We start from the raw sequence: 126294 nt of genomic DNA, 5'->3' as shown, positions 1-126294 counted from the left end.
CCAGCATGCACCAGGCCTTAGGCTCCTCCATCCTTAGTACTATCCTCCTCCCAGTCAATTGATTTTGGTGTTTGCTTATTTCCTTTGGGTACAGTTTGAATTGTACTACTTTCCTGATGTAGCCTGAGGACTTGAGGACACATGACATGCAATAGATAAATATCTGTGGAAGGGGTGTTCCCTGTGTCCCAGGGTGCACATTCCAAGTGTTCCCACACATCACAATGTCTCAGAAGCCAACTGTGGCTCCATCTTGCAGATGTGGCAACGAAAGCACACCCTGTCCACTGGCTCTCACCCAGATGACTCTGCTACCTCCTTTCCCAGTGCCAGGCTTGGGTCACCCGGTCATGGCTTCCAGTCATACCTGGCATGTACAGCCAGGCTCCTGCTAGTAGCCGGAGTCAAAGGTTTTTTGGTTTTTTGTTTTTGTTTTTGTTTTTCTTTCTTTTTTTAGTTTTTCAAGACAGGGTTTCTCTGTGTAGTTTTGGAGCCTGTCCTGGATCTCACTCTGTAGACCAGGCTGGCCTCGAACTCACAGAGATCCGATCCGCCTCCCGAGTGCTGGGATTACAGGCGTGCGCCACCACTGCCACCTGTCCCTGCCCAGTTCAGTCTCCTGTTGTAAGAACAAGAGGGAGGGGTTGGGGATTTAGCTCAGTGGAGAGCACTTGCCTAGCAAGCGCGCAAAGCCCTGGGTTCGGTCCTCAGCTCTGAAGAAAAAAAAAAAAAAAAAAAAAAAAAAAGAACAACAAGGAGAACGGTCCTGCTTGGCACGGGACACAGAAGATACCGTGTGTAAGAAATCCAAACACTGGCCGGGCGGTGGTGGCGCACGCCTTTAATCCCAGCACTCGGGAGGCAGAGCCAGGCGGATCTCTGTGAGTTCGAGGCCAGCCTGGGCTACCAAGTGAGCTCCAGGAAAGGCGCAAAACTACGCAGAGAAACCCTGTCTCGAAAAACCAAAAAAAAAAAAAAAAAAAAAAAGAAATCCAAACACTGGAGCTGGGGACTCATCTCTCTGTCAGGGCAAGCCTGAGGACCTGAGCTCAGATACCCAGCACCTACGTAAAACTCTGGCACAGCGCATGCATCTGTAATCCCAGCACTGGGGATGCAGAGACCAGAGGATGCCTGGGGCTTGCTGGCCAGCCAGTCCAGCTGAATCCGTGAGCTCCAGCCTCAGTGAGAGATGTGGTCTTACACTAGGGTGGAAGGTACCTGATGTTGACCTCTTACCTCCACATGCATCCAAGCCCCACACATGTGCACATATCTCACACATGCACACACACACACCACCACCACCACCACCACCACCACCACCACCACCACCACTAACAACAAAGGGAGGCACATTAAAAGGGAGGTAGCTGCAGGAAGCACAGCTCAGGGTGGACAGCTCCCTACACACACAGGAAGATGTGGGCAGATAGAATGGACGCACTGCTACTCAAATCCCTCTAACGGTCCCAAGGACAGCAACAGACAGAGCATTGTGAGTCACCATGTCCATCAAAACAGGAACCCATGACTATGATAAATTTTAGTCCCCTTCTCCTTCAGATACCTGTTTGCCAGAGAGCACTTAATAAAGTCAGAAGCTGTTCACAATAAAGATAAAGTGATGTAAGTAAGGGTTGGAAAGATGGTACAGAGGTTAAGAGCCTGAACTGTTCTTGCAAAGGATCTGGGTTCTATTCCCAGCACCCACAACTGCCTGTGACTCCGGATCTAGGGGACCTGATGTCCTCTAACCACTATGGGCACCTGCACACATATGGTGACATAAACTCATGCAAGTATATATGCATACACATAAATTTAAATAAATAAATAAATAAATAAATAAATAAATAAATAAATATTTTTAGACATAAATAAGTGTGCACCAAATAACACAGCATCAAAAAACACAAAGTAGCTGGGCAATTGTGGTGCAGATCCAGGCAGATCTCTGTAAGTTCGAGGCCAGCCTGGTCTACAGAGTGAGATCCAGAATAGCCAAGACTACACAGAGAAACCCTGTCTTGAAAAACCAAACAAAAAAGGTGTGGTGGTGGTGGTGGTGGTGAACTCTGGAACAGTTTGCTGACAATCTTGAACCTGAAGATGCAGGTAGACACAGACACCTCAGCTCACACCCCACTCAGGCTGGCTCATTTTCTGTGCGTTCTGCCATTAGGCAGTTACACACAAACACATCCAGATGTGCTCATAGCTACACAGACACAGAGCCGAGGGTGAGTCTGGAGAGATTCACACCCAGCTGGCCCACTTTCTGGACGTGTTTTCGTCTTTGTTGTTTGGTTTGTTTGTGGAGAATGTCTGTCACGTGCTGCTGACACCGTTTTTAAGGGTAAGGCACAGAATCCTGGTCAGTTGAAAGTTCACATGATGTAGAATCTACTTGAATGGGACCCGTCACCTGGCCCTCTCACACTCAGGTAATTGTAAGGAAGCACACTTGCTGTGGACATGGAAAACTCCAGGCCCACACTGAACATCCAAGGAACAGTAAGTGCTCTCTTATTGCCGCCTTCTTCCCAAGTCCAGCCCGTGCCCAATTCTCAGCTGTCCCCTCCTGCTCTCACCCCACCCTGACCTCATCAGTGTCAGCAAAATTGACACCCCAGTCTCCTAACAGCCTTTTGCCCCCCCCCAAGATCTTCCAGCACCTCCTCCTCCTCACTCCTTCAACTATGAAACTCCCATGATGCTTTAAGAGTAAACTTCAAAAAAGGTTGAGGCTGAGGGGTGAACTCTTGTGTAGCATGTGAGAGGGGCTTAGGGCTCCATCCCTAGCAACACACACACACACACACACACACACACACACACACACACACACACGTACACATGTACACACACACATACACATACACACACGTACACACACACATGTCCATACATACTACACACTCCTATGCATGCATGCATGCATGCACATACACACGATGATCATGTCAATTTCCTATTCCTCTTCTTAAAGCTCTCTACAGTTCCTGGTTGTCCAAAGGATAAAATCCAAGTCTGACACTAACCCTCAGCCAGCCCTTCTGCATACATACTTTCACCTAAATTCTCCGTGTGTTTTCCTTTCTTCCAACCATCACTGGGCCACTTTTCCTTCTATTCAATCCCTTCTCCTCCTTCAAGGTTTGACCCAAATATTACCTCCACTGGGAAGTCTTCCCTGGTTGACCCTGGACACAGCTGTGTTTGCCGAACACCCTCAGTCTGGCACAAAGGAGCCCCTCACTCACCTTGACCTATACAAACATCTCTAAATGTTCCCATCCCTCTATAAATAAATATATATGCATATATATAAAGCAAATAGAATTATTGATGGTTATGTTTATTTTTTATTTATTTATTTATTTTGAGACAAGGCTATTCTGGAACTCACTCTCTAGACTAGGCTGGCCTCAAACTCAGAGATCCACCTGCCTCTGCCTCCCCAGTGCGAGTGCCGGGATTAAAGGCGTGCACTACCACCGCTTGGCTGTTTATTTTTAATTTTAAAAATATTTTCTAAAATTAGCCAGGTGTGGTGGCATATGCCTTTAATGCCAGCACTTGGGAGACAGAAGCATGTGGATCTATAAGAGTTCAGTCTCGGGGGGAAAAAAAAAAAAAGAGCTTTTTCAAAACTACATGAATGTGAAGGTATGAATACAGGAGAGCGGGTGCCCTCAGAGGTTAGGTGTGCCATGTTCTCCTGAAGCTGGAGATCCAGGCAGTTATGAGCTGCCTGACAGACAGGGATGCTGGGAATCAATCTTGAGTTTTCTGCAAGGCAGTATATGTTCTTAACCACTTGGCCATCTCTCCAGCCCTGTTTTTTTGAAAACACTCCCACGGAGCAAACAGAGTAGCTCATTCCTACAACCCCAGCGCTCACAGGCTGGGACCCTTGGGCTCCCCGCCCTCAATCCTGTGCCCCCTGCACCTGTAGTTAACGTCTGTCCCTACACAGGGTTTGTGGACCAGCTCTGAACAGACATCTTTGAGACTGTCTTGAGGGATTCCATTTTATATCAGTGAGCCAGTTCCTTTGTGAGGACCCTCAGAGACCCCACTCCTCCATCTTTGCGAACCATGTCAACTGGACCACTACAAAGCCCTTCTCTCTGAAGCTCTCTGGGCACCACACAGGGCACAGTGGCCAGAACACCAAATGCCCACACACCACCCCTCCTGAGCCCTGAGGAACTTCCATCACCCCTGCCTTATAGAAAAGGAGGCTGTGGCTAAGAGGGAGGGACTGGTGTGCACAAGAAAGAGACTACAACTCGACTTTGAAGATGGCCCGGGACTGTGTGATCCCAGCTTTTCTGATCTTTCTCAGCACCCCATCAGCAACCCTGCCCGAGACAGCCATCAAGCATCCCTCGCTCCTTCCCTGTTCCCACCAAGACCCAGACTTCACTTCCTCCATATACTTCATCTTGCCAGAAGTCGGGTTGGCTCAACAGCGTCATTCAATCCCACGTTCCCTGAGTTCCCCCTACATGCCAGGCGGGGAAAACAGTGTATGCCAAGGCCATCAGCTCCTGAGCCACTCGGGAGTGGTGGGACCTTGGAAGCCTCCCTGAGATTGTTCTGTGGCCTGTGTCTCCTGAGGATCCAACACCCACCACAGCTCCAAACTGAGCGGGGAAACCCTGGACTGCCCACATTCTTCAGCCATGTACCATCTGTACCTCCAGTTAGAGCCTCCACCCTCCACCAGGTTTGTGAAGGAGCTCAGAATAGGCCTGGCCCACCTGCTGTCCACCTTTGAGGCTGCCACTGTGGGTTCCTCTACAGGTCAGTGAGCCAGTTCCTTCATGAAAACCCCCAAAGTGGCCCTTTTCCATCTCTGTGAACCATGACACACAATTTGTGGAAGGAAATTGAGTCTTCACTGACCATCCCCTTCACTGATCCTCTCCCCTCCCTGGCTAGGCATAAGGAATTACTGAGGTCCATTCAGCTCCCGGAAGCTGCTGTGAATCAGGATGCAGTCCAGCCTCCCGGCCTTGGGTGGCTAGTATTTATTGTCAAGTTGGCAGGATCTAGGATTACCGAAGAGGCAAGTCTAAGTGCATGGCAGTGGAGAACAATCTAGATTAGACTGAGGTGGGAAAATCTACCCTGAATGTGAGCGGTACCAGTCCATGGGCTGGACTAAGTCAAAAGGCAGAAATAAGGCCTGGAGAGGTGGCTCAGTTGGCCGCTTTTGCAGAGAGCCAAAACTCAGTTCCCAGCACCCACATTGGTATCTTAAGACTTCCTGTAACTGCTCACAACTGTTCCAGCAGACACCCTCTTCTGACTTCTGTGAGTGTCTATAGGCACACGGGCACACACCTGCACGCACACACAAATACACACATAATGAAAATGGGGGGGGGGCACTGGTATTCATCTCTCTTCTTCCTGACTGTGGATGAAATATGGCTGGCTGCCTCAAGCTTCCTGTGGCCCTGATTTCCTCTCCATGATGGACTGTACCCTCCAAGTATAAACCCAAATAATCCTCCTTAAGTTGCTTCTGTCTGGTGTCTTTTTTTTTTTTTAAGATTTATTTATTTATTATGTATACAGTGTTCTGCCTGCATGTATCCCTGCAGGCCCAAAGAGGGCACCAGATCTCATTACAGATGGTTTTCAGCCACCTTGTGGTTGCTGGGAATTGAACTCAGGACCTTTGGAAGAACAGTCAGTGCTCTTAACCTCTGAGCCATCTCTCCAGCCCCTGTCTGGTGTCTTATCACAGCCCTGAGACAAGTGACCAGTACACAGCCCAGTGTAGAAAGGTTGGTACACTCTGCTGACCTCCTAGTGCCCCAGGGAGTCCCCTCTTCTCCAGACTCCATCTCCCCATGTGCACACTTCAAGGGTGCAGCCTGGCTTCCCGATGCCCCAGTCCCCATGGTGACTAAGGCCGACCGCTTCATAGGGGAGGAACCCGAGACCTGAAGAACCCCAGAGCTGCCATTGAGTCGCACAGTGCCATGTCCCCTGACGCTTCACCACACTCCCAGCCATCGGGGATGCAGGAACAGGAGGGTCACCAGATACAGAATGACATTGGTCCACGGGAGCTCTGGGCACCAGGAACTCACCCCCACCAAAACCGCAGCTGAGGAGGAGCCTCATGGCACTCCAGGTACTGGGGCTGCCAGGTGCAGCTGCAGGCAGCCAAATGGTCTGCACAGCAAGCCGGCTAGCCAAGGGCACCGGGTCCTGCCTCGACCTCCAGGAACTGTAATGGTCCCGAGCCAGGGCCTGGGCTAAAGCTCAGTGGTGGGGTACTTGCTTCAAAGGCACCAAGCCCCAGGTTTGACCCCTAGCACCAAATCAACAACTAAATAAATGAGTTCGAGAACAGCCTGGTCTACATAGTGAGTTCTAGGACAGCCAGGACTACACAGAGAAACCCTGTCTTGGGAGGGAGAGAGAGAGAGAGAGAGAGAGAGAGAGAGAGAGAGAGAGAGGGAGGGAGGGAGGGAGGGAGGGAGAGAGGAAGAGAGAAAGAAAAAAGAAGGGAGGGAGGGGAAGGGGAAGGGGAAGGAAGGAAGGAAGGAGGAAGGAAGGAAGGAAGGAAGGAAGGAAGGAAGGAAGGGGAAAAAGAAAAGAACAAAACAAAAAGCTCACGCAGTGGCTCTATCCAGGGTCGAGGGATACATGCCTGTTACATCACATTTTACCCCAGCTGGCAATGGTTGGTGATGAGTCACAGAGCCAGAGACGAGGAGCCTGACCCAGCCAGCCAGGTGCTCTGTGGCTCCTCGTTCTTTCTGCCCCCAGTCTGAGTACTGTGTTTGGTGAGACTCTACGCAGGGGGTCAGGACACCATCCTGGAGACAGATGGCCTGTGCCAACTCCAGCTCAGCTCCAACCCAGGGCAAGCTAGTGCCCTCCCGGGCCTCTGTCTATGTGCCCACAAAACCAGAAGTGTGGCCTGGAGCTCCTCCAAGGTCTGCACTGGGCCGTGACATTTCAGATGACTCTGGGGGCTGCTGGTCCTCAGGCCTGAGCCTGGCTGACACTGGAAGGCACATTCTCAGCAGCTGATGTCCCCTGTGATGGCTGAGATCCCCAGTGTTCCCCTCCCATGCAGGCAACTAAAGGGGTCACCTGGTGGGGTGTGTCTGAGCTGACCCTGGAGCTGGGTCAGAGAGCTCCTGGGTCCAGGACAAAGGGTACATACAGCTCAGCACAGGCTGGCCTCCCACAACAGTTTGGGGGTCCAAGTGAACCCCAGACACCTAAGCAAAGAGAGGGGCGGGTGGAGGTCCCCAGAAAGCAGGCGCCAGGCTTCAGGGGAGAAAGACACGTGGGGGTGGAGGGTACAGCCATCTGGGAATGATAAAAGATGAGAGAGAGCCTTGGTGACAGATGACAGGATCAGGTCTCCCTGCTGTGTGGGGACAGGGACACATCTGTGGGAGCAGGACCTGTCCTAGGGTGTTACAGCCACGTGCCAGGGGCTGCTGTGACTAGCAGGTCTTCGTGCCCTTCTCTCTCTCTCTCTCTCTCTCTCTCTCTCTCTCTTTCTCTCTCTTGAGACAGGGTTTCTCTGTGTAGCTTTGCACCTTTCCTGGAACTCACTTGGTAGCCCAGGCTGGCCTTGAACTCACAGAGATCTGCCTGCCTCTGCCTCCCGAGTGCTGGGATTAAATGTGCGCCACCACCGCCCGGCCCATGCCCTTCTCTTGACATCTGTGTCTCAAGCCTCCATTCCTGTTCTCTCTCTGTCTCTCTGTCTCTCTGTGTCTCTGTGTCTGTATGTCTCTCTCTGTTTGTCTCTGTATCTCTCTCTCTCTGTGTGTGTGTCTCTCTGTCTCTGTTTGTCTCTCTGTCTCTGCCTCTCTGTCTCTCATCCCTGTCTCTCTGTCTCTGTCTGTCTCTCTCTGTTTCTGTCTCTCTGTCTCTGTCTGTCTCTGTCTCTTTATCTCTCTGTCTCTCTCTGTCTGTCTGTCTCTGTTTCTGTCTGTCTCTGTCTCTGTCTCTCTCCTTCCTCTCTCTCTCTCTCTCTCTCTCTCTCTCTCTCTCTCTCTCTCTCTCGCATTCCTCTGGGAGTCGATCAGGCCTTGAATGACACTGCATCGACTCCTTGCTATTAATTCCCACACAGAGAATAGGGCCCTTGTTCGCTCCAGAGGAATGGTCGGAGCCATCCCAAGAGTCCCTGACTTAACCCTTCTCCCGACTGCTCCCTGCTTGTCCCTCACCGAAGCCACAAGACCAGCACGGACCAGAGTAGGCAGGGGGTCTAGGAACAGGAGATCCCTCCTTCCCAGGGCTCCTGCAATCAAGTCCCAGGTGAGAAAGGAGGACCCAGCCCAGCTTACCTGAGAGCCGGACCCCTGCTCTGTACCCAGAACGCCCAGACAGACCCTGTGCATAGAAGGTCCTTACAGCCACATCTGGCCCCAGGGACCTCAACCTTCCCAGGGCCAGGAGGTACTTGCTCCCCAGTCCCCAGAAGGTCCTTTGAAGGGTAGGTGGGAGGCCTAGATAGCCCTGGGGGATTAAGTAAGAAAGAGGGGGCAGGACGAGGGCGCACAGTCTGGGCAGGGTGCTGAGGAAAAGTTCTGCCCTGACATTTGGGTCCTCTAGGCTTGGGGGTGGGGGAGGGGGGCAGGAAGTCTTATTCACTCTGTGCATAAAAGGTTTCACGCCCATCAGAAAGAGAACGGGGCTTCAAATGCCACCTCAGCCAGCCACTGCTGTCTCTGTGGGGAAACTGAGGCCCAGAGAGGGAGGAACACAGTGCCCTCCCTGGGTAGCTGAGCTGGAAACGCAAAGAGGCCGCTCAGTGCTGGGCTCAGGCCAAGGGAGGGACAGGTGACCCAGGGCATACAGGTGGCCTGGAGAGAAGCAAGGTGGAAACATGGGCTGGAGCCAGGTGGGAAGGGCCCAGAGGTTAAGCCAGGAGGACAGCCCCAACCCCGAGGCCTGCTCCCTCTGGCATCCTTCACAAAAAGCTCGATCCTTCCACCTCTCCCCATGGCTGTCTCATTTTTCCCAAAGCTCCCTGACTCCCAGGCAGCCCCACCCCCAGCCCTAGAGAAATGCAGAGAGAAAGAGACATGGAGAAAAACAGAGACAGAGAGAGATGAGGAGAAGAGAGCCCGAGGGAGGGAAGGGGAATGCAACCTAGAGGGGCAGGGACCTTGAAGACAACGATGGACGGGATGAAGAGAAGGAAGGACAGGGAGACAGCCTCAGACAGACTGACCACTAAGAAAGGGAAACAAAACCAGGTGGTGGCGCACGCCTTTAACCCCAGCACTCGGGAGGCAGAGGCAGGCGGATCTCTGTGAGTTCGAGGCCAGCCTGGGCTACAGAGTGAGTTCCAGGACAGGCACCAAACTACACAGAGAAACCCTGTCTCGGGAAAAAGAAAGGAAGGAAGGAAGAGAAGCAAAGAAAGAAAGAAAGGAAGGGAAATAACAAATTACAGCGTCAAAGAGAGACAGAAAAAGGAGATAGTACAGAGAGAAAGAAATCGAAGCCGAGACAGAAATGGAGACAGAGTCAAGAGGAAGAGATTCTAAGGCGGGGAGGGGGGGGGCAAGGGAGCAGAGATAGCTCCAGGCAGAGCTGGGATCTCCCAGACTCCTTTGTGCCTCTGGTAGGTGACAACACACTGCTCCATCCAGCACACACACACACACACACACACACACACACACACACACACACCCCAGGTAGCCAATCACTACAGCCAGCCCCTCTCCCAGACAGCCCAGGGGAGAGACCTGTCCACTTGGTGGAAGTTTTGAGGCTGGAGAGGGGGGCTTTGGAAGCAGCAGTATGCTCCAAAAAATGTCCCTGCCGGGTCCATCTTCATAACTGAGCTTTGAAAATTAGAGTTCTACCCCAATCCGCAACTCCAGGTGGGACCTGGGAGTCCATATTTACAAGTTAGTTCTCCAAAGAGTTTGCTGTGGCACCCAGTTTGGGGGCTACCTTGGCAGCGAGGGAGAACAGCGGTGGCCAGAGATGAGCTGTACCCCACCTGAGACCACATAACAATTCCCAGCTGGGCCCGGCCTCCCAGGGAAGCTTGTAGGTCCCAGCCTGTTCTTCCTCCTGCAGGATGGGCTCCAGGGGGCAATGCCCACTGTGCTTCCCTGTCCCTCTGTCATCAAGGTCCAGGCACAACTCCAGGGGCTTCTGGGGCAGTAGCCACCCAAAAAACCCAGAGAGGAAAGGAATGGGTAGGAATGGGATTTCTGTCGTGTCTGTGTGTTCCCCCCTTCCCCCCCAATCCCCACCCACGTCTTCAGAGTGCCAAGGCCTGGGGCTGCAAGCTCTCACCAGAATGGGGGTGGAAGGCGGGACAGGAGGGAGGAGGGGAAGACACAGGGGCTTCCTGTCCCCCCCCCTCCAACCCCGCCCTGACTCCCTGGGTTCAGGGCTGGGTCCCCTGGAGGCGCGGGTGGCATCTGAGGCTGACAGATCTGCCCTGTCCTTCCTGGCTGCTGGGGGAAGGGGTGGAGGAATCTCAGCTCTCTGTCCCCTCCTCCCCTTGTTTAGATATCAGGGGCCTGGTTCCCCGGTAAGCTATGTCCCATCCCAGGGCCCCAACTCCAAGAAAAGAAGAACTCAAGACCTGATCAGCTGCCTCCAAAATACAAGGGCCCCGGGAGACGGCTCACCTCTAACCTCTTCCCAGTTCCCCATGCCTCTCTCCCCATGAGGCTTCATTGAGTCACTAGTTTCATGCGCTGGGCACCACCATGCACCAAATACCACCACCACCACCACCCCTCCCCCGAGCAGCCACCGCACTGCGCTCCTCAGGGAAGATGGACCACGTAGAGCTGACAATAAACACACAATCATAAATTGCAATATGCTATAAAGGAAAAGTCCCACGAACCGTTAGAGGGGAGTTCTGGTACTGGAGGATCATGGGTCTGTCTGTAGACTTGACCATTGTGCTGAGCCCGAAGCCTGGAAGGGCACGTGTGGGTCCTGCCCCACAGGGTTGGCAGGAATGGCATGACCCAGACCAGGGGACAGGTCTACAGGGGAGGAGGGAGGATTTTTAGTGCGATATCTCCACAGTCAACAGGCTCAGTAAACACTTATGAATTACTGCAATATGCTTACACCTTTAGCCAGGAAGCAGCCGCCTAGCTGAGAGACAAAACCAGGTGCATGCCTGTCCTGGTAGGACCTGAAGCCCCCTGCTGCTGAATGTGACAGAGACACTCGAGCTGTCGAGCTGTCGGAAGCCAGGGCACTCCATGTGTAGATGAAAGGACGCACTTACGGGGCAGCTGACTTCTCCAAGGTCACACAGCAAGAGCTGGGACCTTAGCAGAGCCGGGAACAGTTCCTCTCGCTGCAGCTGCCAAGATAAAGGCTCCAAGACTTGACTCTGGATCGAAGCCCCAAACACCAGGCAACTCATACGCTGATGTCTCAGCTCACGTGGAGGTGAGACAAGAGACCAGAATACAGGTGGCTGGGCCGGGTGGGCCGGAGCTTCAGACACACTGTGGGAAGCACAGCTCCTTGATGTGTGCACATACACCCCCTAGGCCCGCCCCACCGACCCCGCTCTCCACTTAGGGCCTCTTCGCTAAGGGAGGGACATGACGGTCCGGGCCTATTCATGTGGATCATCAGCTGCCGTGCCTGGCGAATGCTGGACCCTAACTCACGATCCATGTGACCCAGAAAAGGCAACACCCTGTCCGGGTTTGTCCCAGAACTCCACAGAGCCCTTGCCGTTCCTGGTTCCTGTCCACCTTTGCGACAGTCTCACAAGGCAGGTGTCGCCATCCTCATTTTCCGGATGAGGAGATCAAGGCGCAGGGAGATTAGGTGGCTTGACCTGGTAAATGGGACAAAGGCCTCGCTTGAACTCTGGTCTCTCTGGCTCCGGTGCCCCGGCCTCCACACCACTCAGCTCCCTTTCTCATAATGAAGTGACATCATCCAAGTCACATAAATGCCCAAATCCCTCCGATCACCCCACTTTCACTTCTAAGGGACAGAAGTAAACCACGTGAGAACAGAAGAATGGGCCCAGTTCACACCCAGCCTAGTCCTGGGTGGGACCCTGGGTGACTGGAAAAAGAGACAAGGAATCCCAAGTGGGGAGTCGTCTGTCGGCTGTTCACCTCAACAAGCCCCTTGCCCAGCTGCTGACAACTACCAGTGGACAGAACGAAACCTCCAGTGACCACATGCAGCCTCCCCTGTACGAACAGCCCCGTGTCCACAGCCATGTCCCTCTGCTCCAGGCCTCCCTCCCTGGTTCCCTGATCCTGTACAATGTTGCCTAGAAAGCACCTGTGGATCTGAGAATGAATGAATGAATGAATGAATGAATGAATGAATGAATGAATGAATGGGAAAGCAATTCCCCATAAATCTGTAAGTTCTTCCCTTACCCTCCAGATGACAGAGCCCCTCCTTGGGTATGTCCTCAGAAGACCTGGAGGCAAAAGCCACAGTGATGCCCAGTCCCAAAGCCAGACAATCACATGACCTCTGTCACCTGCTTCTTTTTCTGTGCGGTTCAGCGGGCTAGGACCCTGCTCCTGCTCGGCCTGGGTGAGCGGGAGCAGAGTCAGGGACTCCTGGAGAAGCAATTTGACAGGGCAAGGACAGGGACCACTGGGAAGCTCCAGAGAATGGACAGTACCTGTGGCAGAAGCTAGCATCAGTCAATGGCATCAGTGACCGCCATGGACGGGCCTGACCATGATCCAAGGGCTGTCCTAAACGTCTGCCAACGTGATCTGCTTTAATCCCAACCTCAGCCTGAAAAGACACTAAGAGCCAGAGGCCTTAAGTCATTTGCAGAGGAAGTATAGCTGATAAGCGGGGGTGTGGGATTCAAACCCACAGCTGTGCACCCTGAGTGCTAGCCCAGGCCTTCCCAGGCCCGCAAACGACCTCCACACCTACATGCAGGTGATCCCTGCTTTTACTGTGGATCTTCATCATGCAGCCCCACCGAGGAGGGGGAGCAGAACCCAGCTCTGGGGTCACAACCAAAAGAGATAAGGCCCCATGAGTGGGTGAGCAAGGCAGGTGACGGAAGACAGGCTGGCCTGTGGGGTGGGAGGGTGGACTTGGCCAAGGGCAGGGGTAAATTGGGGTCCATGGGTTGGGAGCTCAGTGTGGGGATGAGAGAGCTGAAATCACAGCCCTGCTCTCTTTCCTCTTGAGAGAGGGGAGGGGGAGGGAGAGGACAGGAAGCAGGAAAGGAGCTGGAGTCGCTCAGCAAATGTCAAAACAGGCAGAGCTGGGGAGGGCCACATTGGGCTCAGGCACTGAGGCGCCTCCAAGGCCACCCCTGGCACCTCTGTCCTCTCTGGAGTGATGGGACAGTCTTCCATCAAAACGGTGGCTGATAAGCAGAAAGACACTGTGGTACTTGCCTGTAATCACAGCACCCGAGAGCCTGAAGCAGGAGACAGTGAGCTCGAAACCAGCCTAGGCTACAAAGCAAGCAAAGCCTGGGCCACCCAGGGCCACGTAGCGAGACCCTATTCTAAAGCATCAAGGACGCTAACAACAACAACAACAAAAATCCAGGGTTCCTCTGTGAGCTCGAGGCCAGCCTGGTCTACAGAGTGAGTTCCAGGACAGCCAGGGCTGCCCAGTGAGTCCGTCTTGAAAACAAACAAACAAAAAATAAAAATTGAGGGTTCGTGTTTTAAGTAAAAGGCAATCTCTCACTTCTGGAACCTTGAACTTTCAACACATCATTAGAAACACATTACTACAACTGTAGGGGAATGTGATGTCTGCCCATGATCCTCACCCTCAGGAGAGACCCAGGGACGTGCTGAGGTGTACAAAGATAGGCACCGGGCTGGGCACTGGCCTCCTTTATAAAGTAGGACACAGGCTCTCAAGGCTCTCAAGATATCTTGCCTGCCCCTCATTTTACAAATGGGGAAACTGAGACCCAGAGAGGGAGGAAGGTAGCCAGGGCAACCCAGGCCTCTGCAGCAGTTGGAACTTGTGGACTCCAGGGGGGATGTTTCCAGTCTAATATCATCCGTGGAGGACTCAGCCATGCCAGGCTCTAGGGTTCAGGCTAGGTTTTAGGTTCTGGTTAAACAAACCCCGGGCTCCAAAGAGCCAGGCCTGACGCCATCAGCTCCTGGCCCCCTGCCCTGCCCTGTACAGAAGGCAGTCACAAAAGGCCAAGGCGACTGAGCTGCTCCAAGCAGAAAGTAGGAAGAGCTTTGGGGCGGCTGAGTCTGATGACAGGAACGGGCAGTCCCTGTCTCTGAGGGCTTCTAAGAAGGGGGCAGAGGCCAGGCTGCCTCAGGCGGCACTGGGCACCAGCCCCAACTTCCTTGTTCCCGGAGAGGGTGGGGTTAGAAGAAGGAAGATTTTGGGCCCCTGGAATGGCCTCCAGCTCAGAGCAGACACAGGGCAGGGCCAGAGCCCCTGTTGGGTCAGGTCTTGGAACATATATACTCCTCCTGCCTCAGAACTACAAGCCCTCCACCTCCAGGAAGCCCTGCCTGCCTGCTCCAGCCTCCTTCTCCTTTCTTCCCCAGGTAGGAACTCAACTCAAGGCCTCCCGCCGAAAGGCATGCTGGGCCGCAGAGCCACCAAGACCGATGAAGTCGGCCCTCAGAGGGCTGCAACAAAATTGGATGGCAGTCCTGACCACCAAGCTGGGCCAGGAAGAGAGGACACAGGAAACGCACACACACATCGACACACTTCTCCACAGGAGGAAGGAGGGAAAAAATTCTAGCAAAAGTGCCCCAAAGAGCGCCTCTTAGCTGGGCTGCAAGCAAGGACTAGACCTTGAGCAGGCCGATGTCAGAAGAGACCCGGTGAGGGGGCTGGGTGGCTTGAGGTCACTAGCCCAGCCCAGCAGGAGAGAAGAAAGGAGAGGCCCCTGTGGCTCTCCCTGGGGTCTAGGGACAGCAGACAGCCATCAGGGACAGGACTAGAGAAACAAGCCCCAGGTCTCAATCCGTAACCTCCCCTAACCGGCGGATTGAGCACGGGCCCATCCCTCAGCCTTTCTGTGCCTCAGTTTCCCTGGAGGATAAGGATACCAGACTCAGGCAGAGGGTTGTTGAGAGAGTCGAGTAAACATAGGAAGCCCTCGGAGCTGGGCAGAGTCTCCCTCTCCACTTTAGTTGGGAGGCTCGGGAAGCAGCTGTTACAGAGGTGCAGAGCGGGCCCACTCATAGGCAGGAGCTCATCACATACCACCCTGGCCTGAGCCTGGATTGGAGAGGCCTATGAGAAGTTCCTGAGGGTAAGGGCTGGATATGGGGGCTTGCCCGGTATGTGCGAGTCTCTCAGCCCTGGGTTCCATTCCCCATTCCCTGGCATTACAAAAGCAAGCAGAGCCCGAATTCCTGGAGGTGGGGTCTACAGGCAGGTGCCTGTGCCATGGGAATGAAGAGCGAGCACCCCACCATGCCCCTCGGCATTAGCCCAAAACCCCATTATTTTCGCTAGTGAGTGCTTACTGCTATTACTAAGTAGATGTGTGTGTGTGTGTGTGTGTGTGTGTGTGTGTTATTCTTTCTCTCCTTTACATACACATACTTTAAAGATACAGCCAGTAAAAGTATGAAATTGTCAACATTATACAGGTAAAACCAAGTCCCAACATCCCCAGACTAATCTGCCCAGGGCCAAATGGGTACGAATGGTGGACCCTTCCTAACTCCACATCATTTTCCACAATATCCAAACAGAGGAAGACATAACCTTGCCAAGATGGAGTGGCCTAGAAGGTATTCAAGGGTACATACTCACCCCCAGGCACACCCCCCTCCCCAGTACAAGCTGAGGCTGGTTGGATGTCAGGGTCACTCTTGACTTCTAACCCTAACCTTGACCCTCTGCCTTCCCAATGCACAGCTTTCTCTTGTCACACCCTCAAACTCTGTGGACATCTTAGTGTAACCTACAAGTTTGGCTCTCTGGCTCAGAGTCCAAGTGCCATCCATTCTTAGAGATTTTGGATCTGGCAGGGGGTCCTTCCCAGTCTTGGAGCTCCAGGGACCCCTTGAAGAAAACCCGAGTCTGCCAAGGGAATTACAAAAATAAAGTATGCCTGCCTCTCCTTCCCAGAAATTCATTCAAAATGAACCAGTCTGGTGTAGAATCTGACATTTTGAATCTGAGTCAACATTAGTTTTAATTCCACACAGCTGATGTGGTGGTGCACACCTATAATCCTAGCTCCTTGGGAGGCTGAGGCCAGGGAATAGAGAATTCAGAGCCAACTGGGGCTGCATAGTGAGACTTCTGTACATGATTCCAGGCGTGAGACCAGCCCCGAGCAAGTGCCAGGAAACAAACCTGTCAGGAATGCAGAACCTCAGACCCCTCACGACTGAGAAGCATCAAGCTAGCCCCCCCAGGACCCAGGGCAGCAGAAACACAGACCTGGATGCCAATGAGAGGGATCAGGGATTCCAGGTGTGGCCTATACCTCTGTGATCAGAAGTGGTAAATGCCTTCCCTCTGATCCCTCATCTTATCCCTTCTCTGGTCACCATACAGGAAAACTGAACCAGAGGCAAAGGCTCAAACTTTCTGGAGCCATCCTAATGACTCGAGGCTCCTGGTTCTGCCAAACAACAGGCCTCCACCCTCTGTATATCCTCCAAGGCAGGGACGGATGGCATTCCTCTGCCATGTGACAGATGAGGGGCCTGGGTTCGGGGTTGGGGATCATGGGTGAAGCCTGCTGCTGGGCAGGACAGCGCCCCAAAGAAGAAGTGTTAAAGATTACTGTTGACCTGAAGTGATTCGGCCGGGCAGCGGGCTTCCAGTCTGACTGAAAGATTTCAGGTCCCTCCCAAGGGCTGTCTTTTGGGGGAATTTGGGACCATTGCAAAGGAACATACATGAACTGGACCCAGGAAGCTCCTGATTGGCAGGAAGCCTGGATTCCACCACACTCAGGCCTTGGCCCTCTGCTGGGGAGCATACACCAGCACCACCCCTTACCCATGGTGGGGAGGAGCCCTCCTCTCAGGGCAGCTTTGATAGGGTGTCGGGCATGGGGTCACAAGCATCCCTGGGATAGGGTCGGGAAGGGAGAGAAAACAGCCCCTCCCCTCTAGCTACCAGCTGGGAAAGAAGCAGATGGTACCTCCTGGCCACCCTGACATCTCCAAGGCCTGATGTCTTCAGCAGGGACCCTTCCTCCCCCACTTTCCTAATTCCCCGCTCTGTAGAGAAAATGGGGCCTTTACCTGCTGGAGAAAACTGGGTCCCTAAGGCCTAAACTGAGGCAGAAGGCACTCTGATTGCCAGCCTGTTGCTCACAGATGTTCACAGGGGGAATCCCTCCTCCCTCCCCGCCCCCCCAGAGGCCTGGCTACCTCAGCAGCATCTCTCAGCAGGTCGGGAGGCAGGGTCCAACCAAACCAAGCACTCAGGGGAACCTGTGTGCAGGGACGAGGAAGAGACAGAGAGGGAGCACAAACCAGGTGTAGCCAGCTGTACAGCCCCCCCCACACACACACACACACCCCTTCCTGGCGGCTGAGCCCAAGAGGGTGGTGGCAGGAACTACAGAGGGCAGCGGCTGTGAGACCACCCCCCTACACACCCGGCTTCCTATGATCCTGGGCTCACGCCCCCCACAGCACTCCTCCATGCCCCAGGGGTCTCAGGCTCAGCCACAGACAGAGAGACCTTCCCTCCAAGAGGAGGGACCAAAGGGTGGAGGGATGAACAGGGACCCACCGGGAGAGAGATGCCAGGCAGGCGGGCGGGCGGACGGTGGAGACCGCTGCAGGGGAGCCGGGACACGACTGGCTGGATGCTCTGTAGCTCAGTCCCTCTGTCCATCCAAGGCGGCTTCTCTCCGGGCGGTTCTGAGGCCGGGCGGGCGCTGTTAAAAAGCTTTTTATGTGTGTGTGTGTTAATCACATGATTGCCGTTCACCTGTATTTCGAACAAAGACAGCTCACTGTTTCAAGGCCCCGAACAAGAGTCTGGGCACAGGGAAGAGAAGGGAGGCGGGGGGAGGAGGGTTGGCAGCGCCGGGGGTGGCGTCGAGGAAAACTGGGGGGAGATTGTCCAAGGCCAGCGAGCGAGAGAAAGAGAAAACCCTTATCAAACTCCTAATTCACTGGGCTCTGCAGCCCCAGACACACTGGCCCAATTGTCTGGCTGGTGGTGTGTGCGCAAGCATGTGTGAGTGTGTGTTACCAATGTCTGCCACCCCCTCGACATGCCTTTACCCTGTGTGACTATCCCATTGTGTCCCACTAGCCACCCTGGGGCCTTCCCCATCCTGAGGCCTTGGTTCTCCAGACCCCAGTTCCAGCCCGACTCCAGACAGTACCTGTTCGGTGTGGGCCTAGGGCCTTGCCCAGTGAAGAGGGACAGAGGAGCCACACATGGTCAGTGGTGTGGCCCAGGCTCCTCTGCCCCTCTGTGGGCACCCCAGTTCTGCCTAGCCACTTAACCAGGAAAGGCTGCCTTCACTGGGAAGAGAAAAGAGACACTCGATGCCTGGGGAGGTGTGACCGAGGACAGGAGCAAGGGGACGGGGCCCTGGGGCGATGGACAGGAAGAACAAAGGGTAGGTGTGAGGGGCAGGGAAAAGGGGGTCAGAGCCAGGGCAGTCGGTTCCTTTCTCAGTGTGGGACACGGAGGGACTTCATGACAGCCAGGGCTGGGACTCTTTCGTCCTTTCCCTTTCCCAGGAGAGGAAGAGCCCAGCCTGGGAGTGAGACCCCGAATTCCTCCTTGTCCTTCTTGAAGATGACCCTCACCCACCCCACCTCAGCCTCCTGTGTCTCTACCCTGGACCAGTCCAGCCTTCTGGATGCTGGTATCTGGAGAGAAGGGATCGTGGATTGAAGCGGGTATGTGTCCTGGGCAAAGGTAGTTCAGCTGCTGCCCTCCCCGTCAGAGAGGGCAGGAGAGGCTGACAGAGTGCGGCCATGTGGCCGCGGTACCAAGCACACAGTGGGACTCAGGAGGATTTCTTCCATTAAGCAACACAGGCAGCCGCCCTTTCAGGTTAGCGGCTTTCCTCGCTTTCCCCTCTAGTCCCTTTGTCAACAGCCCCTGCCGCTACCTGAGGCAGAGGTCTAGGGTCCCAGGCAACAGGTTCTGACTGCGCCACCTGCGTCTGTCCCTTCCCAGACATAAAACGCCCCAACTCTCACACCAGCCGCCCAAACCCAAGCTTAGTCCAGGGAGACGGGCCTAGGCAGCAGTGCGGGCAGGGCTGGGGGGGGGGGGGGCTGGGCAGAGTGGAGGCGTCCTGGGTGTTGGGGATGAAGACAGCGCCGGAGGCTCCACCTTCTGCCCTTCCCTCCCTCCTTTCCCCCCTCCCCTCCCCCTCCTTCCTTCCCCAGCCGTCTGCAGCGGCTCAGTCGCTCAGTCAGTCTCGGGCTGTCCAGCCAGGGTGTTTGGTAGTGAGGATTCAGGCTCCGTCCAGACGAGGCCGTGGCCTGAGGCTTAGGGCCCCCAGCCCCTCCCTCCCAGTCCATCAGCGTCACCCCCCCCAGCCCCGAGCTGGACCGCACACCTTGGGACACGGTTTTCCACTTCCTCAGGACGAGCCCCAGACTGGAGGAGAGGTCGGAGGAGGTGAGTGCGTACTGCTCCCCTGTGTCCGGACTGCCAACAGGGGCCTGAGTTCCCCCCCCAATTTGGGGTGGGAGAGGCTGACACCCCACAGGCAGGCAGGCACCCCCCCACCCATCTTCCCTAGACTGTCAGGGCAGACGAGGGGAAGGAGAGTTGTGAGAAAAGGTGGGAAATTCCAGGGGCCCGGATTAGAGTCGAATAAAGGGTCCGTTTTTCTTCCTTTCCATCAACAAACCTCCACCCAAGAGGAGGTTTAAGGAAAAAACCCACCCACACCTAGAGACGGTTGGGATCAGGGGGTGGGAAGACGTGGAGGCGGGACGCACCCACTGAGGGTCTGGCATGTGCTCAGGGGCCCAGGCCCAAGTGGGTTTAGTGCGCGCAAGGAGGGCCGCCACCTCGGGGGCTACGTCCGCGTCCAGCCTGGGGTGGCGCACAGCGCCCCTCCATCGCGCCCTCCTTCTTGTCCAGGTGGGCGTTGGGCTCTTCGCGAGGACCCCGGCGGCGGGCCTGGGGGAGGCGGCCGAAGCGGCGGCGGCCGGGAGCGACATGGCCGAGGAACAGGACCTATCCGAGGTGGAGCTGAGCCCCGTGGGCTCGGAGGAGCCCCGCTGCCTGTCCCCTGGCAGCGCGCCGTCGCTGGGACCCGACGGCGGCGGCGGCGGCTCCGGCCTGCGAGCCAGCCCGGGGCCCGGCGAACTGGGCAAGGTCAAGAAGGAACAGCAGGACGGCGGCGAAACAGACGATGACAAGTTCCCCGTGTGCATCCGCGAGGCGGTCAGCCAGGTGCTCAGCGGCTACGACTGGACGCTGGTGCCCATGCCCGTGCGTGTCAACGGCGCCAGCAAGAGCAAGCCGCACGTCAAGCGGCCCATGAACGCCTTCATGGTGTGGGCACAGGCGGCGCGCAGGAAGCTGGCCGACCAATACCCGCACCTCCACAACGCGGAGCTCAGCAAGACGCTGGGCAAGCTTTGGAGGTGAGCCCCGCCCCGCCCCAGCCCCGCAGGCCCTAGCCTCGCGGGCATTAGGGCTAGCCTGGGGCCCCAGGGTAGGATCGCCCGGGCCCCTCTCCTAGGGGTGGCCAGCCATCTCTTTAGAAGACCAACATTTGAGACCTTGCCCACCCATCTACCCAGAGTGCTCTCGTGGGGGGCTCCTCTGGCGGCTCACCCTGGAACTCAGAACCCCAGCGGCCGAGGCTGGGCCTCCCCATCCTGGGAGGGAGGGCGGGGAGGCGCCCCCTCGTGGTTGGAATTCTGCGGGTGGTGGGCAGGGGAGACAGCATGGTGGGGCGCTCTGATGACCTCCACTCGGTCCCATAGTCACGCACTTAGGGTGCCGCTGCCACCCGTGTCAGGGGTCGGGAGAATGTGGGAGACTGGGCGAGAACGGGTCTAGCTGTAGATGCTGCGGAACTGAAGCAGCCAGCTGGAGAGCTTGAGGGGAGGAGGGATGGCGGGGGAAAACAAGGACCGGAGAGAAAGCGGGGTATGGAGAACTTTGTTCCCTGCTACCACAGGGTCTCCTGTTCCAGCTGCCCTGGGAGACCTTCCCGACCCCAGGCTCTAGACCGAGGGCTTCTTTATTTCCCAGGAGAGGGCACACAAAAAGAGGCCGGGGCCACCGAGCGGCTCGCTCCTTTTCACTCTCTCTCCAGCTTTGGCGCCATCTTACCTCCCTGGGCTCCACCCAATGGTTGAGCAACCTCTTCTTCCCCAAGCTCAAGAAGTGGAGCGGAGCACCCTAGCCAGGAGGAAGCCTGCTTCCTGCCAGGGTCCCTCAGAGCCCTAGGCTGCCTAGGCTGGCCTCAGACTCTGCGGCCACGTTTCCCCAGGGTGCAGATTTGACCCCTGTGCTCACCTGGCCAGTTGCAGATGTGTGGCGCACCCCGACACACTGCGGGCACCCTAGGCCAGGCCCAACAGGGAACAAGGGCTCCAGCAGATGCTACCCTGCTGAGGTCACCTGATCCCCACTAGCCAGTCCAAGAGACAGGCCCAAGAGGGACACACTACTTAGGTCTGTCGGCGGCGGCGACAGAGTCCAGTCCCCAATCCTTGTCAGAGGTTAGCCCCACATTCTCCCTAGTAACAGTGTCCAGTCACGCTTCACTCTCTGGAGTGGGGGGTGGGTGGGCGGAGAACAGGAGAACGGAGGCCTCGGCGCGCTGGAGGAGACTTGGGGTCTGTTAAGAGGAGTCGGCTCCTTCCACTTTGCTGGTCTGGTATGAAGACCCAAGGCTTGAAGTAGTTAGGAGAAGGCGCCATCAGTTCCCTAAGAACAGAGTGCTCAGCAAGCAGCTTCCTGGCCTGCACTTGCCATGTGCTTGCTGAAGGCCTGGCACCCCACCCCCACCCCCACCTCCCCCCCACCCCCCCACCCCCACCTCCTGGGCTCTCAGCTCAGACCAGGCAATAGCTGGATGGCCAGCTGCTATGAGCCCAGAGCCCAGCTCTGCTCAGGAAAAGCGGTGGCAGCTAGCTCCTTTGTCCAAGGTCGGTCCGGGTCTGTAACAGCAGTGAGAGGCGACGGCGGACCCCCGCTCTCCCACCACCAAGAGTTTCTGGAGTCCCTCCGCGGCCCCTGTCCCAGTTCCCGCTCTAGAACCCTTGATTTAGTCCCCTTTGGGCAGACTCGTCTCTGGCTGCCACTCAGACTGTACCCACAGCGGTCCACCTGGCACAGGGAAGGCAGGAGAGCCCAGAGGGCCGAGGACCCAGCCCCAGGGATGGTAAAACAATACCAAGGAGCCAAGACTGTGTCAACAGGTGGTAGCTACCAGGGCCCTGGATGGGGGTCCTCAGGGACACTGGAATGTGGGCTGGGCTGGCCAGTTGCTCCAAGGGTCCGAACACGCTTTTCCCAAGCTCGTGACTCCAAGAACATCAGGAGTGTGGACGGTTGGGCAGACAGAACTGGAAAACAGCCTAAAACACAGACCGAGGAGAGCTGTGCCTAAGTCTAGGATCAATGCGTTTGAACACGGGTCCTGGGTGGCCCTGTGAGCACCTGGCACACTAACCTCAGCTGCCATCTGGGGAGGAACCATTACATGCAGACGCATGGGATGCTGGGTGCTGTTTAACCTGTGTGGAAAGTACAGTCTGAGCCGGGAAACTGGGACTGGGTTGCGGCTAAGCTCCTCCTATAGAGGCTCATTGGCCTCTCCTGCCCCGAGACGCCCAGGCTCTTGCTCGGTTGTTGGCCTGACGGAGGACACATATCACAGCAGCCAGTGTCCTACCAGGAGCTGCCCACTGGGCTGGGAACCAGCCTCCCTTCTCCATCCACCGTTCCAAAGCAAGAGGCCGGTGGAAAGAAAAGGAGCGAGTGAGGACTGAGCTGGTGTGTGTGTGTGTGTGTGTGTGTGTGTGTGTGTGTGTGTATGTGTGTGTGTGTGTGTGTGTGTGTGTGGCGGGGGACAGTGGAGGAGGACAGCCCTGAGCCTGAGGACTTGTGTAGAGAGTGAAGGCTGGCTGTGGGGGTGGGGTGGGGTGGGGTGGATGAAGAGACCTGCACAGCCTTGGCGGAGCGGGGTTAAGATTGGAGCTGGCACTGCACGGCACCCCCCCCCCCAGGTTTCTGTTAGGGCTCATCGGGTCCAGTGCGGCTTGGTGGGGAGGTGATGGTAGGATCCAGTGTTGACCTTCCTGCACTTCTGATATGTGGGGCCCTCTCCCACATTCCTTGCCGTTTTCTTGGTGATTTCTGGTTGCCAGCCGGGCAGGGGACCCTGAGAAGGGTAGGGGAGAGTATCCAGTGTCACCGGCCACCCCAGGAGCATCTGTATGGGGGGGGTATGCTAGCAGAACCCCACCACCCTGCTTTGTGGTTCTTTTTAAGGCCTAGCCTCGGGGTCTCTATCTATGCGGAAAGTGCATTGACCTAATGGAGTCTGGCTCAGCTAGAGGGTCCTTTGGGGAATTCTGGGAGGGTGCAGGGCAGAGCAGGCGGCTAAGCTGCCAAGGAATGTTGCTGCGGCCTAGAAGGTGCCTGGCATAACCAGCCCGGAGAGTGGGTTTGGTCTTCCGTTGCCTAGGAGAAGAGGGCACCAATTAGGTGTACAGGAGGGGACCTTACAGTGGACTAGTGGTCCCTGTGTCTGGAGTCGCTGGGTCTGTTCTTTCCCCTACCCTGACTCCCTCACCCAGGGGCAGGCAAGTCCTGGTACCCTCCATCCTCCGACCTTGACCTTGAACCTGGCGTCGGATGGGTGGGGCACTGACAGGGGGGCTTCTCCATGTCGTGGGCTGGCCTCAGTCTGTCCCGGCGTCTGGGAAGAGACCCAAGATTCCTCTACCCTCTGTCACTCCCGGATCCCAGATAGGGAGTGACATCTAGAACTCTCGGTGCCACCACACGGAAATGTCACCAATCATTTTTCTCGAGTTGAGGATCCACCCCCCCCCTTTTTTTTTCTCTCTCTTTTTTGGTTTTTCGAGACAGGGTTTCTCTGTAGCTTTGGAGCCTATCCTGGACTAGCTCTGTAGAGCAGGCTGGCCTTGAACTCACAGAGATCCACCTGCCTCTGCCTCCCGAGGGCTGGGATGAGGATCCACCCTTGGGCTTGCCTGTGCACCTCTTCCTCAAGCACCATTAGAGTAGCGCCTATTTTCTCTAGGTCCCTCCCTCCCGAGGCCCAGGCACTTCATATATATATGAATATATATATATATATTTCTGGTGACCACACACACAGGTGAAGTAGATGTTATCATCCTCGTTTTGTAGGTGAAGACTCGGACTCAGAGAAGTAACATTGTGCAGAGTCTGGCACCCAGCTAGTAAGTAGCAGAGACTGGGTTCCTCCGCAGCCATCTGCTCCTGCCCACACGCCTCCAGGGCGTGAGCCAGAGGGCTCACCCTTCGATGAGGCGGCCAGCTCTTCTTGCATACAGCTGTAGGGCCAGGAACGTTCCCCTCTCCTTGAACTGACGCCTGCCCCTCGTAACTCCTTTTTGGCCACATGCTCAGAGGCTGGCCCCTGGTGCCCTCTAGCCACTGAGAGGTAGGGGATAGAGATCACAACCACCTCAGGCTGGGGCTCCTTGGTCTGGCATTTTCTGGCCGCTAACCTTAGGGCACAGCCCTGCCTTGGCCCTGCCCTCTGGGCTCCCCGCCCCAGGAACGAAACTCAGAGGGAAGCGCACCTGGGTTCTTCAACCACTCATGCTGGCTCTGGTGTCCCCTCCACCCCCAGGCTCCTGAACGAGAGTGACAAGCGCCCCTTCATCGAGGAGGCTGAGCGGCTCCGGATGCAACATAAGAAGGACCATCCAGACTACAAGTACCAACCTCGGCGGCGGAAGAATGGGAAGGCGGCCCAGGGGGATGCAGAATGCCCAGGCGGGGAGGCTGAGCAAGGAGGGGCTGCCGCCATCCAGGCTCACTACAAGAGTGCCCACCTGGACCACCGGCACCCGGAAGAAGGTTCTCCCATGTCAGACGGGAACCCAGAGCACCCCTCCGGTGAGTGCTGGGTTGGGAGCTACCAGTGTGCTGTTAGCAGAGCTGCTGTGGGGCTGGGAGAAGCCAGGCTGTGGAGAGTTGGGATCTGGGAAGGGTTGGCCGGGGTGCAGTTCCCCTAGCTGGAGGACAGAAACCACTCCTGGGGAATCTGGTAGCTTATAGTTAGGCAAGGTGTCTAGGGCTGCCAGAGGGTACGTGATGCTGGGCATGGAGGCCATGCCGTGAGTAAACACCACGGCAGCTGCTGGGAAAGGGCAGAGGGGTGCTTTTGAGAAAAGAGTGACCAAAAAAAACAAACAAAAAGACAGGTGGTGGTGGCGCACGCCTTTAATCCCAGCAGAGGCAGAGACAGAGGCAGGTGGGTCTCTGAGTTCGAAGCCAACCTAGTCTACAGAGTGAGTTCCAGGACAGCCAGGGCTCTGCAGAGAAGCCCTGTCTGGAAAAACCAGAGGATGGGGGTGAGTGATCAAACATGGCTGGAGAGGAAATCACTGCCTCTTACATCTCCCACCCTAGGGTGATGCTGAGCACATACTAGGGAGGGACCAACCACGGCCCATTCATATTTAATTCTCATTAAGGATATGAGTTGACGCCGAGCACTCACAGTGTGCCAGGCACAGGGTGGTTGCCTTGTGTGTCCTGATTCCTCCCACCAACCAATCAGCCCGAAATGGGATGGTGGGGGGTGTCAGCAACTCAGATCACTGTCGTCCCATAGATGAGGAGACAGAAAAAGTAGCTTGCTCCACAGATGAGGTCTGAGCCCAGGTGGTGGGACTCCAGGACGTGGGGTTGGCTCTGTGAAGGATGCCTCCTTTGTGTTCCTCATGAGCAAAGTGCCAATGTGACAGGCAGAGAGAGAGAGCAGAGAGCCCTGCCATCAGAAGACAAGGCAAGTCCTACTTTGTGCCGGGCACTGGAGAGGACACCGGGAGCCTACCAAGAGAAGCCCGTGATCCCTGCTCAGGAGCCTACAGTCTAGAGGGATGGGATGGAGTGAATGAGGTACAGGAAGAAACTAGCATAAGAGAAGTCCTCTTCAGGACTCTGTCCGGGAAACATCCAGCTCCAGACGTAATCAAGGAGGGCTCCCCAGCACACGGTATCTAGGCTCTCTGGCTCATCTCTGCTTTACTGACACACTGCTTAAAAGAAGGTTTGCCCCGGGGTCACACAGTGAATGGCAGAGCCCGAATTCAAGCCTTGGTAGGTCTCCGGAAGTTCGGAGCCCCTGGCTAATGAAGGACTCGACTCTACCTCCAGTGTGAGGGTGAAGGCGCAATCTGACCCTGGCGGCTTCTAGCCTTATTATACTGCAATGCCATGGATTGGTTTCTCTGTGATGGGACACTCAGTCTAGTCACCTTCCTTACATGTAATCTCATCATCAGATGCCTCTGGGACATTCAGATGCACTTAATGAGGTTTTCCCCCAAATCCCTGGGACAGCAGATGGCTTCCTTCTCTGGTCTCCTCAGTCCTTTGCATGTCCCGTCACACAGCACCTACTGACAGCCTTGTGGGGGCCCTTATCTCTCCATGGCTGCAAGCTTTTGGAGACAGGGCCCGATTTTATTTCCCTTTCTCCCTAGCATCCGGCACACTGCCTGGCACTTAGCAGTGCCCCGAGCATTGGCTGAGATGTGTGGATGAGAGAATGTTAACAGGCAGAGAAGAGGGGACCAGTTATCTAAGTGCCCCCCTTGAGCGAGGGCCAGCAGGGCAGGGAGTAGCTAGGCTTGAGGTCGCACTGAAGAGGGCACAGTGCTGTTTGGAGGTGGTAAGAGGTAACAGCCCAAAGTGGGCAGGGCAGGCGGGGCTAGGCAGGGAGAGTGACCAAGAGACGTCAACAGTGCTCTGAAGAGCAGGCAGGGTCCGGGACAATGGCCCAGCATGACCCAGTCGGGTCAGCCACTAGGCAGCATGTCAGGGAAGCTGGTCTCAGAGGTCAGCAGCCTGCTGCCTGGAGGTGGGCCATGAGGCCTTCTAGGGCCCGTTTGCCTCTCACCTGCTCATTCTTGCTCCCCCACCTCTCCTATCCAGGCCAGAGCCATGGCCCTCCCACCCCTCCAACCACCCCAAAGACAGAGCTGCAGTCCGGCAAGGCAGACCCCAAAAGGGATGGGCGCTCCCTGGGGGAGGGCGGGAAGCCCCACATCGACTTCGGCAACGTGGACATCGGGGAGATCAGCCACGAGGTAATGTCCAACATGGAGACCTTTGATGTGACTGAGCTGGACCAATACCTGCCACCCAACGGGCACCCAGGCCACGTGGGTAGCTACTCAGCAGCTGGCTACGGGCTGGGCAGTGCCCTGGCTGTGGCCAGTGGACACTCTGCCTGGATCTCCAAGCCACCAGGTGTGGCTCTGCCCACGGTCTCGCCCCCTGGTGTGGATGCCAAAACCCAGGTGAAGACAGAGACCACAGGCCCCCAGGGACCCCCACACTACACTGACCAGCCGTCCACTTCCCAGATCGCCTACACCTCCCTCAGTCTGCCCCACTACGGCTCCGCCTTCCCCTCCATCTCCCGCCCCCAGTTCGACTATTCTGACCATCAGCCCTCAGGACCCTACTATGGCCACGCAGGCCAGGCTTCTGGCCTCTACTCAGCCTTTTCCTACATGGGGCCCTCCCAGCGGCCCCTCTATACAGCCATCTCTGACCCCAGCCCCTCAGGGCCCCAGTCCCACAGTCCCACACACTGGGAGCAGCCAGTATATACGACTCTGTCCCGACCTTAGAGGGGGACGTCCCCACCGGTCCCCATCTGGCCCCAGGGCCCCTCCCCCCAGCCTGTGTGCCCTGCTCCCCATCAGCCTCAGGCCTGGCCGTGGAGGAGGCTGCAGAGGCTGGCGGCGGCAGGGAGGTCTCTGCCAGCTCCTGCCCTGATGACCTCCACCCACCCTGGCTCTGGAGGCCCAGTCCTGACTGAGCTGGCAGAGGAGGAGTTTGGTGGCTGGCCCAGACTGAGGGTGAGGGGCCACTCACCCCTAGAAATGACCCTCTATCCCAGGACCTGAGAAGTCCTGCTCACTCCTTCAGGGAGGTCGGAGGCCTTAGGGTGGGAGGCCTCACTCCTGTTTCCTCCTTAGAGAGGAAGGGGTTCAAAGGCCCGTGTGTCACTGTGTCACAGAGTCTAAGAGCTAGGCTTCCCAGGGACCTGCCTCAAAGCCTGGAGCTGGCTCTGTCCTGTCCCTAAGGACTCGCTGAGGGCAGCTTTGAACAGCTTTGTGGGGAGCAGGCTGGGATACTCGATGGATGCTCTGATCCCTTCAATGCCCCCTCCTCACCTGAACGCAGGAAGGAACTGGCAGAGGCCCTCAGATCCGATCCTGTGTCAATAACCTCATCCCTTGTCTAACTGAGGAGATCGCCCTGTGCTTCCCCCACCACCTCCCACACCTCAAGGCCCACCCCAAGTGAGGAGGAGCCAGGGGCAATTCACCCAGCCTTCCTCGGCCTCCTGACGGTCAGCCCCGTGTCCCCAGGCCCAGAGTTAGCACTGCCCCGGGCCCTAAGTCCCAGAGCCCAGCACCCAGGCTGCTGGCAGCAGGCTGGACACTAAAACCCCGGCCATGTACATGCCCCCCTTGCCCTGCGCCCTTCGCTCCAGCGATGCCTTAATAAAGTACGTAGCTCCGTCTCCCCAGCTCGTTCTGCAGCCCAGTCCACATGTAACACATCGCTGCCCTTATTTATCTGGATAGTCGTCATGCTCCTGCCCCTCCTCTAGCTACTCCAGCCCCCATTAACTTGCATTAAGCACTCCAAGTAATAAAATCAAAACTTCCGGTCGCCTGCTTGGTGGCCTGACCTGGCCTGTCTCTTGGTCTCTTACCCACAAACCTGTACTTCTTCAAAGGCTTTCTGGAAGCAGCCAGGAGAGTGCAAAGGTGAACCGTTTCTAGGATCTTTGTCCCCTGACCTGGGGATGGTGGTGGGACCCAGGACAGCCAGCCTCCCGATGGGCGGGCTCGTACCCAGGGACGAAGGCCTCAGAAGGGAGCCACACACAGGGGCCACCCATTCTTCTCGGGTCCAGCTCTGACTCACTCTCTTCTGCTCCGCTCACTATTGCCGCTCTGCTCCTGGGACAGGGGAGTCGTCTGCCAGGAACTCAAGGGACAGCTATTCAAAGGGGGCAGTGGGCTGGGCTCGCTCCTGAGGTGAGCCGTCAGGCCTGGTTCCATAGCATGCATGGATGGCCTTCTGTGGCTACAACTTCTCCACCCACCACCTCCCCAGTGCACAGAAACGTCACACACACACACACAAACACACACACACACACAAACACACACACAAAATCAGGCCTAGTTCCATAGGATGCATGGATGGACCTTCTGGCTACACTTCACCCATCACCTCCCCCAGTGCACAGAAACGTCACACACACACACGCACGCACGCACGCACGCACGCACGCACGCACACGCACACACACAGGAGCGAGTGAGCGAGCCCATGCCAGCAGCAGCCCGTTTGTGTCTAAGCCAAGCAGCTCCATTCATCTGTGCTCCCCGAGTTTGTCTTCAGTGGGGGCCATGACCTATGCCACTGCCAAGCTCACACCTCCAAGGTCAGGGGAAATCTCTACCACGTTGCTGACAGGGAGCGCCACAGTAGCAAAGTTCCTGGTGTGCCGCTGGTGGCTGGGTTTGCCAGGGGTGTGCATCCTTTAGGCCTCCGAGGGAGTGGCATCGTGGCCCGATGCTTTGGGAAGCCGGTGCCCTGAACCACTTTGCAAGCTCTTCTGCTCCACATCATCCCTCCATCTCCATCAATCCTTGAAGCCTGATACAGGAAACCCTTGCTCTTAACAATGGCTGATGCAGGGTCAGACCACCCAAACTACACAGCAGCTGTTTTTGTTTCTTATTGGCCTTTAATACATCTTTACCTGTTGGATGTGACTCCGCCTCTATTAAATCTTGGGGCCTAGCTTTCCCTGAGTTAAGTCCAGGTATATGCATCTACATATCTGAGCATCTGATAAAGGCCGAGAGGAAAGGGGGAGGGCCTTGCATACTCCACTGAGCGCCCTCCTTCTCAGCTCAGCTCTCCTCCTCACACATGCACTGTGTCCTTCACCCATCACAGGGGTCAGGAGACTGCCGATTCCCGGGGGAAACCAAGGGTCAGTGACCTGAGGCATTCCCTAGACCTACCAGACCAGGAACCATAGGAAAGCTTTATTTGATTTGCCAATACTGACTTTTAAGACCCTCTCCTGGTTGCAGGTTTTCATCTTAGGATGCCAGCACTGTCAGATATGAGACCACCTCATGCCAACCTTTCATGCTGACACTCACTTGCCCCTCTACTGAAAAAAAACGGGACATCTGTCCACTTCCAGTCTATGTACTGCTCCTGCTTGACGGGGAACTGTAGACAGCTGGCAGGACAGAGGGGCCCCATCAGGAGGGGGGCCCTGCTACCTCATGAGATGACCACGTAATCACTATTGGTATCCGCAGCGGGAAATGGAGGCCAGCGGGCTGTCCACACCCCTTGGACAGGTTTGGATGTGCTCTGGGACAGCCGCGGCTCCAGAGCCAGGTGTTTTTAAATGACCTTAAACCTAAGGAGTCGGGAGGTTTCACAATGCTGGCAAGTGACGGTATATTCCACAGGAGACAAACCCGGACCTGGCCAGCTGAATTGGGGGGGGGGGACGCTCTCTTCTCCATCTCCTTACACCCTATCCCCTAAGGGTTAACACCCCCTCCTACCCAAGCTCCATCTCCCTTTAATCACATCTGATACTGAGCGGCCCAGCAGGGAACAAAGGCCCCATTGAGAGAAATGGGGCCGAGAAAGTGACCCCCGCACTCTGGGGTGGCTGCCTGGATGCCAGCACAAAGGCGGCATTTCAGAGCTGAAATTTCAGCACCCAACTTGATTAAAGGATTCCAAAGGCTTGGAGGAGGGTGGCCGGGGTGCGAAGTCTATGACTCCCAGAATTAACCCTCATCCAGAGCAGCAGGCACCCCTCCCACTCTTGGGGCCACTCATCCTTCCCACCCTGACCAGGGTGCCCACACATGTGGGGTGCCATGCCTGCTTGGAGCTGCAGTGGACCAGAGGTCAGGCCAGACTACTCAGAAGCCCGCCTCCTCCCTTCTAAACTATGCCAGTGTGCATGGCTGTCTTTTCTAAAACAAAATCGTTAGACAAGGTCTCACATAGCCCAGGCTGACTTTGAACTCACTGTGAGGCTCCTGCCTCCACCTCCACAGTACTGTGAGATTATACGTGTGCCCCACCATCCCCAGCTGCACACACATCTCCGCCACAGGATGTGAAAGGAAGCGGGATGCACCAAAGTGAGCCCGTGGCCAAGTGAGGCGGGAGAGGAACTCCAACTCAGGCTGAACCCAAGGGCACAGCATCCCAGCTCAGGTCTGAGCAGAGGGCACAAGGAGGCAGGCCAGAGAGAGGGCCGTGGAGGGCACTGTGCGTCACTGGCCAGGGCCGGACAGGTGCTTGGTCCTTGCTCCAGGTGCTGACTTGTCCGACAGGGCTCTGCCTGGGGACAGTGGGGATCACTGCACCCCCACACTTCCTGCTAGGGCACCACTCGTGAAAGGGGATCTGAGTCCTTGATAAGAGCTCGAGGCAGGTCCCTGGGAACAATGGCTGGCTTGATGAGACCTGCTCTGTGATACTCCTGAGAAGGGAGAAGCCCCTGCAGCCAGTCCCCACTGGAAAGGAAATTGGGGGTTTCCATGGCAACCAGCTCCCTGGGCACAAAGACTCATCTGTCTGCTGAGAAGGCAGCTGAGGTGTCTCCCTTGCAGCAGCTTTTGCTCTGGTGCGTGGGGAAGACAGAGGGAGGGATGGGGGACTCACGGGCCAAGGGCCTTGGTGCTTCCGAAGAGCTAACAGTCACAGGGCCCCCTGGATGTGAGGGTCCCCTGGATGTGACCCCCTGGATGTGAGGGTCCCTGGATGTGAGGCCCCCTGGATGTGAGGGTCCCCTGGATGTGACCCCCTGGATGGGAGGACCCCTGGATGTGAGGGCCCCCTGGATGTGAGGCCCCTGGATGTGAGGCCCCCTGGATGTGAGGCCCCCTGGATGTGAGGGCCCCCTGGATGTGAGGCCCCCTGGATGTGAGGCCCCCTGGATGGGAGGCCCCCTGGATGTGGCCCACTCCCTGCAGCAGGTCAGGAACAGGGAAGCAGCAGGTGGCAGCACTGTGGACAGCAGGCACAGAGGGACGGGAGGGTGAAGTTTATTATTTACATGTCTAAAGTGGGCATAGAAACGGCGCCCAGGCACAGTCCAAGAGCTCTGCTCAGTCGGTGATGATGAGCTCGTCCACGCCCCAATCCTCATAGCTTCCATCGGGCAGGTAACGGCGAATGATGATTGGGATCTTCCGGGCCCTGTTGTGGGGAGAAGTCAGGGCATGAGGGCTGGTGCCCGGGCTCTGCGCAGAGAACAGGTGGTAGGAGCGGGGGCCACATCAACGCCCCCCCCCCACTCCTGGGAGCCTGACTATGAATAAGATCAGACCACCTTCCCAGACAGGGAGGCCTGAGAGCTGCATGCTGGGCTCTGGAGGAAGCGAACACTGTCTGAGGGACTTACTTGAGTTCCTTCATGGCGATGAGCAAAGGGTCTGTCTCCCCCTCCAGCTCCACCATCACGGGGGCACACATCCTGCAGGGGCAGGAGACAAGGCTCAGAGGTCACGACGGTATCCTGATCCTCACCTAGCACGGTCCCTAGGCAGGCAGCTGTGGTGGCAGTGCTGTGCAGGGAGCCTCCAAAGACAAGCCCTAGATTTCTCTCCATATCCCAACAGCCTCATTTAAGATGAAGACGGTCGGCATTCCCTGCCTCACGAGAAAAATGATCCCAAAAAACTAAAGACTCCATGCCACTCACTGTTGTCGCCTTGATAGTCTTTATTCCTTTGACGGCTCTGACTTCTGACTTGTGAGGAAACTCAGGTACGGAAAGGTGATTGACCTGCTCGGGGTCACACAGGCAGAGTGTCAGAGCCACGATTTGTCCCTAACCACTGTGCTATGCTGTGGCCATGGAACACACTAAAGTCATCGAAATGGAATGCTCCACCAGAAAAGGCCCTTCATTCTCCACACCAGTCCAACCCCACAAGCCCTTCACAGCAACACTCCAGAAGGGCCACACTCTCCAGCCCTCATTCAAGCTGCCATAACCAACTTCTATGTATGCCTCGCCTGTGTTACAGTCCTTAGGTGTCCCCCTTCTGCTCTTGGGTTAGCATGATGACGGTACTGGAGGGGGCTTTGGAAGGTCGTGAGGATGGGACCACTGAGGGTGTAAGTGGCTTTAGAAGAAGGGGAAGAGAAACCCAAGCCGGCAGGTTACTCAGTCTCACCAGGTGACACTGCCACGTTAGGATGCAGCCCGAGGCTCATCAGGGGCAGGGGCCATGCTCTTGGTCCCTCCGACCTCCACAACAGTGAGCCAGACGTACTGAGCCAGGAACGTCCTGCCTCAAGCACTTGTCACAGCCACAGAGAACAAGCTCAGGCGCCTGCACATCACTTCTCCTCTGGGTCCCCCCCTCCACAAGCCTGATGTCCCCACTCTGGAAATGACTGTCGTCAATGCCCCCTTAGTTTACATATGCCTTTCGTGGCACCAAAGACACTAGACTACTGTCCACGGCAGACCATGAGCTTCTAGTGGCCTAGGACCACACATGGCCACTGTAAGGGCCCAGACCCCAGACAATTCTTGGTCCAAGCAAAGGCTCCAACACCAAACAAGGAGATGTCAACTCCAGGCCCATCTCCTAAGAAAGATACCTCCAATCACCCTGCTTACACCAATAAATTCAGGGTTACTAAGAAGCACACCAAATCTAGGGCTCACACCTTCCCCAGACCATGAGGACAGATTTTTTTTTTTCCTGAGACAAGGTTTCTCTGTGTAACAGCCCTGGCTGTCCTGGAACTCACTCTGTAGACCAGGCTGGCCTTGAACTCAGAGATCTGCCTACCTCTGTCTCTTAAGTGCTGGGATTAAAGGCGTGTGCCACGATGCTCTGCTTTTTTAAATGGGTATTTTGCCTGCATGTAGGCCCATGCCTTCAGAGAGCATCCTGGAACTGGAGGGACAGATGGTTGAGAGCCACCATGTGGGTGGTGGGAATCAAACTTGTGTCCTCCACAAGAGCAGCAAGTGCTCTTAATTATTGTCTCTCCAGCCCTGGGACAGAATTTCTCAGGAAGGTTTCTGAGGACTATGCCTTCAGAGCTGCTGGGGGGCTTCGGGGACCAAGCAGTGTGAGTAGCACTGACTAGTTTATTACTAAGTATTCTGATCTCTGCTATTCTCAAAAGCCTGAAATCTTCCCAGGGGCAGAAACCAAATGTCTTCCCTGAATAACAAAATGTCCCCAAAACTTGGGGTGTAGCTCAGCAGAAGAACACGTAAGGCCCTGGGTTTAGTCTCTAACACCAGACATAAGAGGAGTGACTGGCTTTCATTCATCAGTGCCCCCATGGACATGCAAAGTGCAAATGTGGCCTTCTAAGGCTTGGGCTGCAGCCACCACCAATAAACATGCCACTCACCCAGTTAGCAAGGGGAGCAACATCGGCCACCAGGTGGTGCTAGTGGGCCACACTAAACCCAACCGGAAGCAACCCAAGAAGCGGCTTCCTTTAGCACCTGAGCAGAGGCTTGGCCCAGTGCTGTGCGCAGGACAGGCAGAGCGCCGGCAGAGCGCCACCAGAGCGCGTGAGTCCCTGGGGGGAAGGAGCACTAAGGCCTGGACTACGCCGGAGCCCTCTTACTCCCACAGAAACCGCTGACAGTGGGTTGTCCTGGATGGGGGCTTGTCTAGACACCTCCCATCCTAGGAAGGCTCCACATTGGCTCATCAGACACATGCCAGTTTGAACCTGTCCCGGCAGGGTCTTCTGGCATCTCTTACTAATTTTATTTAACTACTTAATTTCTTTCTTAAAGTTTTTTTAATTTGTATTTGTGAGTCTATGCTGGGGTATGTACAGGAAGTGCCCATGGAGGACAGAGTGTCAGATCCCCCGGAGCTGAAGTTATAGGTGGCTATGACTCAGTTTCCCTGCAAAAGCAGGGTGTGCTCTTAACTTCTCTCCAGCCCTTTCAATCAAACATTCACTTTATTTATTTTGTGTGTGGGGAGCTAAAATTTTATTTTTACAGACATGCTTTTGTGTTTACGTAGCTAAGCCACGCGTGTGGATGTCCGTGGAGGCCAAAGGAGGGCATCAAGCGCTCTTAACCTATGAACCACTTCTGTGTCTTGTGTGTTCACGCAAGTCCGGGCTTTAGTGCTCCTTCTCCTGACACACTGCCCTCTGCTGACACACTGCCCTCTGCTGACCCCTGCCCTCTGCTGACCCCTGCCCTCTGCTGACACACTGCCCTCTGCTGACACACTGCCCTCTGCTGACCCCTGCCCTCTGCTGACCCCTGCCCTCTGCTGACCCCTGCCCTCTGCTGACACACTGCCCGTGTCGTTGACGGACAGCAAGGCTGGATCCTGCGGACTCAGCATGGGGTCAGAACCACTCAGACTGTACTTCGTGTGTTCGGATCTGTGCACGTGTGGTCACGTGCCAGAGCATGACGGAATCAAGTCAGTTCTCTAATCCACCCTGCAGGTCCCGAGATCAGGGAGTCAGGGTTGGTGGCAGGCATCTGTACCGGCCAAGCCTTCTTGCTGCCCCCTCTAGTGGCATCTCTGCCACCACGGTGCTGCAGCTTGCCACCTCAAGCTGCACCCACCCACACTATTTTTAGCACCAGGGTATTAAGATCAATCCATGTGAGTCTATTAAGATATAAATTGATGCCGGGCGGCGGTAGTGGCGCACGCCTTTAGTCCCAGCACTTGGGAGGCAGAGCAAGGTGGATTTCTGTGAGTTCGAGGCCAGCCTGGGCTACAGATCCAGGAAAGGAGCAAAGCTACACAGAGAAACCCTGTCTCAAAAAACAAAACAGAAAATATATATATATATATATATATATATTGAGGAAATATACTCCAGAATACAGAATGGAGTAGACAGCTGAAGCCATCCTCTGATCTGATTGGGAGCATGTCCACCTCGCAGGTAGGAACAGGGAGAAGGGGCATGTGACCCTCTCCCTCTCCTTTTAAGAGGTCATGTACAAAGGCAGGAAATACCACCTCCTTCAGGCCCTATAGCCCCAGGTCATGGGCAGAGCAAATACCAGGGATATGTGCAAAACCACCATCCTTCATCCGCCACCCTGGGGATTCTCCCCCTCCACGAGGCTGCCCTGCCTTTCTGAACCCTTTGGGAAGCATTATCCAGCCCTGCCTTGACTTCAGGCTCTCTGTGCTCTGGTCCAGCTCTCTCATCAGATCTCTGGCAAGCTGGGGACGACCACTTTAGTCCCTCTGCATCCTCAACAGTGGTGAGCACTGCTGGGTCTGCACAGACTATGAAGGCTTTCTGCTAACGGCCTTGTTTTTTTTTAAAGATTTATTTATAATGTATACAGTGTTCTGCCTGAATGGATGCCTGCAGGCCAGAAGAGGGCGCCAGATCTCATTATAGGTGATTGCTGGAAATTGAACTCAGGATCTCTGGAAGAGCAGCCAATGCTCTTAACCACTGAGCCATCTCTCCAGCCCCTAATGGACAAGCCTCCCAGGACACTCAGCAAACTGGCAATGTCCTGTACCTGCGCTATCCCTGTGCTGTGGGATGTGTCTAGTATTTCTTGGGGGGGGGAAAGGGGGAGGCTTGCTTTTGTTTTCATAGGTTTTTTTGTTGTGGTTTGGGCTTTTTGTTATTGTTTTTAAGATTGTGTCTCACTATGTAACCCTGGATGTCCTGGAACTCACTCTGTAGACGAGACTGGCCTCGGAACTCACAGAGATCCACACGCCTCTGCCTCCTGAGTACTGGGATTAAAGACATGTGCTACCTCACAGGGCCAATTTTTTTTTCCATGACAGGGTTTCTCTGTGTAACAGTCCTAGCTGTCCTGGACCTCTATTTGTAGACCAGGCTGGCCTCAATCTCACAGAGATCCCTGCTGGGATTAAAGGCATGCGCCACCATCACCAGGCTCAATTTTTTTTTTTTTTTTTTTAAGTTTAAGCCCCCTTTTATTTTTCCAAGGTTTTTTTTTCTTCTGTCTTTAATAGGCTTTGGTGGAGGTCATGGTGCACCAGCAGGTCTAAATGGTGGTGGGGGTGTTCCGTCCTTCCAGGCTTCACGAGATCAGAGTCCTGACTACCTTGTTATGACTGGCACAGCCCACGCAGTAATGCTGCTTGGCACAGAGTTTGGGAAGCACAGGAGTGTCGAAGACACTCGCTTCAAATATGTCCCTGACAGCAGCAGACTCGACGGTGTTCTGAATGACCAACTTCTTTTCTTGTTTGTTTTGAGACAGGGTTTCTCTGCGCAGTTTTGGTGCCTGTCCTGGATCTCACTCTGTAGACCAGGCTGGCCTCGAACTACAGAGATCCTCCTGCCTCTGCTCCCGAGTGCCGGGATCAAAGGTGTGCACCACCACCACCACCACCACCACCACCACCACCACCACCACCACCACCACCACCACCGTCGCTGCCGCCCGGCTTTCATGGCCTGTTTTTTACTTTACACCATAGGTTCCCTGAGCCCAGCACGATGCCGGGCACACGGGGGCTGGGCAGATCAGCAGGCTGGGGCTCACTGTGGCCCAGCTGACAGAGAAGACAGCGGAGAGACAACACTTACGCGATCTGGAGAGCGCGGGTGCCCAGCACACGGGCTCGCTCGTACTTGGTCATGTAAGGAGTGGTGATTCGCTTCTGGTTGGCCTGCGGTCGCTCACCAGAGGGGAGGATCTCAACGTTCTCCTGACCTTCCTGGACCAAGAAGACAGAGGGAGAGCTCAGGCAAGCCCTGGGCCAGGGAGGGTGACGACGACATTGGCACTCGCCACCACCACCCACGCTTCCTGGATGTCGAGAACACACAACCTCTCACTAACACCCACTCCTCACAACCCTGGGAGGCAGGGGCCATGGTCCCTATCCCGGGGATTCCAGGATCAGCCAACCCGACCAACGTCTCCAAGCTGGCAGTAGAGAGGACTGTGCTCAGGACTCTAGGGCCAGCTGCCCTGCCCGAAAGAAGGCTGGCCCTGTACATGACGAGCACAACCTAGACAGGAAGTTGCACAAACACCAGATCTTTCACAGACTACAACTGAGTCAGTGGGTCCAGTGACTGCACAGGGTGAGGAGAAAGAGTCACACCCACACTGAGCAACAATCTACTACACATCTACACATCTGTTCAGTAGAGATGGAGGACACATGGGTCCTGGGTTCCAGCCTCTGCAATGCACGCACGCACAAATAATAATCTGGCCAGAGCCGGGTGGATCTCTGTGAGTTCAAGGCCAGTCTGGTCTACAGAGTGAGTTCCAGGACAGGCACCAAAACTACACAGAGAAACCCTGTCTCAAAAAAACCAAAAACATCACCACCACTCCACCACACCACCAATAAAAAAAGGAAAAAAGAAAAAACAAAACAACAACAACAAATCTGGCCAGACACCGCCACAGATGCTGAGACACAAAGCAAAGGGTTTCTGACAGCAGAGTCACGACCTAGAGAAGAAAACAGAGGCACAGAGCAGCACACGCTGCCAGGGGCCTGCACCGCCTATGAGGATTGTCCACAGGATTCCCAAACCAAGACTTAGGGTTAGGGCACGGCTCAGAGTGAGGTGCTTGCGCCCAAACAGGAGGACCGCAATTTGGATCCTTAGTCTCCTTGTAAGAATCTGGGTGGGTAACAGCGTGTGCCCAGAACCACAGAACTAGGAGAGGCTTGTTCTGGACTGGCGGCCTCGCTGAAGCAGTGAGCCCCAAGTTCAGAGAGACCCTGTCTTGAAAAATGAGAAGGAGAATGACAGAGGATACCTGACAGCGACCTCTGCCCCTCCATATGCACCGCACACACAGACACACATGTGCATGCACAAAAAAAAACCAAACATTTTTTTAAAAAACAAAAATTGTGGGGGGGTTGCGGGCTGGAGAGATAAGAGTGGTAAGAGCACTGGCTGCTCCTCCAGAGGACCCGGGTTCAAGTCCCAGCACCCACATGGCAGCTCACAAACTGCCTGTAACTCCAGTTCCAGGGGATCTGACACCAATGCACAGAAAATAAAGTGCAGCAGTGGCCCATGCCTTTAATCCCAGCACTCGGGGAGGCAGAGCCAGGCAGATCTCTGTGAGTTCAAGGCCAGCCTGGTCTACAGAATGAGATCCAGGACAGGCACCAAAACTACACAGAGAAAACCTGTCTCGGGAAAAAAAAAAAACCAAAACAACAACAACAATAATAATAATAACTGTTTGCTGAGTGCTTACACTCAGCAATGGTATTTTAAGTGTTTGGGATAGAGTAGTGAATAAGAGACCAAAACTATTTCTACCGGGGCCCATGCTTTTAATCACAGCACTCAGGTGGCAGAGGAAGTCTGATTTCTGTGAGCTAGAGGTCAGCCTGGTTTAAATAGTGAGAGTTCCAGGGCTATAAACCAAGAACATGTCTAAAAAACCCATACATGACAAGATACAACAATCCCAAGACCTGGCTGAGTGCATCTGTGGGAGACACGGTCCTGGAAAAGGAACGGCAACACCTTTCGGCAACCCTCACCCATCCCACTGTCTAGCATTCGGGCTGCGGTGTAGGGAGCTGAGGGTGGCTACTGACCTCCTCGGCATTTTCCAAGTCATCTAGTCCTTCGTCCTCCTCCACATCGTCAAAGTCATCGCCATCGAAACTAAGCCAGAAGAAACTAGTGGTTAGAACATCACCCACCAGAACGAGGGACGCATCGTGGCCCCTCGGCTGTGATGCAGGAGGGACCAGCAAATCTCAATGAAGGAATCAAACTCTACCTCACTTCATGCCTTCCATCTTGTCCCATCTGCCCCAAAACGATGCTAGGACACCTTCACCGAAGTTTCCCTCATGAGAAGCACTTCAGTCAGCATGTAAACAAGTACTTTTCTGGTCTAGGGGTTTTTTTGTAAAGGTTTACCTATGTGTTTATACGTGTGCCTGTGGAAGCCAGAGCGAGGTCGTCAAATCCCCTGAAGCTGGAGCTGTTGAGCTTTCAGTCCCTGGGAGAGCGAGTGTTGGAATTCACTAAGCCATCCCTCCAGTTTTAGCTCTATCGGCAGGGGAAAACTATAGATCTGTGAGTGCGATGGGACACTCCTGTACTCCTGGCATGTGGACCATGGGAGTAGGAGACTCGGGATTTTAAGCACAGCCTGTGCTACATAGTGAGATTCTGTCTTGAGAACAAAAACAAACAAAATTTACTTCAGGGTTGGAGGTGTAGCTCAAAAGTAGTGTATACATAACATGCATGAAACCCCTGGGCATTTGATTCTCAGCACCAAAACATTACCTCCATTACCCCACCTCACCCCTGGGAAAAAACAAAAAACACATTATTCTCTTCTCCCTCCTGCTACAGCCTAATTCCATGTTCCCTTATGGTGGTGGAGTGGGGGATTAAGGGCCAGGTGATATTGTCATCCTCATGGCTTCCAGTTACCAGGCTTCTAAAAATATTTTTATTTGCCAGGTGGTGGTGGTGGTGGTGGTGGTGGTGCATACCTTTAATCCCAGCACTCGGGAGGCAGATCTCTGTGAGTTTGAGGCCAGCCTGGTCTACAGATCGAGATCCAGGACAGGTACCAAAACTACACAGAGAAACCCTGTCTCGGTTAAAAAAAAAACAATTATTGTTAATGTGTGCATGAGGTGTGTTTCTGTGCAGGCCCACAAATACCACCAGGACCACCTTTCCCACCCTCTCCTTCTACCACAGGTTCCAGGGATCACACCTGGGTTGTCAGGCTTGTACGGCAAGCTCCTTCAACCACGGATCAATCTCATCAGCCTCCTATGGTGCAAATGTGTGAAGGAGCGGCCCAAACTCACTACCTGTGAGTCTTCTCTTCCCACGGTCATAATCTCCCCTCAATAAGACTCCTGTCACCCCAGCTCTGCTCACGGATTGCCTTTATTTTTGTTTTGTTTTGGTTTTTTTGAGACAGGGTTTCTCTGGCCTTGAACTCACGGAGATCCACCTCCTGAGTGCTGGGATTAAAGGTGTGCCAGCACCAACTTAACTGACCATCTTTCCATTGCTAAATCCTTCCCACTCATCTAACAGCTAGCAGACTCGGCTCCCCACTTCTGCTTCCCACTCTGGGGGGCTCCTCCTCAGCCTTTCCTGGGCTCCCCTCTTTTCCCCAGTCACCCACCAGCGATCTCTTCTCCACTACCCTGGTCAACACTCCCATCTCTGCGTCCATTGCATTTTCGCCTGTGGTTGGTTTGTTTGCTTGTTTTTGAGACAGAGTCTCACCCTGTACACTATGTAACTCAGGCTGACTTCTAGCTCACGACAATCCTCCTGCCTTAGCCTCCTCAGTAATAAGAGTACAGGCCTTAGATGCAGGCTATCCCCGGGTGGGGTCAGCTTATGGCTTTTTCTGGATCCGAGTGTTGCCTGCCAGTGAGCCTGTCACAGAAGCCTTGTCTGGACCTCTAATCCGGTCATGGCAGCTGTGTGGTCAAGCTGTGTTGCCCGCCCCCCACATATGTATGTATGTATGTATGTATGTATGTATGTGTATACCAGAGGCCAGGCATGGCAGTTCATGCTTTAATCCCATCATTTGGAAGACAGAGGTGGATGGATCTCTAAATTCGAACCACCTGGTACACAGTGAGACGTGGTCTCCAAATAAATAAAAGAAAAACCTGTCCAGAATTCGGTCGAGCCTGGCGGCTCATGCCAACACTCGGGAGGCTGAAGCAGTTGGACTGTGGCGAAGTCAAAGCCAGCCTGAGCTACAGAGTGAGCTCCCGGCCAGTGCGGGGTTCAGAGTGAGACCCTGCCTCAAACAACACTAAACTTCGTGTTCCCCAGAGTTCAGCCTCACTTCTGGCCACCTCTGCTACAAGCCCGCGCCTGCCCCCCGCCTTCCAGGCCATTCTCTGGACTGCTTCTTCCTCCCTGTTTCCACGACGGCACCAACTACCACCGGCATTCCCTTCCGGAAAGGGGGTGCCCGGAGGGCAAGCAAGGGCTTCACCCTGCACACCGTCCCCCATGGCACCGCGAGGGAGGAAGTGCTGAAGACTTCGCCCCACAGCCCCAGGAGCTGGGCTAGCCTGTGCACCAAGCGCCCGGCTCGCACCACGACCCCCTCCCTCCCCTCCGAGCCCGCGCTCACTTGTCCTCGTTGTCTGACATGACGCCTTCGCCGCCCTGGCCGGTCCGGACGGAGCTCAGACGAGCAAACCGCGCGCCTCACGTCCCTCCGGCACTACGCGTGCTCTGCGCGCCTGCGCCGTGACCCAGAAGCAATCGCTTCCGGGAGGCCGCCAAGGGCCAGGCGCAAAAGCGCCTGCGTGGCGGGGGGGCGTGTGCGCTAGTTACCATAGTAACCCGATGCGCTTGGTGCGGGCACTGACACACCGGCATCCCCGAGGGTCTCTTTGAGGAGGGCGCTGCCACGCTTAGGGTGAGCGCTGCGTCCGGGACCGTCTCGATGGGGACAGTGGTCACTGCGCTGTCCGGAGCCAAGGGTTCGGGCGCCAGCTCCTCAGACTCCCAGGGTGCTGGCGATGAGAGGTCGGGACCGCGACGCCAGACGAGGGCTGGTCATTGCTTCTCTCCCTCCTAGGGCCTTCCCATGGCTTCACAGGAGAGGGTGGACGCCGTGACCAAAGGAAACGGGTTCCGGCGCTGCCGTAAGCAGGTCGCTTACACGCCGGGGACCTGCGAGCTGCTCAGAGGTCAGTGCTTTTGGAGGAACGACGACAGAACGGGGCTGATTTCCTTTCCCAGTCTGGGTTTCAGAAAGGTTCGGGAGAGGATCGAAGGCCAAAGGACGGAGAATTTGGGGGTGGTTAGCTCATGTTTTACATTGCACTTTCAGTGAAGCCTAACTCCTCCCCACCACAGTAGGACTCACATCCCAGTACCAAATCCAGTTCCCTTCACTGGGCTTAGCACAATATTATAGTCGGTCTTATAGGCGTTTAGTTCCCCAGCTATCACCTTCTTTTAAGATTTATTTATTTTTATTTCATGTGCATTGGTGTTCTGCCTGCATGTATGTCTGTGTGAGGGTGCTGGATCCCCTGGAACTGGAGTTACAGACAGATGTGAGCTGCCATGTGGTTGCTGGGAATTGAACCCAGGTCCTCTGGAAGAGCAGTCAGTGCTCTTAACCTCTGAGGCATCTCTTTAGCACCCCAGCTATCACCTTCTAAATGGTGAATGCCACCAGGCAGAGAAAGTGCCTGTTTCTGCTCACAATTGTGGCTCCAGCCTCTGATGCATGAATGAACATAGATACATTCATTTATTCAACAACTTAAAAACCTAATATGTGATTTGGATATTGTCCTAGGTACTGGAAAGAGTGTTAAGGGGATTGCAAAAAAAAACAAACAAAAAAAAACCAAACCACCAAAAAACAATTCTTGCTCTCCTAAGCTAATAGTACAGGAAGTTAACAAGAAAAAATTATAGAGCTGGAGTGTAGCTCAGTAATATAATATATGCTAGGCATACATGAAGCCTGAATTTCAATCCCAACACACACACACACACACACACACACACACACACACACACACACACAATTGGAGAGATGTCTCAGTGGTTAAGAATGTGTACTGCTCTTCAAGAAGACCCAAGTTCAGACCCCAGCACCCATGTTAGCCACTCGCCAAAATAGTGTGTCTGTGTCTGTGTGTCTGTCTATTTTAGGCAGATATAATGATATGCAAGCTTGCTGCTTGAGAGGATTGCCTGAGCCCAAAAAAAGCTAGCCTGGATAATTAGTAATACCCTGTCTTTAAAATAAAATAAAATAAAAAAGGGTGTAGAGATAGCTCAGAGATTCAAAGCACTTGCTGTTATTCTGGAGGACCCCAGTTCAATCCCAACAACCATGTCAGGTGTCTCAAAACAACCTATAACTCTAGCTTCAGGGGATTCAGTGCCTTTTGCTGGCCTATGCAGGCACCCATACACACACAGGCATACTCATACACACAAACACTTAAAGCCAAGTGGTGGTGGTGGTGGTGGTGGTGGTGGTGGTGGTGGTGGTGGTGCACGCCTTTAATCCCAGGACTCAGGAAGCCGAGGCAGGTAGGTCTCTGAGTGTGAGGCCAGCCTGGCCTAGAGATGGAGTTCCAAGATAGCCAAGGCTACACAGAGAGACTCTGTCTTGAAAATAAACAAACAAATAAATAAATAAATAAATAAAATTAATAAAACCTTTTAAAAAAACTTTTTAAAAGCCATATATAGTGGCTCGTGACTTTAATCCCAGTACTCTGGAGTCAGAGGTGGGTGGATCTCTGTGAGTTTGAGGCCAGCCCAATGAACATACCGTTAGGCTACATGGTAAGAGCCTCTCTATAAATAAATAGAAAGATAGATTAGTGAACAAATAAATAGAAGAAAAGGAAAAACCCTAGAGTGTCATGTGCTCTAGAGAAAGTGGAGTGGACAGAAGAGCCTGAGAGCTCAGTTCAGAGTCGGGAGGCAATGCTGCAGTGGGCTGCAGAGACCGGGGAGATGAGGGGGTCCACTGCAGCTGGGGAGTGCTCACAGAGGGAATCCACTGCAGCTCAGGGGGGCTCACAGAGGGGGTCCACTGCAGCTCAGGGGGGCTCACAGAGGGGGTCCACTGCAGCTCAGGGGGGCTCACAGAGGGGGTCCGCTGCAGCTCAGGGGGGCTCACAGAGGGAGTCCACTGCAGCTCAGGGGGGCTCACAGAGGGGGTCCACTGCAGCTCAGGGGGGCTCACAGAGGGAGTCCGCTGCAGCTGGAGGGGGGCTCACAGAGGGGGTCCACTGCAGCTGGGGGGGCTCACAGAGGGGGTCCACTGCAGCTCAGGGGGCTCACAGAGGGGGTCCACTGCAGCTGGAGGGGGGCTCACAGAGGGAGTCCGCTGCAGCTGGAGGGGGGCTCACAGAGGGAGTCCGCTGCTGCTGGGGGGGGCGCTCACAGAGGGGGACCGCTGCTGCTGGGGGGGCGCTCACAGAGGGAGTCCGCTGCAGCTGGGGGGGGCTCACAGAGGGGGTCCGCTGCAGCTGGGGGGGGCTCACAGAGGGAGTCCGCTGCAGCTGGAGGGGGGCTCACAGAGGAGGTCCACTGTAGCTGGAGGGGGGCTCATAGAGGGGGTCCACTGCAGCTCAGGGGGGCTCACAGGAGTCCGCTGCAGCTCAGGGAGGCTCACAGAGGGGGTCCGCTGCAGCTCAGGGGGGCTCACAGAGGGGGTCCACTGCAGCTCAGGGGGGCTCACAGAGGGAGTCCGCTGCAGCTGGAGGGGGGCTCACAGAGGGGGTCCACTGCAGCTGGAGGGGGGCTCACAGAGGGGGTCCACTGCAGCTGGAGGGGGGCTCACAAAGGGGGTCCGCTGCAGCTGGGGGGCGCTCAGGGGTCCACTGCAGCTGGGGGGGCTCACAGAGGGAGTCCGCTGCAGCTGGGGGGGCTCACAGAGGGGGTCCGCTGCTGCTGGGGGGGCGCTCACAGAGGGAGTCCGCTGCAGCTGGGGGGGCTCACAGAGGGAGTCCGATGCAGCTGGGGGGGCTCACAGAGGGAGTCCGATGCAGCTGGGGGGGCTCACAGAGGGAGTCCGCTGCAGCTGGGGGGGCTCACAGAGGGGGTCCGCTGCTGCTGGGGGGGCGCTCACAGAGGGAGTCCGCTGCAGCTGGGGGGGGCTCACAGAGGGGGTCCACTGCAGCTGGGGGGGCTCACAGAGCGCTTTGTTTTGCAGTGATGATGAAGGAATCCAAACTGACCAACTTCCAGCAACGACACATCATGGATACCATGAAAAGTAAGGACAGTCACTCTAGAGACTTCCTGGGCAGAGGGACCAGGGATACATTTTTTTCTATTATTTATTTTTATCTTGTGTGCAGGGGTATCGGGACCCCTAGAACTGAAACACACAGCCGTGAGAATTGAACCCAGGTCCCCTGAAAGAGCAATCAGTGTTCTCAACCACTGAGTCATCTCTCCAGCCCTCCCAGGGAGACATTTTTAATGCTCCTCTATATGAAGGGGAAGGGGAGTTCATTTCAAAGGGCAGAGATGAAGCCAGACATGATGATGTACACCTCTAGTCCCAGCACTCAGGAGGCAGAGGCAGGCGGATCTCTGTTAGTTTGAGGCCAGCCTGGTCTACAGAGTGAGTTCCAGGACAGCCATGGTCATTACACAGAGAAAGCCTGTCTTGAAAAACAAAAACAAACAAAAAGTCCCAGGCCAGCCAGGGCTACATAGTGAGACCCTGTTTCATAAAAATGCTTTGGGGAGAGTGAGGCAGGCTGGAGAGAGGGCTAAGTGGTTAAGAGAAGGTACTGCTCTTGTAGAGGACCTGAGTTTGGTTCCCAGCTCCCATGTTGGGTGACTCAGAACCACCTGCAACTCCAGCTCCAGGGCCATCCCATATCTCTGGCCTCAGTGCACACTGCACTCATTCAGAGACACACAGGCACATATGTATCTATATATGACTAAAAATAAAATATATTATTATTATTTTATTTTATTTTTTTATTTTTTGGTTTTTCGAGACAGGGTTTCTCTGTGTAGCTTTGCGCCTTTTCCTGGAACTCACTTGGTAGTCCAGGCTGGCCTCGAACTCACAGAGATCCGCCTGGTTCTGCCTCCCGAGTGCTGGGATTAAAGGCGTGCGCCACCACCGCCTGGCCTTTTTTTTTGTTTTGTTTTGTTTTTTGAAAGTGTTTCTCTGTGTAGCCTTGGCTGTCCTAGAACTTGCTTTGTAGACTAAGCTGGCCTGGAACTCAAGAGATCCACTTGCCTCTGCCTCCCAAGTGCTGGGATCAAAGGTGTGTGCCGCCGCCGCCGCTGCCGCCGCCACCACCACCACCACCACCACCCAGCCAGGTGGAAGGAACACTTAGTGCTGTGGCAGAGACCCTCGGTTCAGTTCCTAACACCTTCATGGTACCTCACAACCATCTAAGCTCTAGTTCCTAGTGATCCTTTTCTGGCCCGTGGGCACCAGGAGAGGTTCATACATAGTGTACATCCATAGATGCAGGCAAGCATTCACACACATAAATAAAAATAAACCTTGAGAGGCAAACCTCCCTGAGAATTCACTGTCTACCTCTCCTTAACCAAAACCCTACCCCTGTTTTGTAGCTTGGTTCAAGCCACAAATTCCTCTCCTTCACCTGAATGCCCAGAATCACTGAGGCCACTATTTGCTTGATGAGCACGGGCTCAGGGAAGAGGTGGCCCTGGGACATGGGCTCATCCTGAGAACGGCATCTACGTGGTTCCCTGGAGGGAAGGCAGGCGGGGGTGATGGCAGACTCCTCCTTGCAAGCCCACAGGACAGGAACCTGCTGTGCTTCATGCCCCTTGCTCACCCTCCCACCTGGTCAGCAGCCCCGCAGGCTACAACCTGAGCCTGACCCGATCGCTCGTCTCCTCTGCTCCCCACCAACGCTGCATGCTGTTCGAAAAGCTGCTTCCCTTGGCCCTAGATGAGACTTTCAACAGCAAAAAGGGTAACTCTCTCCCAAACCCTCCAACGGCTTCCTACGTTGCAGAATAAAATCATCTTTCCAGAAGCTTCCATAAGTCCTGATTGCTGTCCCCCACCCCATTAGCCCCTTGGATGCTCCCTAGATATCTGGGCATGCACTGCCTCCACACCTGCACCCCAGCTGTCCTCTCTACCTCAGAGTAACTGCAGGGTTGGCTCTCCACTCTGGCTGTCTTCTCCGGTGTTACCCTCTTACAGAAGCCGCCCCTGTTCAAAACTACAGTCTGGGCTATGGTTTTGGCTCAGTCGGCAGAGCCCTTGCCTCAGATGCACCAAGCCCTGGGCTGCATCCCAGCACCACATAAACCAGGTGTGGTGGCACATGCCTGTAATCCGTGCACTTGGAAGGTAGAGACAGGAAGAACATCTTTAGCTTTATAGGGAGTTGGGAGGCCAGTCTAGATAGACCTTGCCTTTAAAAAAGCCAAAACCAAAACACAGGGCTGGTGAGATGGTTAAGCCGGGAAAGGTGCTTGCTGCCAAGTGTAACAATCTGAGCTTCATCCCTGGGACACACATGGTCAGAGAGAACTGATTCCTACAAGCTGTCCCGACCTCCACACTCATATACACACACACGCATGCACACATGCACACATGCACACACACACACACACACACACACACACACACACACACACACACACGCACGCACGCACGTGCGATAAAAAACAAAACAAAACAAAACACAGCAGGCCAAAGACTCAGTGTATGAGAATGTTTACTGCAGCATTGTCAGAAGTAGTAAAAATCCAATCAACAAACACAAAACAAAACAAAACCAACCCAGAGAGAACCTGAATGACTAGCCCAATAAATAGTGTGATCATTCTAACAACTAGTACATTGCTATAAAAAAATAAGTTACATATCAATGCATCTTTATAGAAAGTTGGTCATGATAAACTGGTAAGTGAAAAAAGGGTCTGTTACTGACCACATGGTATGATCCAGTGTTTAAGAACCGTACGTGTACACACGGAACAAGACATCCTTGAATGTGTTTTAGAAGCATCCAGAACAAGGAGCAACCACCTAACTGCTGCTACAGCCCGCAGAGGGCAGGCTCCGAGGGGCCTGGAGACTGGCCCATGCTGTTTGACTTCTGGCTGGCAGCTGCCGTTTTTCTTTGAAAAGACAGACAGACCGACAGGGCTGTCCCCCCGACTCTTCTGTTCCCAGGAGGAGGCCCTCTGCCTCTGCAGTGCAATCCCACATCCAGCCAGAGGAGCTCGCCCTCCAAAAAGCCGGCTACAGCCACCTACCTGCCTCCCATCCTGGCCACCCACTCCCACCTGCGGCCTGCAAGCATGTGTCGAGCCAACGGGGCATACAGCCGTGAGCAATTCAAGCCTCAGGCCACCAGTAAGTGACCGACCGGCTTGGGCTAGGGGCGGTCTCCATCTTCTGGGGTTATAGCAGCCTGAGACAGACAGCACCATTCCCATAGTGGGTAACAAACCCAGGCTGGTCACAGAGCAAAGCAGGCAGGTGGCCCTCTTCATCTTCCTACAGCTTTCTTCAAATTAATCCGATCCCAATCCCAGAGGGATGTACATGCCAGCTGCTTATCCTCCTGGTCCCTCAAGGCTGTCTCCTCTGTATTTGAGCCCACATCTGGGAGCCCTCCTCCTGGCCTCTAACATCGCTCTTGGCCCAGACCCCCAGCATCCCCACCTCAGAGGCCAGCGTTTCTGGGTTCTCTATCAGCTCTGTACTGCAGCCTTTTCTTGGTGGTTTCAACTGCTCTCCTGACCCGTCCTGCTGGGGGAAAGGGGTAACGCTGGGTCTGCACGAGCCCACTCCTCACATCCCAGACACCCTGCAGTGTGCAGAGAGGCAAACATCTGTGCTGCACCTTACCAAGACCATCCCTGGGGCCTGCAGGAGATCTGGAGAAGGAGAAACGAAGACTCCAAAGTATCTTTGCCACTGGGAAGGACACAGAGGAACGGAAGAAGGCTCCCCATGTGCGGCAAGAGGACCCACCTCCTGAGCTGGACCGGTTTGAAGAACGTGAGTGTGTGTGTGTGTGTGTGTGTGTGTGTGTGTGTGTGTGTGTGTGTAACTGATGAGGCTAATGAGAACAACATGACTTGATACAGACCTTCCCCCCACTCTCCCTCAGAGACCATGCGCTGCTGCCTGGGCCCCTGTGCACTCCCACTGCCCTGTGCACTGATGGCCCTTCCCCTCTGTGCAGTGGTGAAGGAAATCCAGGACAGGAAGGAATTCTTGGCTGCCATGGAGGCTCTGGGACAGGGCAAGCAATACCGAGGAATCATCATGGCTGAAATCTCCCAGGTAGGAGAGCCCAAGGAAGTGGGGAGCAGTGGAGCCAAAGGGGAGGAGCCCCAGCCAGCAAGGCTAGCCTCTCAGGTGGCAAGCTCCGGCCACGCTGTCCGGCCGTGACAGCAGCTCCTCCTGGTGGCCCTTTGCAGAAACTACGGGAAATGGAGGACATTGACCGCCGTAGGAGCGAGAAGCTTAGGAAGGCTCTTGCCACCACTTAATCCAAGACCAGGGTGGGCCAGCCCAATGCAACCACCAGAGCAGCACGACCACCAGAGCCCTCCTTCACTTCGCCAAGCGGTGCCATCCCCAGGTCTGCCCATCGACGGGAGCCACACCAGACCATGACATGGCACTGTCTTGGAGCACAAGACCAGACACTGCCCGGGGATGCAGAGGCCTCAGTGGTGCCCCTGAGCTATGTCACAGCCACGGTGTTGAGGCCTTCTGTAGGGGAAAGAGCCCCAGACACACCAGGTTGACACCCAGGCTCACCACTTTGGACATTTGCCCAAGGGCACCCTCTCTGGCTCTCCCCCTGCCACAGCAGGCCTCCGGGTGCTCTGTGAACACGATTCTGTCCTAGATATCTTAGGATCTACTTCTTTGGCTTCTTGTAGCCTTGGGCAAATGTTTAACCACAATGATTAATTGGCCAATAAAGCACATTTAACTTGGTCATGACAAGTGCCACCTTGTTTCCACAGGGATAAAGCCTATTTATTCAGAATCAGAACCTGTCCAGCACAGATGGCTTCTAACTGCTGTTTGCATATTTCCACAGGAACAGAGAAACAAAGTTCCTGAGCAGCCTGCAGTCAGTGCTAACCCTCAGGACTGAGGAGTGAGCCGGGTGGTGGTGGCGCACTCGGGAGGCAGAGGCAGGAGGATCTCTGTGAGTTTGAGGCCAGCCTGGTCTACAGAGTGAGTTCCAGGACAGGCTCCAAAACTACACAGAGCAAACCCTCTCAAAACCACCCACACACACACACACCAAAAAAAAAAAAAAAAAGACTGAGGTGTGAAAACTCAGGTTCCCCAAGACACTCTATCCAGGTAGTTAGCTGCAGAGGAGCCCACTTGGGGTTAAAGGTTAACTTTGTGGCTTCCACCAAACGAAGACCACAGGAAGAAACATAAATGGAGGGAGCCATAATGAAAGGGCCCTAGCCTAGCAGGTGCCACAGCCTTGGTTCCAGTTCCATTCAAGTGCCTCTGAGGCCCCGTCCTGAACATCAAGGAACCCGACAAGGAAAGCAGCCCTGTTCCCCACCTGGTACGCCAGCCCCTCTGCCCCAAACTGATTCACTGCGTGCACATCAGTGTCCTCCCTTCTGCTGGCCACTGCTGACAGTGACCAGCCCGACCTTCACTAGTATTCTATCATTTCCCTGTCTCCATAAATGGAAACATTTCCTGCACCTGCCAGAAGTCCCATAATTCCAATAGAACATACAATCTGTCTTCTTGTCAAGAATAAACATGGCTACTATGCAGCAACCAGCAGATAAGGGTCAGGTCAGCAGGGACACACCCTCCAGCTCCCAGGCCTGGCCCGAGCGTAGCCCACTGTGGCCAACTTAAATGTGAAGTCAGCAGGTACAAATTGTGCCTGTACAAAAACTGGATTCTGGGTTTCTTTTGAAAAAAGTGGGCAAGATTTGGCAAGCCTGTGGCCACGTTCACAGGATACAGGTGACTTCTGTGAGAAAGGCTGTTCTCTTGAGACATGGAAACTGTCCTTGACACTGAGAGCCTAGGGGAGTCCTCTCTTGGGCTACAGCAGCTGGGTCACAGGGCTCCTCTGAAAGACCTCTGAGCTGCTGGCCCTGTCTCCAGGTCAACAAGTGCGCTTGGAAAGACTGCCAGGGGCTATGTGGGAGTGAGCAAGCATCTCTTCCCAAACAGGAAGGGAATCCTGCCCAATGGTAGGCAGTGGTGGTCAAGTTCCCAACTGAGTGGACAGCCCAGACCCTCCCGGGGTTACCTAGCCATGAGGTGGAGCACAGACAGGCAGAGGGGGACAGATGTGGATGTGTCCTAGACGACTGGGCACTGGCAACTGAGGTACAGTGCATTCCTTCCCAGGATGCACAGAGTGGGGCACTAAAGACCCGGACAGCAAGAACAGTGCTTGGACCATAAGCTGCCTGGCATATTCCCCAGGGAAAAGAGGTACCACACCACTCTTCTCCCAGGGCCACTCAGTGGCGAGTGGCCATCGGTCCTTGGAGGGGACCAGCAACAGAGAGACAGACTGCACCGAGCACGGGAAGGAGTGTCCGTCCCCTGGGCATGGGGCGGGGCAGAAAGCCTGCATCACAAGTCAGACTACGACGACACCTTAGAGGACAAGGGTTAGCACCTGCCCAAAGCACGCCTTCCTAGGCGAGTCTGAGTCACCGCCTCAGCAGATACCAGGGCCCTGCGTGGTGGGCGAGACTTCCCATGGAGCAAGGCCGACGAGGGAAGAGCTCCCTACAACTTGGAAGGCAGAGGAAGCGGTACATTCCCAACCGACACAACACAGCGCTCACTGAGGGGCCGGAATCTGAGACTTCACAGAGCTCCCGAGTGAGGGGACGTGACTTTCAAGGGCATCTGTGTTAGACGCGGAGGCAGGGACTAAGGGTCCGGGTGAGAAGGAAGAAGCTGGGCAGCCAGCCTCGCCGCCGGCTTCTGCAAGGTGCACACGTCCCAGGCCAGGGCCCGCCTTGGGCAGGAGGAGCAGCAAAGACTCCCATCTGGCCTGGCTCAGAGGAACAGGGAGAGCGGCTGCCTCCTGCCTAGACCTGCACCCCTCCTTGCCCCTGGGTCTGTCACAGCAGCTGGAGTCAAAATCCAAGGGGGCAGGACTGAGTCACAGCTGTCTGGGCCACAGGGAAGAGGGAAGAGACCTTTAGCCCGGACCAGCTGGCGACCCCAAGGAGGGCAAAGCTCACCCAGGGACTCCCTCCCGAGGTCATCGTGTCCCCCTTGGCAAGTCTTAGGGCAAGCAGAGCGCTGCTCTGGCCTCAAGGCTCCCGGAGAGGAGAGGAAGTCGGCGTCCCCTCTGTCAGCTCTTGTCCCCAGGGGCCTTGCTTTTGGTGGCCCGCTTGTTTCCCAGGAGCTTCAGCATCTTTATGGTCTTGAACTTGCCTTTCTTCTTACCCTCAGACTCAGCCTCTTTCTGGAACTCTGCAGCAAAGAACAAAGGTACTCAGCCAGGGAAGGGGGGAAGCAGCTGGGGGAGGGGGGAGCAGGATGGAGCAGTGGCCAGGGTCACTGAGCAGGGGTGTGACCATCAAGGCTCCGGTCCATCCATGCACCAGGCCACATCACTATACCCAGTCTCCCTTTCCTCCCTGAGATCCACACCTGGGAGAACAATCTGGAACCTCTGAGGCAGCGGTGCTCAACCTGTGTGTGGGTCGTCGCATATCCTGCCTACCAGTTATTTACATTACGACTCGTAACAGTAGTAAATTACAGTTATGAAGTAGCAATGAAGTAACGTTAGGGTTGGGGGTCAGCACAACGTGCGGAAGGTATTCCAGGAAGGCTGAGAACCACTGCGAGGTCTAGCTCACTTTTTGTTCAATAGCTCAGGTCACCTGTACTGAGGAAAACAGAGCTGTAGGCCACAACAGAAATACCAGCTGGTGACTGTGGGGCACCTCGGGAGCTGTCTGCCCAAACCTCAACCTCTCACAAGGAAAACGTGAGCCTTTGAAAAGAAGCAACACCACGCCTGCATTTGCAGGTCCCTAATCCCAGGCTGGTGTTTTACAGAGTCAGCTCTGTAAGCCTCAGTCCACACCGGGGAGAGCGCCACCACAACACAAGCGAGGCGAGGTGAGGGCTGAAGGAACCAGCTCGGCCACTCAGAGCTTGTGTCTGAGCAGGGACCAGAAGCCAGTGAGCCACAGGTGGAACCAGGGTCAAACCCCAAGCCCCAGCTCCCAGGATAGCAACCTTTGGCCACTCTGATCCTGAGCAAGCTCTAGGTTCCCACGCCCCTAAGCCAACCTGCAGAGCTCTGGAAAGATATTCTGCTCTAGGCCAAGGGCCCCTGGTGGGCCAGAGTCCTCCTGTGGACACAGGGAATCAATCTCCTGGCTCCCCTCCCAGTCTGAGCCACAGCCACGTGGCTGTGACTGGCTTCCCTCAATTCACTTGGCTCCTAGCAACTCAGGGCCTGGGAATCTGCATCACAACCACCACCCCTACAGGGCTTGCTCAACCTTCCACTTCCAGGCTGCGAACACAGGCTGGAGCTCACAGGTAGGTGCTGGCCCCTCCTCAGGTTGGGCCTTACCTTTGTTCCTGATCATAGCTTCCACCATCTTGTCTTCCTCCTCATCCCTGGGGTGGAAAAAACGCGCTGAGTGCCCCCAGCAGGAAGGAACCAGGCCACCTGTGAGTCCCCTCCAGCCTCCGGGCCCCACAGGGCTGGAGAAGTGTGAGGGGAAGCTGGCAGTGAGGGCGGGGCTAACTTCCTCCCGGGCTCTGCCAGGAATCGGCTCCACCCCCGGGGTCCCAGGCATGGCACCTCTGGCGGTCCTCATCCAGGCAGGTGACAATGGCGTTGCGCTGCTCGATGAGGGTCATGAACTCCTTCATCAGCGCATCCTCTCGGTCCCGATCCTCCTTAGTCCAGTCCTTTTCTGCCAAAGGAGAAAGCCAGGGTGAGTGGTCGGGACCCTCTTCTTCATGGCAACAGGACACACCACCTGAGCTCCTGGGAAGACTGCAGGCCATCCATACTGTGGGATGAGAGGAGGACCCAGAGTGCCACTCAAGCTCTTAGAGAGATGGAGGTAGTTCTAGAAAAAAAACCAAGGACACTTGGCTGCCCACCAACACCCTTCAAGAGACTCCTGTAGGGCCAGAAATCCTCAAGGGCTTCCTGCCGGCCAAACACACTGTTCAAGGATGCTGTGCAGGACCAGCACCCCCAAAGGCTTCCTGCGAAAGACATTTGTTGGTGGCTCCTTAGGGGAAGCCAGATGGACTTCCTTGAGTGGACAGGGATGGGGATGACAAGGGACCTCCAGAGACCCACCTGCAGGAGCAGTGTGGTCCCAGTCACACAGTGGACCGTGTCCCCAAGGCCACAGGAGGGGAAGCGAGGCCAGGAGGATCCCTGATGTCACGAACACTCGCCACCATCCAGTTCTTCCCTCCTCCCGGCCTAGTGCTGTCTCACAGGCCACCCTCAGGGGCCCACCTACGCCTGGTCTCTCACCATCTGCAGGCTCCAGGCCTGGGCACCCACACCCGGTGCCCTCACGCACCACACATCTGGAAATAAACACCTGCAAGCGACCAGGAACTGCCCCGTTCCCCTATGATCTCTCCTCGCCCAAACGGAGGGTCAGGAAGCCCAGCCCCGTTCTGGGGACAGAGTATGGCTTCACAGTCCCGCTCTGCCTTCCTTCCATCTAGAGCCTGGTAAGGGATGCGCTAATCTACACGTAGGGAAACGGAAGCTTTGGAAGACGAAGCCTCTGGCCAGCAATGTCCAGAGAAGGTGAGGCCATACTGAACCCAGGCAGCCTGACCTCCTACATGGTGGACTTTCTATGGGCCCAACTCCCTCAGGGTCACACGAGCCACCTTCGTCTTCAAAAGCAGCCGTCAGGGGAACGCTAAAGAGGACAGGGTGTACAGCCAGAGCCTCTGACGGTTTCATACCCACTGGAGTCACACTGGGCTCCTGAGTGGTGGCCACACCCCCCAACTCCTGCTGGTTGGAAGTGACTCACAGTTGGCAAAACATGCCTAGGACATTCTGTGACTTGGGGGCACTCCAGTCTTCTCAGTTCCCCAGTCAATGGAGAGGCAAGACTCCAGTCAGAAATGATAGGCTGGCGTGGGGACAGGCACAGAGCAAAGACAGAGCCAGCAGCCCTACACAATGAAGACATCCCAGCCTCTGAGTCCCAGCTGAGAAATGGAATGATGGCCCATGACCCGAGCCTGGCATGATGTCACGACACAGGAAAGAGGTCAGAGCCCTGGATCCTTCCATGGCTCTGCGGTCTCTACTAGAAGCTATAGATCAGGGCATGCCACAGTCACACACACACACACACACACACACACACACACACACACACGGCAGGTCAGTGCATGCCACTGCCAAGGAAGGTCAGTTGCTCTTTTATCCATTCCCCAATTCAGCCCTTGGCCCAACTGAAGTTTCCACCATGCCCAGATTCCACAAATATGTGTGGGTTCTAAGAGTCAAACATGGGTCCTCACACTTGCACAAGCACTTAGTGAGCAAGCCACCTCCCCAGACCTTCATGATTTAGTTTTGTTTTTCAAGACAGGATTCCTCTGTGTAGCCCTGGCTGTCCTGGAACTCACTCTGTAGACCAGGCTGGCCTTGAACTCAGAGATCTGCCTGCCTCTGCCTCCCTAGTGCTGCGAATAAGGGCGTGTGCCACCACTGCCCAGATTATTTTTCAGTTTTTTGTTGTTGTTTTTGTCTTTGAGACAAGATTTCTGTGTAGCCCTCGCTGTACTTGGAATTCGCTCTGTAGACCAGGCTGGCCTCGAACTCACAGAGCTCCACCTGCCTCTGCCTCCCGAGCGCTGGGATTAAAGGCGTGTGCCACCACTGCCCAGCTTATTTTTCAGTTTTTAAGACGGGCTCCTGTGGCTGAGCTGGCTCACCTGGCTTGTTGAGAAGGCACCGCACTTCATACTCCACATCGGCCTGGCGCTGCTCCAAGTCCTGCTGCCTGACACTAACGGGTGGGAAGAGGAGGAAGTAAACACTTCTTCGAGGAGCCCCCCCACCCACACCGTGCCATCATGGCGGAGGGTGCAATTCCCAGGTCTCCGCAGACCCCGGCAGGGGAGCGGGCGGGGCAGGCAGGACTCACACGTAGTTCAGCTCTGACTCTTGCCGCAACAGTAGGTGCTTCTCGTGGATGAGCTTGAACCAGTCCACCAGTATGTCGTCCTCGCTGCCCTCTGGAAGCCAGATCCCCACTGAGGCCAGAGCCGGCACCCCTCCCAGCTCAGCACCCCCGGGCGGAGGGGCTCCCTCCAACCCCCAGCCCCCAGCCAGCTCCTCTCCGCAGCCTCCACACCATTTGCTCCTCCACGCAGCTTGTCCTCCAGCAGAATGCCACGGTACTCCAGGGCATCCAGCTGGCGCTCGATATTGTCCATCATGGTGTTGATGTCCTCCAAAGGGATATACTGGTCAGCCTGGACCTGCCCAACAATACTCTGGTCACCTAAAGAGCAGTGGCCCTCCCCTGCACCTGCTCCCCTCCAAATCACAGAGTCCCCTGGCCGCTCCAGCCTCTAGGAACCCAGGTCCTGTCCCCCAAGGTGGCAAGACAGGAAAGCAGCATCCGTGTAGGGAAAGGGCCAGGCGGGCCGGTCACGAACCCTCCCGACCGAGGGCCTGACAGACTCCCAGTGAGAGGTCCAAGTTCCTGTCCAGAGGGAAGCCTCTTCCTCCTCTGTCACTCAATTCTTTGGGACAGTGAGCTGGGTAACAGTTACAGAGCACCCTGGAGGCACCCTTCTGAGAAGCACAGCTTTCTCCCAGCACTCACTCTCTGCCCTTGAACAACTGTTAGAAATAAACATCCCACTCACTGCTCCGGGCCACTCAGGAACTCTAGGTTAAGCTCAACCTTCCAATAGCGCCCCCCCATAGGTCCCAGATGCTTAAGGCTGCTGAGAGGAGGGTGTTGGGCCCAGGCCAGCTGCGCCTTAGGGTCTCTCTGCCGGCACCTTGCGTTTGATGAGTGGAAAGCCATGTCCGGGGGCAGGTGGCCTCATGGGCTTGGCTCCTTTGGTGGCCTTCCTTACGGCGGGAGATGCGGAGGGAGATGGCTTCCGGTTGAAAGGATTCTCCTTGCAGGAAGACTGAAGGCAGAGACGTGACAGATGGTGTTAAGTCTGAGAAGTCTGATCATACAGGAATCAGGCCAGGGAAGCAGGCCAGGACCCAAGCGGCAGGAGGAGGAGGGCCCAGGCAAGAACAGAATCCCCTGAAGTTCCATCTTTCCACACTCATTCAGCAAATGGTTCCATTTCCAGAGGGCTTTCCCCAGTCTCAGTTCCCACACCTTGCACATTTTCTGCTCAAGGGCATGGCTGGGTGAGAAGTTTCTGTCTGAGCCCAGTGTGGTAGCGCACCTTTAATCCCAGCACTCAGGAGGCAAGGGCAGAGAGATCACTGTGAGTTTGAGGACAGCCTGGTTTACACAGTGATTTGCAAGCAGCCAGGGTGATATAGAGAGAGACCTTGCCTCAAAAAAACAAAAACACAAAAAAAGCCGGGCAGTGGCGGCGCACACCTTTAATCCCAGCACTCATGAGGCAGAGCCAGGCAGATCTCTGTGAGTTCGAGGCCGGCCTGGTCTCCAAAGCAAGTTCCAGGAAAGGCTACACAGAGAAACTCTGTCTGGAAAAACCAAAAAAAAAAAAAAAAAAAAAAAAAAAAAAAGTAGGAAAGGGGGTCAATTAAAGGGTCAAAGGGCTGAGCAGGTGAGCAGGAGACTAGAGGATGGGGAATTAAAATAGTCAGAATGCATTTTATATGTGTTTGATCGTGTTCACAACACAAAACTAAACAAAGTTTAAAAAACAAAAACCGAGTGCTTGCCCAACACGCGCAAAGCCTTGGGCTCTAGCCCTGGCACCACCTGCACACAGAAGCCTCACCTACTGCATGCCCACGCACAGCTGAGCTCCTGCAGAGAGGTCAACCTCCCAGCTCCAGGCCACCCACTCCCAGGGGCCCAGGAGTATCCACCCCGCGGGGCAGTGGTCAGGCTGTGAGGTCAAGGACCCCCAGGCCTGACTACACAGTTCCAGTCTTCACAGGCACACTTTCTCCAGGGAAGACTCAAAGGCTCCGAGAGGCACAGCTCCCCACCTAGGGTCACCCAGCCGGGCAACGCAACATCAGGATTCCCACTTTCCCTCTAGCTAACAGATGAGAGGCCATTCTCCCCTCCCTCGCCTCTTCTGCCCACCACGGACACACTCCCATCCTGGCTCTGCATCTTTCTGTTTCTCTAGAGACCCCTGCCCCCGGAGACTGCCCCCCACCCCCCTCAGCCCCGCCCGACAGTGCCCCTCAGTTTATGGAAAGCAGGCATCACACCTGAGGCCTCAGCTTTCCTGTCCTGGCGGGGCAGGCCTTGCTCTCATCCAGTCAAGCTCCAAGCTGCACAGAGATTCTCTGAAGCAGCCGAAAAAGTGCCCATGCCAGGGCTGGACACGGCCAGACTAGCATTTGGCTTCATGAGACAGCAGACACAGAGGGCCTGAGAAAGTGTGGCCACCCACAACCTGTCTCCTTCTCCAGCTGCCTCTGGCATTCTCTCCTAGTCCCAGAGGAGAGCGGGACTGGATCCACTACAAAGACCCTGGGATTCCGCGCTCTCTCTCTCTCTGTTCAATCCCTAGAGGACTCCAGGAAAGCCCAAGGCCTCTGAGCCCTTCCAGGCTTTTTAAGGCACAGAACATTCTCCAATCAGTCTCCACACAGCCCATGCTTTCACTGCAAATGGAGATGGGCAGGCTGCAGCGACGGCTTAGTGGTTAAGAGCACAGACTGCTCTTCCAGAAGTCCATAGTCAGGGTCCCAGCACCCACATCAGGTGACCACCAGACCCCTGTAACTCCAACTCTAGGGGCTCTCACACACCCTCTGCTGGCTACCATAGGCACTGCACTCACGTGCACAAACCCATACACAGACACACATAATTTAAAATAAAGAAAAACTAGAATGTATAAATAAGAGGCCAGGGAGGGTGCTTTAAGCTCCCCAAGCCCGTCACCTGCCCCCACCCCACCAAGATGCCCAGAGGCTCTTCAGAACCGTCTGGAAACTTGGCGTTACTGGGTAGCTTGCTGTCAAAGCATGCACTCTCAACGTCACACAGCAGCCAGCAGAGCTGGAAGTACCACACTTACATGAGTAGCTGTGGCCAGATGCCCGGAGAGAGGCCCAGCTAGACCCTCCTCCTCATGCCCACTTTACCTCTGAGAGAAGACAGAGCCTAGCAAGCAAGGGTCTAGGGTTGGGCCTGGTCTGTCCTCCATAAGCATTCCCCATAACCCATAAAAGAGGAACCCAGAAGGGTGTGCGTCCTGGGTCCTTAAGCCTGATGGGTGCCAACCTTGGCTCCTACAAACCGGTGTGGCTTCCTATGGGAGTCATTTCAGAACCTGCTGACCAGACAACGGGCCATCCAAGAACGGAAACCACTAAGCCTGTGTGACCTCGGGACTCCAGGAGTCCCACGTACACAGGTGGTCAGCAGGGGCCCGCTGCCTCACAACTTCTTGGCCAGAGCTGCAGTCTCTAGGGAAGGAGTCAGTCATCTTTCCTCTCCGGGCTTCATTCCAGATTGCATTCTAGAACAATCCTATGCCTGTCTCCCCACATAGACTGGACCCCGCCCCCTCGAGGGCAAACACAGGATCTTAATGAATATGCCCAAGGCCTGGCATCAGTGAAGCCAGTGGGTGGAGGGGTGGACGAGGTGTGGGTGAAGGGCAGAGGGGTGGACAGATGCCACTGTGTCCGCAAACAGGCTGGTGAGCAGACAGACCCAGGAGGGCTGGAGAAACACGCAGATCAGTGAGTGCCTCACACAGGTTGTGGCGGGCGCGTCCACTCAAGCAGCCAGAAGACAGGCACTCTTGCCCCAAGAGGAGCCGCACAGGCACCCAGGGAGCACTCACCTTGACCTGCAGCTGTGGGGATGAGCTCCCCGGGGAAGGGGCGGGGCTCCGGTCTCCAGCCAACCGGAAGGGAGTCGGGGTGGCGCCACTGCAGGGCTTGGTGGCCTGGGTACCTGGGCTGCCCCTGGTCCTGGCCTGTGGCACTTGTTCACCACCGGGCTGTCCCAGCTCCCCAGAGGACGATAGGGAAGAGTTGGCTGAGGGGGCGACGGAGTTCCCGGATGTGCCAGGGGCACCAGGCACGTGCACCGCAGGATCCGAGGAGCTCTTGGGTACGGCAGGCGGCTCCGAGGGCCCTGCTTTGGCAGCCGGGCTGGAGCTCTCGGACGACAGGCTCTCCACGCTGAGGGCCGGTGACGGCGTGGCTGAAGGAGGTTCCGAGTGGGACAGGCGGGCGGCGTGGAGAACTGGGGAAGCAGAGGACAGTCACGTTCCAGTGGGGGACAGGACTTCTGTCCTCCCCCAACACATCCTGCTCCCAGAGCCGGGGGGGGGGGGGGGGCGGGGGTAGCCCTGGACACCAAGCTTTCTTCATCTGGATGGGCAAGAGGCCAGAGAACACTAAACCCGAGCCAGGACCCACATCACAAAGGACCTCGGCCACCAGACCCCCGTCTTGTACCCGTGATGCTCTAGTGTGCCACCTTGTGGCACACTCTATGGCCCTAACTTCTTACCCAGAAGACAGCTGCCTTCCACTTCCCCATATCCCCCATGATCCTCCCACACGCAAGGCCTCTCCAAAGGCAAGCTGCTGGGGCAGGTGGGGTCTCCGGGACAGGGAAGGCAGGGGACAGCAGGCTGGCCTCGGCCTCCCGCACACAGACGGGAACGAGAGCCACAGCAGAGGGTGGGGGCAGCCGTCAGGGCTGGGCCAGGCACTGCCAGGCACAGCTGCGCCCTTCGGCAGATGCCATGGACCGTGCCTCCGCAGCCTCCACAGCCATCATCCTGCTTCCCGGATGAAGCCGCAGACTCAGGAAAGGAGCCTCCCCAGCTAGGGTCACCCTCAAACACAGCTTTGTCCAGCTGCAGCGCTCATGTCCCTGTCACCCCAAACCCACTCAGCAAGGGGACCCAGGGCACAGGCCACCACCAGAGCATTTGCCTGTCACTGCTCCTAGCAGGTGCCTGGTCCCACAGAGCTCTCCGTCACACCCCGAGGAGTGGGAAGGGGACCCAGAGTTGAAGACCAATCTGAGGTAAAACCAAAACACACAGCGTGCTGGGGTGAAGGGACTGCAGGGGGAGGAGAGGCGCGGCCTCTGGAGCTGACCCCCCACCCCATCTCACACATGAGGAGACATGAAGGCCAGCTCAGGGAAGGACCAAGCTCTCCAGAGCCAGGTGGGAGCCAAGCTGCTCAGTGGCTGGGGAGACAGACAGGGAGGCAGGGTTCAAGTGACCTCCTGCCTCACGCCTGTCAGAAGCCCCAGAAGCCCCAGAAGCCCCGTGTGGAGCTGTGCCATGCACCTCCCCGACTTCCCTCGCTGAATGAGCATGAACAGAGAGTGTTAAAAGCTGGGGCTCCAATTCTGGCTCCACGGCTCCAGCACTGTGGAGAGCCTCCCCCTGGGAAGTGGCAATAAGCCACCCCCTCCCAGGAAATGGGAGATCATGCACCCCCAGACCCAGCACTCACCAAGCGGGGAGGCACTGGGGGCTCTCGGGGCGGGGCGCTTCTTGGTCTTGGGGCTGCTGGTGGAGGTGATGCCGTACCAGGGGTGCAGGGACTTGGGTGTGGACTCTGGCGGGGCGGGGGCAGGGCTTGGCCCTGCTGGGGCTGGCTCTTCTCCCTCCTCGTCCTCCTCAAAGGGGTTGTAGGGCTTGGGCTCTGGCCCAGCGACTGGACTCTTCTGGGTCCTTCCCTCCAGGCCTCCATTCTCCACCTGTCTGCCGGGCGGCCCAGGACTGCTGCTGCTGCTGCTGCCGCTGGGGGGGAGCGGGGCTGGCTTCTTCTTGGGCTCTGTCTGCACCAGTGTGATCCACGGGGGGTCCTTCCTTGGTGCTGGCGTCCTAGAGGGAGGCCACCACGGCCAGGTCAGCCTTCTGCTCTTTAGGAAGTTCCGGTCTGTCCCAGAGGAGGGAGAAAAGCCGCCCCTCTGTTCTCCCAAGCCTAGCCTCGAGGTCAGGCCAGGAACAAAGCTGGAATGGGTTCCGGCATTCACAGCCCAATAGGGCAGGCACCGTGAAGCCCAGAGAAGACAGGCTTTCAATCAATCACACAGCTGCTGTCAATTCAGCCCCCGAAAAAGGGGCTGTGTGACATTTAATGGCGTCACCCACCTCTCTCTATGCCTCAGGCTCCATGGAGGCTTAACTAACATTCCGTTTCACAGGGTCCAGTGAGCTCTACATCCTGTCCCCGAGTGCGGCCACACACCAGGAGCTGCACAAACATTCACTAGTAGGACACTGTGGCCCGTTACCCCTCCCAGGGCGGCCATCCTGATGAGGACGGCTCTCCAAGAAGAGCTAGATAGAACCATGTCCTCCCCAGATGGGGGGAGGAGAGGCAGGCACAACAGCTGTGCTTTTCCAGACCATTCGGTGCTCTAGGAACAATGACCCCATGCCATGCAGGAAGAACAGGTTTGGGAGGCAAAGTGACTGTCCCCTTGGAGCACAGGCCAGGCAGGGTGGGGTCATGGCTTTCCTTCCTCACTCAGAGAGGAGCCTCCCTGTGGGCCCTGGAAATCCTTTCCCCATCTGGGCCCTATAAAGCCCTATCCCCCCACTGAGGCCTCCCAGGGGCCAGCATACCTCTCTGACAGCTTGGGCGTCCCTCTTGGCCTGGGGACAGGGGGTTCCGGCAGTCTTCCTAGGCGTGAAAGGACAATGAACAGGCAGGCCTTCATGGGCTGCGGAGGGGCACCGAGAGCCAGCCACAAGGACTGTCCTTGTGCCCTACCTAGCAGGTCACAGACGGGGGTGACCACAACCCCTCCTTGCCCAGCCCTCAGGGAGATTAGATAAGGTGGGAGGTGAGTAGGAGAATGGTCAGTCAGAGGCTTCTGACAGGCCCAACTGCATGTTAGCTGGAAAGCCCCAACCCAAATCCCCTCAGTCACTCACTCTATACCAGGGTATCTATCCAGGTGCCACCTCCACCTGGAAGCCCCCCTTGACTCCAACTATCTGAACCCCACAGCCTCAGCTTCCTTCCATCCACCCCGGCAGTGTGTCTACACTGCACCATATCACTTCCGGCTACCTCTGCCCGGCACCCTTGCACTTGTTCCCCCAAGAAGACACAAGAAGGTCCAAACATTATCTGTGCCCCTGGTACCCCATCCTAAGCCAGCCTCCAGGAATGCTGAGCAGCAGATTCAAACACACAGAGTGTTCTGGCACCAGTCCCCAGATGCTCTCTCCCCTGGGCCTTCCCTGCCTTCCCTGACCGAACGATAAGGGATGCTCGGCATAGCTCAGGTTCCCATGAGCTCCCGGCACGCATGGAAGTCATCCAAGAATAGACCGCAGACAGCAGACAGCAGGCCAGGGGTCCCACTGCAGTTCCGATGCGTTCAGAGGCCCTGACCCCACTGGCCTCCCCAGGCCCCTTAGCTCTCCCTAGACAGATAACAAGCACACACGTAGGAGTGGGAAGTTACCTGGCACATAGCTGGGGATGAACCAGGACACGTAGGGATGACACCAACAGGCACAGTCCCAGAGACACTCGGGACACATCTATGTACACTTGCTACATTCCAAACCACGAGACAGAAACAAGACGCACACACGGGACACACACACACACAAGGGACACAGTAGGGCCGAGGTTTGAGCTGTGCCAGTCTGGAGAACAACATGGCATACAGGCCCAGGTGACTGGCACACGCACAGGTGACATCACAGAGCACACACAGGTGCCAGCTCAGAAAGCAGTTCACAGGGCTGCTGCAGAGACGCCTCAGCAGATAAGAGCACACTGCTGCTCTTCCAGAGGACCTGAGTTCGGTTCCCAACACCCAGATGTGGTGGCTCACAACTGTCTGTAACTCCAGCTCTGAGGGACCCTATGCCCTCTTCTGGACTTCGGACTTTATGGGCACCTACAGGTCACATGCACACACTATACACACAATTTGAACTACATCTTGAAAAAAAAGAAAGAAAGAAAGCCGATACTATTCCTGGAACACAAGGCCATCGACAGGGCCCACAGGAGGGAAGACATGCAGCCAGCGTGCCCCGTCCAGCTGTGCCCTCACTCACCATTCACAAGGCCAGTGCTGACACTCTGCTCCACCAAGCCATCCTGCTGCAGGCTAGACCGCGGCCGTGGTGTTGGGGGCGTCAAGGCTGAGCTCTCAGAAGCCTTCCTGGGGGCAGGTGTGGGCCGGCCGACAGGGGGGCTGGCCAACTCCTGGGGCTTGCTGGGAAGAGGTGGCTTGCTCTGGGTCTGGGGCGGTACCTCGGAGCTAGCCTGGAGCCCATCTCCCTCGGCGGCGGCAGCGGCGGCGACCGCAGCCACACTTGGGCTAAGGTTGCTCTCCTCTCCATCCTTGGCTTCTTCTGCTACCTGCTGCTGCTCTCGCTGGGAGAAGGGCCTAGCTCCGGACCGGCCTCCCGGACCCAGCCTGGCACAGCGTTTTGCACACACGAAGGTGCCTTCCTCGGGCCCGCTGCTGTAAGAGCCTGGGAGCAGCGTGCTAGAACACTGCCGGCATCTGCAAGGGCAGGGCGGGGGATTCCCTCTTAGCGGGGTACATCGGCCAGGCCCTGGGTAAGCCCCCCATCAGAGACCAGAGTGACCCCTCACCCCCTCCTTCAACTGCCAGGCCCACCCTGGCTCGACACCCTGGACTTTCCAGAAGAAAAAAGAACATGGCAACGGTCAGAATCAGAGGGGAACAGTAAACCACAGCCAATTAGAAACAGGAATTGTGAAACACGCTCTGCTGCAAGGGGAAGAGGTGAAAGTGTCCCAGGGTTTGCCCCAGGGGAAGACCAGTGCCTCGGGAAATCAATGTGGCTCCCTACCTAGCAGGTTTGTTTTAAGTTTTTGTTTCACTTTGCTTTTCAGGGCTGGGAACCAAAGCCAGAGCCTCAACAAATGCTCAACACTGTGTGCTGCTACCCTTAGGCCGCAGCCCAAGGTCATGGGTTTGGGGGTGGAACCCAGAGCCTTTGAACACTGGATAAACACTCCACCACTGAGTCACTCCCCACCCCCCACCCCACCTCCCACCTCAGGCTGGCCTGCTCTTAATGAACTAGAATAAAATAGACCAGAGTGACTCCTGGGAGGCTGAATGCAGCTGCAGGAGGCTCTCGTACAGGCCATGCGTCTACTGACGTCGGTTTCATGCCATGTATGTATGTACGCCTAGTAATATCAAATGTGTGTTTAAGGGGATTTACTTTTTAAGACGTATTTATTTTATATGTTGGACTGTTTTACCTAATGTAGATCTATGCACCATATGTATGCCTGCTGCCAAAGGAGGCCAGAAGGCATCAGATCCCCTAGAACTGGATTACAGAAGACTGAGAGGGGCCGTGTAGACGCAGGGAGGCGAACTTGGGACCACAGCAAGAGCAGCCACTACGCTTCAGCCTCTCAGATGGACTCTTTAAAAAAAGGCGCACCCCACAGGGATGCTGGTGCACACCTTTTTTTTTTTGGTTTTTAAAACAGGGTCTCACTTTGTAGCCCTCGCTGTCCTGGAACTCACTCTGTAGCCCAGGCTGGTCCGAAACTCCCGAGTGCAGGGATTAAAGGGTGCACCGCCACACCCACACCCGGTAAAGGTGGTGAGCACCTTTATCACAGCATTTAGGAGACTGAGGCCAGAGAAATACCAGTTTCAGGCTAGCCTGGGCTACACAGTGAGGCACTGCCTTTAGATAGATAGATAGATAGATAGATAGATAGATAGATAGATAGATAGATAGATAAATGAATAGACAAATAAGTAGACAAATACACAAACAAATAAATAAATAAATCAAAAAAGAACAAAGGAAATCCTGGCTTCCTCAGGTTGGGAGGACAGCTCAGTGGTAGAGCATCTGCCAAGCAGGCACAAGACTGGGTTCAGTCCCAGCACCACAAAACCAGACAGACAACTTGGCATTCCCAGGAAGTCACACTGAAATGTACGGAAATTCGGTTTCCACTGAGCTCCAGTGACGAGTGGAGGCTGGGCACAAAGCTGGGTGGTGGGATGCTTGCCCCGCATATGCCTGGGCCTGGGCTCAAGCCTCGGCACCTCAGCCAAGAAGACGTGCGGCTGGAGAGATGGCTTTAGCATGTGAGAGCACCTGCTGTTCTTTGAGAGGACCCGAGTTCGGTTCTCAGCACACACATCAGGCGGCTCACGAGTGCCTGTAACTGCAGCTGGCTTCTAAGGGCATCCCCATGCACACGGCATCCGCAGTCATATACATGAAAAGAAAAGAACGGGAACGGGAGGGAATCCTGTGACCAAGTGGGTCTTTTTCTCCTACGCCACAGACTGTTCCTCTGTAAAGTGAGGATAAGCTCAGTGCTTGGCATGAACAGCCCAGTGGGTGTGAACGGCCCAGTGGGTGTGAACGGCCCAGTGGGTGTGAAGGGCACAGTGGGTGTGAACAGCCCAGTGGGTGTGAACGGCCCAGTGGGTGTGAACAACAGCACAGTGGGTGTGAACAACAGCACAGTGGGCGTGAACAGCCCAGTGGGTGTGAACGGCCCAGTGGGTGTGAACGGCCCAGTGGGTGTGAAGGGCACAGTGGGTGTGAACAGCCCAGTGGGTGTGAACGGCCCAGTGGGTGTGAACAACAGCACAGTGGGTGTGAACAACAGCACAGTGGGCGTGAACAGCCCAGTGGGTGTGAACGGCCCAGTGGGTGTGAACAACAGCACAGTGGGTGTGAAGGGCACAGTGGGTGCTGACCCCCAAGGGCGCCCCGTCCCAGGTGCCGGGAGACACGCCCTGCCCTCCAGCACTCACCGGAAGCAGTGCCGGTGGTACAGCCTGCCCTCGGCCAAGTACCGCTGCACCAGGTGCACCCGCTGCCCACAGGCTGCGCAGGTGCTGCTGGGGGGCCGCTGTCTGCCCTGCTCCGACAGGCTGTCTGAGGAGAGGTCATCACCCTGCAGGAAACGGGGCACAGTTACCATCCACGCTGCTCCTGGGTCATTCCCTTCCCGTCCCGGCTCAGCTACGTCCCTCAAGGGTGCACCAAGCTCCATGGTGCTAACACACGAAGATCTGAGTCCTAGGAGAGGCAGAGGACAGGAGGCATCGTCGCCTTCTCCCACACGAGGAAGCCGGAGCCCAGAGAGGGGCAACTTTCTCTGCCAAGCCAGTACGGAAACAGATCCAGACTTCCAGCTCCCCAGGAAAGGGCTCCTGGTTGTACAGTCTTTCCTGGTGGCTGCTCCAGCCAAAAACCTTCCTTTCCTCTGGGTGGCCCTGGCTCTCCAGCAACTAACCCGCTGGTGCCAGCCCACTTAGGCTGTCTGGGCACCCACTCTGGGCCTGCTTCTCTCTAAAGCTCATGAAAAGCTGATGCCCTTTACAAAGGGGACTGACAAGGTGCCCCCCCACTTCTCTACTGAGTGACCTTGGACAAAGGACTGAACCTCACTGAGTCATTGTTTCCTGTCTGGACAACAGGGCCTGAGAGATTCCGCCATGGAGGGGCCTCAGTGAAATCACCCTGAGGGGTTCCAAACTCGGACTCCACGGAGTCCAAGGGAATATTCGCGTCACCGTGCATCACTGTGCGTGGAGCTCCTGACAGTCCCATGATGGCAAGGACAGCATGTGGCCTGTCCACTCAGTCACAGTAACGAACGTGACTCACTCAACCTCTGGAGAAAACATCCAGGCTCCCCGCTACAAAACGGGGCTGGGGGGCTGAGAACCTAGCGGGGCAAGAGCAGAGGATGCCCTCTGAACACGGCCACGGCCGACTTCCTCCGGCAACCGTCACTGTCCCGACAGCTGGGCCCCTAGCCTACTCTTCCACCCAAGGGTCTGCCTACCTGAGCCTCCTCTCCGGGTGGCACAGCAGGTGATGCAGATGTGGGGGAGGGGGATGCAGGGTCCTTTCCTGGTGTGGAGTGTGGTGAGACAGCGGCTACAAGACAGGAAAGAGCCGGGCGGTGGTGGCGCACGCCTTTAATCCCAGCACTCGGGAGGCAGAGGCAGGCGGATCTCTGTGAGTTCGAGGCCAGCCTGGTCTACAGAGCGAGTTCCAGGAAAGGCCCAAAGCTACACAGAGAAACCCTGTCTCGGAAAAAAAAAAAAAAAAAAAAAAAAGACAGGAAAGACCCTGAGGCAGGCACAGAACCTGGAGCCCCGGGAGGTGCCAACCCACCCAAAGCTCTACCGCCACCACCGCCAGGCAGGACACTGGGCTGCAGCTGTACTCCGTGTAACGCAGAGCAAGAAACACGTCCACTTTCAAGCCAGGTGCCAGGGACAGGCCACTCAGTCAGCCTTGCTGAGCCTCCGTCCATCCATCACAGGGAGCCAGTGATCGACACTGTACAGGACTGCCTGCCGTAAGCATGGCTGCAGCAGGCCGGGTCCCAGCTCCTTCCCATTCAGGCAGAGGGATGACGCCTGAGCGAAGGCTCAGGAAGGTGGCCTACTCCCTCAGGGAGTCAGAGGAAACTCCACACACATATCAGGGCTTCCCTCAGACCATCTATCTCCCTCCTCCGCCAGCTAGTGTCAAGTTGAAAACCTCGTCTGCACCCAAGGAACAAAACAAAACCCAAGCTCTAACTTCTCTAGAACTGTGCACCCCAAAACAGTCCCTAATTCAACCAGTCACGTATCCAGACAGCTCATCCATAGAGCGCTTGACTAGCATGATCAAGGCTCTGAGTTCAATCCCCAATACTGAAAACAAACAAACAAGGTATGCACATGTGTATATGTGTGGGGCACACCTGTAATCCCCGTATCTGGGACGCTAAGACCAGAGGATTGTGAATTCTGAGCTAGTCTGAGCTACAAAGCAAGACCCTGTCTCAAAATTAATTTATTAATTAGTTAATTAATTAAAGGGCCAGCGAGATGGTGCAGCAGGCTGATGATTTGAGCTCAATCTCTGGAACCCACATGGTGGATGGACAGTATGTGTGCACACAGACAAACTAAATAAATGTGAATTTTTTTTTACTTTATTTATTTATTTTATTTTATTTTTTTGGTGGGGGAAGTTTCAAGACAGGGTTTCTTTGTGTAGCCCTGGCTATCCTGAAACTAGCTCTGTAGACCAGGCTGGCCTCGAACTCACAGAGATCCATTTGCATCTGCCTCCCACATGCTGGGATTAAAAGTATGTGTCACCACTGCCTGCTTAAAAAAAAAATGGCTCTTAAAGAGGACCTGGCTTGACCTTTGTCGGCACCCACATGGCAGCTCACACACACCTGTAACTCCAGTTCCAGGGGATCCAACGCCTCTGTTCTCCTACAGAATATTACACACACACGTTGCACAGAGATATGCTCAGGCACACACACACACACACACACACACACACCAAATATTTATAATAATGATAATATGATAATACAATTTAATTAAATAAAAGTTCCTTGCAGAGGTCTACAATAACGTTCAGCAAGCCTCTAGTCCCAGGCCTTAAAGACACCCTGTGGGGATGAAGCAGGTGAGTGACAGCGGATCTAAACAATGGCACAGGGGAGGAACATCTATCTATCTGCTCAATGCAAAGGCCATCGTGTCAGATGGGAAAGGACTGATTCCTAAAGCTTGTGTCATTTACACACACGTGTGAACTTGGGAGTGTGACAGGGAATCCATCTCTTTTTCTGTTTTGTTGTATTTTATTAAGACAGGGTCTCACTACGTGACCCTGGTTGCCGTGGAACTACATAGACCAGGCTGGCCTCACACTCAGAGATCCTCCTGCCTCTGCAGCCCTAGCACTGGGATTACAGGTGTGCACCACCATGCCTGACTGGAATGCATGTCTTAGTGTGAGTCACAGTGAAAAAGTTTGGAAACTCAGCAGCCTAGGCAAGTCCCTGGGGAGATTCCCTTGGACGGCTCCTGTCCTCTTCCTCCTGGGTCCCCAGCAGCACGGGACCCAGGCTGCTCTGGCTGGCCACACCCCTCCCCACACCTTCACAGCTGTCCTGCTCACTTCAAATATCACCTCCAAGGCCCTCTGAGGCCATGCATTAAAGTGGCCACTCCCTGCTCACCTCAGGGAGCTCTGCCCATCGCTCAGCTCCTAAGAAATAAACTGTTGCATGCTTTCTTTCCCTTCCTACAGCATCACACAACACGCTCCCTGAAACTCTTTCCCCAGCAGCCAACATTGCCTGGCACACAGTAAGGCCTCTGAAAGTACTTGCTAAAGGCATGAGAAGTTCCAGGTGCGGGGGCAAGAGGGCTGTGCAGGCAGTGAGGGTCTGCAGAGGAAGGAGAGGACTGGGACGTCACGGGGGCTGGGCAGGGCTCAGGGCTAGGTACCTGTTTAGAATGTGGAAAGCACTGGGTGGTACATACTTAAGTATATTCTGTGTGTTCCCCAGGAGAAAGGGGCAGTGGCTACTGTCCAGATGAGAGGCCAAGCAGGAAAGAACTGGCACACGCACACATGCACGCGCGCGCACACACACACACACACACGCACACGCACACGCACACGCACACGCACACGCACTTTCCACTTGCCCAGAAAGTACAATACAGGACCATCTAGGGGAGAGAACACAGGGTTGGAATACATCACAGCGGTGGCGGATGGGATAAAAATGGTTTGTGTCTAGGGGCCAACTGATATAAAAGATACAAACTTTATCAGTGAAACCCCACAGGACACCCCCACCGGGCAGGCAGGCCTAGGAAGTGACTTCCGGGAAGGACTTAAGAGTGATACGTGATTGGTTACAAAGAGACTGGGAAATAAAGTGAGCATGACAATACGTATCTGTAACTCTCGATTCGAAGGCGAGGAAGAAGCAGCCTGAGTTTCAGGCTAGCCTGGGCTACATGAAGAGACCATCTGAAAGGGGTGGGAGGAGGGGGAAGGACAGAGTAGAGCAGTGCAGCCTGGGAAACAGGAGGACTTGTGATCAGGGTCACACAGTCCACTCATGGACCCTGACCAGTATGCAAGCGACACTGGATCAACAGTACAGACTCGCGTGCCCTTCTCCTACGGCGGGCTCGCACCCAGTACCACCATCAGAACTAGGAAACACCCTCAGGTCGAAGCTCATCTTTTCTGAATCAACACACAGCGCCCTGTAGATGTTAGTCATTTCCCAGACTGCGAAAGTCACAGTCCCGAAACCTCACCACCCAAGCTGGGGACCCGTGAGTAACAACAAGCATCCTGAGTCCTAAACCAGAGAGGGCAAACATGCTCTGCACACACCCCTTTCACGCCTCAGAGCAACCCTGTGAGGTGGGCTCTATGCACAACCCTATCGCAAACAGGAGACCAAGGCGGTGTGTGTGTGTGTGTGTGTGTGTGTGTGTGTGTGTGTGTGTGTGTGTTAAGAAATGGGCCCATGCTACTCGCAGACTGAAAAAGCAAAGGGAAAATTCTGAGGCCGTGTTCTTATCTCTACTGAAGCTGGACTCCTTCCCACTAGTGGCTCTGGGGTCTTCCAATGCAGCTGCCCTTGGCATGTGCAGAAACCAAAGTTCCAGCATGCTCCTGCCAGCTACATGCATCCTCCATACAGTTTTGTTTTTTTTTTTACCTAGTTTAAAATTGTAAGGTTTTCTTTTGCATTTGATTACGTATGTATGTGTGGGTCCAAGTGTTGTTTTGTCCACCCGAGTGCAATGCCCACGAAGGCTAGATCCGCTGGAGCTAGTTACAGGCAGTTATGAGCTGCCAGGCACATAAGTGCTGGGAACAGAACTCAGTCTTTTTTTTTCCAAAACAGGGTTTCTCTGTGTGGCCCTGACTGTCCTGGAACTCACTCTGTAGACCAGGCTGACCCGCCTGCTTCTGCCTCCCTAGTGCTGGGATTAAAGGTGTGCACAACCACCGCCCAGCTCTGAGCTCAGTCTTTATTAATAATCGAACCATCTCTCAGCCCCTAATTTTTTTTTTAACTACAATTTTATGTTTATTTACTTTGGGGATAGGGAGCTTGAAAGTGCCGTGGCGCACAAGCGGAGGTCAGGAGGCAAATTCAGGAGTCAGTTCTTTCCTGCAACTGTGTAGACTCTAGGAACTGAAACCAGTCATCAGCCTTGGCAGCAAGGGCCAGCTCAAAAACTGACTTTATTTTTTCTTAAGACAAGATCTTACGTCTCCCAGGCTGTGTAGCGGACAAGGACTTTGACATTCTGGTCCTCCTGCCTCCATCTCCCAAATGCTGGGATTACAGGCGTGCGTCACCACCACTAGTTTACATGGTGCTGGGAACTGAACCCAGCCAGGGCTTTATGCTCGGTGTGCAAGCACTCTGCCAGGCTCTAGAACAGTATTTGTTGTTGGTTTTTTCTCTTTCATTTTTGTGAGACAAAGTCTCACATTGTGGCCCTGGCTGACCTAGAACTAACTCCCTTTGCAGACCCGGCTGGCCTTCCACTCACAGAAATCAGCCTGCCTCTGCCTCCTAAGAGCTGGTATGGAAGGCATGCACAACCACACCCAGCCTTTTTAAAAAACATTTTTTTATTGTCATTTAATTATGTATGCATGCATGTCTGTTCATGCCCGATGCTTGCAGAGATCAGGAGAGCATCCACTTCCCTGGAACTAGGATTATAGACCGTTGTGAGCCTCTGTGTAAGGTGCTGGGTCCTCCGAAAGAGCAGAGGGTGCTCTTAACCACTGAGCCATCTCTCCAGCCCCACCCCACCCCATTTAAAGAGACAGACTGGATTCTCCCCACACAAAGCAGATGCAGTCAACACGGCCCACGTGGGCTATTCAGGGCCTAGTGTCTGTAACTGCCCCGCGTAGGCCTCAGATTGTTTAGCTTTTGTACTGTGTGCTCAAGTCCCTTGCTTCCCCTCTCTGGACTCACTTCCCCTGTGCAGAAAGGAGCTGTCGGTCCCGGGACACTCAGCGACCTGACAGGAACAGAGAGGGAAGCCCGTCCCTCCAGCATACACTCTTGGACAGTGTCTCTATTCTCAAGCAGGCTCTGCAAAAAAAGCTGGGCTGCAACAGCCCCGAAGAAGAGAGCAGCGTGGCAGGAAGAGAAAGCCCTGGGAAGCGTCAGACAGGAAGTGCCAGGCAGGAAGTGGGTGAGGGGAGGTGAACTCCCAGCAGAGCTCACCTGGGCTTATGATTGCCTGCCCGCCACCCACCCCCAGCCCTGCCCCCGCCCCAAACACACACACAAGGCAAAGCAGGCAGGGGCCGGTTCTGTGGCCTTGGTTGGCCTCAAACTTGAGGTAATTCTCCTGCCTCAGCCTCCCAAGTACAGAGATGACAGGTGTGAGCACCTCACCCAAGCCAATGCAGTTTTAATGCAATATATGAACTAATGAATCTACTGTCAGTGAATAAATGATAGGCTGTTTGTTTCTGGTGATTTTTTTCCTTCTTTTTTTTTTTTTGTTTTGTTTTGTTTTGTTGTCTTGAGACAGGGTTTCTCTGTGTAGCCCTGGTTGTCCTGGATCTCGCTCTGTAGCCCAGGCTGGCCTCCAACTCAGAGATCCCCTGCCTCTGCCTCCCATTAGCGACATGCGCCACTGCCGCCTGGCCACCCTGGCTATTTCTTTACAGCTCAGAAAAGAAGTCGACAGCCCAGGGCGGGCCCCCCTGAAGGGTGGGGTCCCCTCTCACCTTGGCCAGAACTGGTGAAATGGTTGTAGTACTGGGACACATAGGTCATGATGCTGAGACAGTCGGGGACACTCATGGAGACCATGTCACTGGGGTCCAGGAGAGCAGGGATCCCCAGTTCCTTTTCGGCCACGTCAAAGGCCTAGGGTGGAGGCGGGTACAAAGGTGGAGACGGAGACAGGAGCCGCCACAGCGAGGAGGGGACAGAGACGGCAGAGTTAGTGACTACTTCCCACCCTGGGACCAGCTCACTATAAGGGGACGGGTGACGACAGTTCCATCCCCACATGGTGGCCTGAAGGGCACCCACGGGAAGAGGTGAGAAGGGAGGAGAACCAGGGCCTCCTCTAGGACCTGCACCAGCCCCCCCTTCCAAATGCAGTGGCCCTCTGCGGCCGCCGCCGCCGCCCTCTCCCACCGCAGACACCCCTTTGTGCTCGCATCTGAGGACTCACCAAACGGTTATTCTCGAAGACATTTTCCTTGGAGAGAGACTGGAAGTCGCTGCAAGAGACAGGAGTTCTGGGTCAAGAGAGGTGATGGGCGGGGTCAGGAAGGAGGGCCAAGAGGTGATCTGATCCTGCCAGGACCAGCCTCGGCTCGGTAAGATTTGGGAGGGCGCCTACAGGTTCCTGAAGAGGAAACTGAGGCTGCAAGCCCTGACCGAGCGGTCACTGTCCTCTGGAAGCGGAGGGAGCCTATGTCCTCTCCAGCCAGGCTCCAAGCCAGGGATGGAGTTCCAACTCTTCCCCAGGAAGCCTTCTCCTCAGGCAGCGACAAAAAGGGCCAACTACGGATGCGGACTTCAACCATGCAGACTTGCAACCATGCGGACTTGCAACCATGCGGACTTGCAACGTGAGCATTCCCATGCAGGGGAGCCCGAACCTGCCAGCAGCTCTCCCCGTTTTACAGAAGAGGATGGTGAGATTCGATCAGGGAAGCTAGCCAGCCCTGGGAAGCCACACTTTCGGAACTTCCACTGAATGCCACAAACACAAGCCACACCAAGCACAGGACCCAAAACCCCATCCAACTCCAAGAGGAATGGTCCCTTGTTTGTTTTTGCTTTGTTAAATTTGCATTATTTATTTTTTGTGTGTATGTGTGCGTAAGTATTTTCTTGTTTATTTAATATATGTCTGTTTTCCAGCATGTGTGGCTGTATCCCATGTGCCTGCCTGATGCCCAAGGAGGCCAGAAGAGCATCGGACTCCCTGGGACTAACTAGTTAGTTATAGGCCGCCACATGGGTGCTGGGAATCGAACCCAGTTCCTCTGGAAGAGCAGCCAGTGCTCTTAACCACTGAGCAAACTCTTTAGTCCCTACATGTGTTTCTTTTATTTATATATATATATAATTTTTTATGTACATTGGTATTTCGCCTGCAGGTATGTCTGTATGAGGGCATGGGATCTCCTGAAACATGAGTTACAGACAGTTGTGAGCTGCCATGTGGGTGCTGGGAACTGAACCCAGGTCCTCAGGAAGAGCAGCCAGAGCTCTGAACCACTGAGCCACCTCTCCAGCCCCCTCTTCATGTGTTTCTTCATGGGGCCCAAACTAGAACAAGTTAGACCCAGAGTAGAAAGGAAGATAACCCAGAGCTGCTAGTACTCAACAGTTGGTCTGTCCCATCAGGCACTCCCGGGGACAGCTTCCTTAGAGGGACTCGTCACTTTCCTAGTAAAGGGCTTCCTCGGCGTCTGAAGTGGGGCAGGTACTGACGGCAGGCTCTCTCCACAGGGTGCTGGTGTGGGAAACGCGGGTGCTTGTTGGCTTCATCCATCTGTAGGCTAATGGGCTGGAGCGTGAGCAGGTGGGGCACCTGTGGATCTGCTCTTCCGGGTAGGCTGTGTGACCGTGGGCAGGTCAGGAACCCTATCTGCCTCCACTGCCCTGAAGACTCAGGAGAGCCTCGGCCCTTGCTCCCAGGCTGGCGTGAGGGCCAGCAGGATCTGAGTGACAGGGGCCTACTAGACACCGCAAAGTACACACACAAGCTTTGTCACTGCCGAACAGCGGCAAAGCTTCATCTGCCAGCTACTTAGTCTCCCTGTGCCTCAGTTTCCCGGTCTGTGACACGAAACACAACTAATGCCCAACACAGGGGATTCCAAAACCAAGGACATAAGGGTAACCTGTCTGGACAGTTTGGCTTCCTCAGCAGTGTTCCCAGGAGGTGGGGCCATAGTTTGTCCCCACTGCTTCCCTAGGACCCTACACGGTCGCTGGTGTTTAGGAAGTGTTCTTGTCCACGTTTGTTGAAATAATGCACGATGAAAACTGTAAAACTGTGGTAACTGGGACTGGGAGGCGGCTCACTTGGGAAGCACGTGACACACTAGCATGATGACCTGAGTTCAACCCCAGCACCCATGTGAAACGCAGGTGTGGTAGCGCATGCTTGGAACCCCAGCACTGGTGAGGAAGAGTCAGGTGCATCTCTGAGGCCTGATGGCCAGACAGAGCCTAGCCTAATTAGCCAGCCCCCAGTCTCAATGAGATCCAGTCTCAAAAAAAAAAAGTGGAATATCATCTGAGGTTGACCTCTAACCTACATTCACACATACCCAATAAATATGCACACATACATAAACACACACAGTACTACTATTCTTTTCTCGGCTCCTTCCACGCCATCTCTGTGCCTAAATACCATCTGGGTTTGGGTCGCACAGATCTTTCTTTTCTGAGAATTTTCAAAGGCCGAGAGAGTTCCACTTGCCTCCAGAGGAAATGAACGCATGGAAACGATGCCACGTGGGCCCTGGTCTCAAGGGAATCCAAAAAAAGCCGGAGGAGGGAGAAGGGCATGGTCCAGTTCCTCACCAACATAGCAGGAACACCACACACACAGACACACAGACACACAGACAGACAGACACACACACACACCACAGACACACACACACAGACAGACGCGCGCGCACACGCGCGCGCGCGCGCACACACACACACACACGCACGCACGCACGCACGCACGCACGCACGCACGCACGCACGCACGCACGCACGCACCCACCGGGCTGGCAGGGCCTACATCATCAGAGGCTAGAATCCTCACCCTACCTCTCCCCTTGTACAGCTCTGCCCCTAAGGGCTGAGGGAGCAGCCCCGGGGTTGGACGCTTATCTAGCATGCATATGGACTTGGATTTAACCCCTACCAAATAACTAAATGGAGGACAGATAAACCTCCACCCTTCTCTGGGCTTTATGAAGAACCTGGCCTCAGTTTCTCTCCCAAGCAATTAGCATGGTCCAGGCCCAGCCTCCCTAGGAAATGATTGAGTCTAGACTTCTGCTTAGGAGGGAACACCCTTCACATCTGCTTCCTGGACATCTGAGTGACCCCAAGACCTTGAAAGTCCTCAGGTGGGGCCTTGGGGCCTTCTCTTGACCTTCGACTTTTCCTCAGGACGTCTCCCCCCTGGAGGCTTTCCCTGGAGGAACCACTGTTAATCACCTCAAGCTCCACATGTGCAACAGTATGTAGGGGTTTTTTTGTTGTTGTTGTTGATTTTGTTTTTGGTTTTCGAGACAGGGTTTCTCTGTGTAGCCTTGACTGTCCTGGAACTCCCTCTGTAGACCAGGCTGGTCTGGACCTCAGAGATCCACCTCTGCCTCCCCAAGTGCTAGGATTAAAAGCATGGGCCACCACGCCCAGCTAGTATGTAGGCTTTTGCCTTGTTGGCTGTGGTCTCTGCCAACCCCAGTGTGTGGGAGCAGTGACTATACACACTTGCTGATTGGATGAGGGAGTTAAGCACTCGCTCCCACCCCCACCCCCCACGGCCTAATAGCACCTCTTCCAGAGCTCAGTGTTAACTACATGTTTATTAACTCATTTAAAATCCTCACCACAGGGCTGTGAGGTAGGTCTTGTTATCAACCCCACCTCCCAGATGCCCAGAGAACCGGTGATTTTCCCCAGGGCTTAAACATTAGCACCAGGCAGCCAGCATTTGGGGGGAGGGGGTGGTTCTGCACTCCTGATGCCAGCCTCATCCCCTGCCTCAAGACTAGTCTCCAGCCGGGCGGTGGTGGCGCACGCCTTTAGTCCCAGCACTCGGGAGGCAGAGGCAGGCGGATCTCTGTGAGTTCGAGGCCAGCCTGGACTACCAAGTGAGTTCCAGGAAAGGTGCAAAGCTACACAAGAGAAACCCTGTCTCGGAAAACAAAAAACAAAAAACAAACAAACAAAAAAAAAGACTAGTCTCCAGCAAAAACAGAAGACCCCAGAGCCGCAGCTCCAAAGGAGGGGCCAAGCCCCCCCTCTTCACCACTGCACGCCCAAGCTCCACTCCCCTGCTTCAGTTACCACTGGGGTCCCACACTATACAACCCTGGCTCCCTTCTGCATCCACACTCCCCCAAACCCTATCTTCCAGGGCCCCTCGGACACACAGTAAATCAAGTTAGAGTTGGGCAATCCCTTCGGGGCCCTCCCACATCCAGTCCTATGGAAACAGGTCTGGGAGAGATCCAAAGAGACCCTGCAGGTTCTGAGAGCTGGGGGTGGGGGGAACCCTGGAGGGGGGCTGTAAACAAGACAGACTCAGGACTCTTCTTCCAGAATTGCTACTGAAACGTGAGTGAAGCGAAAGGAAGGCAGACACCAGATGAACGTCACTTTCAGTTTTACGAATAAATAAATCAGTGAACGACGGATAAGAGGTTCCAGGGCTCAGGGAAGAAAGCGGAGGTAGGAGCCCATACAGTTTCCCAGGAGACCCTGCAGAGTAGCTTTCCAGCTGGAAGCTACAGATTGGTGGCTGTCAACTGTCCTAGAGTCGTCCCTCCACGCCTGGCTCCTTCTCTGCCCCACCGCTGTGCCACACTGGGAACGGCAGGGCCACGGGCATACACCTAGTCAGATTCTCCCCAGCTGAGGTGGTGTTGGGAAGTAGTGTACCCCAAGTCACCCGACAGTCATGAATCTAGGAGCTCTGTGCCAGAAAGAGGGTTAATGCCCTACACAGCGGATCAGCCCCAAATGCCTTCCAGAGAGATGGCTCCCCTCCGCCCCTCTGGGTTCTTTGCACTTTAAATGTAAATGACAAAAACCGCTGAAGAGAGAATTGAAACTAATGATCTACATTCCCAAGGGAGTCCGACAAAATATGGGACTTGGCGAGTCGGATGACCGCTTATGTATAGAAGGGAACCGGGCTTAGGCTTCTGGGGTGGGAGGGAACGACCGGGGAAGTGAATAAAGCAGGCGCGGGGCAGCGATCTCTTAGGTAGGAAGTGATCAGGTAAGGGCGGCACTCTCTCGGAGACCCTTTCCGGTGGTTGCCCTTTACCGATGTAAATGCCTACTGGAAAAATGACAGCCGGCCAGAGCACCTGGGGGTCTGCTCGCACTAGCTCGAACTTGGACGCAGCAGCCTATTTGGGGGGGGGGGGAGTGGCATATTCTGATCCCCGACAGTCAAGTTTGGGGGTACTGTGCTCTGGCGCCAACCGAGGGAGGGAGGGAGGCTCGGTATGTTTGCTGGAGCGCAGAGTAAGGAGCGTCCCTAGGAAGGGGTCCGAGTTCCCTCCTCGAGTGTGGGAGATCGGCTCCCACTTTCCCCCCACCCCGCCCCAGGGCACTCTGGAGGTCAGAGCCTGACACCAGCGGCCCGGGGTGGGGGAAGGGTGCGCGGGTCTGGGGGGGTCTGGGCGGCCCTGCTCCGCATTCAGGGCCCACGGGTGTGGTGGGCTCCTGGACCTCTCGGGGGGCGGCGGGTGCCACCGCGTCACTGAGGGGGGCGGCGGCGGCGGCGGCGGTCCCCAGCCCCGCGCGCTCGCGCTCGCGCTCGCGCTCCGGCGCGCGCGCCCGCGCGCGCACCCACACCCCGGACACTCACATCAGGTCGGGCCGGTGCCGGTGCAGGATGGCGCAGAAAGCCAGGCCGTCCCGGAAGGAGCTGCTCAGGTCGCGGATGTCCACGCCGCGGTAACCCTCGCACTGGCGGCGGCACCAGGCCAGGAGAGCGCCCCGCGGCCCCGCCATGGTGGGGCCGGGCTCGGGACAGCCCCGACGGGGGCTGGGGACGCGGGCGGCGGCGCGGGCGGCTCCGACCCCCGGCGTCAGGTGGCCCTATGGCTGGCGCTCGGGCTCCGGCCGGGGCCGGTTTCCGGCTGAGTCTGCGGCGCGGCTCGGAGGTCGGGGCGCCACCGGCGGCCGGGGCGGGGCCTCGGTGTCCTCTCGCTCGGCTCCGGCGCGGCTAAGGCTGCGGACTCGGCTCCCGACCCCGCCCGGCCAGCCTGCCCCGACCTGCCCGCGCAGCCTCCGCCCCGCGTGGCCCGGCTCGGCCGGCCGCCGCTTACTCACCACGGCCCGCTCTGCTCATTGTGGGCCGGCCGCGGGCGCCCACCGCCTCCGTCCCCGCCCTCGCTCGCCCGCCTGCCCGCCCGCGCCGCGGGGGAGCGCGAGGAGGAGGAGGAGGAGGGGGCCCCACCCTGCGGCCCCGCCCACGCCGTCGAGCCCCTTCCCCGGAAGGGCGGACGCCCCATCACCCCTCTGCTCCAGACCGAGTCACCCCTTCCCAAGGGGAGCCCCTCCTGGCAGCCGGGACAACCCCTCGCCGACTAGCCCCTCCCCATCGCCACCCGCAGACACCCCAGGCCCTCCTACCCCAGAGGCGGGACACACTCGCTGGCCGCTAAGCCTGCCTCAAGCTCACCCCCCCACAACCTGCAGATCCTCCTCACTGCCTTCTCTGGACCACACCCACCCCCAGTCTGAAAGAATCGAGCCGCTTTTCCCAGCAGATCCCAAACCTCCATATGGTCACCAGATTCCTTCCATGCCTCGCCACTTTACAACACCCCGATCGCTCGTCCCTCCACGCCCCACGGCCTGCCTAGGGAACCCAAACACCCCTACTACCACCACCGGTCCAGAGAGCTATGTAGTGACAGGCTGGAGACCCCACAACCAAGCTGGTCCTTCTTGGTAGTCCCTCTCGAGCTGTGTAAACTAGGCGATCTCATGCGCACACGCCCTTCTGGGCCCGCGTCCCTTCAACTTTTAAGAATGGGTTGAGCTCTTGCTGGAAGGACCTAGAAACAGACCACTGTCTAATGGTGTGTTCTGACCACACCTGGCTTTGGAACCTCCCCTGCCTGGTCGTCCGGTCTGCTTGTTTCTGAAGACCCCGCCAATAGACCCCTCCCCCAGAGGCCTCTCTTAACTACAGGCTGATGAATCAGCTGCAGAGACGGTGACATCACTCTGACCTATGCGTAGCTCCTAGGAATGGGTCTGCTGCTCCCCCTGAGGGAACTGACAGGGTCTTAGTCATCTGGAACAGTGTTTTGGAGTTCTATCAACCCAGGCTCAAATCCTGGCTCCCTCCTTCCCTCCCTCCCTCCCCAGCCCTGTGATCTTGTATCACCTTGAACTACGTTTTCAGTATCTTAAAAATGGAGACAGAGCCTTCAGCTTTATGGCTATAATTCCACCTGAGCGGTGGAAGCAAGACTTAGATGCCAGCCTAGGCTACAAGAGACCTGTTTCAAAAATAAAAATAAAGCTGGGCAGAATGGCTCACACGTTTATGCAAAGCATGGGGGAATGCTGAGGCAGGAAAAACCGCCCAAGTTTGAGGATAACCTTGATTGCATAGTACCAGGCCAGCCTGAGCTACAATGTAAAACTGTCTCAAAAATAAATAGGAGCCTGGCATGATGGCATACCTTTAATCTCAGGAGGCAAAGGGAGGTGGATCTCTGGGAGTTGGAGGCCAGCCTAAACTGCATAGTGAGTTCCAGGACAACCAAAGTCACACAGAAAAACCCTGTCTCCGAATAAGTAAGGTCAGTAACAGGGCTCATCGGGTAAAGGTACTTGCTGCCAAGGCTGTTGACCTGAACTGAATTGTCTAGACCCACATGATGGAAGGAGAGAACCAACTGCCACAGGCCGTCCTCTGACCTCCACCCAGGTCTCCACAATCGTAAGCACACATATGCACACACACACACACACACACACACACACACACACACACATGCAAATAAATGTAATATTAAAACAATAAATGTATAAAGCAGGAAAGAGCATCTGCTGCACTTGTAGACAACCTGGGTTTCCAGCATCCAATCTGTAACTAGCCTCCACTTGTAACTCCAGTTTTGGGGATCTGACACCCTCTTGACTATAGGGGCAGTGCCTGCATGCTGTGCACAGACATAGATGCAGACAAAGCACTCACCTATGTAAAGTTAATAAATCTTTAAAAAATAATGAGCCGGGCGGTGGTGGTGCACGCCTTTAATCCCAACACTTGGGAGGCAGAGTCAAGCGGATCTCTGTGACTTTGAAGACAGCCTGGTCTACAGAGTGAGTTCCGGGACAGCCAGGGCTGTTACACAGAGAAACCCTATCAAAAATACTACTACTACTACTACTACTAATAATAATAATAATAATAATAATAACAACAACAATAATAATAAAGCTATGCCTGACCCTCATAGGTTAAACAAACAATTGATGTTGGTACTTTAAAACATGAAATAGACTGACCTTTGTACCTAACTTGTCACCTGGGTCCATTATCAAGGAAAGAGATTGACTTGAATTCTCCCTCCTCAAAGCCCACAGAATCATACTTCAGAATACAGTTGTGACCCAGGGACTGGGACACATCTGCCAGCTGCACACCTCTGAGCATGTCTGCAGCGAGAAGGCCAACATTTCGCCTTGCACCTTGACAGTCTGCCCTGTCCCCTGTGGAGTCAGGATCCAGGCATGTCCATTAAATGAAGGACTTGGGTTTGGGATATTGAAACTAGCTTCTACAGTCTTCAAACATCACTGAGAGGGAGTTGGAGGGGGGCAAAGAAGACGGGGAGAAGGATCTTGATTTAGGGGCCAGCCTGAGCTACGTAACAAATCCTTGTCTAAAATATCGAAAGTCCCAGAAATGGTTGTGGAGAGCCTGAGGTGACTCACTGTTGTTGATCTGACCGTGATCTCTCCCACTGCCTTAATAACAGCTTACACAGCTCAGCCTTGGCCCCCAACAGCCATCTGTGGGCTTCATAAATCCATCGCCTGAGTCAGCTTGCCGCGTCATGAAGGACCGGTGTGGCGACCAGAGCTGTGTGACTGCAGGCCAGCCACCTCATCCCAGTGAGCCCCAATTTCCCTCCCTGTAAGGTGAGGATAATAATCTTTGCTCTGCCTGCATCCCGGGTTGGTGGGTAACCAGGTGAGGTAACGGTGGTAAAAATGCTGTGTAGACAGTCAATCGAGGTGTGGGTAGAGGATGAGTCCCTGTTTACAGGTGAGGTTCAGGAGCCACAGGCTGATGGGCAGGGCAAAGTCAAGCCATGGTTTCAAGATTAGGACTCAGGGTCTTTAGCATTTTTTTTTTTTTAAGACAGGGTTTCTCTGTATAGTCCTGGCTGTCCTAGAACTCTCTGTGTACATCAAATGGCCTCACACTCAGAGATCTGCCTGCCTCTGCATCTCGAGCACTGGGATTCAAGGCATGTCCCACTGTGCCCAGCTAGCACTTACGTATGCATGTGATTCTATTTCTGCAGTATTGGAGATTGAATTCAGGGTCCTCTGTGTTGGTTATGCAAGCCCTCTACCAGACGGGCTTTGCCTTATGTTTATGTCAATTACTGAGCCTGGGAATGTGGCTCAGTGGTATGATGTTTGCCCAGCATGTGCAAGACATTGAGTCACATACCCAGACTCAGAAAAAAAAAAAAAAAGTACTTTAAGAAAGCGGGTAAGCAATGTGGACAGAGTGGCCAGAGCCAGAGAAGATTTCTGGCTGACCTGGGCAAGAACCAGGGGCTATGCCTTCAGCTTGCCAGTCTGCCAGCCAGCCTGCTTGGCAGAAGGGCTGTGAAGGAGATAAGAAGAAGGTTTTAAAAACTGACAACAGCTGGGCAGTGGTGGCGCATGCCTTTAATCCCAGCACTCAGGAGGCAGAGGCAGGTGGATCTCTGTGAGTTCGATGCCAGCCTGGTCTACAAAGGGAGTTCCAGTAAAGGTGCAAAGCTACGCAGAGAAACCCTGTCTCGAAAAACAAAATCAATCAATCAATCAATCAATCAATCAGGAGGCTAAGGAGACGGCTCAGTCGGTAAAGTGCCCAATACTGAAATGAGGACCCACGTCCAGATCTCCAGAACCCCAGTTAACAAAAGCGCCAGATACCTATAACCCCAAAGCTGAGGTGGGCTGAGACAGGAAGATCCCTAGAGCTCATAGGTCAGCCTGTTTACCCAACTGGGGAGCTCCAAGGTCAGGGACCCTTTAGACCCTGTCTAAAACAAGATGTAGGGCTTGGAAAGATGCCCTAGAGGTTAGGGTACGTGCTGCTCTTTCAGAGGACCAGAGTTTGGTTCCCAGCCTAGGATCCACATTCAGTAGCTCACAACCACCTATAACTACAGTTCCAGGGGATCCAACATGCCCTCTTTGGTGGAAGTAGCTGGGCAGTGGTGGTTCACGCCTTTAATCACAGCACTCAAGGCGAGCCTGGTCTACAGAGCGAGTTCTAGGACAGTCAGGACTACACAGAGAAATCTTGTCTTGAAAAACCATCAATCAATCAATCAATCAATCAATGTGGAAGCTGGGTGTAGTGGGCCTATGCTTTTTTTTCATTCTTTTTTAATTAATTAATTAATTAATTTAATGCTGAATACCATTTATTGAAGGAGGGAGGAGGTCTTTTTTTTTTTTTTAAGATTTATTTATTTATTATGTATACAGTGTTCTGCCTGCATGTATGGCTGCAGGCCAGAAGAGGGCACCAGATCTCATTACAGATGGTTGTGAGCCACCATGTAGTTGCTGGGAATTGAATTCAGGACCTTTGGAAGAGCAATCAGTGCTCTTAACCTTTGAGCCATCTTTCCAGCCCCATGGGAGGAGATCTTAAATACAGGCTTACAATACAATGGAAGAACCCCGGAGGGCAGAAGTTCGCTACCAATGTTTTACAATCTTGCATCTAAGTTGTTAATGCCCATTATGCAGGATACACAGACAAGGAACTTCCCTTAAGCATTCAAGAGGGTGAAACCTGGCAGGGAATTAGCATAGGGAGGAAATCAAGGTCAAGGTCAGCAAGCAAGGTAACAGTTACCCAAAACGGGGAGGTGGGGGTGGTGGTGGTGGTGGTGGTGTGTCGGGGGCCCACAGGTCGCTCTTTTACTAAAAAATGAGCTTCTGACTTAGGTTGCATGGGACGTCAGTAGGTCACCTTACCCGTCATGGAGACACCTGCCCAGGCCACACAGGCCCTCTGTCTTAGGTTGGTGAGCACCCCCCAGGCATTACCCGTCTCTGAATACTCATTATCATACAGGCTCAATCGTGTGTGAGCTACAGAGTTAACTGCTGCCAAAGATCTCAAAGTGGCACTGGGCTTGCAGTCTGTGTGTTCGACACAGAAAAGACCAACAGAGGTCCTATCCCACCCATAGCCAGTAGGCTAAAGGCAACTGAGCCATTCCCTTCCTTAACGAGCCTTACTGCAAATTGGAGTCCTTGTAAGACGGTATCCCAAAAGCAAATGGAACTTGAGTTTATAAATTTATAATCTTCAAAGCCAATCGAAATGTATATAACATTGAATTAAATTTATCATGCCCAATAGAATGAGGATTAACTAACTGTGGTAGCTACTTTTGCTGCCAGGGTCTCCACTGTGCTAGCTGTAGTAAGCAATTATGAAATGGTAATCCCAGAAACAGTAGCAGTGGTGGCCACCACTGCTGTAACAGCAACAACAGCAGCAGCAATGTCAAATTCTCTTCTGGAGCGTGTGGGCATCCACTGGCATGGATACAACTCCTGGAACATCAACCACCAAGGCCCATTTTTCGTGATCCCAGCACGACTTAAGCTGGCAGCTCTGCAAAAGAACAACTAAGAACCATAAAGAAAAAACAGGCAGCTCACAAGGAGCAGAACTAATGGTCTTATAATGGCTACATTTAGGCTCATAAATTTTAAGGTATCTTCAAAGGGAGCTAAATGAATTTCAGGAGGCCAATAAAAGTTGCACAAAGCCACTCCTGAAAAGTAGGTACTACAACAGCTTGAAGAGGATTGTGAAAATGAAAAGGCTTAGCTGGCATGCTACTTTTAACAAATGGAGGTCAGTGACCTTCAGTGACCTATGCTTTTAATCCCAACACTCCAGAGGCAGAGGCATGAGGATCTCTGTGAGTTCCAGGACAACCAGAGCTATGTAGAGAGCCTGTTTCAAATAAATAAGGTGAGCTGGGCAGTGGTGGCGCATGCCTTTGATCCCAGCACTTGGGAGTCAGAGGCAGGCAGATCTCTGTGAGTTTGAGGCCAGCCTGGTCTACAGATCAAGTTCCAGGACAGGCTCCAAAACTACACAGAGAAACCCTGTCTCGAAAACCCAAAATATAAACAAACAAACAAACAAACAAACCAAAAAGGTGAAGCCAGTAAGATTGAAAGGCCTGGCATCGGCTCAGGACACCCCAAAACCAAGCTCTTAGCACGAAGGAGATTTATTTGCCCAGAGAGACAAAGGACAGGGAATAAGAGACAAAGACAGGAGACAGAGGATGAGGGAGGGAGAGGGGAAGGGACAAGGAGGAGGGGGAGGGGATTATTTGTCTCAGAGGGACAAAGGACTGCAGTGCCTAGTGGTTTATAAAGGTAAAAAGGGAAGCTCCGTGTTAGGATGAGGTGTTTAACTGGGCATGTTAATTAGGTGAGCCAAAGGGGGCTTTGATTGCTGGGCTTCAATACTTTGACAGCTGGACCTTGGTAGTCAGCCTCAGGAGAGGAAGGGGCCACATAAGGGACTAGACCTTAGTGGCTAGCTTTATGAATGCAATCTTTAGCAAGGCTGAGGGAATGAGGGGGAAGGGCAAGGCCTGCCGGAGCCATGTCCCTTCAGAGATGACTCAGTGGATAAAGGCGCTTGCTACCAAGCCTGGCAACATGAGTTCAATCCCTGAGCCCCTCACGGTAGAAAGAAAGAGCTGACTCTTTTTAGATTTATTTATTACGTATACAGTGTTCTGTCTGCAGGTCAGAAGAGGGCACCAGATCTCATTACAGATGGTTGTGAGCCACCATGTGGTTGCTGGAGAATTGAACTCAGGACCTCAGGAAGAGCAGCCAGTGCTCTTAACCGCTGAGCCATCTCTCCAGCCCAAGAGCTGACTCTTGAGTCGTCCTGACTTCCACACACAAAGAAATGAATATATAAGATAACAACGAGAAATTTAAAAATAAGGCAGAGTGGTCCAGGAAGACATTCACTTTCGACCTCTGGCCCTGCACCCGTGTGAATAAGCACCCTTCAATGCATGTGCTCAAACCCACATGACACATACATACACCACACACACACATACACAGGAAAATTTCATTTTAACTTTTTCATGTCATTGTAACCCTGCTTTCAATTAAATGTCATTGGGAGGAAATCAGACGTTTTTTGCATAGTTGTTGTTATTATTATTGCAGTGCTGATAACTCAGCCCAGGACCTTACTCTACCCAAGCAATATACTACTAAGGCACACTCCCAATGCCTAGGCTCTAATTTGAAAATAAAGCCAGCCCCCAAACAAGGAGGTACAAATTTTCCCACTCAGCCACCCAGGGCCTCAGGCAAATCACTAGTAGGAAGATGGAAAGTCTGGGTTACTGAAGAGAGGGAGATAGATAGATGAGAGGGGGGGCTGTGCACACAACCATCCCTCTAGGCTGGACAGACTGGAGTCAGACCACCTGTGGCATTTCAAAGGGAACTTGACCCTCAGATTCCAGGGTTCTTAGCCTAGAATTCCCCAAGTTCCTTAGCAGCTGCTTCTGGTGCGACTTGCAACTTTTTCCACCCAAGCCGCCCCTGAGAATGAGGGCCAGCCCAGGCCCCCAGCTCAGAGCTGCTCCCTGGGGGTCAGCCCGGCAAAGCAGGGAACAATGAGAGCCTTGTAGAGTCCCAGGAGCAAGGCTGGGGCGAGCAGTGGGCACGTGGGATGCTCAGTGGCAAGATGGCAGCTTTCTCCCTCTCCCCCATCCTCCTGGGCCGGAGCAGCCCAGGATTTGCTAGGACACTCGCCCACAGGAAGCCGGAGCCCTGGAATCCCAGATAAGCCTAGCCTTCCAGACCATCCTGTCCTTACCTGCTGTGTTCGAGAGTGTCTGCCTGGGACTGGGCAAATAGAGCCACCCTGGAGCTAAGCTTTGCAGGGAAGAGAGGACTCTGTGCTGCCTGTCACTGGGTGCATGGTGACTGTCATCTGGGACTGCCCTGGTCAAAGAATCTACTGAAAGACACCCAACAGGTCACTACTAATTGAGCGAGTGTCGTCCCCCCCCCCTGTACCGAACTGTGCAGAGGAGGAAGAGGTTTGTTAGGGGCACAAACATGCTCAAATTGGGAGCCCCACCCCCACCCCTTTGCCGCAGGCACTGTTAAGGTCTCAGGCTGCCAGGCTGACTCTCTGCCTTCGGCTGTTGTGAGATGCCCATTGCTGCTCTCCCCGACTGTATCTGGGCTCTGAGCCCTGACCCAGATGCCACCTCCTCCTGGAAGCCGTCTGTGACAGGCACAGACTGGAGCCAGGCCTTCAGGTCTTCTCGCAGGACTCACCCTCAAAATGAGAAGGGCCCCAGAGCGGGTGTTCATGCTGAGTTCAGACAGGAATTTCCACATGCCTGTCACCCTGGAGGAACTGAGCCCTGCGGTGGAAGACAGAGCTGTAAGCTGTCTCAGACAACTATCATGCAAAGAGGATGGGTAAAATGACAGAAAAATGGGCAGAATACTTGAGGATCCTCTTCCTTCTGCCGGAGACTGAGGGTTACCCCACAGGCTGCATTTGGGCAGTCACCCACCCTGGGTGGTATTTTTTTTTGTACACAGGTGTTTGCCCACTGGCCCGTGCTGATAAATAATACAAACAGCTAACCTTACTGGGCATCAGCTGTAGTCCAGACATTGTATGTGTTTTCTCACTAGCATGCATTCCCGCCCTTCACAAGGACGCTGCGGTCAGAGACCTGCCATCAGATGCAGTCAGGACGCAGTTTGGGTCTTTTGGACTTTACAAGAGTTTTCTTCATCATCAAGATGCATTCTTGGCTGGGTGGTGGTGGTGCACAACTTTAATCCCAGCACTCAGGAGGCAGAGGCAGGCAGATCTCTGAGTTTAAGGTCACCCTGGTCTATAGAGTGAGTTCCAGGACAGCCAAGACTACACAGAGAAACCTTGTCTTAAAAAACAAAACCAGAGCCGGGCGGTGGTGGCGCACGCCTTTAATCCCAGCACTCGGGAGGCAGAGCCAGGCGGATCTCTGTGAGTTCGAGGCCAGCCTGGGCTACCAAGTGAGTCCCAGGAAAGGCGCAAAGCTACGCAGAGAAACCCTGTCTCGAAAAAAAAAAAACCAAAAAAAAAAAAAAAACAAAACCAAAAACCCAAAATCAAGATGTATTCCTGTGCTAAGCGTAGTGTGTCCCCTGAAGTATTAGTGGCGTGTCTGTTATGGGGGTAAACAACTGCTTTCTGATCGGATTTGAGGCCTGCTCCCCAGGAGGAAATTCATGCCTAGTGCTGGCTGTCATTTTCAAAAGCCCAAGGACAAAAACAAAAACAAACAAACAAAAAAAAAAAGCCCAAGGACGGGAAGGTCATAGGCCCTCGTGGAGAAGCCATTGCTGTTCTCCTAATCTCAATGGACGCAGTGTGCAACCATAGGTCAGTTTTCCGCTTTAGTCAGAACAGCTCCCCATCCCCACGCCCAGTAGGCAGCAGTTACTGAAGACATTCAAAGCTGGTCAAAGTCCTGAGAATAAATGACCCTTCAATGGCCAATCCTCAGATAAGACATCTACAACGCTCTTTCCAACATTCAAAGGACATCTCAGAAGAGTGGGCAGAAAGAATGTAAGGGCCGGAGGACTAGGTGGAATGTCATAGAGTGCTGTCTTCCATGTATGGCGTGGCTGTTACACTCTTGGACACACTTAGCTGTGATTACCTACAAAAGATGTCACAGGTTTGGGCCCGTTGATATTTCATCATGGATGGGGCCCTACCCTTCTTCCCTGGGAAGTTACTGGAAGTTTTCAGAGGTGTAGCCACCGGTGAGAGGCTCAGGTTCTGGGAAGTAACCCCTTACACAAGCTTGTGCAAACAATCCTAATCAAGCCCACTGGGTTACCGACATGTACACAAAACAGAAGGGGCAGAGCTGGGAGTTGGGAGGGTGAGCTGGAGCTGGACGGGGGACAAGAGCATAATGAGAGGTGAACATGATCAAAATACTTTACATACATCTCTGAAAACGTCATAATGAAATTCATTATAGTGGGCAGTGGTGGCGCACGCCTTTAATCCCAGCACTCGGGAGGCAGCGTCAGGTGGATCTCTGTGAGTTCGAGACCAGCCTGGGCTACAGAGTGAGTTCTAGAAAAGGCACCAAAGCTACACAGAGAAACCCTGTCTCAAAATACCAAAGGAAAAAAAAAAGAAAGAAAAGAAAATTGTCATAATGAAATTCATTATAGTGGGAAGTGGTAGCGCACGCCTTTAATCCCAGCACTCGGGAGGCAGAGGCAGGCGGATCTTTGAGTTTGAGACCAGCCTGTTCTACAAGGGGAGCTCTAGGACAGCCAGGGCTACACAGAAAAACTCTCTCAAAAAAAACAAAACAAAACAAAACAAAAGATAATTTCAATATATATAACCACCAGGTCCTGAAAAAAGACGTATTCCTGGTAAATCACAGCAGACATTGTGTCCAAGTCACTGCACAGCTGGTTGTCACTCAGTTAGCTTCCGAAATGCTGGTGAACAAGAGCCACCCTAGACTGTTCCAGTTACGCCGAAGCTCTGCCTTAAGATGTCCAAGGCCAGGCCTGGACAGACATCCCCCCAGACCTCCAACCTAGGCCTTCTGGCAGTTTCTCGCCTCCCTTTCAGCAGGGATAACTGCTAATGGACTATCTGCCCTTTGGCCGGCAGGGCCCTAAGAGATGTGCTCCTGTACACACCATTTTACCTGGAAGATGGGTCAAAGTGCTTGACTCAGAGTTGGTCCGCAGGGCGAGTTCTCTGGTTGTGCTTCCGCTGTTCAGGGGAGCCCTCTCCCTCTCAATATAACCTGGTCCCTCTGCAAGTCAAAGGCAGACAGAGCGGAAACGGTTCCTGAGCTGTCATGACACAGGAAGATGGCCTCTCTGAGGACTAAGCGATAGGGAAGGGGCTGTCACACACAGGAAAAGGTTTGTTTGCTTCCCAGTGGCCTATCTTGGCACAGCACAGAGCCAGGGGCTCTTCCTGCCACAAACAAAAAGTGGCGCTTTCTGTCCAAGACCTAGGAGTTAGGGTGGGCTTCAGCCTCAGGTGACCCAGGACACCAGCTAACTGGGGGGGGGGGGGGGCGGTTTATGAAGAGCACACACAAGCTATGTTACCCTCCCTGGAGTCAGGCACAAATAGAAAGCCCGGGGTGCCAGAGCAAGGGGCTCCATTTGACTGACTGGCTAGAGACAGCAGAGGCTCAGAACGTGACTGCAGAAGGGGCCGTATCAGGATGGGAGCCCTGGAGGTCCCTTGAGCCCCCAGCTAGGATCAGAGGAGGAGGCCACCTCTCAGGATTCACCAGCTTCCGAAGACGTGCAGGTTGGGTGGTGGATGCAGTAAGGAAGAACCTGGTCAGGGGTAGGGTGGGACCAGAAATGAGCAAAGGCACTGGCTTCACAACAGGCTGGACAGGAATGTAGAGCCGCAGGCACCACGGCACACCACTGCTTCTCATCCCCACCTCCTTCCGGAGCACCTCAGGAAATTGCTGGTGGGGTTTGGGGCCTTGACATTGGCAGGTCCCCTGCCTCCACCTCAGCCTCTTCCTGGAAACTCTCCCCATCCCAGGAAGCCGGCTCTTGACCTGACTGCAGTGCAGGCTGGCTGGAAATAAGCAGCCGCTGGCACAAAGCCAGGCGGCCATTGTTTCCCTGAGTGCGTCTATCCACTATCCACGGCTTTATGGCCTGTGTTCCACGCCTCTACATTCTATATAGGACCTAAGCACACACCACCACTTAGAATATGCTAATTCTTATTCTCCTTCTTCTTCTTCTCCTCCTCCTCCTCCTCTTCTTTGTTTTTCAAGACAGGGTTTCTCTGTGTAGCCCTGGCTCTACTGGAACCCACTATGTGGACCAGGCTGGCTTTATACCCAGAGATCTGCCTGTCTCTACCTCTCAAGTGCTGGGATTAAAGGTATGGGCCAGCACTGCCCTGCTGATGTGTTGTTGTTCATGTATTCCTTGAGAATTTATCAGCTGCTCATTCAAGAGGATATGTCATCCACTGTCTGGGCCTTTGCTACCAAGAAACCTTCCTCAGGTGTTCTCAGGTTCACATAGATCCTACATGTCACTCAGAATTCGAGAATGGAATGGCAGGGTTGGTATCTCCATCTCACTTGGCAGAAGAGGCCATCCTGAGCCACCCTAGGGTCTGAGCAAGACGGGAAGGAAAGGCCCATTTTGGGTTCACTATATACTGTGTAAGAGGAAGAGAGTGAAGAAGAGAAGGGGAGAAACTGAGGACAGGTTCCAAAGGCCTTCAGAGGCTGCTCCGTGCTGAGAACCCAACTCTAGTCCGGGAGTCTAGCGCTCAGGATTCTAGTCCTGGCTATCGGCTGTCCCTCTCCAAGTTGTTGTGCCCTTGGAACCCTGCCAGGCTCACACAGGCTGTCCCCTACCCACACATGCCTTCTCTTCGCTCCTGCCCCAGCCCTGTGTCCAGCTCACCGGCTCCATCATCACCCCACAGTATGAGTCCGAGAGCCGGGCTTCTCCCACCTAGCAGCCCCCATAGCAAAATCCTGTCCTCTGTAACTCATGAAGCCCTTGGGTTTTCCAGTGCCTGTTGCTGGGCTGCTCTGGGCAGTGGCTCGGCCTCTCTGTGAAATGGCCTCCGCACTGGCCCTTCCTTTGCTGCAGGGGTAGAACCCAGAGTCTCCCAAAGGCGCCTCAAGGGCTATGCCTCTGAGGGCTCAAGCCCTGACTCTCCATTTGGTCCGTGGAGAAAGACTGGATAAAGCCCTGTGTGGTCTTTGGAGGCCACAGGTCCCTGCTCTACCATGACATTGCCAGGCTGTTGCACACATGACCTTTTTGCCTCATCTATGACTGCCAAGTTCACAACCAGCTAATCATGGCTTTCATTCCCTAATTACACATTAAGTGCCGGGCTAAGATCTTTATATAATTCACTCATCAGCACAATCTGGAGGCAGGTGTCTTTGCCATTTTATAGAGAAACCACAGCACTGAGCAGTACCTTGGGCTGTAATCACCCGGGACAGGGAGGGCTCAAACCCCAGTGTGGCCATGCCCACACCCTGCCTCCTTCTCCTACTGATTCAGAAACTTCTGGTAGGTATCCAGCCCCACCCAGAACTCCCATTCCCCGATAACAGAACACTGGCTCTGGCCATGTATGGAAGGATTCTCAGGCAGCCTGCTCTGCTCCGGGCAAGACAGAAGCAAGCCCCTGCGTGTCAGGCACAGCTGCTCCGCTCCCTGCATCTCTCACTGTGCCAGGCGGAGTTCAGCTGTGCCTGCCCGGCACCAGCGCTGGCTGCCAAGGCCCGCCACTGACTGGGCTGGGTGATCTGGAGCCAGACACTCACACGCACGGGTCTGTGTGACCCTGGCTAAGGCAAGCAGAGGGCCAGGAAGCCATGTCAGCCCACTGATCTGGAAAACACCCCGAGTATTCTTTTTATTTATGCATGTGTATAAGGGCTGTCTTAGTTTATAAGCAACATGTGCTTGCAGGTGGCCAGGGATGCCCTGGAATTGGACTTTTAGGGAGTTTGTTTTTAATATTTTTTATGTGCACTGGTGTTTTGCCTGCATATATGTCTGGATGTCGGATCCCCTGGAACTGGAGTTACAGACAGGTGTGAACTGCCATGTGGGTGCTGGGAATTGCACCTGGGTCCTCTGGAAGAGCAGTCAGTGCTCCTAACCGCTGAGCCATCTCTCCAGTTTGAGTTTTGAGCCACTAGATGTGGGTGCTGGGAATTGAACCCGGGTCCTCTGCAAGAGCAGTACTTTCTCTTAGCCACTGAGCCATCATCTCTCCAGGTCCCTGATCCAGCATGAGAAAGGACAGAGAAAACCTGCAACTCCAGAGTCAGCCCAGGGGCTGTTTATTCTTGTTGTTTCCAAGACAGCGTTTCTGTGTGGAGTCCTGGCTGTCAGGCTGAGCCTAGGGACTATGTAAAAAGTACTTGCCACTGAGCCTGAGAATACTAGGGCACATGGTAGGAGGCCTCCTGCAAACTGTCCTATATTTGTGCCACGCTGCTAAATAAATACACTTAAAAACTTTTTTTTTACTGAGACAGGGTTTCTCTATGTATCTCTGGCTTTCCTGGAAATTGCTCTGTAGACTAGGCCGGCCTTGAATTCACAGATATCCACCTGCCTCTGCCTTCTGAGTGCTGGAATTAAAGGTGTGTGTCACCACCGCCTGGCAAAAACAGAATTTTTATTTTTTTAATTTTACTTATTTATTTTTGGTTTTTCGAGACAGGGTTTCTCTGTGTAGTTTTTGGTGCCTGTCCTGGATCTCTCTCTGTAGACCAGGCTGGCCTCAAACTCACAGAGATCCGCCTGGCTCTGCCTCCTGGGTGCTGGGATTAAAGGTGTGTGCCACCATTGCCTGGCCAAAACTGAATTTTTAAAACTACCATTGCGGGGGGGGGGGGGGGGGGGGGATGGGGATGGGGATGGGGGATATTAGCCCAGGGGAGCTACCCTTGTCCAATGCAGGGCTGCTGGTGGGACAACAGAAGGCATTCTTTAGGAGTGCGAGCACAGCACGCTCCCCCAGCCAGGGAGCTAGCACTGGACAGAAGATGGAGGAATCCAAAGCATGGCAGGTCCTGACTCCACTCTGTAGGCTCCTACGCGGTCACAGATGAAGTACTTGGAAAATTCCCAAGGGTTTTACAAGTGCTTGGATGTTTTCCATATTAAGAGAGAGAATGCTCTTGCTTTTTCCCATCGGGAAGTGGGGCTGTGTCCTAGCACAACAGTTTTTAAAACCGGGCTGCCCTGGGTTATATGTGAACTCCACCCTTTGGCTCTGGAACTAGCAAAGAGCTCTATTAACTCGTTGGTGGGTAATGGCTTCCTGCCTCACGCAGGCTGCCTCCCTTTCCATCACCTACAGACCCCACATGGTCTCTAGCCTCCCACTCAACATATCTGTACCAACGGGCCCTCCTTCTGCATCCAATGTGCTCTGGCCTCAGTGTGTTTCCTCTGCAGGTAAACACTTGCCGGAGCTTTCTGTAATATTTGTCTTCAGGATTCTGCTCAAAATGACATCTCTATCAGTGTGTTCCCTTATCTTGTCCAAAATCCATTTCCCCATTCACCCTGCAAGGTGGTTATAAACCCCCATTTATCTTCCAGCTTCAGTCTCCCAAGTGTGGGGATTACAGACAGGGGCCACCATACCTGGGTCAAATTACCCTTGTGACATTGCCCATAACTTTCCACAGCTCATATCACCGTCAGATACAGAAAGCATGATTTATCACCTATCCGCCATACTGGGTTGCCTCACCCAGCCTCAATACAAAGGGAGAGGAGCTTAGTCCTACTTCAACTTGATGTGCCATGCTTGGTTGACACCCATGGGAGATCTGCCCCTTTCTGAACAGAAACAGAGGACGAGTGGATGGGTGGAGCAGAGAGGCAGTGGGAGGGAAACTGGTAGGGATGTAAAATTAAATGAAAAAATTAAATTAATAAAAAGAAGGGGAAAAACAGATAGGACTTGGTCTTTCCATACTAGGACCTCCTCCTTGCAGAGCAGTACCTGGCCAGTTTCCCTGTGGATACAGGATTCCATCTTCTTCTAAGTTCTCTACTGTCCCCAGGGCCGCTATACCAAATCACAACACATTTGGAAACTTAGAGCAGAAATCACATTGTACTAGAAGCCAGAAGTCCAAAGTCAAGCTCTCCAGGAGCTACTCCTCAGCACACGGCTGTTCCTCTGTCTCTGCTTACCGTGGCTCTTGTGAGGATCCCTTGTGAGGATCCCTGTCACTGGATTCAGAGCCCATCTGGATGAAGAGGACTGTAGCTTCTATCCACACACATCCCCTTCCACAGAAGGTTACATCAATAGTTTGCAGGCGTTAGACCAATCAGTGGGAGAGAAAGCTTAGTTCCAAGTGTGGGGGAGGAATAAACGAGAGAGCACCACTGCGTGCCAGGCAACAAATGGGAGCAAACAGCATCCTGCCCATTCCTACTCTTGGCTCAGAGTACAGGTTGTCCCGCAGTCACCTGCACTAGGCACCAAGGTGACAGGCACAGCATTAGCACCCAGGGAAAGGGAAAGCCACTGTCCAGCTCTAGCACCTGCCAAACACCTGAAGTTACCAAGCAGGATGATTACAAGTCTGAGACCATTCTGGGCTACTTTGCTAGCTAGGTCAGCCTGAGCCACTTACCAAGACGCTGTCTCAAAAAGGCCAAAAAAGGGCTGGAGAGATGGCTCAGCAGCTAAGCGGGATCCAATGCCCCTATCTGGCTTCTGCAGGCACTGTACACACGGTGCACAGACATATGCAGACACCCATACCCATAAAGCTTTATAAAGCCCACGACGACGACGACGACGACGATGATGACGACGACGACGACGACACACCCCTTAACTAGCAGCAGGGAAACTGAGACAGCTGGCTTACGCTTGAGGTCACCCGGGGTACACAGCCTTGTCTCAAACAACCGCTGCCACCACATACAAAAAGGATTTTAAACAGAGCTGCAGAGCAGGCCCAGCTCTGTCTGGCAGCAGGTACTAATCTGACAGGAGGCGGTAATAAAATTAGTTTGAGGACTGGCTTGTTGAGAACTGTATGACCTCACCAAGTTACTCAGTTTCCCGGGATCCACTTTCTCAACAAAGAAATGGGACACTGCACAAAACCTGAGCTGTAGGGGTTAAGCATGCCTGAGACCTGTCTGCACAGCAGTAAGAGATGTCCCACAGTCTCTTCCCAGGGCCCAGCACTGCCACTAACATGCTATGCAAATTACAGCAGGTCAAACATCCTATAACGCACACAGTATGTTATGAATACAGGGATGAAATAACTCAGCTTCCGCAGTCCGATGTGCCAGGAAAGCAGGGTACACAGGAAGCGACAGACTGTTGCCAAAGCCACAGATCTGCCCATAATAATGAGACCATAAATCCAGCTCCAACAAAGACCCTTTACTGAGAGCGCCCTAAAACATCCAGTCCTTGATTTGAACAAGTTTCAACTCAGCTAATGGCTGAATTAGGTAAGGCTTCTTGGTGACAAGAATGCTTCCCATCTATTCAAAACAGGTTCTTGACTCCTCGTGAGCGTCCTCAGGGCCTCTGTCCCATCTTCTTCAGGGTTCGATTAAGCTACAAGGGAAATAAAGCTAAGTTAGATGTGGGATCTTTGGACCTATCCCAACAATGTGCACAGTCAGGAAGCCAGACTCCCAGAAGCCTCTGTGGCCACGGAGGGCCACAGAAAGCCCGGCACTCCTTGGACCCTCAGTCTTTTTTCTTGTCTTCACTGACAAACCCACAGCCTACACTGCTCTGCCCATTTCGTAGACAGGCCAGGGGTGCAGGGTGGCCAGACCAGCTGAGCTTCAGCCTCTCCCTGATAGAACAGTCTCACTCACTGTCGACAGGCAAGCCTAAACAGCTAAAGAGTAAAAACGGAGCCACGCTGTCATGACCTGAAGGAGCACGGCCTGCCGGAGGAGTCCAGGTACCTCCAAGTGGCTCAGAGATGGACAAAGGACCCTACAACCTGGGAGCCCTACAACCTGGTGCTCTTTGGCCTGACACACAAGACATTTCCTAGTGTTAACACGGGAGCTCCAGGTCTGTCAAACACAGCTTCCAGTCCTGCAGGCTGCAGACACTGGCCGGACCTGCCTGAGCTGGAGAACACCCTAACCGGGACCTGGGGAAGGAGGAGGGACTCAGCAGCAAACCCACCCATATTAGGAAATACCAGGAAGGACGAGGAGAGCAGCACCCTTTGCAGGGCCACCCGCAGACCAAGATCTTGGAAAGAGATACCCTAGAAAGGGCTGACACAGCAACTCCTGGGCCCAATCCGCTCCTCAAGCTGCCGGCCAGCCAAGCTTGGAAAGTTAAAGGGCCAATCACACATTTCTTAAGAAGAAACATGAAAAAAAATTTAAAGCCCCATCTCTATCCTCAGGCTTATCAGCCACTCTCTTACACGTCTTACCTCTTCAAATTTGTGGATCTGCCGGATAAAGAAATCCCCATAGCGCCTGGCGACCTTGGTGTCTGCAATATGGATCATGTCCTACGGGAGAAAGCAGTCAGAAGAGAAGTGGTGAGTGGGGAGGCAGGGGCGGAGAAGAGGGCCACCTAGTGTGGAGCCACTTAACTGCAAAGTACAATGGTACCAAGTGTTAATAACCCCTGCGGTGCTGTCCCCAATACTGAAGGGGACAACGGGGACAACGGGGGAGGGGGGGATCTACTCCTTACTGACATCCCCAGTCCTCTTTGTTTTATCTTGAGAGGGTCTCTCTAAGGTGCCCAGGCTGGCAGTGAACTTTCGACGCTCCCCTCTCAGCCTCCCAAGTAAACAGTATTACAGAACCTCGACTGTCTGTCACATTCAGTTCCTACACTAATTCCCAAAAGCAAAGTTTGGGGGAGGCAGATCATCACCAGGTAGTGAGAAACAAAAGCATGCACAATGGGCACACACATGTAACCCTAACACTTGAGAGGCTGATGAAGCAGGATCACCCGAGCTACACAGTGAAGACCACCCCTGCCCTCACACTCCCCAAACCACCACAGTCATAATTGGCATAGGGCCTCCAAATCACGGATGTAGTACACACTGTCACAGCAAAACATGACCCGTGGGCCAGGGAGATGGCTCTGTGATGGTGATCACCTGCAATCTCAGCATTCCTACTCGGGATGGGAGGTGCAGATGTAAGAATTCAGCAGAGCAAACAAAACGAGACAGACCCTGTCTCATCAAGATGGAAGGTGAGAACCAACTCCCCTAAACTGTCCTGACCTCTGCATGCACACCAGCACACAGATCACACACAAGTAACAGAATATAAAAGTAAAGACTTGCAATGACTGAACTAGGAGACGCATTTGATTAAACCGTCAGCTGCGTTGGGACCGGTTGCTGAGTCACTAGAGGACAGAGTGGGCGGTGCTTATGTCACACGTGGAGAATGAGTCAGTGCAGAGAAGAGGGGTGTGTGTGCACACGTCTGTGTGGGTGTGTACAACTGGGCATAGAGGTCAGAGGCTACTGTAGAATGTCTTCTTTTGTTACTCTCCACCTTACTTTTTTGTTTTGTTTGGTTTTTTGAGACAGGGTTTCTCTTGTAGTTTTGGTGCCTTTCCTGGAATTCACTCTGCAGCCCAGGCTGGCCTCGAACTTACAGAGATGCACCTGGCTCTGCCTCCCGAGTACTGGGATTAAAGGCGTACGCTACCACCGTCCGGCTCCAAGCAAAATTTTAAAGCCAAATTACTGGACAGCAAGATGGCTCATCAGGCCACATGAGCCTGATGACCAGTATGATCTCAGAACCTATATAAAGGAGAACCAACTCACAAAGCTGTCCTCCAATCTCCCCACACACTGTGTGGCACATGTATGCTCTCTCTCTCAAGTTTTTTTTTTTTTTTTTTTTTTTTTTGGTTTTTCGAGACAGGGTTTCTCTGCGTAGCTTTGCGCCTTTCCTGGAGCTAACTTGGTAGCCCAGGCTGGCCTCGAACTCACAGAGATCCGCCTGCCTCTGCCTCCCAAGTGCTGGGATTAAAGGCGTGCGCCACCACCGCCCGGCTTCTCTCTCAAGTTTTAAAAAAAACAGATTACACAAACAGGATCCATACATTCCATAATCACATACACACCTGAAAGATACTTTAGGTGTGTGCTGCCGAGCCTGAAAGCACTATTCATGAGAATCCGCAAGAGCTACTGCAGAGGGTATAAGCACTTTCTGCGCAAGCCTGACAGATGACCTGATCCCTGGATCCCAAACTGAAGGAGAGAACTGATTGCTGCAAGTTGTTCTCTGACCTCCACATGTATACACTCCTCCACACACAGATAAACACATCAAGGGGCACTTCAAGAGAAGTAACTTGGTAAGGGAAACAGCAATCATTTGATATATACAATGTTCACTGTTCCACGCTTCTGAGAAAAATATCAATGAAAATTAAAGCAAGGCTGGGTGTGGTGACTGGAATGAAAATGGCCCATAGGCTCATATTTGAAAGCTGGGTCTTCGGTTGGTGGACCCGCTGGGAAGGATCAGATGTGATTTGCTGCAGAAGGTGTGTTATCAGGAGCGGGCTCGGAGACTTCAAAAGTCCCCATCACTCCCAGTTAGCACGCTCTCTCTGCGTCAGGACTAGGGATCAGACGTGGGCTCTCAGCTTCTGTCCCAGCACCACGTCCCCTGCCACGATGGCTAGTCTTTGAAACCATGAGCCTAAGTTAAATGCTTCCATAAACTGCCTTGGATGTGATGGTGTTCTGTCACAGCAATGGGAGACTAAAACAATGGGCATAGGGCACAGACCTGTAACCTCAACTACTTAGGAAGCTGAGGCAGGAGGATCAAAGTTCAAGGCCTACCTGGGCAATCTTACAAAATGGGATGTAAGACTGGGCTGGGAATGCAGCCCAGTGGAGAGTGCTGGCCTAACATGCACAGGCACTGCTCACCGCCCAGCACCAAACAGAACAACAAAAAGCCATTTCCTGTTCTCGGTAAACAGGACCCGAAAGACTATTTCAACTTAGCATCACAGTATTGAAAAAAAAACCACTTTCTTCAGCCTACCTCTTATCCCGAGGAAGCCACTGCTATGCTGTTAGTGTTTCACAAAGAACTCAACACATAACCAGACACACACACACACACACACACACACACACACACACACACACAAATGTGTTACAGATTATGACAGCCAACCTACAAAAGCCTTATGTAAACCAGACAAAGGAGGATGTGTATTGTATAATTCCAGCACATGGGAGCTGAGGCAGGAGGATCATAAGTTCAAGACCCCATCTCTCAAAAAAGCCCCTGTGTCCTTTATGTACTAACCTAAAACCACCCAGAAACCCACCAACAGGAGAGCAGATGAACCACAGAACAATCACTGCAGAGGGCGGTGGGAGGTGACTGTCCATCTCAGGGCAGGCGTGAAGGAATTGAGCATGCAGACTCATAGTGGAGACCGGCTAATGCTAACTCATCCCAGCTGAAATCTCACTTTCTCAACAAAGCCTTCCATACCATCGTCTTACACCTGTGACCAGTGCCTCCCATCACCCCTTCCCTGTCTCCACTACTCACACTTGTAACCCACTACATAGCTGACTTAATTATAGATTCTATCATTTACCCCTTTGAGAGGATAAGCAGGTGACCAGGGTTGCTGGACCAGAAGATGCCATACCTTATCAATATAGAAGTCTACCTCCGAGGCTGACTGGAACTCGCCATCTAGGGCAGAAATGCCACTGGTCCACACCAGGTTCTTCATCTTGTGCTTGAAGACAAGCAGCTGGATGCGGAACTCCTGCTCTGTGAGGTCCAGGAAGCCGGCCAGCTTGGCCACGGGCATGGTGGTGTAGAGCTTGAGGAAGCTGCGGATGGTGGAGAGCTGGGCCTGCTGCTGTACCTCGTCAGAGAACACCTTCAGCTGCTGCAGGAAGGGCTCCTTGTGGTAGTTCGGGTGGACGTTGTCGTAGTTGGGCACCACAGGCGACAGGAACTTAGGACAGGCGTAGCTAAACAGTTCCTCATAGACCTGGGGGTCACCCTTCTGCATGCGCAGCATCTTGTCCCCATACTTCTCCCGAAGCTGGAGATGGATGCTCTCATCGATCCGCATGGGGTACATGGTGAGAGCAATGGCCAACAGAGCATGCATCTGCTCATTCTGCTTGTTAATCTGGGCGAAGACAAACAAACACATCCCTGAATCCCACTGTGGACCTGTGGCCCCCACCTGCACAGAGCATCACTTAGCACGTTGTCTTCCACTCTCCCAGGAGGCCTGCAACACCAACCCCCAAGCTCTCCTGAGCCCCACCCAGTGCTAAGTCCTCCTTGGTTGTCTCCAGAATCCTCGACAGGACCCCCACTGAGGGCCTCCTATTACTGCGAAGTCAGTTCTTGTAAACTCGCGGAGATTAAGTTAATGCCTGCATTTCCAGTAACCCCAGTTGCCAAGCTCGTCTACAGAGCTACCATGCCGGACTCTCAAGCCCAAGCCCTCTCTGTTCAGGCCGTCCACGCTGCCTAGGAAGCACCTCCCCAGCCCGCATGTCTTGAGCCCACCCTCCCCCACCAACTGCTTCGGACACCGTTTGTTTTCAGTGCTGAGGACTGAATCCAAGGCTTTCATCATGCTAGGCAAGGACTCGACCTTCAAGCCAAGCTCCTGGCTCCTCTAACTTGCACTTATTACTAAAATGTTAGTAATCTAAGGTAAATGTCCTAACAGATGCTTAGCCAAGCAGGTGGTAAAATGTGCTGCTGAAGTGCTGGAGTGGAGTTCAGGGGTCAGTGGTCATGTGCATGGACCACAGCAAAAGGGGAAAATCCAGTCAAGAGCAAAACCACGTGCTCTCACATGCAGAAGCTAAAAACATGGATTTTACAGATGAGCAGAAAAGAGCTGACCCTAATGGTTCAGGCTTTTAACCTCAGCTACTTTAGTGGTTAAGGCAGGGAGAACACAAATTCAAAGCCTGCAGGAGCAGCAGGGTAAGTGTAAGGTTAGTCTGGGGAGTTAAGTTAGCAAGACCTTCTCTTAAAACAAGCTTTTTTTGGAGCAGGGTGGCGGTGGTGGTGGCTGGGAATGCAGCTCAATGGTACATTGCTTACCTAACAAGCATTAGACCATAAGTTTAAGCTGCACCACCACCCTACACACGGGCAGAAAAGCTGTGAGCCCTGTAAGCTAAAATAATGGTCAGGATGAAAGATACACCCATGGCAGCAACAGTGGCAGCAACGGTACAGGCCGACCAGCCAGTTTCCGCTTGGATTTAAGGCCTGCTCCACAGAGGAAATGCAAACAGGAGGGAAGCCCACAGGCTCCAGGGGGGACCTACAATCGTTTGCTGAAGGGACATAGCACCAAAATGCCTTCTAAATCTCCATTTCTCAGACTTGATCACAGAAGTTCCACTGTGTAACGGACAGCAGTTAAGATAGAAATTCACAAGTGGTCAAAATCCAGAGAAATGTCTGTGGACTAGTCAGTCACAAATGGGACATCTATATCACATGCCCCGCACCCAAGGCTCACAGACCATGGAGAAGAGAGGCCAGAAAAATGGTAAGAGTCAGAGACTGAGAAGGGCTCTGGTGCTGTGGAATAATCCTCTTGTACACTGTACTCAAATTGGTTTAATAAAATGGTGATTGAGCTAAACAGAGAATTCACAAAACAAGAACTACAAATGGCTGAAAGACATTTAAAGAAATGCTCAACATCCTTAATCATCAGAGAAATGCAAATCAAAACGACTCTGAGATACCACCTCACACCTGTTAGAATGGCTACGATCAAAAACACCAATGACAACCAATGTTGGAGAGGATGTGGAGCAAAGGGAACACTCCTCCACTGTTGGTGGGAATGTAAACTTGTACAACCACTGTGGAAATCAGTATCGCGGTTTCTCAGAAAATTAGGAATTGAACTACCTCAAGACCCAGCCATTCCACTCTTGGGCATATACCCAAGGAATGCTGATTCATACCATAAAGATACATGCTCATCTATGTTCATAGCAGCACTATTTGTAATAGCCAGAACCTGGAAACAACCTAGATGCCCATCAACGGAAGAATGGATGGAAAAAATGTGGTACATATACACAATGGAGTACTACTCAGCAGAGAAAAACAATGAAAGCATGAAATTTGCAGGCAAATGGATGGAACTAGAAAAAATCATCCTGAGTGAGGTAACCCAAACCCAGAAAGACAGTCATGGTATGTACTCACTCACAGGTGGATTCTAGATATAAAATAAAGAACAATCAGACCACAGCCCATAGAACCATAGAGGCTATATATATATAGCATGGAGGTCCCTAGAACGACTGTGGCTTATAATAAATTTCAGTTTTACTCAATTATTGAAAAAAAAAATAGCCAAATGAATGGAAACACATGAATTATGAACCAAAGGCTGAGGGGCCCCCAACTGGATCAGGCCCTCTGAATAGGTGGAAAAATAGCTACGATGACCAAGATGTTGATGCTCTCACTACATCCAAACCATCATGGACCTCAGATGACAACCACGGCAGTCAGACTGTCTCTGTGGTGAGAGAAAGATACCTCACAGGAATTCTATGAGCAAGGGGATCAAGACCATGATGGGGAAATCTACAGAGACAACTGAACCAAACTAGTGGGAACTCATGAACTTTAGACCAACAGTTGTGGAGCCTTCATGGAACTGGACTAGGCCCTCTGCATAAGTGAGACAGTTGTGTAGCTTGGTCTGTTTAAGGGATCTATCCCTGATGCAAGAGTGGGCGTTTTGGAGCCCATTACCTATGGTGGGACACCTTATTCATCCTTTATGCAGGAGGGAGGGGCTTGGACCTGAATATACAAGGCTTTGCTTACTCCCCATGGGAGGACATGTTTTCAGAAAAGGGGATGGGGGGGTGAGGTGGGGGAGGGGGAAGGCTAGGGGTTGATTGGGAGGAGGGATGAGAAGAAGACTTGTAATTGGTATGTAAAATGAATTTAAAAAAAAAGATTAAAAAATAAAATAAAATGGTGATTGTCCAGTAGCCAGGTAGGAATTATAGTCAGGACATCAAAACTACGAGAATGATGGGAAGAAGGGTGGAGTCAGGGGAGACGCCAGACTGCAGGATGTGTAGAAAATGAGGTAACAAGCCATGAGCCATGTGGCAAAGCATAGACAAGAAATATGGGTTAATTTAAATGTAAGAGCTAGCTAGTAACAAGCCTGAACTATTGACCAAGCATTTATAATTTATATTAAAGTCTCCAAGTCAATTATTCGGGAAGTGGCTGCTGGTTGTTTAGGAGCAGGTAGTCTAGGTAGTGGGGACAGGAAAACTTTGCCTACACTCTGGAGCACAACGGTGTCCTCTGGACATGGCAGGATACCTGCACTCATGAATTGACAGCAACTATGGTTTCCTGCACCAGAACAAGCAAGTCACCATTCCAGCATGGAGCAGGGAGGGAGGAGCTCAAGGGGCCCCACTGCTGGCTGAGGAGCCCTATTAACAGCTGATGGCTTCTGAAGGAGAGAGTCAGTCTTCAATGGCACTACACCCGTGAGTGTATGGGCAGCACAAACTACTCCCTGGGTTATTATAATATAAATAAGTAGGGCTGGAGAGATGGCTCAGAGGTTCAGAGCACTTCCAGAGGTCCTGAGTTCAATTCCTAGCAACCACATGGTGGCTCACAACCATCTACAGTGGGATCTGATGCCCTCTTCTGGCATAAAGGTGTACATGCAGATAGAGCACTCATACATAAATAAATAAATCTTTAAAAAATATATAAATAAGTAAACAAAAGACACAAAGTTGAGAGGGCTAGGAGTTCTGGGAGGAGTATGGGGTGAATATGATAAAGATGTATTGTATGCATGCACGAAACTCTTAAGTAAAACTCTCAAGAAAAACGTTATAGTGTTTTAAAAACACAACACGCTGAGGCAGGAAGACTGCTGGGCACAGGAAGCCAGTGGCTGGCTGCGGCCCTCAACAACGGCCACTGTGATTTCCCTGGAAGTGAGCAGGCAGACAGAGGGAGTTCAGAGAAGAGGCATGTAATAGTTAGATTGAAAAAAAATAAAAATGATGAGTTCTGTAGCACAGCAGGGGCACCATTTTATATCAATTTATATCTACGAGGAACTAGAAGAGGGCTGGAGAGATGGCTCAGAGGTTAAGAGCACTGGCTGCTCTTCCAGAGGTCCTGAGTTCAATTCCCAGCAACCACATGGTGGCTCACAACCATCTGTAATGGGCAATGGGACTCTGTATACATAATAAACAAACAAATAAACAGAACTAGAAGAGCCAGGTGGGCTGTGGTGGCAGAGGCAGGTGGATCTTTGAGTTTGAGGCCAGCCTGGTCTACAGAGCGAGTTCCAGGACAGGCAGGGCTACACAGAGAAACGCTGTCAAAAACAAAACAGAGAACTAGAAGAGTAGCTTGAGGGTTTTCAATACAAAGAAATGATAAATGGTTAAGGACAAGAAATATTCTGATTTGTTTGTTTGTCTCTTTACATAGCCTTGGCTGTCCTGGAACTCACTATGTAGATCAGGCTAGCCTCAAACTCAAGAGATACATCTGTCTCTGCCTCCAAAGTGCAAAGATTAAAGGTGTGCACCACTCAGCTCTGATTTTCCCTTCTGTTTTATCTAATTACCACATATCCAACAAATATACACAATTTAAGTTGTACTGAAATGAATTTTTTTTTGTTATTTTTTTTTGTTTTTGAGACAGGGTTTCTCTGTGTAGTTTTGGTGCCTGTCCTGGAATTTGTTCTGCAGCCTAGGCTGGCCTCGAACTTCACAGAGATCCGCCTGGCTCTGCCTCCCGAGTGCTGGGATTAAAGGTGTACACCACCACCACCCAGCTGAAATAAAGTATTTTTAAGAGCAGCGACTTTAGATAGTGCTTGTCCAGACCTGTTGGCACTTGGGAATCAGCTGCCTGGTGAGACAATGGCTGCAGAGTTCTCTTACCATTTCATACTTGTATGTGGTCCTCTGGAACATACTCTTGGTCCTCTGGATGTATAGGAGGATGTTGGCAAAGACCCGGATAGCATCCTGGTAGCGACGCATCATCAAATACGCAAAGCCAACGTAATAGTATGTGGTGACCTGGCACTCAGGCACACGGGAATACATGCTCTGCAAAGGAAGGGGGAAGCAGTAGCCGTGAGTCCTGACTCATCCCAAACCAAAAACGCCAAGCAGTAATGGCACACGTCTTTAACCCCAGCACTTGGGAGGCAGAGGCAGCTGGATCTGAGTTCCAGGACAGCCAGCACCACACAGAGGAAACCAAGTCTCAAAACAAAAACAAAAACAAACCACAAAAAATAAAAAATAAAAACAGCACACAGAAAACTAAGTCTTCAATCCCAGCACCTGGGTGGCAGAGGCAAGTGTGTTCCTGTGCATTTGAGGCCAGCCGGTCTATAGTGAGTTCCAGGACAATCAAAGCTATACAGTGAGAGCCTATCTCCAAAAGACAAACAGAAACAAAAAACTAAGTCTTTCAGGAATTTGTTTCTGTTTCTGTGGATAGGCTCGTATTATACAGTGTCCTGGCTGGTCTGGAACTTGCAATGTAGACCAGGATGGCCTTGAACTTGCAGAGCTCCTACTGCTTCTATCTCCACAGAGCAGGGTTGCAGGCAGGCACCGCCCATGCCCAGCTTTTGAACTCCACACTAGTAGAGAGCCCTCACTAGCTTTCTGTTCTGAAGACAGGACAAAGACCACTTCACCTCAGTGTCAGCCACCCAGACCATCAAGCACAGACAGCTTTAAGCTCATCTTGAAAGGCTCGGGGACAAAGGAAGGGTCCTGTTCCCTGGCTGTTTATCCTAGGAGATGAGACCAGAGGCAGGCATCCTTACCTTCTTGTTCAGCTCGATGTTCTCCAGCACCTTGATAGCCTGGTAGTAATCCCCCAACAGGGAATGCAGGCGCAGAAGCCCCACCAGGCTGAAGTAGCCCAGCATCTTGTAGAGGGAATGTCGTCCATATTCCCCAGCCACACTTTCGGGGTCTCCTGTGAGGGAGAGATGCTGTGAGTGCTTCAGAGGGAAAGGAAAGGGGGACCAGCCTGGCCTCTCACGGTCACTAAGACTCTCACCTGCTGCCAGGTTTTAAAGCTCCCCTCACATGGAATGCCTCGGCCTAGGAGTCTCAAGGAACAGGGCCAGCTGTGTTCTCCTCTTGTGGTGACTAACAGCTGCCTTGAGAGGGGCAGTTCATTTGTGGTTTTCTATTTATTTATTCATTTTTGGTTTTTCGAGACAGGGTTTCTCTGTGTTGTTTTGGAACCTGTCCTGCAACTCACTCTGTAGACCAGGCTGTCCTCGAACTCACAGAGATCCACCCGCTTCTGCCTCCCAAGTGCTGGGATTAAAGGCGTGCAACACTGTTGTTTTTCATTTATCCTAACATATCTGAGAATGTGAGAAGGGCCTCACTGAGAACAGTTGCTCCCAGAACCCTTCCTTCAGGGACCCGAAGGCAAAGCAATGTCCCCGCAGATGCTACGGCCTCTCTCTGTGGAGCTGATGAGCGAGGACACAGAACCAGCGCTGGGCAGAGGCACAGCCGTCTCTGAACCATCAGCACGTCCCGGATGCCACATGGTGGTGCCTGCTCCTAGTCCCTTCCTCAGCTGTCCACTTAACAGAGTTACATACAAGAACCAAACTCAGGCGTCTCCAAAAATAATCTCCCAGACTTCAAAGAAAGCTGAGAGAGCCGACAATGTGGCTCAGCAGGTAAAGGTGCGTGCCACCTAGCCTGACCATCTGAGTCAGAACTCCCAGAACCCAGTGGTGGAAAGAGAATCAACTCCCACCAATTGTTCTCTGCCCTCTAATACATTGTGTACCTACACACAGAAATAAACAAAATGTAATTTTAAAAAATCTAGTGAAAACTAACAATACTTGCTCTTGATTTAAAAAACAAAAAAACTGAGATTTGCATGGTTTATTTATACCGTAAATTCCAGCAGAGTCAGGCGGTTCTCTGAGTTCAAGGCCAGCCTGGTCTACATAGAGAAATTCAGGACAGCCAGTGCTACACAAGAGAATCTATCTCAAAAAGGAAAAGAAAAAAATTGGGCTTTTAGCCAGCCTGGTCTACAAAGCGAGTTCCAGTACAGCCAGAGCTGTTACAGAGAAACCCTGTGTCAACAAACAAACAAACAAACAAAAGCGGGGGTGGGGTGGGGGTGTTGACCTCTGTCACTATAAGTGAAGCAGCTCCTAAATATTTACCTGATGAGATGTGGAATATGATTTCCTTTTTTTATTGGTGCTGGGAACGGAATCTAGGGCTATGCACATGCTGAGCACATAGCCTCCCACTGAGTCACGCCCAAGCTCTGATGTGATGTGTTTTTTTTTTTTTTTTGGTTTTTCGAGACAGGGTTTCTTTGTGTAGCTTTGCGCCTTTCCTGGAACTCGCTTTGGAGACCAGGCTGGCCTCGAACTCACAGAGATCCACCTGGCTCTGCCTTCCGAGTGCTGGGATTAAAGGCGTGCGCCACCACCGCCCAGCTGATGTGATGTTTTAATTACGTAATAAAAGGTGCCGATGTAAGGCCAGGTATGTTGATGCACGTCAACAGCACATCAGAGGCAGGTGGATTTGTGAGTTCAAATCCAGTCTGGTCCACAAAGAATTTCATTCATGTTGATAAAGGACCCATTGAAATCGTAGAGCAGAGTAATAAGTTCAAGGTAACAAAGTGAAAAGGTCACACCAACATGGTTCCTCACCAATACTACGTAGATCAAAGAACCACTGTCAAATTCCAAACACATACACTCTACAGTGAAGAGCGGAGCGGAGCACCAGCTACCTGAAAGGCTATTACTAAACCTCCTGCAGAACACACTGCAGCGGCAGGCCAGCCTCTGTGAGTTCCAGGCCAGTCTGCTCTACAGAGTTCTAGGCTGCCCCAAACAATCAATCAATCACACCATTCTTCCCTTTCCAGCTGAGTACAGTGTGAAATGAGATTATCCTCGTATACGTCAATCAAAACCTGCCAAAGGCTCGACACAAAAAGAGACTCCAGCCATCTAAGAAGTCAGATTCTAATGAGCCCTGGAAAATGCCCCTTTAACTGAAAATAAAATAATGTGTGTGTGTGTGTGTGTGTGTGTGTGTGTGTGTGTGTGTGTGTGTTTACACAGTCAAAGAATGGAGCTGTGTGAGAATTCTGAGAACCTGTGAGAAAACTCCAAGAAAACAAGAGCCTGGGTCCTCTGTCCTTTCTAAATTTGGGTTTGTTCTTGGAACGTGCTTTTGCGCCCCTCCTGGGTGTTGAAAACAGGAGTGGGTTCACCTCAGATTACATAATGTCTAATGTTTATTACTCAAAGAATGTTTTCCTGCCAGGGCAGTGGTGGTGCACCCCAGAACCTGGGAAGCAGAGGCAAGTGGATCTGAGTTCCAGGACAGCCAGGGTTACACAGAAAAACCCTGTCTTGAAAACCAAAACAAACAAGTTCCCAAGTATGGCCTTTCCTGAGTTTGTATACAGCTTGAAGTCATGGGACCCTGCTTAATCCTCAGAATATAAACTGTCTGATGCTCTAAATAAAGTTGGCTACTGCCTGAGACTTTAGTTAACCTCGTTTTTAGGTTCTACTCTCCCAGGTTCACGCCACCAATTACAGTGGTGACCCATGTACGTACACACACACACACACACACACACACACACACACTTACATAATTATTAAAATGTTATGGTTCTTAATCTAAATGTAAAGAGCGGGTAAAACGGCTCAGTTAGTAAGAGCAGGGGTGTCAGCCCAGCAACCTGAGCGTGACTCCGGGAGTGTGTTATGTGGAGAGAAGCAGAACATACACACACAGTATTATTTTACACATAGGAGTTTCCGACAAAAAGTCTGAGAGGTATTAATCCAGAGGCCCTGGAGACACAGCAGAAGCAGCTGAAGAGGTCAATCGCGGCTTGGCTGGCTCGGCCAGCTCGGCCCAGGCTGCGGCACTCACCTCCACTTGTGTAGACCTCCAGCTGCCGGTTGATGTTGGACTTGTCTACCAGAGAGTGAAGGACATTGAGGACGCTGTGCACATTCCAGATCTTAGGGTTGGACCTGAGGAAGTCAATCTCCTCCTCTGACTTCTTGGCAGTCTTGCAGCGGTACTGGCTAAAGGACTGGAACTGTGGAGGAGGAAGAGGAAGATGTGGCAAGGGCAGAGAGCCAGTACAGTCCTGGGCTGAGAAGGAAATGGCTCGGGCTTGATTAAATAACTGCCCACGGGCGGGAAGGACAGCTATTCAGCTCAGGGGCCTCACACTCTCGGTGCTCCGGCTTTTGCCTAAGTGCCAGAATGAAGACAAGGCGTGTGTTTTCAAGTCACAGCAAATGGCACAGTAAAGCATGACCCCGTCGTTAAATGTCAGCTCCATACACACAGATTCATATAAACCCTATGCACCAACAAGCAGACACTTCCATGCCATCTGAGGTTTGAAAAGACTAAATAAAACTCCACCCAAAAGGCCAGTGGTGGTGGCACAGCCTTTAATCCCAGCACTTGAGGCAGAAGTTCAAGGCCAGCCTGGTCCACAAAGTGAGTTCCAGCCCAGTCAGAGCTACGTAGTAAAACCCCATCTCAAGGATAAAAAAGTGTTGTAGAAATTTTTTTTTTGTAGAATATTATTTTAAGATGTGTCACATTTGTTTATGTTATGGAACTTGTGCTTAATGATGCAAAGATGTGTTGTATTCTTTTATGTGGCATTTGTGTAACTCTGTGAAGCTGTGATACTTTGTCTAAAACACCTGATGGTCTAATAAAGAGCTGAATGGCCAATAGCAAGGTAGGAGAAAGGATAGGTGGGGCTGGTAGGCAAAGAGAATAAATAGAAGGAGAATAAATCTGGGAGATGGGAGATCAAGGAAGGAGAAAAGGAAGGAATGAGAAAAGGGGCAAGCCACACAGCCAAACACGGATTAAGAAGAAAAGTATATAGAAATAAGAGAAAGGTAAAAGCCCAGAGGCAAAAGGTAGACAGGCTAATTTAAGAAAAGCTGGCTAGAAACAAGCCAAGCTAAGGCTGGGCATCCATAAGTAAGAACTAAGTCTCCGTGCATGATTTATTTGGGAGCTGGGTGGCAGGCCCCCTGAAGAACCAAAAGAACAAAGACTAAACCAACAAAAGAGTGTTGAGGAAGGGCCATTCCCTCTGTGTCTACTGCTTTGGCCAGGAACTTTCACAGGCCCTCCCTGATCCTCCTGGGTCAGTCTCTGGATTAGAAAGCCCCTTAAGAAAAGAACACCAGCTAAGCTAAGGAATTATGCTTATCTTAAGACGATAAACCTCAACCAGGATTCTCCTCCACTCCCAAGCCAACAGGACAGCCAACAATCTCAAATTATTCCGAGAGGCTGAGAGAGCCGAGAAGGCAGGAAGGAGAGTGTGGCCTGAGACTTGCACCATGAAGGCACTGGTGCCTCCCTTAGGGCAAGAAGCCTCTCTCTCAAAGAGCCTGAAGGGGTTTTCACCCACCACAATCACCAACCCTGTGTACTCCAAGGCTCCCTGGCCTGTGGCATTCAAATACCTTATGACACTGATTTCAGACCAGGCCTGCACGCGCCTTTAGTATCAGCACTTGGGAGGCAGAGGTAGGCAGATCCATGGTCACAGACTGAGCTCCAGGATAGCCAAGGTTACAGAGAAAAACCCTGTCTGTCTTGGGGCAAGAAAAAAAAATTACTAATTTCTAACCTGGTCTGTAATCCCAGAACATGGAGAAGAGGCAGAAGTTCGAGGATAGCCTGGGCTACATAAGACACTATGTCAAAGCAAATTGAAACAAAGACACTGACTTCCCCTGAATTGTTCTAAAATTTAAAGTTTTTTGAGACAACACGGCCTGGAACTTGCTATAATCCTCTGCCCCTCCGTCCCAAGTCCTGGACTTACAAGCGTGAGCCACCATGGCCAGCAATGCATTCTGCTGGTCAGATGACTGAGTCTGGAAAAGGATCGTGACGACTCTGACCACGTAAGGAACACGCACTAGCGGTTCTGTGACTAAGCACTGCATGTGCAGGGCCTCAGGAATCTTCCCAGCACCCCTGTGCTCAGAGACAGGAAGCCTGCACGGTGGTTAAATCACCCACCCGACATCCAGGCTCCGTCAACAGTGACACTGAACTTCTACCCCCAGGCTACACAGTTGTGACCGCACTTTACACCTGGCCACATTCTCAGTGCACCTCACCAAGAGAGCCCTGAGGCAAGAGACGTGTCCTTCCTGATAAGCAGGGTTACTGCATTAGACCCAGCACATTGCAGGTAAACACCATAATCAAGATACAGACCTGTCTCTAGCAGGCGGGAGGGTACACCCTTTTATCTCAACACTTGAGAGACAGAGGCAGGAGGATCGCTGAGTTCAAGGCCAGCCTGGTCTACAAAAGTCAGGTACTGAGACACGAGGCAGCCCTCAGTCTAGAACCTACTTCCACCCGACTCCAAAGCCTGAAGTGTGTGGCTGCCAGTCCAGTCCCCGAAGTCAGAAAAGTACTGGGTAATGAAGGTCAAGCCCAAGACTTCCAAGTTCGTATCTGGAATTCTCAGGCTTCACTGCTCTCTTCAGAAAACCATTCTAATCCGGGGCCCAGTACCACACTGGAGACAGTGTCACACAAATGGACAATGCCATGGCTGCTCTCTGTGGGAATTACTTTTTTCAAGGTAAGGCCGAGGCTGAACAGGTACCTGGTAGATGAACTCATCGATGATGTCCCAGAGCCACTGGTTGGGGAGTTCAAGAGGAGCAGGTCCATCAGCATCTGTAGAGATCACGAGAAAAGCAGATTGCAGAATTTGCCTGTTGGAGCAGGGCTAGAGTACCTTCATAATCTCCCTCACCAGAGCACTATAAACCACAAGACGTCCCTTCTTCCCAACTACACATTGAAATCCAGTGAAGAGCTAGGTGCCCTAAAACCACCCGTGGACAAACGTGAGACTTACTGAGGATGTAGTTGAAGAGGTTGCAGTAGTTGTAATAGGATTCGAACCTCTGCTCCAAAGACGGTCCCCCCTGTAAAGAGAACAGGGATATCAGGGCACACATAGGAAGTTTATGTGCTTTGCCCGTGGTCTACCATGACAGCTGAGAAATGAGGTCTGTCCTCTCGCTGTATGTGAGAGCACAGACGGAAGAGGAGAGAAGCACTACCCTGACTGAACGTGAGGTCAAGGCCAAGTTTGATGGCCACAGATCACAGCCAACACTCACAACAGGCATGCAGATCAGGAGAAGAGACATGCAGAGACAGGGAAGGTACTTTAGGAGCTGTGGCCCTAACAAAGGGGAAGAGGTAGCATTAGAGCATTTGAAGGTCAGGGGTCAAAGGAGACAACACAGCATTGGGCTACCAAGAGTTTCCAGTGCCAGACAGTGAGTCCAGGGGACGGCAAAGCCCATGAACCACCCGTCCACAAAGTTGGAACACCCACTCACTGGTATCGTTTATGGCTCCTAAAAAGGCACAGATGGACAGATTAAAGTTACCATGTCCCCAAATTCTACAGTATTTATTATCTGGTCCCTCACAAAGGTTGCTAACCCTGGTTCAGATTCTCTTGAGCTAGGGAACACAGCGAACAACATGTTTGTGATGGAGTAGCAAAAACTGCCCTGGATTGACAGCCCTGCCACTACCATGTGGGTCTGACAAGGTATTTAATCAGGGCTAGTCAGAGTTAAACAAGATCGTGTCGAGTCCAGTGTGGTGATGATGACCACAATTCCAGCAGAAGGGAGGGTGAGCCAAGACAAGGTCAAGGCCAGTCTGGGCTACAAAGAGCTTTGCTCAAAAAAGAAAAGGGGGAAAAGGTAAGGTATTTTATATCAAAAATTATGTTCGTCCAAGACTGGGCCAGCCTGGTCCACATACTGAGTTCCAACCACAGCTACACAGTTAAACTCTATCTCAAAAAAAAAAAAAAAAGTCATCTAATCATTCAAAGAAAAATCTCTCTCCAGGGTTTTAAAACTGGTCACACTCAGTACCAGTCAGGAACCTAGCAAAAATGAACTGCTAAGTGTCTAGTCTGTAGACCAGAGAGAAGAAATGAAGTCCAGTTACATCCCATCTTCCCTAAATAGCCACACACACCCCATGGCTGGACTTGAGCATTAACGGCAGTTAAAGAGCCCTGGCTTTCTCTCTGGTAAAGTAGCAGAGATCCCACTGGGATGCCGGTTGTCAGCCCCAGAAACTCCTCCAGCTGCCATTGCTGGTGGCTCCCACAGCCAGCACAGGAGCTCCGGGCAGGTCAAGCGGTCCTAAGGACTGAGGAGGAGTCACTGAGAGTGAAGCCAGGTCTCCTTAGGTGGGGACTCTTCCAAAGGGTCTCCTTCACTGACACATGCTCAAACAATGACTGTGTCATTGGTGACACATCAGACATCACTCCAGGAACTGGGTGACAGCAGTGAGCAGGACAGAGCCCAGTCCCAGTGGGCTAACACTCCGGTGGGAAAAGCAAAGAGACCCCAACGAGCCAACAACACAGTGTGCTAGGGATCCAGGAGGGAGGGGACAGTCACAGGGAATCAAACTGGCAAATGTGACAACCAGATGCGGAAGGGCTGTGGACCTAACCTGGCATTTCCTAAGCAGGATGGACTATAGGGAACATATCAGTGTAAGTCCCCGGGAAGAAGCACTGGGATGGTGGAGACACTAAGGATGGACAAGTGCAAGTGTCTACAACAGATGCCAACTCTCTGGGTCAAACTACTCTTTTGCCTTTCTTCAAAAAAGTGCAGTGGTGGCGCATGCCTTTAACCTCAGCACTTGGGAGGCAGAGGTAGGTGGATCTCTGTGAGTTTGAGGCCAGCCTGGGCTACAGAGTGAGTTCCAGGACAGCTAGAGCTACCAGAGAAACCCTGTCTTGAAGAGAAAAAAAAAAAAGTTAAAACCAAACAACCAGTTGGGGGCTGGAGAAATGTTTAGTGGTTAAGAACATTTGTTCTTGCAGAGGAGCAGGGTTTGATTCCCAGCACGCACATGGTGGCTCACAACTGTCTGTAACTCCAATTCCAAGGGATCTGATGCCTCCTTCTGACCTCTTCGGGCACCAGGCACACACATGGCACACAGACATACATGTAAGCAAAACACGCACATAAAATAAATATAAAAAGAAACAACAAACACCAAACAAGAACCTTTAGACGTGGAACAAATACAACGTGTGACCGTATTAGAGATGAAACTGGCAGGACGGTTTACAGACGTACTACAGTCACACCAACATTAGTGCAAACACTCACGCTGACTTTGGCGTATATGTGCCTGTAGTACAATTCTTTGTACAGGATCAGGAAGACAGCATCTAGAAGACACAGCCAGAGGGCACTTCGTTAGTCTACAAACCGACCGGTATCTCCTGCAGCTGCAGCCTTTCAGTGTAGGGCAGAGGTGACCGAGAAGGCAGACTCCTAAACCACTGGTTCTCAACCTTCCTGACCTTCGACCTTTTAACACAGTTCTTGTTGTGGTGACCCCCAACCATAAAATTATTTCGCTGCCACTTCATAACTGTAATTTTGCTACTGTTAAGAATTGTAACGCAAACATCTGTGTTCCCTGATGGTCTTAGAGGCTAACCCTGTGAAAGGTAGTTCAACCCTTCTCAAGGGGCTGCTACCCACAGGTTGAGAACTGCTGTTCTAAAATTCTTAAGCTTGTGTCTCAAGAACCTATGCACCCAGCCAGGGTGGTGCACGCCTCTAGTCCTAGCACTTGAGAGGCTAGGGCAGGGAGACCTCTGAGTTTGAGGTCAGTCTGTTCTACACAGTGAATTCCAGGTAAGCCTGGGCTACACACGATGAGAGCCTGTCTCAACAAAAAGATTGTACACACCCAGAGAAAATTATGTTCCATTCTACTGTTAACATCCTAGCCATCTGTCCCTTCTCTCCCTCTCTGAGGCAGGTCTCACCATGTTATCACTGGCTTTAAACAGATCCTCACCACATAGAAAAAGAAAGTGAAAGGTGAGGGGCTAGGAAGCCCAAACCAAAGTGACTCAAAGACCACCCACCCCAAAAAGAGGGAAAAGAAAACTCCTTATCCGGGAATGCTCAAATTATACAGCGTTCTCTAACCACGCAGTTTTACTAAAAACCTACATCTTAAGCTCTAGGGAAATAAAATGCAAAGTGAAACACATACAGGCTGACCATGGTGGCACACGCCTTTAATCCCAGCAGTCAGGAGGCAGAGGCAGGAGGATCTCTGAATTAGAGCCTGGTCTACAGAGTGAGGCACAGGACAGCCAGGGCCGTTACACAGAGAAACCCTGTCTGGAAAAGCAAAAAAGAAAAAAAAAAGAAAGAAACACACAAGCTCCCTCGGCCTGTCTGATGATATCTGCTATCCAGCACACGTGAGACACGGATTTATACCTACCGTTGCCAACTTGGGGTGCAATGGCTTCCGCCTCGGGCCATGGTGTATTCTTGAAGAATCTTTCAGTTAGCTTGGTCCAGCTGAAAGTCAAGCAAAAACAATTCACAACTCCAAAACAAGAAAGATTCAGGACCCAACCCTCAAATATTATGTATGGGACTGAGAACATAGAAGATATCACAGAAACAGAGCCTGAGCCCTCCAAGCCTGTGATTTTCCTCAACCTGGCCCTCCTCTTCCGACCCTCAGCAATGTGGGAACAGAGTTAAACTCCTGTTAGCTGATCCAACAGGTGTCTGATCATTTGCACACACAACCCATCCTCCCAGAACTTGCTTGAAATATCTGCTGTCTCATCCCTAACTGACCTGTCTTATATCTAGCATCCATGATTATCAGGGCATCCCCTCACCACTACTCTGTGGAGCTTGGTCTGTGCTGGCATGCATTGGGAGGTTGTACAGTTCAGAAACTAGGCTCTGGGGTCAAGAGTGTGCAGGTTCAGAACAAAGCATATGCACAGTGCTATGATTCATTTCTACGATGTTTCCTCTAGTGCATAAAGAGAAAAACCATAGAACTTATATTATGGGATTACTGTTATAGGTAAAGTAGTAAACACACAAAAAGTACTCCAACACTGCTCGACCTACATGAGACTATGCTAATAGCTACTACTATCATTATTAGTAATGACATTATTTTAGATCTGAACCTTTTTTGTCTGTGGGATACAAAGTCTCTAGCCCAGTGGTTCTCAACCTGTGGGTCAAAACCCCTTTGACAAACCTCTATCTGCAAAAACAATTACATTACAATCAAAACAACAGCAAAATTACAGTTATGAAGTAGCAATGTTAATAAATTTATGGTCGGGGGTCACCACATCATGAGTTGTGTGTTAAAGGGTTGCAGCATTAGGAAGGTCGAGTCCAAAGGAGTCATAACAACATAGTAAAACCATCTCCAAAACCAAAAACCATAAGCCCTCTACACACACACACACACACACACACACACACACACACACACACACACAATTGCACATTACTCATCTTGTAGGTGCTGCATCTCCAGGCCAGTCCCACTCAGAGACACAGTCTTACGGTCCATACCTGTTCTCATAGATGTCCTGGATCTCATACACCTTCTGGTCAATGACATCACTGGAGACACGGCTGGCCTGAAGCTCATACACTTTCTGGTCAATCAAATCTGAGACAGTTTTGTGGAAGTACTGGATGAAATTCTTGATCACTTCAGGAATGACCTGATAGGTCTGCTGCTCGTACTGCCGTTCATAGGCAAGGTCCTGCTTTGGGTCTCCTAGAGGATGGATACAATAAAAACTGCAGAGTGCTTGCAAGCTCATATATATGATGGACCAGAAGGGCAGGGCCACCCACAGGGCTGGGAGTATAGTTCAATCTTAATCACAGAATGCTTGCCCAGCACGAGCAAGGGCCTAAATTCAATCTGAGGCTGGGGTCGGGTGGGTCAGGGTGGACAGACACAGAAACAAGCACCACATCCCAAACTAAACTCAGATCTACACAAACCAGTATAGTTTCCCTTTAAACATTTAGAGATATAAACTCTCCCCAAGTCACCCTCAATCCCATCCCACCATATTGTTCCTTCACAACAATTATCATCAAAGATATTTCTTAATTGCCATGGCTGTGTACACCTTTAATCCCAGCACTCAGGAGGCAGAGGCAGGTGGCTCTTTAAGGCCAGCCTGGTCTACATAGTAAATTCCAGGATAGCCAGAACTACACAGTGAGACTCTGTCTCAAAAAACATAACAAAAAAAAAAAAACAAAACTCATTTTCTAACTAAGTAACTCATGGCAAGCTCCTTCCTCAGTTTTTTCACGTTTAAAGAGACATTAACATATACTTTGTAAAACTACTTTAAGGGTCTGAATAAAACATTTAATAGAATGTACCCTGAGCAATGCATGCCACTTGGTACTTAATCTCAAAGTCACTGTAGCATTTCACTAAACTTCAAAAGCCTCCCTAGAGTATTTTACATGGACTTGGTTTGAATCAAGTACATTTTTCACACCAAGATTTTCTTCCTCGGGGCTGGGGTGTGGGTCACATGGTAGAGTGTATGCAGGGTGCACCAGACCCCAAGTTCAATATCCAGTCCAAAACAGTAAATCCACAAAGGTTTTTCAACTTCGCCTGATGATTTGAGCAAGGAGGGTTGTGGGTGTGGCTCAGAGCCTGCCTAGACGCTTGGGGCTCTGGGTTCCATTCCCAGCATGTCAAATAAGATCACCTACAAGTAAAGAAAACCCAGCCAGGCCAGTTATCCTCCTCTCCTAACACCGGCAGGAAGACCACAAAAAAGGCCTGATTTATTAGGCTCTTGCACCACCCTACCACTCAGGCCTAATGGCCGACTCCAGACCTGGCCCATCAAGGAGTAGTTTTTACCAGGTCCCTGTCGGAATCAATGTTGAGACATTAAAAAAGGTGCCAACATCTGGAGGCACTGAGCCCAGGGGGGACAAATTCAAGGTCTCACCTGTGTGCATATCATAGTCGCCCGGGTAGGCATAGGGATCGTATGCAGCCTGCGAGGAAAAAAGACTAAGTCAGGAATGCACACCAAGCGAGGACTCCAAAATGCTCGTCCTCGGGCGCACACGTCAAGCAGGAGGCTGATGACCCCACGCAGATAAGACAGTCCCCACCTCGGAGGGATTCGCGCGTGTGCGAGAAGTGGGAGACGCGGGCGACGACGGCCCACGGTTACCGGGGGAGTAAGATAAGGCAAGCTCGGTGTGCGCGCGTCTGCAGCAGACGCGGCTCAGCTCCAAACACCCTTCCGCCCGCCTCGGGCTGCGACGACACGCGGGGACACACGCCGGGCAGAGGAGGGACCGGTGAGGAGGGCCGCAGCCCGATCTGGACGCCGCCTCACCTCGGGGGCAGATCCCACAGCGCCGGGTGCCCGACGCGGAGCCCGCCGTGCGCACGTTTCCCCCTTACCTCAGACTCGTAGTCATCAGCGGGGTAGGACATGGCTACGCCGCTCCAGAACTCCGCGGGAGAGAGCGGAAGACGTGCTCGGCGCCGGGCTGTCGGAACCGGAAGTCCCGCCCAGCCCAAGCCCTTGCTGGAAGCCCTTCCGGGGCGGCCGAGGAGCTGATGTAGCTCTGATCGGAAGGACGGAGCGCGTAGGCCAGCGGAGACCCTCCCTCCTCCTAGGGGAGCTTTGCAAAGGATGTGGTTCGCGCAGAAATGGGAACCGGCGGGAGATCTGTGTAAAGGGGAAACCTAGAGGGCCTGCTGGATCGCGGCTGCGATCTCGTGGATGGCGGGGGCGCGAGGTTCGCAGCAAGTTCCAGGATGCCCTGGGTTTAGCTATTTCCAGGCCATTGTGGTTCTAGAGCAGGGTCACTGCGAGGCTCTCTGTGGCTGGACCGGTGTTGCTGCGTGGTGATGCCTTCTACTCAAAGCATTTAGAATTGCCATACTCCTCCCTGACTCCTCGAGGCTTCAGGTCTGATTTTTTTTTTTTTTAACACAGAGGGTTTAATAAAGATTTTACTTTTAAAATTACTTTTACTCGCGCGCACGCGTGTGTGTGAGTGATGCACAGAGGGCGTCAATCCTCTGGAGTTACAGCTGATTGTGAACTCACCTCTGGGGGGGGGGGCGGAAGTGAAATTTGGGTCTTCTGCAAGAGTAGCAAGCATTCCTTAACTGCTGAGCCATCTCTCCAGCCCCAAGATTTCTTATTTGTTTGTTTGTTTGTCTATTTTTGACACAGTGTCTCTCGGGAAGCAGAGACAGGTGGATCTCTGAGTTCCAGGCCAGCTTGGTCTTCAGAGTGAGTTCCATAGTAATGGAACTCACTGGAAGACCCTTCTGGGGTCTTTGAGGGAGTTAAAGAATAAATAATTGGAACTTTTTGCTCGAATTTCTAAAGGTCTTATAATAAAAAAAAACCATGAGCCAGATATCGGGGTAAATGCTGAAAGATCAGAGAGACAAAGGAACAAGCCACTGCCACATCTTACCTCTAGGACTCCTCAACATGAAAAAGCAAATAATTAAACAGTTTTCCTTAGTTATGATAAAAAGTAAATTAGGCATAAAACTCTAGACCCACAAAAATAGATAATAAAAAATATTCTCTACTTTTGGCAAATACAAATGAACTGGATATTGTAACTATAATTCTTACTTGATAACTGTTTTGTTGTATATAATTTTACTATGTTGAACTGAAAACCTTCCTTCTTTTATTTAGACAAAAAGGGAGAAATGCTGTGGAATAATCCGTCTGTACACTGTTAAAATGTGTTCCTCTCATTGTTAATAAAAAGATGATTGGCCAATAGCTAGGCAGGATTTTGGGGGGCAGAATGCATTCTGGGAAGAAGAAGGGTGAGTCTTGGAGGTCTTGAAGAGATGTAGAGAAGAGCAAGATGGACGTGCGGTGTTGAAGAAGGTGCGGAGGGATGCCAAGTGGCAGAGGGTAGATAAGAACTGTGGGTTAATTTAAATATGAAAGTCAACTAGTAACCATCTAGCTATCGGCTGAGCATTTATAATTAATAATAAGTCCCTGAATGGTTATTTGGGGGCAGCCACGGAGACACAGAGAAACTCCGCCTGCATTCCAGGACAGCTGAGAGTTGCACAGGGAAATCCAGTCTTGAAAAAAAAGTTTGATGCTGAAAAAAAAAAAATTAAGGGGTTGGGGATTTAGCTCAGTGGTAGAGCGCTTGCCTAGCAAGCACAAGGCCCTGGGTTCGATCCTCAGCTCCAGAAAAAAAAAATTTTTTCCGATCTAAACTAGATTCTAGAGGAAACAATTATTTTTCCATTTTCAGGTATAACAAATGTTGATGTTGGGCCCTGGAGGCTCAAGCTTTTTCAGCTACTCAAGTGTTTGTGGCAAGTTCAAGGCCTGACTGGGATGTAAAGTGAGTTCAAAACCAGCCTGGAAAATGTAGTGAAACTCCTTCTCTTAACCACTGAGCCATCTCTCCAGCCCTGTGAAACTCCTCAAAAAGTAAAAAGAAAGCCAGGGAAACAGCTCAGAGGTGGAGCACTTAGCTAACATGTGGCCAATCCTAAATTCAACCTCAGTGCTGAAGAGGAAGAAAGGGATACAAAAGAATTGTTTCAGATCCAGAAATAACCAGCATACTAAGCCAGAAAAAAAAGTAACTATGTAGCTACCACCACAGTGGTGGCCCACGACTTGAATCTCATTACTTGGAGAAACAGAAACAGGCAGATCTCTGAGTTTGAGGCCAGCCTGGTCTACAAAGTGAGTTCTAGGACAGCTGGTGCTACACAGAGAAACCCTGTCTCAAAAAAAAAAAAAAAAAAAAAAGTATGTGTTTCAGAACATTTGCTTCCTAGGTTTTGAGAACTTTGGGTTGCTTCTGTTTTAATTTGGGGCGGGTTCTTATCCTGCACTCTGGTTGACTTGGTGCTTGCTATGTAGCCCAGGCTGGCCTCAAACTTGTGATAATCCTACTACATCAGCTTCTCCGGTGCTAGGATTACAGGTAGCTCAGGGCTTTACAGTTTCTTTTGTTGGGTCTTGTTATTTGGGATAAGGTCTCTCTGTGTAAGCCACGCTGGCCTCCAGCTTGTGGTTGTCTCAGCTTCACAAGCTCCTGGGCTTTTAGGTGTGTACATTGAGGCCCAGCTTATTTTTTATTCTTCATGCAAGCGTCAATATCCCAAACTTAGATTCCCTGCTTATAACTACTTGCATATATTTTACCAACTTATTAGGCAGCACTTTTTTATCTCTTCTAGAACACACACTTTAAAAAATATTTATTTGGGGCTGGAAAGGTGGCTCAGTGATTAAGAGCACTACTGGTTACTCTTCCAGAGGACCCTGGTGCAATTCCCAGCACCCACACCGGCAGCTCACCGCTGTCTGTCACTGCAGCCCTAGGAGTTCCGATGTCTTCACACAGATACACATGCAGTCAAAACACCAATACACATAAGATGCATATAAACGCACTTTTAAAATAAATAAATAAAAATCTAAAAAGACTTATTTTAATTTGTGAATGTGTGTGTGTTTATTTGCATGTTCATGCAGGTGCTTATGGGAGCCAGGAGAGGTTGTTAGAGGGTGAGCTGGAGTTACAGGCAGCAGTGAGCTGCCCAGGGTGCCAGGAACTGAACGCTGGTCCTTTGCAGAACAGGCAGCCCTCTACCGAGGAGCCATCTCTAGCCCCCAGATCACACGCTTTAGAGGAATGCAGAGCTAGACAACCATAAGAGCCCTCAAGGGTCCTTCCTCACTGGCTGCTTTTTCTCATTTTCCTTTGTGGTGGCTTCCTTCTTATCCCTCCAGTCGGCTACTCTGTGGGCTTAGTCCCTAAGTCCCTTTTCTATCTGCCTGTCTACCTTAACTCCCTAGTAGTTTATGTGGTCCAGGAGGCTTAAGTACCACCTATACTAACTATCAATCTCTATCTTCACCCCAGACCCCACTAAAGAAGCTGGATCATGGGTTATGTAATTGGATATCAAAGGCACCTCAAATTTGGCATGCCCAGGCTAGGGCTGTAGCCTTGTGGTAAGGGCTTCCTAGCATATGTAAGGCTCTGGGTTTGATCCCTAACATCAATAATAATAGTAATAATAATAATGATGATAATAGGGCTGGAGAGATGGTTCAGTGGTTAAGAGCACCGACCTCTCTTCCAGAGGTCTTGAGTTCAATTCCCAGCAACCACATGGTGGCTCACAACAATCTGTAATGAGATCTGGTGCCCTCTTCTGGCCTGCTGGGACACATGCAGGCTGAATACTGTATACATAATAAAAAAATAAATCTTTAAAAAATGATAATAATAATAATAATAATAATAATAGCCTGGCAGTAGTGGTGCATGCCTTTAATCCCAGCACTTGAGAGGCAGAGGCAGATCCTTGAGTTCAATGCTAGCCTGGTCTACAGAGCAAGTTCCAGGATAGCCAGGGCTATACAGAGAAACCTTGTCTCCAAAATAATAATAATAATAATAACAACAACAACAACAATTCCAAATTAACCTTCTGACTTTCAGGTTCAACCCAGTTTCAACTGCAGTTTTCCCTTCTCAATTAAGGACACTTTAGCCTTTCAGTTGCGTATGGAGGTTCCTGCAAATGCTACGGCCAGCAGGAAAAATGAATAGCAAGAGGTAAGAAGGGAAATCAGGTTCAGCACAACGTGGCCAGTGCATGCTCACACTTCTAGAGTCTGACACTGGGCAGTTGATTTTAGACACATTTAAGTACAATACGATTTTGGAAAAAAGTTTCCTGGTGACAGTTATCTCAATCCCATGTGCACAATAAAGCTTTAGGCGTGACTACATCAAAACTCTTTGCCAAAGTACATGTGACCTCTACCATGGAGATGGATTCTATAGTTCAAGAGCCTCGGGTCTGGTGTGGTCTGTGATCAAGATAGCACAGAGGTCACCAGGCTGTAAAGTACATGTGCCATCTCCCCTAAGGATGGGTCTATTGACTGAGAAACAAAGCTAAAGGTAAAGGCCTAGGGCGGGAAAGTCTGGGGTAAAGATTCTGGGGGATTCGAGCCTCACCTTACAGGTTATTAACCGCATCCAGTCCCAGGCTTCTGAGGGGGAAAGAGGTCTACACATCCCTTGAAGAGATAAGCCTGTGTGCTTAACATTCCTGGTTTTCCTAGTGCTTCCACAGCCGGCCTCCCCTCCCCTCCCTCTCTCACACTCCACGTTCAATGCATCTGCAAATCTTGCTGGCTCTACTTCCAGAAATAGTCCCATAAGCTAGGTCTCACCACCTTGTCTCCATCATTCTCCTCTACCCCGCCAGTTCATCTGCACCGTCATAGCTGCCTCTGCTCTCCTGCTTTCCTTTAAACCCTTATTTGTACAATTACATTTGAGTTGAGACTAGTTCCGTTGCTTGACGGCACATTAACTCGGCTTAGAAACACAGTTCTGGTGAGCAGATGAAAGCCCTGCACAGACTATGCCGTCTTTCATCACAGGGGGGTTGATTTGTGCAAGGCTCCTTTGTAAATGGAAAAGCAGGACTTCAAAGGAGAAGGACCAGAGCAGCCTCGGGCTCCTGGAACAGGGCACTCAGCAGCTGAAATCCTGCTTTTTTTCTCTTGATCTTTTGCCTGGGGTTTGGGGTAGGAAATTCTCTGGTTTAGTTATATCCCGGCCTGGCTAGGCTTTGCAGACGGATGTGTTTGAGGCTCCTTTTTTCACAGGCGTGAGGTTTGTTTGTAGTTCACCTCCTGCTCTGTTTGCTTCACTGCCCAGATCACTATCTCTCCGAAGCCCTACCCACCCCATCCTGCACTTGCACTTTGCCAGTCAGAGCCAGAAGCATCATTGTGGATCCTCCAG

General features: G+C 53.0%; 5 protein-coding genes across 10 annotated transcripts; 2 read left to right on the top strand and 3 right to left on the bottom strand.

Annotated features, from left to right (window-relative positions):
* Positions 1-19361: 19361 nt before the first annotated feature.
* Positions 19362-28882, top strand: Sox10 (SRY-box transcription factor 10). The gene is made up of 4 exons (XM_028871123.2): positions 19362-19584; positions 20056-20564; positions 24788-25056; positions 27103-28882. Exons 2-4 carry the CDS (start codon positions 20134-20136, stop codon positions 27804-27806), a joined length of 1404 nt encoding a protein of 467 aa, XP_028726956.1. The 5' UTR covers positions 19362-19584; positions 20056-20133; the 3' UTR covers positions 27807-28882.
* Positions 28883-32278: 3396 nt separating this feature from the next.
* Positions 32279-42488, bottom strand: Polr2f (RNA polymerase II, I and III subunit F). Its single transcript, XM_028871129.2, has 5 exons — positions 42365-42488; positions 39816-39885; positions 37816-37946; positions 32660-32731; positions 32279-32454 (listed from the first exon to the last, which is right to left on the bottom strand). The coding sequence occupies exons 1-5, from the start codon at positions 42382-42384 to the stop codon at positions 32364-32366; spliced, it is 384 nt and encodes a 127-aa protein (XP_028726962.1). The 5' UTR covers positions 42385-42488; the 3' UTR covers positions 32279-32363.
* Positions 42489-42552: 64 nt separating this feature from the next.
* C20H22orf23 (chromosome 20 C22orf23 homolog) lies at positions 42553-50714 on the top strand. 4 transcript variants are annotated; one of them, XM_028871125.2, is made up of 7 exons: positions 42555-42655; positions 42818-42929; positions 45935-45997; positions 48926-49108; positions 49631-49759; positions 49872-50047; positions 50185-50714. In XM_028871125.2, the coding sequence occupies exons 2-7, from the start codon at positions 42827-42829 to the stop codon at positions 50254-50256; spliced, it is 726 nt and encodes a 241-aa protein (XP_028726958.1). In that variant the 5' UTR covers positions 42555-42655; positions 42818-42826; the 3' UTR covers positions 50257-50714. The 4 variants fall into 4 exon arrangements, with proteins under 4 accessions (XP_028726957.1, XP_028726959.1, XP_028726958.1 ...); XM_028871128.2 differs by having other exon boundaries at positions 42556-42655; positions 49947-50047; XM_028871124.2 differs by having other exon boundaries at positions 42553-42655; positions 49872-50714.
* Positions 48448-91633, bottom strand: Micall1 (MICAL like 1). 2 transcript variants are annotated; one of them, XM_037197658.1, is made up of 16 exons: positions 91529-91633; positions 74956-75004; positions 74501-74642; positions 68736-68830; positions 67696-67838; positions 64973-65427; positions 63515-63572; positions 62394-62767; positions 60752-61158; positions 57779-57913; positions 57121-57247; positions 56911-57001; positions 56699-56772; positions 54567-54681; positions 54333-54379; positions 48448-53212 (listed from the first exon to the last, which is right to left on the bottom strand). In XM_037197658.1, exons 3-16 carry the CDS (start codon positions 74583-74585, stop codon positions 53091-53093), a joined length of 2328 nt encoding a protein of 775 aa, XP_037053553.1. In that variant the 5' UTR covers positions 74586-74642; positions 74956-75004; positions 91529-91633; the 3' UTR covers positions 48448-53090. The 2 variants fall into 2 exon arrangements, with proteins under 2 accessions (XP_037053553.1, XP_028726955.1); XM_028871122.2 differs by lacking the exon at positions 91529-91633 and adding an exon at positions 80359-80730.
* Positions 91634-97770: 6137 nt separating this feature from the next.
* On the bottom strand, positions 97771-120965 carry Eif3l (eukaryotic translation initiation factor 3 subunit L). 2 transcript variants are annotated; one of them, XM_028871120.1, is made up of 13 exons: positions 120902-120965; positions 120435-120483; positions 119008-119218; positions 117893-117972; positions 116752-116813; positions 114438-114507; positions 114180-114253; positions 111434-111605; positions 108295-108449; positions 107390-107560; positions 102067-102564; positions 98822-98902; positions 97771-97971 (listed from the first exon to the last, which is right to left on the bottom strand). In XM_028871120.1, the coding sequence occupies exons 1-13, from the start codon at positions 120932-120934 to the stop codon at positions 97933-97935; spliced, it is 1695 nt and encodes a 564-aa protein (XP_028726953.1). In that variant the 5' UTR covers positions 120935-120965; the 3' UTR covers positions 97771-97932. The 2 variants fall into 2 exon arrangements, with proteins under 2 accessions (XP_028726953.1, XP_028726954.1); XM_028871121.1 differs by lacking the exons at positions 117893-117972; positions 120435-120483; positions 120902-120965 and having other exon boundaries at positions 119008-119086.
* Between the last annotated feature and the right edge of the window lie 5329 nt (positions 120966-126294).

The sequence above is a fragment of the Peromyscus leucopus genome, chromosome 20 (genome assembly GCF_004664715.2).
Source record: "Peromyscus leucopus breed LL Stock chromosome 20, UCI_PerLeu_2.1, whole genome shotgun sequence".
NCBI classification, from domain to species: domain Eukaryota; kingdom Metazoa; phylum Chordata; class Mammalia; order Rodentia; family Cricetidae; genus Peromyscus; species Peromyscus leucopus.
The sequence above is the reverse complement of the archived record's forward strand: the minus strand, read 5'-3'. Positions and strand labels throughout refer to the sequence as shown.

Excerpts from the sequence above, each read along its gene's own strand:
- Eif3l (XM_028871120.1), bottom strand. The coding sequence starts at position 120,934 with ATGTCCTACCCCGCTGATGACTACGAGTCTGAG. Across the intron at positions 120,484-120,901 it reads CTGATGACTACGAGTCTGAG|GCTGCATACGATCCCTATGC; the intron begins GTAAGGGGGAAA and ends TTTTCCTCGCAG. Across the intron at positions 119,219-120,434 it reads CGACTATGATATGCACACAG|GAGACCCAAAGCAGGACCTT; the intron begins GTGAGACCTTGA and ends TCCATCCTCTAG.
- C20H22orf23 (XM_028871124.2), top strand. The coding sequence starts at position 42,827 with ATGGCTTCACAGGAGAGGGTGGACGCCGTGACCAAAGGAAACGGGTTC. Across the intron at positions 45,998-48,925 it reads CATCATGGATACCATGAAAA|GAGGAGGCCCTCTGCCTCTG; the intron begins GTAAGGACAGTC and ends TTCTGTTCCCAG. Across the intron at positions 49,109-49,630 it reads ATTCAAGCCTCAGGCCACCA|GAGATCTGGAGAAGGAGAAA; the intron begins GTAAGTGACCGA and ends TGGGGCCTGCAG.
- Sox10 (XM_028871123.2), top strand. The coding sequence starts at position 20,134 with ATGGCCGAGGAACAGGACCTATCCGAGGTGGAGCTGAGCCCCGTGGGC. Across the intron at positions 20,565-24,787 it reads ACGCTGGGCAAGCTTTGGAG|GCTCCTGAACGAGAGTGACA; the intron begins GTGAGCCCCGCC and ends CTCCACCCCCAG. Across the intron at positions 25,057-27,102 it reads GAACCCAGAGCACCCCTCCG|GCCAGAGCCATGGCCCTCCC; the intron begins GTGAGTGCTGGG and ends TCTCCTATCCAG.
- Micall1 (XM_028871122.2), bottom strand. The coding sequence starts at position 80,504 with ATGGCGGGGCCGCGGGGCGCTCTCCTGGCCTGGTGCCGCCGCCAGTGC. Across the intron at positions 62,768-63,514 it reads ACGCCCAAGCTGTCAGAGAG|GACGCCAGCACCAAGGAAGG; the intron begins GTATGCTGGCCC and ends GCCTCCCTCTAG. Across the intron at positions 61,159-62,393 it reads CCCCAGTGCCTCCCCGCTTG|TTCTCCACGCCGCCCGCCTG; the intron begins GTGAGTGCTGGG and ends CTGCTTCCCCAG.
- Polr2f (XM_028871129.2), bottom strand. The coding sequence starts at position 42,384 with ATGTCAGACAACGAGGACAA. Across the intron at positions 39,886-42,364 it reads ATGTCAGACAACGAGGACAA|TTTCGATGGCGATGACTTTG; the intron begins GTGAGCGCGGGC and ends CTTCTGGCTTAG. Across the intron at positions 32,455-32,659 it reads ATCGCCATGAAGGAACTCAA|GGCCCGGAAGATCCCAATCA; the intron begins GTAAGTCCCTCA and ends TCCCCACAACAG.